Source organism: Anarhichas minor, unplaced genomic scaffold (genome assembly GCF_050575085.1).
Source record: "Anarhichas minor isolate MPS153535 unplaced genomic scaffold, ASM5057508v1 ptg000004l, whole genome shotgun sequence".
NCBI classification, from domain to species: Eukaryota; Metazoa; Chordata; class Actinopteri; order Perciformes; family Anarhichadidae; genus Anarhichas; species Anarhichas minor.
In genome coordinates, this window is record NW_027466450.1 from 6861994 (window position 1) to 6985000 (window position 123007).

The following is a 123007-nucleotide window of genomic DNA, read 5'->3' on the forward strand; positions in this document are numbered from 1 at the left end:
AGCTGACAGTGGGGACAATGCCACCTGCTCTTCTCCCCCTTCTGCAGATAATGCATGTTTTACAGTAGCCCAGATGTCTACACTCAATAAAACATTTGACAAAACCAGTCTGTGTGTGTTTTGGGATGTCTGTATTGAGTGGGAAGCTGCATGGGGATGGTGATAGTGGTCCTGCCGACCACTGATTAGAGAATTAAAAGACACAGCTGACATTGACTGTAGCAGAGAGGGGACAATTATAATTAAATCTGTTCAGTAATGCTGATTTTAGAAGGGCACATGCAGGATGCAGGTGTTTCGGCCAAAAGAGCTGGTCAGTTTAAATGATTATTTGTAAAGTGATTGAGTTAACCTTTCATTTACAATTTTCATTTAATTTATGATTGATGAATATATGTGTGTCCTCTCTTTCACAGTCCCGACAGTACTTTCTTGCAAACCTCTATTATAGCATCTTTGTTGTGTTTACAGTTTATTTTTCCTGTCCCTGAACATTGAAGGCAAATACACACCTACAAATAAATAGAATTAAATATGAAGAAATATTCAAACCATTTTTTATAAAAATAAAAGTCCACATCTTGTGATATTCTGTATAGTATTAAAATAGAGGGTGACACAATCCACAACCAGAAAACGATTGCTGTTGTCTGAAGTAGTGTTTTTCTCGCCTCTATACTTTGTGTGCAAGTGTTTGTGAAGCGTTTATGCTGATGGAATTGTATGGCTGCAGCCGCAGTGCTCCAAAGTAAGATTGTATTCTCCGTGGGAGTCCGAACAAAGAGCTGTAGATCAGCAGTGCTTTGGTGAATATCTTGTAACCATTAAGACTGCAGAGAACAAAATGGCCTTGTGATGGGAACAAAAAGATTGAATAAAAATGGTCATTTTACGGAGATAGTATTGCATATCCAAGTTTTGGAAAGGAGCTTGAGCCTGTGCTAGCACTACAAAGCACAGTGTTTGTCATGGAAATAAGGTGGATTATAGTCTTTGAGGTTTGAGATCAGTGGCAAAATATAGGATAGTGTTTATTGTGGTTGGATGGAACGAAAGAAGGATGACAACATGTGTATAAAACAACATTAAGCTTACTTTGCCTGGTTGCTTTTGCATTAACCACTGATTTTAATCACTTAAAGATATTTCATGCAGCAGGCCAACATTTACAGCGCTCATATACTGTCCTCTGTGCAACAATAGGCTGTTTTCGGCTCACTTTTTTCTAAGTGAAACCATACCGATCCTCTGGAGAACACAATGGGGGCTTTGCATTCCTCTCGAGGTGGTGGTGGTGGTGTTGGCCAACCTAAACCCCACATACTCATCTGCTGTAGTTTTGAGGCTTGGAGATTGACGAGTTGTTGCCAGTGGTCTGGGTCGTGGAGTATTTTGTTTCTCATAAAGTGACAATAAATATTCTCAGAGCGAGTAATAAAGCTATTTAGAATCATGCAGATGTAGTATAGGAACAAAACAACATAACAAAGAGGCAAGAATTATAAGAATGGAATAATATTATTATGAATTATAAACTCACTGGGTGTCCTTTCTGTCCTGCAAGTATACATGCAAACATTAGCACCTGATATAACCATTATCAGAAGTCGTAGGTGGATTGTTAGAGAAGTCTAACTGGTTTAACCTCTAAGTACATCTAATTAAAAACAAGTCCAGAAATATGACAGAATCTCTGTAGACACAAATGTTCTGTCAGCACCATCAATCAAGCGGTGCCACTCTGCCCAGAGGCAAACCACAGTGGCATCAAACCAAGAAGGCTAAGAGTGGAAAGCTCGCTTTCAAACACACACCCAGGGAAACAGACTGCGGCCTGCTGTTGTAAATCACATGCACACCAAAGACCTTTGAAGAACTTTTAAAAAAGGAATGTTTGACACATAACAAATACACATATAAATAACTACGCTATTTTTTAAAGCAGCTACGATGCACAAGGGATTGTGTGGGGAAATGCAATGGTTATTGTTAATGCATTGTATCATATTATTACAGACAGGAATCATCTCTATTTTGGATGATCATAAAAGTGTTGCCATGTTGTAATTACTGCTATTGTGTGACTTCTCTGTCTGTTCTGATACTATACGCATTCATATGTTACATCTGTACCTTTCATGCAACTCTTATTTATACGTAGTTATATTCTCAGTTCCAGAGACAGAGATTTGATATTCCATCCACACTTCTGTGCTGCACCAGATTCAATTCTCTCTCCCAGCTCCCATTTACAGTGTCCCACGAGGTGCCTCCAGCAGGGCAGTTTCTCTCCGTGGGGTCACTCTCTTTTGGACTGGCCTTCATGAAAACAACTGTCAATATGTTAATATGAAACACTCAGAGCCATTGTGGGCTCACTCTGGTACTCCTCTTATCCTTCCCATTCTGCTCTGTGCCTCAACAACAATGTTCACCCCCAGAATAAAGTGAGAAGTGGCTTTTGCTTTGAAAAGTAAAGTTTTCATTACTATTTCTAATCCAATTTTTCTGTTAAGATTTGTTAAAAAAGAATATATCATTGAATTTTCCCCTTAACAATACTTAATAAAAGCTGCGTCTGTGCAGTGAGAAGGTCATTGGTGCCCCTATTTACAGTTATATCTATCACACCGAATCCTTATAGATGTGCTGAAGCTCCCACTGGGTAATTGCTCCACAGACTTCACAGATTCCTCTCACGAAGTGAATACAAGGTCCGTCAATACGATCTCATTTCCTTTGTTTGCAGCCGGAGCTGGTGACAACACTCACAGGTCTGAAGACAAACACCATGGCAGTTGTGTCTCGTGTAGGCCACTGCGTCCACCAGGGGGTTGCATTTGAACTGTTTTTAGGATATTTGACTTTTCCCTTTAACTTGGAGGTCTTTGTAGAAATTGTTGATACGTTTCCAAGGACTCCTGGAGTAAGACAGACACAGCTGCAAGGTTTTTCTAAAGCTGTTTCCATTGGCCTGTGTTTACCTGACACTTGGATTGACAGTAGAGTGATTGGAAATATCCACCATTCACTGCCGTGAGCTCCTGAGTGCACGGAAAGTGCTTTTGTAGTCTGGCTGTAATGGGCCAAGTTTGAATTGAAGGTTGAGAGAAATAGCCTCACTGCGGTCGGGCACTGTGAGGAACTGACACACCACAAATAATACTCAGAAGTGGGGTCCTGATAGCATCACAGAGCATGTACAATAGCATGCAGGCTCTCATTTCAATGCACTTTCACAATGTTGTACTGTGCACAATCAGATGGAGGGGAAAAAATCACGTCAAATACAAACTCAGATTGTATCTCGACTGTGTTCCTTTTTGTCCTAGTAATCAACACACATCTTAAAACTCAATGGCTGATCACTTTCTCAATCACAGGTAAGAAAGGGCCACTATTAGTTTGCAGGAACACTTGAGAGCAAACCTGCCATGTTGAATGGCATCATTCAGATTCATCAAAGAGATCGGATTTCTAGCAGTGCCTTAAATAGAAATCTATTTTGTGAACTTAAAAATATGGATACATGGATACTGATCTAATCTGCCTTTATTTGAACCATCATCATTAAATACAGTTTCTTTGTCAGAATAATTGTAAAATTCATTGTTTCCTCCATCAGTTATATTTCACTCCCAGCAGGCCACCAGCTCAGTTTTTAAAGCCATAGTGGTCGGTCATAGCAATGGGCTGACTCTTCATTCAAACTCAATACAAGCTGCGAAGAATACAGGCAATCCTGCCAAAAACAAAATTAAACTCGCCAAGCTGTCTGCCTGTGTAGCAGGTATGAGTGTCATCAGTGTGTGTACTGGTAGTACTGTTAGCTGTTAGCCAAACACATCGTCCAAAACATGATGTGTAGAGTAGTGGCTGCACTCAGATGTGTTATCACTAGCGGGTAGAGGCCCTTAGCGGCCAGGGGCCGGTTCAGAATGGTGGGTGACAAGTCGGCAGACAGTTAATGGCAATATATAAACATGCAGTATAAAACAGGCAATGAAATGTGTTGTGAGAAAGTGTGAGTCACTGCAAGCACGAGATGCCTTGAGAATGCAGCCATAAATGGTCACCCCAAAACAATGTATGCAGTTTGCTGCAGTAGAGGGCGAGAGTAGCCGTGGACAGACACAGAGGTGCACACTCATTCACCGATCACATAACCCTCCTAGTGGAGATAATAAGCACTACGCAGTGAGGTATACAGATTTTACATTTGGAAACGAGAGAGCACTAGATCTCTATCTGTATCGGTATGGAGAAAAAACAAATCGGATTGGTGCATTATATCTGAAATTAAGAATCTGCCTGGAATTTAGAGTACCTTGTTTATCACACCAGCCACAACGCCTAATCGGGCCAGTGGTGTTAATATATATATATATACAGTATATACTGTATATATATGCTATAGTTACAGGCGAAGTGTATAATACCAGCCGTCTCACTGAATAGGTTTGATTCACTGGTAACAACAATGTAACTGAAAGTAAAGAATGAAACTTTAATCCTCACTACCATCAGCATCAGTACTGTAAAACTGAACATGCATAATAAACAGGAAAAGAATCCAACAAAGGATGATTGACATGTCGACTGACAAATAATACCATGGTGTGCAAAACGAATAACCAATCACCTTTGTGAAGGACGGCGGGATTTCCTGTATGTGACGCAGACACTCCCAGTCAACACTGGAGGCCCCACCCTTTGTGTTACCTACCGCCCGTCAATCAAAATAGAAAAAAATCTGACAGTTATCACCTATTTCTACGCGTAAACAATCAATTTTATTTGCTGATAATGTCCGGTGCCTTGTGACTATCAGGACTCTCCGTTTCACGACAAGTCACGGAATGACTGGTATGTAATATATATCTTATTCTTCTCCAAGCTAACAGGCTACCACAGGCATCCTCTGGCTAAATTAGCTAGCAGGCTAGCAGGGATGCTGGTTGGCGATATTGCTAATCATCGCCGGCTAGGTTAGCAGTAGCAGCTAACGCTGCGCTCGTTCGCTAAGCTAGCCGTGTTAGCTTGTGTAGGACACATCACTAGTCAAACTCATTATTGCTACGTCGCTATTTTATTTATTTTCTTTGGTACAGTTGGTAGCGGCAGTTGTGATTGTATTGTTTGCCAGTCTACTGACGTTATGACGTTACATGTATCTGCTTGTCCTCTAGTTATGTGAGTATCAAGCTTGTTTAGCTAACGTTAGCTTCGGCTGTTGCCACTCTTAGCTAAATGCTTTTTACTACACAGCCCCAGAGCAGCCGATGAAACCAGAAGATATGGCTGCCTTTGACGGGGACAGCGACTTTCTGCAGCAGGAGCAATGCAGGGGCAATCAGGTAACGTAAAGGTTTCACTCATGGGATTAGGATGCATTAGGCTATACGTCGTTAAATGGTGTTTACCAAAGTTCACACATTTCAAACTTGGAGTGGGGTATTGTGCCCTCATTTGTACTTCTAAGGCAATTTACATATCCTGCTTCCTCAGCTTGGATTCAAGTGACAGGCTGTAAACTCCAGTAAGATATAAACATTAGCTGGGTGCTATCATCATAGGTGCTGCCTGGAAAGAAAGTCCCTCAGCTTCCTAACTTCAGATTTAGCTCTTTGGCAATGAGTTATAATTTCACTGTGGCCCAGACTAATGGACACCCACTTTCTTCCTTTTTAAATTTGCCTATTGTGGGAAGGACACTCAGCCATCACCCCTCGACCTGCTAGCAACCACCTGCAGTAAGGTTGGGTCACCGTCGTCAGAGGTGGACAGAGGTGCTGTAGCTGATGTGGTAAGTCAGCACCTCTGCTAGATCAGACACAGCTACAGCAGTCAAGTCCTCAGTCACAGCTGAGCAGAATTGGTGGTTGGAGAGTAGTCAAGATTACACTTTTGCACATTTTGACATTTAGGTGGATATCTCATTGCATCAACTAGAATGTTTTTACCATTAACTACTAAAACAGACCTCAGTAAGGGCATCCATATCCTTCTGGTCATGTGACTAACCACAAGTGCATCAGGGAATGAAGTGAAGTTCAACTATAGATAAATGAATGTAGGTCAACATGTAGTTTGACTGTGTCTGTTGTTAAATGTGGTTTTGTATTTGTGCTTGTTAATGAGAGTGATTGTGATCAATCTGGCAAAAAACATGAAGCCAGGAGCACTAGTTGAATGTTTTCACATTAAAGCAGCTGCAACAGCAATTAAGTTTGTATGTATAGTAAATTAACACTTCATTACAACTGTGATAGCATAACAAAGCAGAACATATAAGAAAACTGTGAGGTTTCTTTCTGGCTGCGTTCACACAGCTCTCGTTTGATACAGTCGACACAAACTCACGTGTGTTTGCCCATTTGCGGAGGTTAATTTTGTCTGACAAGCACGCGTCAGGACCCCCTGAAAACGTAGCACTAACCACCATAAATATAGCTTTCAAGCGTAGTTAGGTGTAGCAGGAGCTGCTGTTGGGCATAACATTTAATTTCATGGGTCAGAGTGGCGCTGATGATGGAGGATGACACACCTCTTACATTGTCTAATGTATGAGTTACCAGTCAGACATCAGGGTTACAACTCTTGAGTTAAACTTACAAAACTAAGGTGATATCACATTCATAGATCACCAGTTACTAAGAACAGGAACATACATGTGTAACTTAACTTCAATTTCTTTCCTATGCAGCTCATAGAATTTAGCTAATTTTGCCCTCTGCCCCAACATGCTTGCATCATTTATTTCTTCAAACTATTGCACTGTGTACAAAGTGTCAAATATATTTATAAATCAGGTTATAACTAGACTGCTGAGCAAGCGCTTTACATTGCTTAAGATATTTAATTAACAACAAGTGCCTAATGTCTTTTATTTTTAATGTCAATCATTTATTTTCTCAGACATCAGATGCATCTATTCAGCTTACTGGAACAGAGAAATGGGAGGTGTTAACCCCCGCAACGGCAGCAAAAGATGAATCCGGATTGATACAAATCCAAAATCACGGAATATTAACATCGAACGGACAGTACGTTCTTCCTCTCCAGAACTTACAGAGTCAGCCAATCTTTGTGACGTCGGGAACTGACGTCTCCTCTGCCAATTCAGTGCCTAACATTCAGTACCAAGTAATTCCTCAGATTCAAACAGCAGACGGACAGCTGAGCTTCTCCACTTCCGGCATGGAAGGAGCGACTCTGTCTCAGAATGCCACAGGGCAGATTCACATCTTGCCTGACGGTAGCCAGAGTCTCAGCGTAACATCAACTGCAAACATCCTTAATAGCAACCAGAACCTCATATCACAGACTGCTAATGTCCAGCAGCTCCAGGGGGTTTCTCTTGGCAGCTCCACCTTCAACAACCAGGGTCAGGTTGTTACTAATGTGCCTGTGGGTTTGCCTGGGAACATTACCTTTGTTCCTATCAACAGTATGGACTTTGACTCCCTTGGCCTCTCTGGTGCTCAGACTATAGCAACAGGGATCACTGCCGATGGCCAGCTAATTATGACGGGTCAGCCCGTTGACTGCTCGGAGAGTCTGGCGAAGACAGATAATCACCTTTCACAGACACTACCGGTAGACGGCTCAAATGCAAATCACGAGATATATGTGCCAACGTCTTCCTCTCAGCTACAAATTCAAACGAACGAATCGGGCCTGCTGACACAAGACACTTCGTTGTCATCGGTGGGTACAGATCAAGCCGACTCGAGTTCTGGTCTCCAGGAGGGCTTCATCCAACAGAACCAGGAGCAGAGCATCCAGGTGTCCTCCGCTCAGTCCATCATCCAGCTGCAGCAGATACCTATTCAGACCACCAACGGTCAGGTGGTCCAGTCCGGGCAGAACCTGCAAAACGTGCAGCTGATCAACCCGGGAACATTCATCATCCAAGCTCAGACGGTCACGGCGTCGGGTCAGATACAATGGCAGACCTTTCAGGTGCAGGGAGTGCAGAACCTGCAGAACCTGCAGCTGCCAACAACACCACCCCAGCAGATAACCCTGGCTCCAGTCCAGACCCTATCACTGGGTTCCAGTCCAGTCAGCATCAGCACGGGACAGATCCCCAACCTGCAGACGGTGACAGTCAACACAATGGCCCAACACGAAGGAGACACAGACAACTTTGGAGGTACAGTATCTCTTTTTACTAATCCACTCATAATGTACTGTAGAGTCCATTGTGCGTCCTGTTGTTTATGGTAGTTTGGTTGATTTTGTTTGCCTTACTCTGCCTCTGATTGGCTAGTATTTGTGCCTTCTTTGCAGAATATGTTGATTAAGTTTATTGCTGATGAACAAGATTGGTGGAAGGTTGGTAGGGTTAATGATTTCAACTCAGACGTGGATGTTTTCATAAGGATGGCAGCCTTCTTGTACAGTGGTCTCATATATATTATTACAACGTCCTGATTCTCGGAGAAAAAGGTTTTGTTTCTCTATGAAGATTACATTTTCCTATGTGGTGTCATAATTAAACACAAATCGTTAACCTTAATGATGAAACGGAACACTGATTAAGTGTGAATGGATGTCGTGAAAATTTATTTTAGTCTAAACATTTATACTATTATACAAAATTGAGAAAAATCAATTATTGTTGGAAATTCATCCAAACAAGTTTTCTTTATAAATATAGTTTTTTTTTTTTTACATTCAACATCTAAACAAAATACATTGTTTGTATCTTTAAAGTGCTTTTTGTTTAGTCTGTAATAATAGCTATCAAAACATTGTGATGAAGTTATTGTAGCAAAGTCCTTCCTTCCATTTTCTGCCACCTGTGGGCTAAAAATCCACACGGTATGTTAATTAAATTATCAAAATTGTCATTGAAGTAATTATTTTATCACTAAGTTGTACTTGTCAGTCACACAGAATGATGGAGTATCTCTCTCTCTCTCTCTGAAGGCTTCTTGATTAGTTTACCAGAGCTTGATATTGACGTACACATTGATTCCAGACATTCGGATAAAAGAAGAGCCGGACTCTGGAGACTGGCAGCTCAGCACCGACTCCACCCTGAACACAAGTGACCTGTCCCACCTCCGCGTCAGGCTGGTGGATGAGGAGGACCAGCTGGGTCAGGAGGGCAAGAGGCTGCGCAGAGTGGCGTGTACTTGCCCCAACTGTAAAGAGTCCAGTGGGAGGTGAGTAAGCCTGACTTCATACTCTCTACAGCTCTGCATTGGCAATAAACATATCGGGACCCTAACTGCCCATACCTGTGCTCCTCAGAGGGTCCAGCACGGGGAAGAAGAAGCAGCACATCTGCCACATTGCCGGCTGTGGGAAAGTATACGGAAAGACGTCACACCTGCGAGCACACCTGCGCTGGCATTCAGGGGAGCGACCTTTTGTTTGCAGCTGGATGTTCTGTGGGAAGAGGTTCACACGCAGCGACGAGCTGCAGAGACACAGGAGAACACACACAGGTGCAATTTCTTTTTTTTCGCTCCCTCTGTGTTCGCGCATTAGGAAAACACCAGTAAAGTGTGTTAATCTGTGCCCTGCAAAGTGTGAGTCACGTAAGAAATAACAGCGTTTGTCCCCCTGTAGATTTACATGTGAAATGTCAGGTGAGGATTTAAGGCCATTGTGAAAATAAAAAGAACAACCAGATTTGACAGTTTTCTGTAGTACTCGTAGTGAGCCGTTTAGCCATCCGTCGTCATCGGCTGAACTATAGGAAGTAGTAGCCTATGAGAAATCCAGTGAAATAAACCAGCACAACGTAATGATCTGCATTATCTGATGACATTTACTCCCAGAAGAGACTTTTAAAAGAGAGACGATCAACGATTTACAAACCCTCGCCATATAATTGGCTGACGGAGGCCTCTGACAGTACGGCCTATAGTAGCGTTTCATTACAATGTCAGCGTCAATGCTCAGATATCAAAAGGATAGTTCTGATTTTTTTGTTGAAGTGTATGAAGTACTTATCCATACTCAGTGTATTACCCACAGTAGTGGCTAAAATACGTTTTGCTGCTTGTGTCTGTTTCTCCAAACTGGATCTCCTGTAAGTAATATTCATACAACCCCACTTAACAAGTATTCAATTATTCTATCTAATTGGTGATAATTGTAATCAACTATAAAGTATTAATTTGTCATCAATTTATTTGTCAGTGACAGGTTGGAATTCACTAATATCGCAGTAAAAATATTTAGACTTCAGTGACATTTCTGCCTTTTAATTATTTTATTCATCAGACAACCACATTGAACTTGGGCGCCACTTTCTTAAACGTGCCTCCTCAACCTATGAAACATATCCTCCAGATAGATAGCCGTGTTTGACTCTCTCTCTCTCCAAATGTATTCAGCATCAAACTCTTCATCTTTCAAACTCTTTATTTCCTCTCTGGCAGGAGAGAAGAAGTTTGTCTGCCCAGAATGTTCAAAGCGCTTCATGCGGAGCGACCACCTGGCGAAGCACATTAAAACTCATCAGAACAAAAAAGGCGTGAACTCCGGCAGCGCCGCGGTGGCCTCGATGGAATCCGCGGGGTCCTCAGACAGTATCATCACCACGGCGGGCGGCACCACCCTCATCCTCACCAACATCCAGCAGGGGTCCAGCACCGCCCAGGACATCCTGGCCAACGCAGAGATCCCGCTCCAGCTCGTCACCACCGTAGCGGCCAGCGAAGTCATGGAGTGATTTACACTCCGCTTATGAACTTCGACAACCTTTTCTCATACCGTATACTCCTACCTGCATTTTTATTCGCGTTTTGAAGAAAAACTAAAATTCTAAATATATATTCAGTATATATTTTAACACAGAAATAGTCCGGTCATGTCCGTACTCTGTTTCCACTGAGGAGAAACTAAGTGGTGGACACGATAAGAAGATAAAGGTGGAAAAAAAGACATTGCAGTAAACACACAAGGAAATGCCTTATTTTGTACAATATCGTGTCGTTGGAAATGTAGGATGCCATTTTGTTTTGAACCTACTTATTTTGTGTTATTGTGTTTTTCACAAAAAAATATTGGTAAGTTGAGCAATTCTTTTATTTTTTTTATTTTTTCATGGTATATTCTTATGTTTGTTCCATCCTTAAAGCAAAGATTTAATCTCACAACAGAGCTACATTTAAGTAATGTTATTGCTTATGTCCATGCAGATGTATTCATGTTGTGTTTTTTTATATATATATATATATTATGCATATTCTTATTTCTGTGTCCTCTTCTTGCAAATCGTCCGGCCCTCTTTAAAACCGTTGCTCACATTTTGCAGGTGAAAATCAAAAAAACAATCAAAATTTTGTATTGTAATTCCTTTTGAACATATACTGTTGATATGATGCACATTATTTGCTTATTAAATATTTTACTGAACCGCTATTTATATTTAGGCTTTACATAGACAACACATTTGTGATATTAAAAGTCAAAAATATTTCAAATGGCTCCATTATATGTCATTTAAATGTGTTTTTGTAAAACCTTTTTGGAGGGGGGGAAAAAAACATTGTAATATTTAGAAGAAAAGCCATTTTTGTTTTTTTGGAGGTAATTGCCAAATTTGACTACAAACTCAGGGTGACTTGTGACTGTGTTCTATAAGTGTAATCACCTCTGTAGTGTCTCGGGCCGTTGGTGGTGTTTGATGACGGACCAAAAGCTGAGGTGCTCGTTGAGTTCTACCGTGTCAGCTGTTGCGGTGAGGACGACCCCGGTTCATGTTATAGAAACAGCTTTGCAGAATCCTCATCAGCATCTCGCTCCATCATGCAGTCGGAAGAACGCAGTGCATTACTGAAAGCGGTACTCTTTTTTTTTTTTAACAGCACTATTCTCATCACTTCATCTTGTTGTTAATCCTTTTGTATGCATTTGTTTTGTATACTTCGCAAGAAACTGTCCTTTATATTCATCGTCACTAAATGTAAAATGTTTGTCTTTTTGTTGATACTATTTACTTTATCTTTATGTTGCATTTTCCTCTTCCATGTTGTGTTTTTTATTTTATCTCTGAACCCCTTCCTCCCCGACTGTTGAATTGTCAATTTAAATGCTCACTGAACAGTGAATTATGGTGGCATATTTGATTAGATTTTGGACACGTTGTCCTCTTCAGGAGATGAATGCTTTACCCCCCATTAAAACAGCATCTTTATATTATGTACTAAACACTGTTTAGGTTTGTTTTCACTTCAAAATCTTCTGTATAAATATGTCAATATAACATCAATATAAACCTTCTGTTACACTTGAATTTCCTTTCATTTTTCCTGAATTGTTTTCTGTTATCTGTGGATGTTGTCAAACGTCTGCTTTCTGAGATTGATATTTCATACTGAAACGACTAAACGTAAGACTAGTTAGAATTATACTTGAAACCTTTTGTTTTGTGTCTTTTCGACGACTTGTCATCGTGACGGAGGTTCGTCCTCCCCCCGCGGCTCATACTCTGGGTTTGTAGTCCAGTAGATGTCACTACAGCCAAGGGAGCAGGACGAGAGGTATGTTTGACCCCTCGGCCTTCCCCCATGTAGCACCGCTAAGATAAGGACAGAAGTCACCGAGGCTAACAGGAGGTGTGGACCCCTGAGTTAACCACAAGTTAATGTCACACACAAATGTCAGCAACATATTCTGCTGCTGGAGAACAAAGTACTGTCTCGTGACTTTGAACAAACCCTACAGACGCATCAGAGGTAACGGCTCCTAGTTTTATGACCTACATTCATGTAGATTTGAGTTAATTACCAGGAATCTATTTAAACAACCTGCTCCTTTTTTTTGTTTCTGACTTCTAAGAGTCCACACAGTTTCCTGCCGCTATCATTTACCAGAGGTACCAATCATTTCTTAATATTTTGATATATTAACCTGATATTACGTTCCCACAGCAGCACACACATGCTGCATCACTATCTGTGCCTCTTACACTAAATGGGACATTTGACTAATTAGGTACTGTTGCTATTTTTTCCTTAATATTAAAGACAGCGGCATAAGGGAGCTAAATATGTATTATAGCCTTCCTGGTTTTAGTGCCTGTGAACATAATTAAAATGGTAGTCAATGAAAAGCTTTATCTGGTTAATCAGAATGAAAAGCACATGCTGTTTGAGTCTTTGTCAATTTGCTGAAAGCGAGTCAGACGATGTGGTCTATAACATTAAAAAGGACTCGTCCGTATTGTCGTTCCTTTCATTTGCATAATTTAATGAATCCAATTCATTGTAATGCAATACCAAGTGCACCAGGAACATAGAATGACAGTTTGAGTTAATGAAATGTGTTAACGGTATCATCATTTACTTGTATGTTAATTAGTCCAATTAATTTCCCCTGCTCGGTAATCTGAATATTGTAATAATCTTTTCTCCCCTGCAGGAATGAACCTGTGATACACAGACCTTTGGGACAATCTGCGAAGAGAATCCTGGGTTTTTCCAGTTGAAACGTGAGTGCCTTCAAATATTTCTTAGGCGTGAAGTACAGGAATATTCCTGCAGTTTTTTAGGGAATTTGTGCTTGAATATTATTTACCAGAGTTTGTGTACAGTCTGCCTTTTAGCCTTTATGATGCAAATCACACCCACAGTTGGAAATGTGTTGAGGAGGATTGGTCCGGTGCCAGACTCAGGATAACTTTCACCTGCTTGACAAACAGCCATTGCATTGCAACAAGGAGGAGGGATGGTTCTTCTGGCCGTTGCAGATAAAAGCTGCCATCAGTTGGCGATCCTCCTCGGCACGTTAAAGGGAAGGAAGAGAGATCGGCTGCTGAGCGTGACGCTGTCCACACTGTCATTTCAACTGACCGCCTGGATTGGAGGCTAACTTTGTCAACAAACTGTTGTAGCTCTTCTAATAGCGTACTTATGTGTGTCAGTGTTGGCCTGTAACCTGATGAGCAGAGAACAGTTTTAGCCCGGTTAATTAATCTGGAGAGGTGATTTTAGTTTTAAGAAAGTTATGTCAGACAACTAAAGCATCTCGTGGCTTTGATTTGTTGAGGAAAATGTGTGTTTACTGCACACACTCAGCCCATCGTTGTTGCTGGTTTTTTTGCAAAAGAGGAATGAAACACAATTCAACTTGAGTCTTATTTTGGAGAGTAAAAGGAAAGCTTTTTTTTTTTTAATAATGTAGCTTCAATATTGTGTTTTGTGATGGAAAAATATGATTTACACTACTGGTAGTTTGTGTGTTTTTATTGCAGCCATTAGCTTTGGTTCTTCTGGCTCCGGTTGAATAATGGTGCATTTGTCACTGGTGCGCAACTTCTCCTCCAATTCATGTGCAAAATACATAAACACAAATAATAAATAATAATAAATACTGTAATCATGCAATAACATTTCCAACTGTATGTGTGATAGAATTCAAAATGCTATTGGGATTATGGTTCTTAACCATTGGGAGGTAATGTGAACTGTTGGCAGAAATGACTTCTTTCATTATACTGTCCCAAATATACAAACTACTTCAGCGAGAGGGCTGCTTCTTCCCGACGTATCCCTGCCTAGCTGTAACTGTTTCCCCCAGTTGTTGAAGGATAGGCCTGCAATTTTTGCAAAGTGACTATTATTTGCCTTTCTCGAGGAATCAACAACTTGAAAGTACAGTGCGATGAATTGTTGGGGTTCTGCCGCTGCATTTATTTGCAGTATGTCTCTTCTGTGAAACACGGAATTTAGAGCAGAAAGCCTTTATTTAATTTCCTCTCGGATATGAACTGAATGTCTCCTCATAAATAAGATGCACTTACCATCCTGCTTAATATTTTGTTTATAGAACGGGACTAATGGTGTTTTTCTCTTCAACCATTAGGACATTTGAAACCACATACAAAAAAAAAGAATGTCCTGTGTTTTTACATTCCTGACACATTCTTGCCCTTGATCAACTATAGAAGGCAGACAATAGCGCAGATCATTTTCCCCATGCAGGGAAACACAGCATGGATCAACTCAATAACCTGATATTCCCTGTCTACTGAGTGTGGCCAATTTAGCAGAAGGTCAGCGCCTTTTTTTTTTTATTCCAGAGACAATTTGGTGACCTCCCTCTGGAGCCCCAGCAGGACAAACAGAATCGTCGAGCTCGAAAGTGCTCGTGTTGACATTGCGTTTAGGTGTGGACTTCTCAAGGTGAACAGATACCTGGTGAGGGACTGCGAGGCTATTATGCAAACCTGAGCCACGGCCAGAAGTCGCAGGCTTGTGGATTTAGTTTTTCATGTATTTTTGTCAATTATTGAGCGTCAGGGGGGATGTTTAAATTTAAAGATGTCCACTGGGTATAAAAGTATGATGTATGTGCTTCCGTGGCTGCAAATCATTTCCCATCATCCTTTTCTATTCACAAGTGCCATTCACAGCTTCAAATTAAAGTAAAATTATGGTCTGACTATGTTCTATTTTAGGAGGGTGGAATTCAGATTTGATCAATCTTTTCTGTCTGTATTGCAAAATTCCTCTCTCATGCTGGTTTGCATGTACTGTATATATGTTTATTTACCAGATCCAACTGTGAAAATTGAACCGACAACAATGAGACACCTCCATCAAATGTTCCACATTATGTTGTTCTTTGTAGTCATACGCAGCATGTGTCTGTTTTTAGTGAAGAGACAATTGCATAAGATCCTGTTGAGATCTATGAGAAGATTAGGAGGGATCGTTTTTAGCCATTCCTCACAGCAGTACAGTTTTCCTATGGTACGAAATAACTCTTTATCTTTATTGTGCACCTCACGGTCAAACGTGACAACGGCTTCAACTTCCTCCAGACTGGAGTCGAGGATAAACTGCAAGCGTGCGCTCAATATTCTCTTTTGGTGACAAGAGCTGGCCTTCAGTGTTATTCAGCCCATTGAAAACAATTTCAGATATGAAAGGAGTCGTTTTGTGTCTGAAAATGTACATTAAATGGTGTCAACAACATCCTGGAGGTCAGAGTAGAGTCCCCATGGAGACTGAATCTGGCTGCTGCGCTCGAAGACTCGACACCCCCCCCTGAGTGGCGGCTCCGTGATGGCTCTCAGTTTCTCTCGTCATGTCCCTGGCAGCTTTGACACAGGTAATATGCATGCACGCTGACAGTGCCTGGGATGTGCGGCAGAGACAATGATGTACATATCATTTTCCTTCCTGACTGATTGAAGACTGTAATCTGTGCTGGACTTTCTCACTGATTACACACGTCTCAGGGAGCAAAACAAGGACTCTGAGCTGCCACTGGGCACCGGACTCATCCAGGGCTTTCAGCCTTCAAGAGGACTGAAGTCCGCCTTTAAGGTGAGCTCAATTTTCGTCCCATTTACACTATTGTTACAAGTGTCGGATGGAATGCATCTGGTAGATAGTGGTCAAACTGTGGCTGTCTGAAGATGACACAGAAACAGATGTATCTGGCACCCAAGGTCATCCAATTCCCATCTCTAGCACTAGCACAAGCTCCTGTGAAGGCACAAAGAGAGAAACAATATTATGAATTTTACATTCACCGGCATTGTGTTCTGTGCTACGGGCCCAACCTGTCCACCAAGACCAACCAAGAAATGCAGAATAGCTATACTACTGTTTGGTTTCTGAACAAAGAAAGTGCTCCACTGGTTTAATGATGAAGCAAACCCAAAGGTTTTATTATTTAAAGTTTTGTTCTCTTGCGTAATATATAATGTTTGCAAAAAGTGCACTCAGATATTCAACACGCCCTTAACCTGCCTGCGTAACCTTGCGAGGTACACTTGTGTCTGTATGTAAAAAGAGATTTCTCTGTTGACAGTAGGTCAATCCTTTCCAGAAGTTACCTAGCACATTACAAGGTTGGTCTCGGGAGTGAAGTAATGGGTTCTGGGCAATTGACCAACCTGCCATGCTTTGCTGCACCTGCACTGAGTTAGAGCTGTCATCATTACCACTTCCTCTAACGTTCCCCCACAGCAACCCAGACACTCCCACTTACAGCGATATTTCACTTTGGTGGAACATTTTCACTTTTTATTATGCATCCCTCCGTACACGACCAGAGGCAAGTCTAGCTGTAAGATTTGAAGCAGTAAGGTAACCTCTAACAGGCCTTTTAGGGTCTGCACTAAAACATAACGTTTCCAAAATAGCTCCCAGTCACCAGCTATGACTCCGACTTCAACTTTTCAGATTGAGGACCATGCTTGCCGAAAAGAAAATATCTTGAAGATGAAAGGTTGTAAAAGTGTCTATACCCAGATTTTCTCCATGTCAAAATATGAAGAACACGAGGTCAGTCATTTGAAAGGCATTCATCCTCTATTTTAGTTGATTTATTCAAAAATGATTGCAAGATTGTACAGTCTGAAAATAATCATTAGGGTGTTCTGTTAAAAAGAAAAGGTGTTTGAATGGTTCATTAGAATGAATCAAAAGCTTCTACATTGTTTAGTTAATCAAGACTTGCTGTTAGGAAGCACCTTCAACTTCATTTATATATTTTTTTTCTTTCCTTTTCATTAGTGCAATCCTTTTATAAACTATTGTACATTTAAATTAGCGCGGCAACACTACGTACAGGTCAGGGATCAAAACTGTGGAGGTCACAGACGTCACACACTCACAGCTTTCTGATTGCAAAGCCGTCTGAAATCTGGTCTGATTAACGTTTTCAACAATCCTTTTGTGCTTTAGTTAACAGTGAACATCAGTAGCATCGTGAGCAATCGCTTGGAAGAGACTTCTCACATCTGCTCTCCTTAAACAAAACAATCTCACCACAAGGTCCATTTAGTATTTTCTGAGCACTTGATAAGTGTTGATATCACCCTATGTCACAAAAGTTACAGGAAGGTGTGGGTGCTGCTCACTCTAATAGCAAATCTCGCGTATTTTTCTGACACGAAAACCAACAAACAACATTATTGTAATAGAAATGTTTAGCATTCAGGCTTTTTAAAACAACAAATATCAAAAGAGATCAAGGCCTCTTGCATTGCGAGCCTGCAGCAACTTCGCTCCGACTTGCAGATGTTTTTCCCTCAGTTTTCACGTCCTCCTCCCACACATGTCTTATATCAGTATTCGCCGGATCCAAAAGGACCAGCTTTGAAAATGAAGGAGAGGAACTTTACATTGTGCCAGAAAAAGGAATGGAAATTACGGGCAGTGTCAGATAATTGAGCTTGTCGTAAGAGACATGTTAATAACAGACGGAGATGCAGAAGACTTGTCACTCCATACCCTGGGTGACAGACTCTCTCTGCTGTTGATGAGCTGTTTTAGAGAGGAAATTGTTCCACGCAAACACCATCGTTATTACAAGCTGGCAAGCTGCTCGCTTGTGTACCCAATTCTGCTTGAACTGACAGAATCCAATTGACCGGCACATATTCATGCACTTTATTTTCTTTATTCTCACCAACAATGCAGATAATTACTGCACCAAGTAAAACTGAAAATAGAATTTCACTGTGTTCCAGAAAACAATGCCGGAGCTGTCTCAGCAACATGTCTGCTGAAATTACTGTGACTTGGAGACCTACTGTAAGACGAGCAGCAATCCAATATTAGCCGTCAACTTAAAACCTACTGGAACCATAATGGCATTCTCTTCGTTTATAAAGTAAAGTGAAATAACTTGCATTTTTCATGTTGTCGTTGTGCTCGCTGCAGCAAAGCAAGGCCACGTCGTGCAAACCTTTATTCAACAAAGCACTTAGAGATGTATCTGTGCAGTTTCTGTAGTATTATGACCCACACATCCATCTGTAATCACTCAGTTTTAGAATTGTCTCTTTCTATGGTCTGAGACAGTGCAACATAAAAACATTTGAAGTAAGTGTAGCTTTGGGTTAGTGAGGCAATGAATGCTCAAGAAATAATTATTTCTTTAGAATTGGTCACAAACCGGGAAGTGTACCTTTATGTTCAGAGGGTGGTAATGTTCTGTGACTCACCTGCACATGAATCATATACCATGTTCACATCAATTCATTTTCCATAGAAGTTGAAGAAAAATAAAGGCATATTTTCTGAAAACAAGCCATATTTAGCTTGTTTCTGTAAAATGACCAACTAACGGATATCTATAGCAGTGTGTGTGCTTTCCATAGTACAGCTGGATAAAGAGGTTTCAGAGGGCTGGAAAATGTATATGGGCATTACGCTGATATAGGTTTAACTACTAAATGGCCTCATTCGTCTACAAATGACCTAACATACATTTTGGTGTGGTTAAAAGGCACATTTACCCTAAATTTCATGTCTGTGTTCCTATCATTAATCCCCTTGGGAGTTAACGCAATCAGCCCAGAAGCAAATGGGACGTTGTCTCTGATGCTTGCGCCCTCAGAGAATAGGGCCCATGGCGGGACAGTAAAGTGTCTCCCAGGGACCAGACGGACATCTGCTGAGTTCATGTCCCTCCGCCACCTCGAACGCGACTCATTAATAAGGATTGTCTACTGAAGCCATGTCAGTGTGTCGTGTATTTTTTTTTTTTAACCCTGAACTTTGTTGTGAGTCCCACGTTGCAGGGGATGTGTGGCTGTCATACTAATGTATAGGGACACTGTAGTGCCGCTGTCCAACAAGTCGTCCGTTATCTGAGGGAAATGTATCCGTCCAGAGGTGAGGGCGGCTTTGTGCTCTCAACCAGGCCACCTCTCAGCCTTTGTGCCAGTAACAAGCTCAGCTCAGGCTCCAACGAAGCGAGAAATTGTAAACTCTCCGGAGAGGCCCAGTGGAGAGATAAGGGCTTAGTGTTTGCTGGCAATGTGCATGGGGATGGATCTGATACGGCCGAGTCCCACGCCAGAATGGGAGTGATGATACCTCCCCTTCTATGGAGAGTTATGTTTAATCCCCTTTGCCAGTGTATTCACTTGCAAATATTTCAGTCACCATTAATATGTATTAACATCCTTCACTCACTGTTCAATACAGATTTATCAGACTCTATTTTCCCTCTTGTCCTCGCCATCATCTCTCTGCTGCTCTTGAACCACAGCTTTTTACGAGGAGAATAGACTTGAATGGGCTGCTGGTGTTCAAGCAGCACAACCTTTGCCTCTCGATACTGCAGGGTTCAATATAGAGTCCACTGAAGCAACCACAGCAGCAAATATCAATACTTTACCCTGCAGCAACTTCCGTATTGAAGCATTTGTTTACGTTGTTTGATATAGTGTTGGCATTAACAGAAATTGAGGAAATAAACTGTGTAGTTACAGTTCGATACATTAATGCTGCAAGTTCCTAAAAAGTCTCAAAATGTAAACAATTCAGAATTACAAATATCAGATATTAAAAATCATTACATTTTTATTATATTTGAACTCTTAATTCCACAATAAACATTTTTGATGCTTTTATGTATTTTTCTTTCCGTCAAAAATAGATTTTCACATTAAAGTCTTTTTATAGCTCATAAAGTCCATAAACCTGATGTTTACCTTTACACCTATGCAATTCTGTTTCTGTTTTAGATACTGCATGATTTGAATTTCTTGTCATTTAATCTTTAAAAGGATTTAAAAATGAATCTTACTCTCTGGTATCTGCAGGCGCCTTGTGAAAGGCTGACTCGTCACCTCCTGTTATCGCGGTTAATTTCGATTTAAATGTGAAATTAGTGGAAATTCTTTTTTTAATTTGACTGTAATTCTGAATTACAGTGCGTCGTATAATCCAACAAGATAAAGAATGTTGAATTGGATCTGTGTGATATTTCTTTCTGAGTCTTGGTGGTCTAATCCAGACAAAGCCCTGAGAAGCTCATTACAGCCTGGTGAGGCCTTAAGTCTGTGCAGCCTGCATTAAAGCAGCCAAGAACTGTCTGTCAGCTCCCTGGCAGAGCCCAAATCAAGCTGTCAATTACTGGACGTGTTTATGGAAATTACATGTTTGTTAACATGCTGGAAAAATGTGCTCTCGGCTCAAGCAGCATGTGTTCGGAGAAACAATTTTGCTCGGAAATCACCTTTCAAATGGATGAAGGTGATCCTCATCAGATCACAGACACGAGAGGCATTTTAACTCTCCCCGTTTTGTTGCGTGTGAAGAAAAGCCCAGACAGAAAGAGCCACAACCAACAATCAAAGGTGGAGTCCATGTATGATGCTATGTTTTTGTTTATTAAGTCATCTCAGTCAGTCTTGACTGTGGTTCAACCTCCTTTGTTACTCTGGAACACACAAAGCACAAGTTTGGCATCTAATGCAGCAGTCAAAAGAAAGGCAACAGTAACTCTCACATCTGACATCCAGCTGTACAAAGTAAACATTATAGTCAACGCATTTTATTAATTACACAAAAGGTGAATTAGCCACTAGAGGGAGCAACATGCTCTGATTTCTAATCAAGATATCAAATACATTTTTAATGCACAGTATTTCATTTTCACTTACCGCGTATGGACGTCTTACAGTTTTCAAACACTCAGTTTCCATCTGAAGAATGGGTCTTTTAAAGTATAGCTTCACTTTAAATGGATTCGTAACAATGCAGTGTAAAACTGAAGCTCCCTCCACCATTCAGCGTAATGCCTCCGACGAGATGTTTATGTCAATTTCCCTGTTGATTTTCTCTCACATAAAGGCCTTGATTTCAGCCTCCCAATGATCATGAAATTGAGCCAATCGACATGCATGTCTCAGATGTCTGGTCGAGCTCATCTTAGACAAGGTAATTTTGTCAGAGCAATTACCATTGTAATGTAGTCAGGGCATTTTCTGCTGCTTAGGTGAGCCGCTGACAGCATGTTTTGATTTTTAAGCAATTGTGCTTTTCACTCAGAGATCACGCCAAGGTCTGCATTTCTCCCTATGTACCAACCCGCCATGATTCCATTATTTCACATTAACATCTAATTACCTCACTCACAGACCTGCAGCTATATTGAAAAGCCACTGCGAGTTCTGGGGTTTGACAAAGCTGTAAGTAAGGATGGGTTGAGGGGTTGGTGGGTGTTTATGAAGAAGAAACTCCAACTGTAAGACATACCCAATTCCCAGTGGACCCGTATTACCTGTCAGGGATGATGACAATGCCCTGGAGAATGTCACTGTGCAGTGAAACTGTCATCACACAATTACTCTCACCATTACTGGCCCTACATCTCCATGTAATGGCTGTGACACACTTTACAATTCAGATTGTATTCTCAGTCATTGGCACTTAAATGCTGCACTCCGTTTTATGAAAAGATAAAGATCTCTGTAATCTGCCAGAGCTCAACCATCCCTTGAAAGCTTGTCAGGCGGCATTTTGTCGTTCACAAGAAGTTGTCATACCTCGTAGCATCTCCCTTTGTTGGCCTGGTGAAAGTGTCTTTTTGAGTGCACTATTGTGTGCTTGTTGATATGTGCTTGCCTATAGAGTGAGACTGTGTTTTGGTCCAGTTTTCTATTTGAATCATTACAAGAGGAACGTGCCGTATTATGGAGAGTTCAGCTGCGACTATAGATCAGTGCAGAGCATCACAAGAGCCCCTAGTTATGGATCATCACATCAAGAACCAGACATGGTGCTTGTTTTGTTGTGTTTTGGCAGCAGTGTTCAGATGAAGTGCCCTCCTGCTTAGATTTAAACTTGCATCTCGGATTCCTGCAGCTTAAACAATAAGGATGGAGATGTACTATATTTGTGTTATTGTCAACAAATCTGAAGACGAGACCAAATACTTTCCCGCTTCCCCAAGCCCATTTGTTCCTACTGAAGACGTAAGTATTTTAAAATGAGTCACAAATATATAGCCTCCTTTTTGAAAAAAGGTTGTGATTTGAGCAAACGTTACTGAAAGTGCAATAACGGTGTTTTTGCGGGACTATTTTCAGTCGCAGATAAATGCACTTGGTGCTGTCTGTCCGTGTGATTTGCTGTCTGGAAATGTCTGACAAAGAAGGTTGCTGTTCATAAACGATTTCACTCGCCACCTTGACAGTGTTGCCCAGTTGCTTCCTGTTTGTCATATTCAAATTACCATACAAACAAATCAGTGGGACTGCCAGGACTGATGCTGGATCTGTAAAATAACAAAATAACATAAATCCGCACTCTGTCAACATTAAAAACCTTTATCTCTCATATAAAATGCAGTCCTTGTTGCCCTTTCTTGTATATTAGAATCAACTCATTGTTTGTTTCTGTTTCTTCATGGGATTTGTTGATAATAAGAAAAACATAGCTTTTCACCAGACTCGTCTTTTAAGTTTCAGCTGTTGGCAGGTCTGGGAACAGTCCAACTGCAAAAAGCCAAACTGCCAGCCTGTGTGTGATAGCAGATTGAGTTTAACAAGCCAGATGGGTTGTAATTGTCTGATCAATCCAATGTTTGTGAGCTTTTATGCCTTTTCTTATGGTTTGTTTTCCTTACGTGCTATTTCCTCTGCTTCCCTTGGGGAGGGTCTGTGTCAAAAGCGCTTTTGCTGCCTCACCAGCGTTACTTCTCTCAGGATGTGGAGTCACATTTTGTGCTGTCTGAGTTGGGCTGTACCTCTCATGAAAGTGACTGGAGCAGCATTATCTTCCACGCCTGTCGGCCATGCCGCTGCAGTTTTAACTGTTCACCTTTTCAGAGCAGTTGTCTGGCACACTATATGATTAAGGCTGCCCTGCTTTTCCTCACTGTGCAGAGGTCAGTGAAGGCTTTCTTCTCCACAGTTCCAAGGAGTAAACAAAATGATTCAGACATTTGGAAATGTCATTTTTTGATCTGCTAAATCATTTGAATTATTTTAGCTTTTTAAAACTTGAAAGGATCAACCGTTGCTGTTTTTCCTCACATTACATGAAGATATTCATGTATCTGAAACTTCAAGCTGCAGTTCTCCTTCAGCATGAACAAGACAAAAGAAAATGTGTCTAACTTCTGAGACGAGGCCTTATATTGCAGGCATTCTTATTTTCATGCCACATGTAACAGCAGGCTCTCTTTACAATCATAACTTAAGAGTTGGTCCCCGTACAGATGTGAAGAGGTTAATCCTTCACTCACACAAGCTGTTGACTGGTTTTCTCGCCTCTCATTTACTTTATCGCACAAATTGAGACTCTTTCGCTTCTGTTTCTTTTCCTAGTCATGTAATGTACCGGATAGATCCTCAACCTGCTCAATCACAGAGAACTAATTTGACTGTATTGTTTGACAAGTGTTCCTTACAGCTTGGTGTGAGTGAGACGCAATCTCAGAACAATTATGCCATTTTCTGAAAGCAGCATGGGGCAGGTAAGAACCATTTTAGATTTTCACAGGTCAAATGTAATGACCACTCCAGTGTTGAGTTTGTGGTGATTTTTTCTATATTCAAATCGCTTTTGCTCAGGGCCGGAAAAGTACGTGAAAGATTGATATTGTATACATGTGAATGCAGATATAACATCATATATATGGGCTGCTGATACTCGTGTCCTCAGCACCTCTTGCGGTTTGTCCTTCTTTAAAAGCTGCAGGATCTGCGACTGTCTGTTCGTCATTCTCTCATATATGGTGAGGACGACATATGACTCTGTATTAATTCTAATTCTTCAGCACATCAGGTACCTAATCTTAAAAAATGGTAAAAGACCCTGAAGGTGCAGTGGCATTTCAGAGGTAGTGAAGTAAAAGAGCTCAAGGTTGTAGAGGACTGAAACCCATCTCAGCCACGTCTTTGAAGCCCCTGTTGGACTTTTACATTTTTATCACACCTGATATTTGTTCTCGATGGCAAATTAACAGCCCTCCTTGTGCCATTCAGTTTCCTTTCCGAAGACAAGGCTTAAATTCTGTCTAACTGCCTGAATTTACTACTCTTCTATTTTTCACACGACAGAATCAATACCAGGAATGAAGAAGAGAGGATAAAAATTTATGGTATCTTGCAATTTAATGGTTGAAAAGATGCAATTTGAAAGATCATAAATTGTGAAGGAGCTTATGCTTCATTGCACTTGATTCAGTGCTTGCTGTTAGAACTTGATTTGCGAGTGTCTGCAAAGTGTGATTAACGAGGCGATCAATGTGCAGTGCAGCACAGTATGGCACTCCTAATGCTCTTCATTAGAATAAATAAAATAAATTGACTGCAGCTCTATGAAAACTCTGTAATGGTTAAAAATCAAAGAATGTCATCCCCCAGCCACGATTTAGCTTCTCTCAGCCTGCATCCACCTTGATCACATTACCCTGACAGTCTTGTCTCTGAACCTGCAGGGGCCCTGAGATGAGCTGCCGTCGAGGGAAGTAAAAAGGAAGTGGTGTGTCGGCGGGGGCCACAGGCATTGCTTAGTTGACTGGTAATCATAAATCGGAGGGCTTTTGTATTGAAAGTGTTGGGGGGGGGGGGGGAATGCGGTTTGTGGAGTATTAATGCATGAAATAGCATTTCAAGCTGATAAACGGTTCGCAGAATGGTCAGTCTGTGCAGATTGCTCTTCCCTCTTTCTTTTTCACGAAGGCATATTGTTTGTAATAACATTTACCAGGAGAATTTATTCCACTTCATCTCATGTTTTCTCGGCAGACAGCTTGGTATTTCTGTTGTGGAGGGAGGTGGAGTGTCAAACGCCGCTGTAATATTCACTCCTGCCATGTCTTCTTTGGATTATTGTCTTTTCAGATTAGACTATGTCAAATTGGCCACAATATGAGCTGTCATGCAGTCACTTAACTTGGCCCTTCAATTGATTTCTTGCTACTTCTCCCTTGTGGTTGTTAAAATCAATTAACTATAAGTAACTGGGCAACGCAACACATTTGTAAATGAGCTGGTATTGATATTTTCATCTTTCTCCATTAAAAGCAAAGTATCGACTCTAAGGTTTATGTTACGTGTCATGTTGTCTCTTTGTCTACACTATTACTGGGAACATATGAACCACGTAGCTGCAGCTGATGAACGTCCAACGCGATGCACAACACCAACAGTCATGCTGTTTGTGCCAGCTTGAGCAAATATCACATTCAGAACATCAGAACAGACACTCATCATTTGAGTGCATGTATATGACTATTAATGACAATATTAATATGTTAATATCTGTCTTCAAATGGATGTAAGCTGTAATTTCTGTGTAATACTCTCAGCTTGCTGATGTGAGTCCTGCACAGTAAGACAAGATTCATATTTCAGTTTGTGTGCACTTGCAGGCTCGTAGCCCCTGATGAGGTGTGTCTCTGATGATAGGGTGACAGTCAGAGTCCGCACGGCGACCAGCGGCCCTCCCAGCTTTTGTCTTTGCAGCACCTGTAGTGTACTGTAGGGTGAGTCACCTCTCCTCCCGCTCAGCCCAACCTTTATTAGCTCTCTGCCCATTAAACATGACCTGAGTGCTCATTTTGCACCGAGACACTTAATTGCGTGCTGCTGAGGCACTAGTCCTAATAGGCTAAGTGCTAACTCCTACGGTGACTACATGACCTGTATATGAACTGCAAAACTTTCCTCCCTCCTGCACCCCCAATACCACACATTATTTAACTTTCTGATCTGTTAGAATTTGTCACAAATATTTCTATTAGTTGTTAAATGGTTCACAAAGAATGAAAGATTTTTAATTTCAGTTAAATCTAAAATTAAAGAATCGCCGTGCACAGTATATGAATTATTGGAAGTCGTGTTTATCATTTGTGAAATTTGAAACAAGCTGTATTTCTAGTAAATGTGCTGTAAATTCAGACTGAAATGCAGTCAGGTGTATTTAAAGATGATTGCCAGGAAATATTCTTCTTTATACTACAGTCCTGGTGAGCTCAGTGTGACACTACCGCTGCCAAAATATGTGCTTAAGTTCCTGCAGAGTGCATTCATATTAAAATGTGACTCACTTGTGATAAGGTGTTGTTGTTCGGATTTAAGTTTCCACCAAATGTTCCATTTAAAGTTGTCCCAACATGCAGCCTGTGGACTTTGGATATCCCACTGAACACTGACTTTCTATCAAAGAGTAAATAGGATAGTATCAATACTTAAATAGCTCTAAATAATGAACTAAATAATAGGTAATAGCTAGCTAGCAAACATTGGACAATTTCTGTGTTTTCACTCTGCATACACAATCAGAAGGTGTAATGTAAACATTGTTTAAATCACGCAATATTGTTTGTTTTTATTTGCACTTCTACTAATTAATAAACTCCATCCAATCTGGTGGGTTTCCAAGTTGTTAGCAGCTCCCTGCCTGTTAGTCTGACAGAGAGGAGCTGGTGGTGTTGGCAAATCACGTTAAAACACATTTTTAATTGCTTTTGATTACGGTATTTACCGAAAAAGACTCATGTAGCGAAGGATAATATACAGTATTTGACAGCAAAACAGTAAAACTAAATCATAAATATATGTTAATTCACAAAGTTAAAAGGAGATCTGAGGGATATTTGACAACATATGGTACGATTGACATTATGTTAATCTTGTGTTAATATTTATGTTAATATTATTGTGTACTTTTATATTATTATTTTTATTGGCAACATTGTTGTTTTTTTGCAAATTGTCTTTCCAATAAAGCTACATTGAATTGAATTGATAGTTGGTATGTTACACATTAAATCTTTCTCAAATCTAACATAATTGTGACATTTATGTAAAATGTTAAATTGTACATTCTACAGATTAAAATTGGTTTCCCCAGATAATACAATCATTCCTGTTGTTATCTGGTTGACATCACTATCCTCATTTGTCTACAGAGTTAGAAGTCATGTCAACTTCTTTTCTTTAACAGAATACGGTTGACTGTGAGTCGTGTCTTTGTGGTCACTGTCCAGGTGGTCAGTTTGTGCAGGTTTATTTCCTTTATCCAGGGACTGTCTAAGCGGTCCATAATGGGACATTCATTTATTGTCCCTTGTTTGCTTGAGGTTTCTGCAGCAACTGTGGGTCAAACCCCAGACATGGTGGCCACTGATATATTCCATGAGAGAGTACTGGATACCCTAAAGTAATTATTGTAGCATCCTAATTTTTTGTTTTGTTTTTTGTTCTCTTGATGATTTCCCTGGGGCTCTCTTTTCAAATGGAGGACAATGTGCGCAATCATTTCTATATTTTTGTTTTCCACCATCAGCCAGAATACTGCTAATAATCCACGAAGGCCTTTTTCTGGAAGGTTAACTGTAACCGAGCACAGCCAAATGGGAAGGGTCAGCCCGGAAAACAAAACAGATCAAGTTTTTTGTGTTGAAACTGTGTTTATAGTAGGCTTCGTGTTGCATGGCGTGTGTCCATGAATAATAGACAGCACAATTTATTTCCAAAGATTGCTTCAAGACCCTGCCAAAGTGTTCAGAGGAGATAAACAGATGTTGACTACACGTGGAAAACCTTGTTTTTTTTGTGGTGAAGTTTATGTTACAAAGTTTTCATTTCACTCGCAAAAAGATGCACACAGCTTAGTGTGAGGTACGACAAACTGGAAAAACATATTGCATTCGCCTCTTTACAGCTGTTGGGATTTGGAATGTATAAACTCACATTGTTTTTAAAGTTGGCTGCAGGCCAGAGTGAAAGATATATGACATGAATTGCACAAAACAAAATCACAAAAAGGGGGTTTATTCTGTCAGTTTTAGAGCAATAAATAAAGTTATTCAGGTTTGGTCTCTGTTTTGTTCTTACGCTATTAAAAAGAGGTGTCGAAATATTCCTTTAAAAGTGAAAGTCCTGCATCGGGAAGAGATTGTTACTTCAGTAAAAGTTTTATTAGCAGGACAAAAAAAAGGACTCATTATGCCGAATGCCCCATTTCGAAGTGTTACATAAAAATAGTATTATATTATTACAGATGCATTAATATGTCAGCAGCATGTTAATGATGTAGCTGGTGGACGTCGAGCTAATTTTAACTACTTCACTACTTTTGGGTCACTTAATCTACAGTATAACAAATAATCATGTTTTATAGGCTGGTCGTGTGTTTTTGTATATAAAGTCTGTAAAGTAATTACGGAGTAATTGACAGATAAATAGTGTATAAAATCAATTAAAAACATTTCCCTCTGAAATGCAGTCAAGTAGGAGATTAAAATATAAGAGCAGAAAAATGTAAAATACTTAAGTAAAGTATCTCAAAGCTGTAGTCAATGTTGGCGTCAGTTGAATCCATGCTATATTGTAATAATAGTTATAAATCTAATTCAGTCATACATATTGGTGAAGGAAGACTAAACATTGTGTAATGCAAAATAAAACACAAAATAGGAGTAAATAGCATTTTAAAAGTTTTTCTTGCTTTAAATAACATTTTTGTTGTGACTTTTTAAATTTGCGACGTCCACTAATTCAGTTAATGCCGTTTCCTTGAATCCACATTAGCTTTTTTTCTACCCGGTAATGTAGTTGTCGTAGCACTGATCACATTTTGTTCATAACATGCTGCTCTACCATTTCTGGTGCGTCTTTCAGCTCCCACTGTCCTCCTCCAGACTTAGAACAGAAGCAGCAGCGGTCCGTTACTTCCATACAGGGGGATGAATATCCCTGTGTGAAATCATTGCTTTGAAACTTTAACAACACACTCCTCATCAGGTTGGAGCATAAGAAGCTGGGAGGGGGCACAGGGCAGCCGAGCTGTGAATAGGCCTCATCAGTGAGAGTGAGGGTTCAGATTCTTATATTAGTTATACAGTAGTCACCCACCCCGACCTAAGGCAAATAAGCCACTTAACGCAATTATTTGCAATCACTAAATGTGGTATTCATTATAAAAGATTTTCTTTCTTCCCTCAACATAATTTCCTATTGTTCATGTGAAAATGGGAGGCAAAAGAGCATTTAAAGTGTTATTGTGGACTAAAGGGCATCTCTCTTTTTTTTTTTTCAAAAGACCGCTTCAAAGTCTCAATAAACTTTCAAATTATGAGATGAAACAGAACCTTATTGTGCACAGAAAGAGAAGAAATAGCAGGCTTCCGGAGCACATTGTAATGGGCTGATTTGTAAATATAAGCTTTTGAAATGCAGCACAATACCCCATCATGAATATCTCAGCACTCGCACATTTCATGCTATTGTAATATTTGAACCGTTTTTATTAACCTTATCAGTAGGTATTGTGGTTGCAGATATACGCACTTTATCTGATACCTGGTCGCCTATAGATGTGAAATCACAGAGAAGGAAGCGTCTATAACAAGCCTGATCTCTCCCAGAAGAAGAATCAGTGTGAACAGAGAGCAGATGAACAATTATATCAAACTTTCCCTCTAGTGTTTATCTGTACATCTGTCTTTGTTTGATTACAGTTTCAAGAACAGAAGCCTCACTCTCTTTAGCCTCCTATCTGTGCGGGCGTAATGTGCTATTTGGTAATGCAAAGCAAATATCGGACTAATTAGCAGTTCCCTCACGTTGCTATACGTTTTTTCGCTCTGCATATTTCTGCCTTCCAGATAGTAATGCAATTAAGCACAACATTTATTTTTTTCCCTCAACAAAATTGCTTAAGTAGATGTAATTAGAGTGAATGTTTTGATGAGGAGAACAGAACTTATGGAATATATCCATAAACCTTCACATTATACAGTGACTATGAAGTGGGCATTTGTAACTTTGTGTGGCGTCGCTTATTTAAAGGATTGTTTTTACATTTTTAAACATTATTTTGATACAATACTCACATGCTTACATGAAGCTTTATTGGGTGCTGTGATTGTTCCTCCTCTTTACAATGTAAGTCACTGAGTCCTCGTTCCTTGTTCCCCCATCTCTTGTATTGAAACAGTGTTAGGAAGCAGTCTTTTCACAGTCAGCATGAATAGGGGCAGATTAATGACCAAAAATTGTTTTAATGTTTATATTGGCATGTGGTGGATGAAGTAGGCTACTCAGATCTGTTATAAAAGTAAGAGTCCTGCCTTCAACCCTTTACTTGAGTGAAAGTAACGTATTAGCGTCACAATATACCCCTATAGTGTTTCCAAGTGGTATTATTGTTGTCGCCGCTGTCGCAAAGACAACCGGATCAGATGGAAGAGAAAGTGCTCATTTTATAAAGACCACCACAAGAAAATGTGTTCTTTGTTAGATTATCAAAAGGACAATGAATCATAGATGTTTGTTTTCTGGCCGCTAGTGTTAGCGTTAGCTAGCACAGCTAGGCTTAGCAACACGGTTAACGCTAGAAACAACCAGAAAAATCCCAATTTTAACTTTTTTTTTAATTGCCACTTTAAAGTACCAAAGGTTAAAAGTGGGTGCTCATCATGCAGAATGGCACATTTCAGAATAATATATATTAAATTATTGGACAATAATCATTAATGCATTAAGTGACATCACTTTAATGTGGCAGGATAAACAAAGTGATAATAAATCAGGAACAAAAACAGGATGATGACAAGTACCCCTTTCCCATCCTTTAAGGGCAACACAAGTATTCCGAGTTTACCATTAAGATTGTTCATAATGAGGTGTACCTCTCTGAAATACTAATGTCTATCTGTAAACAGCTCACATATACTGTGTCATTTAAACTACGATGAAAACCTTTCATTTAGCGAGGAAGCGGTTGCACCAGTCCCTGCTCCCATTTAACTCCATACACCGAGTTTGAGAACTTGTGGTGGCATGCGCATCTGTGTGAAAACTGGTGGCAGCATGATGCGTCACAATCGCCTCTGATCAGTTACAATGGAAATAAATAATTCATGCTGGAGGAAATGAGTCTAATTAGCAGGCAGTTTGGGTCCTTTGATAAAGCTGAGGACTAATTCTATGAAGGGCAGGAAGCTCTGTCATCAGTCAGCCCTGAACAGATTAGCATCTATTATGAATGAGGGACGAGCACCCTGGTGAAACCAAGTGTGTCCGAGAGACAAACTTAATAACTCCTGCGATGGGACGAACTTCCCCGCACCCTTCAAACCCCCCTCCTCCTCAACAGCAACACACATATATATCCTCCCTCCCTCTCTCTCTCATCAGTCTACACTCCCATCCTGCAGGCCTATTGTGTGCAGGTAGAAGCATGTCGCTGCAATGGAGAGACTCGCCCCTCTGTCCATCATCCTGACAGCTGTGGAAATACATTCGCCATGCTGCATTAAGGAGCGTCCACAGTGTTTAACACCACACTCAACACACAAAAGGAATGCGGGGCACCTTCTTCATGCCCATTTTCCACGTCCTTGCACCATATTGCTTCATTTTAGTGCATTATTTCCTCGCAGGATTTGTTTTAGCAACTTCTGAAGAATTGAGGAGCAGGAAAGAGATGCTCTCAGTTTTGCAGATGATGCCACATCTCTCCTCTTTATGCGAGAACAACACAATAAAGGCCAATTAGAACTGAGTGCGGAGCCGTTGTGACAAGCAAAGGTCCCGGTATCAGGGGGGACACACGTGGGCGGGGTGGACCTGTCAGCGCGACACTGAGGGAGATAACAATAAATAGCTAATAATGACACTTAATGAGCTTGATTAAGTTGATTTGTTATGGAAAAAAAGTGCAGCAAATGGTGGGATGTAGGCGATGTGATGAAAGACTGATTTTAATAGATAGGAAACTCTGTTGGGGCTTTGCTGCACAATGGGGCTGCAGAGGGAAAATAAGGTACAAAGGGGTGCTGAATGGATTCTCACGAGACACATTTGAGATAATTAGATAAATTTCACACTCGCACACATCATTCACTCAAGGACATTATGAACATGTTACATTTCCCAGCATACAGAGGGGCTTCATATATTTTCAAGCTTGGTCTGATTATTTTCAACTTACATGTTTCCAGCCAGCGCAATACGTTCATACAGTATATGAATGTCGTTAAATGCTATTATGGGAGCAGTAATGACTGCCAGATAATTATCCCTCCCACTCAGACTTGACGGCTGCTGAATTTCTCTCATTTCACCACATAATTGTCTGTGATTGAATTGGAGATTTCGTATACTTCTTCTCTGTTCTTTCAGGCTGAGTTGACTTTCCACGGTGATGGTGGAGGTTATCACAGGCCCTACAAGTCCCCCCCAATTGCCCTGTAAACAACATGCAATGGTGAACAAAGTTTCCCTGGCTTTCAATATGCCTCTCCCAATTTTCCCTCGAAAGCAACAGAAAGTCAGATGAAGGGAAGTTTAATTAAGTAAGAACCTGTTGAGGAAGATTTCCAATCATGGTCTCTAGAATGAGTGCATTCAGCGTATTCATCTCCAGGCGATATGCTCTCTCTTTATCCAAGTGTGCGCTGAAGTTCTCTAGAGGGACCCCAGTTAATTGAATACATTAAAGTGGAGCGCCGGAGGCTTTATTTATTTTTCTACTTTAGTCAGACTTGTTTAAAGGAGACCAACTGCTGATGTTTGGCCCCTTCTAGAGTTTAAATGGTCTCTACACTGGGAGTGGTGTGCGAGAGTAGTGGTTTGAAAAGAGATTTGATGTAATCCACAGCCTTATTTATTCACCATGAACCCCTGAGTGAGCCTAGTTTATGTATTTGGCAGTCATTCAAATGTACATCTCAGCCCTCAGGTCTGTGTCCCATTATGTATCGAAAGGAGTCGATGCAGAGAAACCTATGGAGATTTCATTTAGCTCCCTTTAAATGTTTGTCTGCTGCTGCATTCTTCCTCCCTAGAAATGTTTACGACGAGTTGCGCGACACTCTTTGCTAACCTCGAGCCAAATTGACACCGTTTATATAATCAGTTTTAATTTTGGTATCTCGTGCATAAACCAACTTTATACATGTAAAGATATCTACATTTTGCAGCTCATTCTCAGCCATCTTACAATAGATTTTGTCTTTCTTGTTTAATGTGAACACAAACGTGAATTAAAATGAGATGTGGCTTTTTGAATTTTTATATTTAGCCTTATAATAAATGCTTTACAGCTGAAAACAGAACATCATCTGCAAGCAAACAACCTACGGACATGTCATTTTGTCACAGGAAAAATGTCAAGCTCAGGTTTTCATATTAAAACAAACATATATTGAGATGTAGGTTCATAAATTGTAGTTTTATTTAAAAAAATAATTTTAAAGCCCCTTTTGAGATCAGGAAAGACTGACTTGTTCAAGTCCGTTCATATTATACTGATAAAGTGCGACAAATACAATTCTCTTTTAGATATTATTAAAGATGCAAAAAGATTCGGACCCTTAAGTTGAAATATTAGGTGTCTCATTAGTTACTAACAGCTACTAAAGGTTACCGCCTCACTGAGGAGGACTTTGGTTTTGACTACATAATACCAGTTAATGCCATTTCAAAGCAAATCAGATCACATAAGAAGCTGTAAGTAAAACTTTGAATTACAAACAGTAATTGAACCTGGACCTGGATGGGTCAGAGGGAATGTAGAAATGACAGTGGTGATTCTTTAACAAGCAGCTTGACTGGTGGACCTCGGGGGTATTAACATCATGTGGAGTGTGAAATCCAGACGGTGGCTGTTTCCCCAGTGGCCCCCGGGATCAGATCCCTGGACAACACTCATTAGTCAACATGCTCTTCACCTCCATCGTCACATTTATCACAGCATAGAGAAGTTACTTGCACACGCACATTATGTGCTCATTAATAACCCGGTGCAACATTCATCTTGTTGGGAGGAAATCATTTGTCTTGCTGTGGTGCACTTGTTCATTTAAACCAATTGTCAAAAAACCTTTTTTCTTTGTTTTGCTGAGCAGGAATTGCTCTATCCCTTCAATCATAGTTAAAAAGGTAATGGGACAAACATTACTTTGCATTATATTAAACTGGCTGTCTATGAAGGTCTCAACCTGCGGGGTTTTTTTTTTAGTTTGCAGTATAAAAAAAAGAACAAAAACAACGTGCTTTTTAAAAGCAGCTTTGCTGCTGAGAAAGTTGTCAACAGTTCCACGAGTATGTAAAACACTGTCATTTGAATACCGGGATGTCTTTTATTAAAAAAAGGACTAAAGTGAGATTTAAAATGAACAAAGTGATTAAGAGCGACTGTGCTGGACATTTATATAGCAGGACTGCGCATAATGAATAAAGATTCATGCTTTAGTTCCAAATTTAAATTTTTGCACAAAATGTGCCTGATGTAGTCAGCTTTTAATCACCTTACTGACAGGAGTAACTGCTTTCATTTAACCTTGACTGAAGATCATGAATTCTTAAGCATTTAATTGGATACGTCATTTAACAGAATGAACAGAGCACATTTTCACCAATTCAAAGGCTCAGATTGACAGACAGTGGCAGTAAGACCCACCACAATTAAAGCTGATCTGTATTCACTGGCCCTGTCACCCATCACCATTAGTGATGTGACTGTTTGATCATCTCTGCAGAGAAACTTTGCTGAACTTCACCTTGTTTTGAAAGGACTCGACGTTGAATGAAAGACGAAGGTAGAGGAGGGGAAGGGGCTGGAGGATAGTGACACACACACACACATATGTATCTACCTCTGGGACCAAAGCTCCCTCTGATGCACCTCTGGTTTAACAGCAGTAACCATCCTGAAAATGGACGTGACAGCACAAAAGACAACCGTGCAAGTCTCTCACCATTATGTTTATTATCTCCACCAGTGGCTTAATTGAAATGTTTAAAAATCAGAAAATAACCATGCCATCTTTTTTTGAGACATTGGAAGTAATGTCTTTGTCTCGTCACTCTCGGCAGACAATTGCCCCAGTGATGTGAAAAACTGTGTCAAGTGGTACACAGTGAAATGTGCGGCAGACACTTAATTGTTTTCGTGCCTTTGACTTCAGAGAGAACAAATTCAATCTGTGTGCCAGACATTTCCTCTGTGACTAAGCCTAACCAGCCAAAGCATGTTTGGTTAAGCAACCAGCCCCAGGGTTAAATTACAGATTTTGCAATTACAGTTTTTTTTTTTTTTTAAATCCACAAAAATACAATGTGTTATTTAAATGAAAATAGCTTTGGGATGTGTCTGTTAACCAGATCTAATATAGTGGTTCTCAAAGTGAGGTCTGGGGACTCCTGTGGGCCCTGTGGAGGGCCCTCTGGGTTCTCGAGAAAAATGAACCGTAGATTAATTTCAATCAGTTTTGAATCATAATTTCATACAAGTTTTTGGGTCATCAACAAGACGTCTCTATATGTATCGTGGAGGTTTTAGATATTTTCTTATGAGAATAAGTGAGAATCCATAATATGTAAGTGATAGATAATCTGATAAATAAGGTTTTATATATGGGTTGATTATTTTCAACATGTATACATACTATATTAAGGATTCTAATAAGATGAATCTTAATTTCCAGACGTTTACACACAAAAAAAATAAAAATAAAATGAACGTTTAATCACAGGCGACAACTGGAAACACGCCTCAGACCAAACGCTTTATTCTTCCCTCTTGGGAAAAGTCTTGTGAAAGATTTTGAAACTGGGATGACACACACTGAGCTTATTCCAGATGGATTTGATCAACACTGACATTTTGTAACAGAAGAAAGGCATGTTAAAGGAAATGCAGATTAGGGGGACCAAATCAAATCCATTCAAGTGTTGTTCATTCGGCCCCGCCACAATACAAACCATGTGTGCTGCTTTTAAGTGGTGAAAATAATCTTAAGATTATAGAGTGGTCTCTGGTGCTAATTGTCTAAGAGCTGTTTTTCTTTTGCTCCCATTAATTCTTCCTTTAAGAGCTTTCCCCTCGAATGTTTTAACTGGATTTTGTCAACTGTTAGCTTTGGAGATATTGTTTGATGGCAAATGTAATGAGGGAATCATCATTTCAACATGTGTGGTGAAACAGATCTCACAAATGTTCTCCGGGACAGCTGTCGTAAGCGATTTGAAATGTTAAGAAGTTTATGCTGCCTCAGAGGAAAAGCACTTAGCGCCTGCTCACTGATGTGTGTTGTTCTCATGCTCAGTGATGGAAGAGTCTGACAACAGGTTTGAAGCTTGAACAACTTCACCGCCTCCATATGAGACTCAACACAGATGCACTCAAGCTACATACAAATGCTGAATTTGAAAAGCCTGTATTTTCGTGACATCACTACTCGTTTGGCAGCCAATCATGGTCCAAGATAGGAGCCTATAGGACACATACAGTGAGAATGGATGAAGTAGGAGGCATCTTGTGTCTAATCTTTGCATATTCATAGATTCTGTTGTTTTTGCAAAGACGGAGAAGAAGAATTCTTAATGAAGTATTCAAACATTTTTTTTTTGGAAAAAAACAACATATCAGACACAAATCCCTACTCCAAGAAGATTATTTTTATATGTCTTGAAACATGTCTGGAGGGTGTCTTTAAAGTCAAATGATGCACATTTGAGTTCAGACTGAAACTCCCCAGCTTTAGCTCTCTGCCACACAACACGCTCTCACCAAGTCTCTCTCCAACTTTTCTCAAGAATTCTGCACCCACTGTTGATTTTTCACAACACACACACACACACTCCACACACACACACTCCCACTGTTGCTGAATAGGTCAATCATTAAGAAAAGAGAGGGGAAAAAAGTCAAACGCAAACCAACACCATCCATTTATTCCTCTTTACCTCCTGACACCCTCCCTTCCCTCACCTTGCAAACCAGCGAAGGCCATCACTTGTCTGGAGTTAATGGTGACGCAGGGGCAGAGCAGCATGCATAGGCGCATTCATGACTGATTGCTATTGTTAGGTTTAAGGCTATAATATTAAACAAATGGTCCACTCAAAAGGGCCCACTGCTGGAATTCTGAAATTCCTTGCTGCGAGACAAAAAGCGACCGCTGCAGCACCTACTGGTTTGTAAATTGGTAAACACAGAAGTAAGGAAGCACACTGCAGGAATACAGTAGCTATATGTAAGGACGAGGATTTTAAACCAATCACTGATGAATTATAAAAAAAAACAATGAAAGTGACACTCGTAATTGTCCCAAAATGCCCTGTAGCAGAATTAACAAGAAATGCTGTATGTATAAGATTTCTTGTGGACTCTTTCCCCTCAGTGTTTGTGTTCCCGTGCTTTTTGTTTCTGTGATTGGAACGGCTCTCTGACAGCTAAATTGATACAGCACTTCATCTCATTGTGAATTTTATTCTTTATGAAAAAAAGAATTTGTAATGCCACAAGTTCAGAAAAGACGTGACCTCGCGCATGAATACGCATTGATCTGAGGTTATGTATATTTCATGTGTTACTGATTTGTTTTGACAGCGTTACTTCAGTGTGTCCACTCCACTGAAAGTCGACCCGGGCTTGTCCATTTGCCTGTAGCCAGGATTCATGGTCGGCAGTGAATTGTGTGTTGAAGGGTCTGAAGGAGAGAGTTAATGAAGTAAAAATTAATGAAGCACGTGAGCACCACCATCTCAAGGCTGTAAGCTCCTCCATGCCCCATTTATAATGTATGATCTCAATAAAATCAATCCAATGTACCAGTTCTCACTTAGGGTAAGAATAGATTTACAGATTACAACCCTGTGTTCCCCTGGTCATAATTACACCCACCTCCCCCTCCCCCTCCTGCAGTCAAAGTGTGCTGCTGGACTCCTTAAGAGAATTTTATGTGAAGTTTCACAACACTGTGCTCAGACAATGTCATCGTCCTGCTGACAGATTGCTGAATATTCGGCTCTGGTGCTGCAGGTGCAAAAGCCTCCTCTTTAAAGGTATAAGGTGTAGCTACACTTCATTTCTGTCACACATCACACAACTCTTTGAGTGTTTCCTGGTGTGCAGAGTTTCTTGTATTTTGATTAAATGTATGTGATATGTGAGGCAAAGCTCTGATGGCCCTTTCACTTTCTCCTCCATTTCCTGAAGACTTGTTGAAAGTTTAAGGAAGATTTAAAGTGCAGCAAGTTGCCTGTATTAGAGCTCCCCCTTCAGGTGCCTTGAAGAACTATATCTGAACGCTGTATCTGGTAGCAAACTCTCAACACCCTGAGAAGCAGCAGCTTCATGTCACAGCATGTCCACATTATTTAGCACCAGCTTCGATAGACCATGGGCATGCATTTTGGTGGCTTCTTTGGTTTTCTTTTTTAACCTTTTTGACAATGTTTTGGTGACAAAGACAAGACTTTGTGTCCAATGAAATAAGCAATTAAAATTCCCATAATACTTTTTCTCAGTGTATTGTAAATTGTGTTTCTTTTCTTTCAGTCGTCTCACTCCTCCTGGAGCTGAAGTTGTGAACCATGTGAAGCTGCAACTACTTTGAAATACAAACATCCCACAATACCAGCTTAACACATTTATGAAATGGATGAATCCCAAGTGGATAAGAAGCTGATTTTGTTTTAGATAAACCCATACAGGTTTTTTTTAGGCGCGCACATGAAAAACAGAATTGTCAAGTTCAGCTTCCTGATGTGCCTACCCCTCCACCTCCATGAACAATTCTGTATTTATAATGTCATCTTATCACGCTCGCCTTGAAGGCAGCAGCAAGTGCACTTATGCCTTTCTTTGTTAGGGTGAGTTGGCAATTTCCTGTGAGATGGAGCAACTGCCGGCAGCCCTTTTCTTTGATAATGTCCCTGACACCTGGACCAAACTGCTGTTTCCATCACTTTGCAGGCTGATACAGGAGGAAAGGAACATGTCATAAGCCTTCTGCCACCCAGAGTCACTCACTGTGCATTTAACAGCACTCTCCTCACTACGCTTTCCAGGATGTAGAGGTCAGAGCCAGAAGGGAGATTCCTGTGTGGAAAGATATCTTGCTGAGCTGCATCAAAACAAAGTAGGAACAGTTTAGATAATTCCTCCTTTTATTATCACAATTTGTACTTATCCAATTATCTTGTATGTATTCATAATAATCTAGCTTCACGAGGTCTACCATGTTACATTTGTACCATGTAAAGCTGGTTATTAAGCAGCAAGTCTGAAAGGGTGTTTATTACAGAGGCCTGACAGATTGATTCTAAATTATAATTAATCAGTTGATTTTGACCCACAGATTGTGATTGTGCCCTGTGAGTTTCATTTATTCAGCTTTTCTTCCGGCTCTACTACAATCACTGTAGACCTGCAGGACTCCCAAGCAAATTAACAGTCTCCACGCTACCCTGCAGCCATAATGAAAATATCAGTCAATCAAAACCCATATTATGCTGTGAACACTACCGCGTATCTTCAGAGCTGCATACAAATAGAAACTGCAGAATAAGCGCTCAACCTGTTCCAGGATCATGGCTGGCAGCAGATCAGTGGCACAATATTTAAAAGCCTTGCTGCTCTGAGCACGTCCACCTGAAGCACCACTGTACTGAGATTTTCTACCTTGTTGCGATAAAACAGATAATCTGGACAATAAGATGCTTTGGGGAAAGCCAGCCTTAATTCCTGGAGGTAGGAGAGCAGGGCATGCTGGGATGCGGGGCCCATCTACGGCCTGTCTGCAGGTCGGCTGATGTATAGCTGTGGGCTGGACGGCCACAGTCAGGGCTGTGTGTTGCTGCTCAGTGTGCCATGGTACTCAGGGCACTTCAACCCCCAGTCCCTCCTTACAGGTACCCCGCAGCCCGACACCGTGCGCTACTCATTTGCTGCTACACTGGTTTTCATAATTAGCGCCGCAAGGCCTCATTAAATCTGCTCTAATGAATAAATATTGTATTTCATAGCCTGATTACCAGATCAGCTCAATGCTTGAGCGTTGTAAACAATTACTTCCCTAAATATTCATCACGCCAAAGTGGATGATCATTGGTATTTAATACAGGACTAGTATTTTCAAGTGCATCTTTATTATACTAATAATAGTTTTTGAAATGTTCCTTTTGGAGGAAGAAAAGAGGAGTTGTTTAATATAAGTTACATTGTATTGGTATCATCATGTGATCATTTTAATTATTTACCATTTTATTAATGTATAACAATACAAAAAACCCTGCAATGAATATAATGTTCTACTCATAAATGGGACAAGACAAAATATAACCCAGATACTACAAATGTATCTAATAAACGTGATATTCATTTTAGTATTCCTGGTAATATATGACCTGGCATTTTTTTTATGCTTATTGTTGTGTCAATATCTGTGTAATATTGCTGTGTCAATAATATTGTATTTTATTGTTTTGCTTCATTGTTGTGTCAACAGTTGTGTAATTAATAAACACTAGATTTACAGACTTCATTATGAGTAAACAGCAATGATAGAGGACCTATTGGATTTGTGAATTATTGGATTGCAACATATTTTCAGCTAGTCAGTGTTAGTCACAAGTGTGATGAAGAAAATATGAAATGGAATCAATCAATCACTTTAAATCCAAACCTTATAGGAATACTTTCTTGCCAAGAGTTAGATGAGAAGATTCCCCCTCATGTGTGTATCATGCTGAGCATAAAGACTGGAAACAGTTAGTCTGTCCAAAGGTAATAATATCGTACAACGTCCTCTAAAAATCACAAATTAACATGTTATATTTCACTTAAGAAGTCACTGTGTGAGGCACACTTTGTTGAAAGCTGGATAGCTGTTTCTCCCATCCAGAGTGTCGTTTTGTTTCCAATCTTTATGCTAAGCTAAGCTAACCGGCCGCTGCCTCCAGCGACATGTTTATCGTACACACATGAGAGTGGTAGCGAGCTTGTCACCAAACTCTCGGTAAGAAATAAGTGTATTTTCCTTCAAAAAAAATAAAATAAAGATGCTTATCTCTGTGACTTCAATGTAATGGTAACACACGAGAGGCTCGTATTGGGGAAAGTAATGTTAATTAGCTAACCTTCGACTGAGGACCACCCAAAGGATACAAAACCCAATTAACGAAAAATAAGACTGCTGACCCAAACAGTATAATGGGAAATGAAGGATTCTTTGTTTTGGGGCTGAAGAGGCCACAGATTGAGCTGAAACCTACAGTAAGATGAACATGGTGTGTGTGTGTGTGTGTGTGTGTGTGTGTGTGTGTGTGTGGGCTACGCAGTCACTATTGGGCCATTTTACCATTCATTGATCTAGAAACAGTAGTAATAGTTTTCGTGGTTATCCAGCATCAAACGACACACAGCATACATTAAGTCTGATTTGAATTTAACAATGTTTTATCTCCATTGATGAGCACCACATGAGGATGTGATAGTTTTCCAGGTACTGATAACGCTGCGTCTACAATCCATTTGATAAAGGAGAGCAAAGCAGCCGTCATGAGACCATCCTATCAGGTGATCTGATGTTTTTTTGTGTAAAAGCTCTTGTGTGAATTCACAGTCAACATAGTGCTGGACCATGTACTCATTGGACCGATGGATTCATGAACACCGCTTCAAAGCCTGGATGGTGAGTCGTGATGAGGGTGTGAAGTTCCCTTTGCACATTTCTCCACTGATTGTCTAAGATGGTAAAGTCAATATTCTGCAGTCTATTCATTTGCTGTAGCCCTATTCAGACAATAGACACTGTGAACTGGAAATAAACATTGCTTTTACCTATTAGTGTGAACACACAGCAAACTCTCTCAGAGACGCTGCTGTGAGACCAAGACCACAACAAGGGCATATAGTCAGCCCACTCGTTTTTCATGCCACAGGGACATTTTCTAGAAACATCGTAATGGAAACTTCTGTCTCTTAAAGACGCTGTGTTTAACATTCTGAACATTATTATTGCAGCAAACCACTATTTGTTGAATGTAGTGGAGTACCTTTAATGCAGCTTATTGTTGTAAATTGTGATTATTTGACCCGTTAAAGCTTGTGCAGACAGGATGGCGTCGTCTTTTTAACGTGAGTTTCACCCTCAAACTTACTCTCTACACTGACCACAGCTTGCTAACAGCGGCGGAAACCGTTGATAAACTTCCAGCCTTCACGGTCCTCAAGATCTTCCATCATCATGTTCTCCTACATGTTTCAATAACAGTAATTACAGCTGCCACTGTTCTGGATAGAGTGATATGTCAAGTCAAAGAAAACTGATAACACAGATTCTGCAGTGATTAACAATTTAATGAAAATGTACAGTACAAATCAAGCATCAGCACAACAGATATTCCCATCAACAGTTCAGCGTTACGCTTCATGTTAGGAGCACAGTGCCTGATAAACACAGGCGGCAGCAGCAGGATAACCTCCACCTGCCATTACACTGAAGAAGAAATCTCAGCCGCTGATTATCTTTGAAACAGTATCGTATAATCAGCGTGTCCTGGTGCAGGTCGAATGAAGTACATTTCAAAGATGAGCGACACAAAGGTTAATTCCGTGTCATTCCGCGTAGAGTATCGCACTTCTGAGCAGAAAATGCAGGCCATAACTCTATTGCCACTCCAGTGGCACCTTCAACGATTCCTACTTAACAGTGGAAGGCAGAAAATGAGCCAAAGAGACTGGAGCAGAGCGAGAATGTGCTTTAACAGGATAAAATGATTTACAGGTATGAGATTCCCATTAGAGTGTGCTAATTGTTTCCACACCATTAGTGACAGTTATCTAATGAAGGATATTTAACCAGGCGCTGTAGTATATCACACAGCTCCTCTCGGTGTAGAAGTGAGAGGCAGTGGACCCCAGAGCCTCTGCCCTTTCCACCTGCACCACCTCAGCGGCATGCAGATCATCGGGACATTTCTGCACAACGTCCCAACTAGAGCAAACCTTTTGTGTGTTTTATTTTTTACATTTACACTTTCAGCAGATTTACAGAACTTGTAAAAACACAAGCATTAATTTGCAACTAGAAAAAAAAAAAAAAAAAAAAAGACAAAAGCTGTAACATTTAAAACAATGTAAGAATACAGTAGATCATGCCCTATTCATCTATGATCTCGTGCTATGGGAATATATACAGCATGTGTCTTAAAACATTTAAGATCCACGGGAATGTTCGGACAACAATCAAGTATGAGACATCTTCCTAAAAATTTGTTTTGGTCCACCTTAGCTTACGATCAACCAGTCTTAATGTAAAAACTCTTTAGAACAGGCAGGAAAACAACAACAAAGCAAGCGTCAGGCTGGAGAGAACTGGCAGCATGGCCCTGCTCCAGATGTCAGTCAATGCTAAAAACAGTAGGTGAAATTTCACCAACAGGAACAACATTTAGCATTATGTTATAATGCTTGAAACACCATGAATGTTTGGACTGGTAGGAATTATCACAGCGCATGTCAGTCAGGTCCAGGATCAGCTCGTTCCTCCACATCTCACTCGCCTGTCTCTTCCATCTTCTTTTTCAAGCTGCAGTGAACATAAAATGAGTCTCAGTGTTAAAACACAGACAGTCAAGTCTAAATAAAACACACTTCAAATTTCGCAAATGCTCCGGTCACCTTTTCAGGTAGGCGTGCACATTGTCAAATCCGTGATATTTTGCCAGGTACACCAACACTCCTGTAGCACAGCGACCGTCTCTGGCCCGACAGAAGCTGCAGTTACAGATCCCTCTGCATGGCGGGCACTGCCACTCCTACCGCAAACAACGATTAAGAAGTCAGTCAGACCTGCCCAACACACTCATGAGAACACAACCTCGTAGGTTTTAGGTACTCACCGGATCCAGCAGAGCGTCACGGACCTCCTCTCCGTACCGGTTACGAAGACAAGGGCCGCAGAACTGACCCCTGACCCCGACACACTCTGGGTTACGGCAGTTGGTTTTGGTGTCGATTGTTTTCTGGCGGCACTGGTGGCAAGTGGATCCCTGGAAAATAAAAAAAAGAGAGAAGTCTTCAGGCAAAGAGTTCAACAAGCAAATGCAGCCGCTCAAATCTTTTTGCAGCGAATGCGGGACCTACAGTGGAGCTGTTGTAGACTTTCTCCCGCACGTTGTTGCAGATGCCCCGCAGCTCCGTCTCTGTGACGTCGTCCACAGGCCGCACCACGTGAGGGATGGCCTTCATGCCATTGAAGGAACGGCGGCGTGGCTGCGCATGAAATAAAATGCAGTTAATGCCCGTACTGTTCATTAAGACGATTTGACGCAATGTAAAAAGGCGGTTTGTGACGCGACTCACTGGCTCATCGACTTCCTCGAAGTAGCGGCTTTTGCGAACCAGGCTGAAGCTGTCCTCGGGCTCTTCTTCTGGAGTCGGGCTGGGGGGTCCGTCCACCTGCGTGCGGGACCGCGTGTGGGGGCGAGACAAGCGCTCGGACTTTCTCCGAAGAGTTCTAGGAGTTCCCGCTGACCACCGAGGTGCCTGTCGAGGCTGAATAAGACAAAAATCGTACCGATTAATATAGAGCACTGATAATCTAACATGTGTCACATATTTATCGTCGGGTTTAATTACCGTAGTAGATGCAGACATTGCCCTCCGTCCTGGGAAAAGTCCGGGTACTTTGTTCAGCTCCGACATGAGCTTCGCCAGCTAAAAAAATAAAATGCATAAAACATGAATGAAAGCGTAAAAATGGAGGCTGTTCAGGTCAAAGTTCAGTTCATAATACCAGATAATGAAAGTAATTAATGTGAAATAAATAGAGCAAACTGTACCATTGCTTTGTTCTCCTTGATATTCAGGGCTCTCTTGTCGATGAAGTTCTCCTCCCCCTCAGAGTCGGAGTCCTGTACTTCACTTTGAGGGAGTGGTTCGGATGCAGGCCTCTTCTTGCCGGTCTTCTTGGTGGGGAATGTCATGGCCACCTTCAGGATGGTGGGCCTGCGGCCACGTCTCACAGGTTCAGAGTCTACTTTCTGAAAGAGAATACAATTAATAACTAGGACTAAACTCTGTCTGAGGGAGTTCTGAAATATGTTCCAGTTTTAGAAAACGTACCATGGCTTTCATCTGGCTGTTGATCACACTCTCCTCAAACCCGCTGCGTGTGTCCTCCTCCGATGAAGCCTTAAACATCTTTGGTTTCTCCGTCATTGTCGTCCTCCTCGTCAGTCTTAAGCTGCTCCTCTAAACACAGACACATTCTTTAGTTGCAGATGGTGTTGCAAAAAAAAAAACCACACGCTCACCACCATGTTATTAAGGAAGACTTAGATATTGTATCGTTACCGTGTTTGCAAAGCCTCCATCAGAGCCAAAGCTGTCACAACTGTCATCAGAGGAAGAAGAAGATGACGTCTCGGGAACCAGAGGGACGCTGCGGAAGCTCCTCAAACTCATCCTGGTAGACGGAGGGTGTGCGGCAAGTTTCTGTAGATCATACCAAGCAGGTTTAGGAAACAGCTACCAAAGTGCACAGGAAGCCCCTGTGTCTGCAGACATGCCACCTTTGAATACCAGCCCTGATACGGATACCACAGACCTCTGAGAACAGCAAAGCGTCTAATCAGGCTGAGTTACAAATACCAACTTCTGACTCAACATCTACAGAGCTGACTGTGTGATCTCGCTTGCTAGACTTCAAATGATTTACGAGAGGAATGAGTAATGATTGCTTTTACTATTGATTATTTTAACATTTAAAGAAATGCCTTATGCCAAAGTTCTCACATTCAAACTGCTTGTTTTGTCCAAAACCCCAAATAATTCTGTCATAGAAGGTAAAAACCAGCAAAAATCTTAATGTTGGCCGCAACCAGTTAATTTTTTAACTTAAGTAGATTACTTAATTGTTAAAATGTTTACATATACATTTTATGTCAATGGACTGATCAACACTAATGTTTCAGATCAAACTGTCACATAGTTTTGCACATGTTACACACCCCTGTTGGTTAAACCTGGTCAAATGTAAGCATGTAGTAGTAACTGGCTCATGTATATTTCAATACAACTGACTTGGGCTTTAGTCGTTGTAAATTAAAGTTACCTCCTTCTAAACTTTCTTTAAGTTAACTTCACATGTAAACTTCTCTGCCCCTTTAATGGTGACCCTTAACTGTTACAAAGTGGTCCTAACGGGATGTTTTATTATCAAGAAGACTATAAAGTAGTATTAACACTAACGGATCAAATGGAGAAGAACGTTGGGCAGCTTTTCTTACCTTGGAGCGGGTGGCTGGCATTTTTCTTTGAATACTAGTCGCACACAAACAGAGACACAGAAGTGGACAGTGCAGCAGCTCTGCAGTGAACAATACGGATCCTGCAGCTGCACGCTGATCAAGATGTTCGTTTCCCGCGCCACCGGAAGGTCCTGGAAGATGCATAAAATGTAGTCGCGTAGTTTGACGGAGTAACACACTTTATAAAAGACACGAGAGGTCAAATTCATAACTAATCTCCGTTATCAAGATTTAAAAATAAGTTTGGATGTTTATTTACGTCACAAACGTATTACTTTCTGATGCATTAAGCGGAAGAGAGCGGTGGGTCTTCCATGTGCTTTGCCGTGGCGCGAGTTTTTTTATTTGTGAATTTGCATGCAAGGCGGGTAAAATGTTGAGCTCTGTCCAACTGTAACTTTTGAAGAGGCCCTGGTTAACCTGCTGAGGTACATCAGTCACTCTCACGTTATAGCAGACAGGACCTAGACATGAAGCATAGCACTCTTTGATGAGACTTATTAAAATAGGAATATTCCAGTTACACGTTATGAGGGTTTAGAGTTTATAAAGGAATTAAAGGAGGGAGATATATTGGCAGAGGAAACAGGGAGATACGGGAATTCAATTTACTAAAGCTGAGCAAAAGTGGCTAATAATAAAAGATAGCACTGACTGGCAACAACGCTGAGATAAGGCAAAAAACTGGGTGACATAAACAACAGGAAGTGGATATGAATGATTGAAGCATGAACATAACAAGACTGGGGTGTGGCTAGCAGACCTAATATAACTTTGCATATCTGGGTTTATGAAGTTTACCTCTACCTTATAATATATCTTATATCCAATACTATATCATATTATATTATTGTGTTAATATCTTATACTCTTTTAGTACATTATTCACTATAGTATACCCTTATTATATTTCTACATTAAAACAGACACACAAAAAGTCTCATCACTTAATCATATTATATTTTAGTCTGGTGCACGCTGTTTGTATACATATTACATCCCGCCACTGTTACATTTGCCTTGTAATTATGTATTTAATGCTCTTGTAATAGTTACTTTTTTTGTCTTCTATTCTTATTCTAGTTTTGTATACCTCTTATTATTTTTTCGTTATTTATCTGTACTTATTTCTGTCCTTGTGCTGCTGCAATAACCACATTTCCCCATTGGGTATCAATAAAGGCGTTTCTCATCTTATTGCATGTGATCATTGTCACACAGTGGAATCAGAAGACCATGTTATATTTCTGTACCAAAAAATCAAAAATAAAGAGGCAACTCAGAAATAATGGATTTGAACAAATGAACCCTTTATCTTGGGTAAAGGTGTCATAACAGTTTATTTGATTACTTGAGAGAAACCAGGCTGATAAATAATTATTTTAAAACAATGTTATGCATCACTACCGGTCGCCATCTGCTTTTTAATGGAAGGAAGAAAATGAAGAACAAGGAGTGAATTGTCCATTTGTTTTAATAACAATAGATCATTTATATTAACCTGACAGGAGCCAGTTTGTTTTATGATAAAAGCTTATGTTCATACATATATACATCCGATCATAGGCATCAGTGTGATTCTCTTAAAACAAGCAGTTCATTTTCAGCATATAAGCAGACATAATTCAGATAAAACCTTTTGAGAGCATGACATGTCAGGAAGCTGTCAGTTCATGTGTGGTACACATTAAGTTCTTCCACCAGCGCCACGCCCTCCCCTGCCCCCTCTCCTCTGTCGACCTCTGACTTGTTTATTGTCCTGACGCGGTAATCTTTTCTGTCGCTCCACTGTGATCCACCCTCCGTCGCTGGCTTTGGCCCCCTCTTTTCCCTCACTAGGGCTTTCTGTCACAGACAATATACCTGGTATCGTGGAGGGGCGGTTCTGTGGTGTGACACTGTAACTGTTGGACCGTGGCCTCCCTGGCTGGCGCGAGGTTTTGCTAGTTTTATTATGAACATAGTTACCTCTGGTATTGGTCCATGCATTCCCCCTACCCTGCTCCCCTCCCACAGTTAATGTGTTGCCAAAGTAAAGGTTTCTGCGGCGGTTATGCACTGCTCCAGCACTGAGTGGGCGCTCTCGCTCCCTCTCTGAGGCGCTCTCTGACGTGGTGCTGGAAGGGCTGCTGCCCTTTGACCCGAGATGGAGCGAGGAGAGTTTGGCCGACAGGCTGGTAGTTGGCGAGGAGCTGCGAGAGTCAATCCAACTAGATACATGGGCGCGGTTTGGAGAGCGGCGCACAGCTGCAGCATAAGAAAACCCCTGGCTTTCATGTGCAGACAGGAACTGAGGCAGAGTGCGGGCGTCAGACCTAGTCAGAGCAGCAGTAGTCTGCTGGGATTTCTGGGTCTTTAACTGCCTCTGCCTTACGTTGTACAGCCATGTGGTATCAATATCTAAAAAGGAAGATGTGCATTAATTAAATTCAGGGGACAGTCTGTGTTTAACACTGATACATTTGTGATATCTTCAAATGAGGAATTTCAACAATCTTTATTTGTCCCGCAGTGAAAACTGTTGCTCTGGCACTCTTGAGGTCAATACAGTAATAAATAAAACAAATACCATAGTAAGACTTGTCCATGGGGCTCAAGTTGATGTTAGCTGGAGTTGTTTGGATGGCCAGCTCCACAGTCTTGATCTCGTCTTGATTACCACTGTGACTCCACGTCACTGGACAGCTGTGTCTGGTAGACTTTGGTGACTTGACATCATCCTAAAGTCAAAAGACAGGAAGAGAATACATATAATATATTTAGATTCAAAAATATGTTTACTTGATGCTCGGGGTTCTGTGATTGCATTTGATGCATTTTCAAATTCATATTTCAAATGGCTGATAGTGTATTTGCTTTGTTCTGTGAGGTGCCTCTCACCTCATAATTGACTGTGTAGTCGACTTTATGGTTCGGCTGTAGTCCAACGATCCATTTGTCCATCACAAAAGGTGGCTGCATTGCAAAGGTTTTAGTTCATTAAAGAATCTGGCAATACAACAATCTTAGAAGTATAATGCAAACAGCTAGGTCAGAAACAAAGAGAGCATTCAGTATTGATTAATACATTAGTGGTCATGTCATTTGTAACTTGTTCAGCAAATGTGTTTCTGACGACACCTTGGTCATCCGCAGGATTTCCACATCTTGTCGGTTGACATTAAAGATGACATCTTTGATGTAGGTTACTGCAATATCATCTCCATCAAGTTCCAGGTACATCTTCCATTTGCAGTCCTTTAAAGAAAATAGGATGAGTTGAACATTTTCTTTTGTGACACCAATATCTCTGTTACTGTACAGCTGCAATAAAATCTGATTTAAAAAAAAAAAACGATAATGGTGAGATAATGGGCGTCTGGTCTGGTGCACTCACAAACAACACCTGATTGTATGGAAAAGTTTCTAATTGCAGTAGAACTTGGTAACTCTTGTATATAAACCAACAGCACAACCTAGAGGTAGTTTGATGGTAGTGGCCACAAAGCCACTTACAGTGGGGGAGGACAGAAATATTACATATCGAAAAACGGAAATTGTATATAATGCAATTTGTGTAATATATGATTTCGAAACACCTTATTTAGAGAATGGATTTTAATCAAAATCAGTACTAATGTCTCAACATTGTAGTGAAAATTCTATAAGAGAGAAACAGAAATAAATGACGCGGTAGGAAATATTTTGATGTGGACATTGTAAATTCTTTGTCAAACACTAGATGTTATTATTCTCGGTGGGATCCAGGATTAATTTCTTGGAGCAGGAATCGGATCGATTTTAGGTGGTAAGGGTGAAGGTTTTTCCTCATGACTTGCTGCATGCGGCACACATCAAATCCTCACTAGGAGGCACGAATCTGAACAATTCCCCAGACCTCTTCTCCTGCATACTGAATGCTGACGAAGCAGTAATGATTCCGCCAATCCCCTAAAGCCGACCACGAAGCCACAGGTCACCGCTTAACCACACAGGGTTCATGGCACAGGCCAATCCATTGTGTAGTGATCACAGAGAAAGACATCAGAGGAGTGGCACTAACACACTCGTCTGAGGAGCCTTCGCCCTCTCCTGCATCGTCCCCAGGGGCTGGAAACGGCTCAAAGGGGAAGCTTCAGCAAGCCTCTGGCTCAGAAACACACCACAGTGGCCCCCGTGCTGGCCTGTTGTCGGCACTGGACGGTCGCACCGGGGCTTCCAGGTCCATGCTAGTCTAATCACTCCAGCAGAAACAATGTCTGGTAATGATGCCTAGGACCCGAGTGCGTCTAATGACAACTCATACATAATTCAGCACCTTTCACTTGGCTGCACGGTGATATCCTCATTAGTAGGGGACCCTCAGTGGCTGTCAGATGGTGGCCGCACAATCGCGGGCCCTCATTTTGCCTTTGAGAAGTGCAGCTGCTTCCATGACATCGCCAGCAAAGAGGGGCGAAGAAAAAAAATGCAGTGCGGGTTTGTTTTATTTAGTGCAAAAATCCTTCCAGTTTGTAAAAACAAGGCTGACACGGAACCTGACACCAGGCAGGGGAAAATAATTAGCTCTCATTTTCTCAGCCTCCTGTTTCCTTCTCCCTGCTGTGTTTTCTACCCACTAAACCACCACATGTCAGAAGAAATGGGAGGCAATTAGCAGGCTCGTTTCAGCCCTGCCGAACACACTGAAAGAGGACTATTTATGATGGGACAATGAACAGCTGAAAGATTAAATAACGTTTGCCTTTTAAAAAGAAAATGACTTCTGGCTAAATGGGCTATTTTTGATTAAATTCAAACAGCAAGTGAAGAGCCATCCTTTCTCCACAGTTTGAGACCCTAACAAAGGGCTGTGAGCAAGTCGAGGTGGATGTGGTACATGGCTGAGAATGAAATGTTTATTCGTCTGGTTTTATGCATGTCTAGTGATGCCTTCAATGGTCAGCATAACAGCCATCATCATGAATCCTCAGAACAAACAGCTTCAGTACAAGGCGGCTGATTCAATCACGGCAAACACATTATTCTGTACATCTATTTACAAAGGAACAATATTACAAAACCTATTAAAGATGTTAAAAATGAATAATCAAAGTAGTTACAACATTTTTTTGTGGTTGTCCTTTATTTCTTTTTGGTCATCCTTTACAGAGCGAATGATGAACTGCATCTGATGCTCACAGCTGCAGAATATGTTGGTGCAGTCAGTGTGTGTGTGTGTGTGTGTGTGTGTGTGTGTGTGTGTGTGTGTGCTTCACTATAAACTTACAGATTTCCCAGTTCCTGGTTTCCAGTGGTACCCAAACACCAGCTCCAGATTTACAGTTTTACTCATCTCAACCTCCTTTCCCAGCTCATCCTGGGAAAAAAAAAAGTGGAGTTTAGGCACCAAATATGCACAGTGAGCCCCCCCCCCCCCCCCCCCCCACAAAAAAAACCCCAACTCTTCCTAAAGATAAAGAAGAAACGTTTATACCTTCAACAGAGGTGGGAAGTGGACCAATCCGAGGTAATCATTCATTAGCTTTTCAATTTCACCCTGCCGAAGAGAAAATATGAGATTCACTGTAATTCCAATATATATGAGCATAAAACTCATCCTGTAAATGACGAATGGATTAAAAGAACTAAGAGAGTTGTGGTTAATGGCTAACTGTGCCTTGCCTTAAGGTGCATAGCGTGACCTTTGGATTTGACCCCCATGTCCCTCATGTCGTTTTCTGTGAGCAACAGCAACCTCTTTCCAGTGATGTGATTCTCTTTAAACAGGTCCGCATACAGCTGCATGCCCCATGTACCCTTCTCTGAGATAGAAAAGGACACGCCCAGATTTCAAACAACAGATTACAAATAAAGAGTCCGAAGATGCCAAAGTTGAACTAAAGACAGAGTGCATGAACAAACCTGCACCGAATATTTGCTGCATCCAGAAATACTGAAAGAATAAAATGGTAATAGATAATTTTTAATAGCAATGGTGTGTGGAAATCTAAAATAATATCTTAGTTATGAGGTTAGTAATGATACTGACCACATGCTCTTCTGTCCAAGTATAGATGTCAAAGTGTGGCAGCAACTGCATAAAAACAAAAGACAAACAGAAGTAACAGCAATAGAACATGGATGGATACGGACAGTATAACATGTGTATTCATGACAGGCAGACATTTAAATAAAAATCACCAGACTTAAGTAAATGTTATTAAAATGGAAAATAGACATGTTTTCCATGTCTGTGAAGCCATTACTTTTCCGGTTATTGTGCTGTGGGATGAAGACGACTTGCCTCTAATGGTCTATATCAAACCGAAATGTCCATCTGACTGATCTAACGTGATCTGTTTGAATGATAAATCATTTATTGCTCATTAAATGTAATCAGGCAGAAACTTGCCAGCCAAAATAAAGATTTCATCATTGTGATCACGAGACTGGTGTGTAATGACAGAAATAATGCAATGGAAAATTGGAGGAAAGATGACTAAATGAATGAGTAATCCCCCATTCACTGTCTTCTTCCCACGACATCTGATAAACAGCTCAGATTATGAGCTGAATGCCGGTCTCAATAGACAGTCGCTGCCATACATTTCAGTGCAGCCCGCCCGCCTCACAAAGCCACTCAGCACTGCAGCGTTTTCCGCCTCCTCCAGTGCTGCGGTTCGGAAGTAAACAGATTCAGAAGCATTCTGCCGCTGCCAAAGTCTCATTGGAGTGACTTAACATCACTTTTCAAGCAGCGTATTATATTTCACAAATGTGCTGCCATGATTCTTTCTCCGAGGACTATCTCAAATTCAAAATGGGGCGCACAGTTTTTGTGTTTATGACATGTGTGTGGAATCTGTAGAAAAAAAAAAAAAAGACTTTGGCTTAGTTCACACAATCCTGCCCCCATGTGGACTAAGTGGATGATGAGCAACCAGACCATGAACACTGGGAGTTACAAAGTTAACATCACAAGAAACAGCTCAACATGAATGCCCAGTGAAGCAATATATTTTACAATCTTATTAAAATGCTATCAGTCACGCTCTGTTCTGTCTTCTATCATAAAGGGTTTGGTAATAATAGTGGCAATACAACATCATTCTCATGAAACAGATCAGCAGAGAGTTGAAAGAAACTGGTTTATTGACAGAACGGTGAAGGATGCAGGAAAATAAGTCACATCAAGAAGCTGCTGCTTGCATGATTTTGGTGAAAAGCTCAAGAAGATTATTAACAAGTGTGGAGGCTGAATGTTTCTGAAGTGTCTGGATTTCACACAGGGAAATGTATATATTGGTAGGAGTGTGTGTTAATCGTTATGTGTAGTCTAGTGTGTATAGAGCTTGAAGGCACAAGAGTACAGCCGATGTTTGAATATTAGCTCACGGCAGGATGCTAACAAGCAACAACACAGGAATGCAGAGGATTACATCCTCATGAGACTGACTGATGATAACAAGTGAATGGGACAATTTAATGTGCTATGCTCAAGGAAGCATGTCCTTCCCCCAGATGAAGCCTAATACCTACTTGAACACTAATGCTAATACGATTTTCTCTACTGTAAAGTGCAGGTCTTGAGGCGAATATTCAGTTAGACCGTACGGTGAGATTCTGTATGAAAAATGTGTCAACAGAAGGAAATGATTCTATTAAAATCTACATTTGGTAAAATCCGTGACTTCTGAATCAAGCCTTTTAGCGCAGAAACGTTGTTATATATAATTCCCTATTTCTTAATGTTTGTAAATCTTGTAAGGCCTAAGCAAGAAGCCTGTCTTGAAAAGTAAAATGTGACGTGAGCAATGAAGCTGACAGTCATACAGCCACATCCTTCTCCTGCTGTTTTGAACCTTGGGTCAGTCAGAGGAAAAAAAACATGTAGTTTCTCATCCTGGTAAGAGACTGCGTCTCAACAACTGCACTCCAACACATCCAGAACAAATTGGCCAATCTTAATGTCAGCAAAATGTCACTTCATCATAAAAGCCTGGCCCTCTCTAAGCAACTGGCTCATGTGGCTCTTTCTTCACAGCATGGCACTATACATCCAGTACATTAGACATACGGTAAATGACATCCATAATATACATAGGTGGAGGGCTCTACAAGTATTCTGAAATACCTTTCTGTGCTAGATTGAGTGATTTCTGAATACAACTTGAACAAAGCAGAAGAAATATTAAGTCAATGTATGTGTTCTGGTGTTTCTCATGATTATTGAAATGATCAAAATAATCATGACTTAACAAGTAATTCATCGCCAAAGATTGCTTCCACAAAACCAATAAAGCATCCAGTGAGATTACAGTATTTGATAGATGCAGCCGTGGAGACGCAGAGCGTCGGAGAGCTTTATTCACTGTCGTCAGACCAAGTGAAGCGTCCCATTCCCAGAGTCATGTTGACTTTGTGTCCTTCTCTGACACAGCTCGACACGGAGGAGTTCTGCCTGGCCTGCATGTTGACCTGCATGCCCGAATGCAGGATAGGCCGGCCAAAGTCCAAGGAAAACATGTCCTCAAAGCCCTTCGTCATGGACTGCAGATTCACCTCCTCGTTACTGGAGGTTGTGATCTGACATGACATCTGTGAACTGTTTGATTCCTCCGTCTTAGACTGATAGAATGACTTAGCGCTTATCTTTTTAGCCACAGGTAAGAGGAGCTGAAAGGCAGAGAGACGGGTGGAGAAAGGAGGGACACAGGGGTGAAGGAAAAGAAGAGAGGATAGAAAAGAAAGGGAAGTAAGTAATCAGTTTCAAAACACAAGTGTAAATAAGAAAAGTGGACAATCTTAACCCCAACCCAAGAAGAAAAGTAGATGGTAAAAGAAAGTTAACAGAACAAAAGAATAAGTGGAGGATAGGAAACGATAGGAAACACAGGAAGAGATTTCAGTGTACTTGATCCAAAGGTGTTCAAGTTATCTATACTGTATACTACTGTGGCATTCCGTCACACACGGGTTTGAGAAAGCAAACACGTTCTGTCCACAGAAACACAAAGTGCAAACAAGAAAAAACAAAACATAATCTGTCGTGTCTTTTGCATGCAAATACTGCAATGCAAGGAAACAAACCGGCAAAACAGCAACGCCGTGAACTGCAAGTTCCGCAACGCTCACAATTCAATAGGAATTCTGGTAAGTGCAGCATTCACTCTGTGCAATCATGATGCAAATATACTTGTTGGGCAACCATGCACTACACTTTACATAACTGAAGTACTGCCAATAATACACACTGCCCATGATGTACCTTATTCCACACTTTTTTATTTTCATTCCACATGCTTTCCCATTTCCATGTCACCCCCAGAGGGAGATCAGAAGGAGTCTGTCCCTCTCGCAATGGGATTGAGGAAACTAGCATGTGAACAGGAGTGTGAACGTGAGGTGCTGCTGCTGTGACCACTCGACAGCTGGTGGCGGCTGTCCTGCGGGTGAAGGTGGACCAAGGTGGAGAGGACATAATGAGCAACTCACCGGGCTGTTGGACTGTTCGATGAGTTTGTGCTCCCACATCTTTAGACGGCGTTCTCGCTCCTTCAGCTCCTGCTCTTTGGTACTCAGGTCTCTCTCCAGCTTCTTAAGTCTCTCAAGCGTAGCTTCAATCTCACACCTGCAATAAACAGAAACAGAACAATGTCAACAGTTTACCAAATATCTCCACATCGAATATCGGAAAACAAACACTTTTTTCAAATGTTAAAGACTGGCATGATTTCATATTTTTCTTTTTGTCAGGAGTAAATAGGGATTTTGTTGTAGACTATTTTTAGCTGCGGATTAATACACAATTGGTGCCCTACTTTTTTTTAGCAGGGTGTGTTACATGTAGGATTGACTCAGTAAACTACAGCGCTTGTGATAATTGAAATGAAGGAGTTTCCAGGTTTACCTTCTTATTTTAACTTAATTAGCCTTAAGGTTAACTGACGTGCCATATTTGTAAGGCTCCGTGGTTTTATTGCTGGATTATTCTATTAAATGTGTTTATTTGGCATCTTTGGAAGCTTAAGAATTCCCACTAGAATTTGAAATGAAGTTATGTGGGTTTGGCACAGAGCAGTTGTATGTAATGAGTAACTCACTGGCAGTTCAGTGTGGCTTAAAGGTTAAAGAGCTCTCACCTTAAGTTCTGGTCATTTCGTTGGATTTGTTGACAGTAAGAAATGATTAAATATCACCAGCCTTCTCCTTTAAACAACCCAGTGTGAAGAATAATTACATGAATACCAGTTAGAGTAGAGTACCATGGCAGTAAGCAGTAGCACATACTAAAGCAAAATGAAGTAAAACTGTGAAAAGCACGAGTGATCCCCTGCAGTCAGAAGGTGATTAGGCTGTGTCTAAAGCTTCGGATGCCAAGGACGGGACAATGTCTCATGTGGGGGAAGTTTGTTTTGCCCAGCAGGTGGGGCTGCACAGTGTGTCGTGGAAATCCACGCTGAGCTTCAGCCCAACAAAAACTTGGTTCTCACACTCTCTCTCTCTGTTCATAAACACATGTAGCAGGAAAGCCCATCCTGACTCCTCCCAGTCCTCCGGTTCCTCCACCCCGACGCTTCCCACTTCAAACAATTTCCACTCTTGCTCAACTTCCCAAACAATTTGTTCTCTTGCCTCTTGTTCACTTTCCTGGAAAACATTTTGTCTTTGCACATCGTCCTGCACGCTGCAGAATGTCTAATCCAGACAGAAAAGACTTTCTTCCTATTCTGTCCAAACTAGTCCGATACAGAGTGTAACAAGAGGCGTCTGTTTAGTGTTACATGATATTTAACTTACGTGACTCAGTCTATATTTAGTTCTTAAGACAAATAATTAGATCACAAAATTCAAGTTCTAATTTCAGATGTCATGAGACATAGCAATCGTTGAATTAAATCAGCTGCTTTTGACCATTACACCATTTGATGTTGAATCTGTCACAAAACAATGAGTGTCAGGTTAAAGTAGGGACTCTCCCCTTTAAGTGGAAGGTGTTTTAATTGGCTATAAGAGCAGCTTAACAGTGTACATGAAAATGAAGTGACGATCGATGTGTGCATAAGTGCAGCCACACAGTGCTGCTAGTAGGCAGTAGACTTTTAGTCTTCTTATACCGTACATAAAAGCATATATGGCCAACATAATATCTCACTGCCCTACCTCCAGCTCTGATCACCCACAAGCCAGCTAAGCTTAAAGTATCAAACCTCTCGAGCGACAACAAATGCATCTTTCTGTTTCACACATTCTCAGTTTCTGTTTTCCAGCAGCGAGTTTCACTCCAACCTGCTGCACCTGCAGATGGCTGCCTGGACATGATGCCACCAGCACAACTTCTGAAGAAAAACCTCAGAGCACAGACAAGCCCCGCAGAGAGGCAGACAGAGAATAAAGTAACAGCTGAGACTCAGGCTGTGCTGAACATCACCAAACCTCCAGCTGCTCATACAACCCAATTAAACACTTCTACTTGAAAAAGATGGTGATTATTTTTAGGGCCTTATGGGTAAAGAGAGGAAGTATATCCAGATGGATGATTCTGTGGAGGTTTTCAGGCCTTTATGTAGCTATCAGTGTAATTATTAAAGATCTATATGCACGATCTCAAGTCCTTTTTTGTATTCCACGGCCCCCATCAGCTACATTTCCACATCACTCTTTGAAAACAGTCGCACATTTCCTTAGGCTGAGGCAGTATATCGGTGAAAAAGAGAGTTATAAATACATTTACTGGGCCTGGGAGAATGGCTGATCACATTACCTCCATTCAGCCTTGTTGTGAAGGAAAGAGTTGCACTGTTGAGAAAGTTGGCTGTCGTTCGACATGGACTCCAAAGTCGAGAGGATCTGCTTGAACATTGGCCTTTCCTGAAATCAACACACAAACATTTGCTCTGTATGATTCAAATGAAAGCATACATATGTTGTCAATTTGCATAATGTAACTTAGTGGACCACTCACTTTAGATTCTGCTGCCCAGCAGTTCCTCATGAGCTCAGCAAAGCGGGCAGGACAGCCACTCGGGATGGTTAACCTCTGAAACACACACAGTCAGATGTAGGATGAGCTGAAGGGCTGCTGATTTGAGGGAATTGTTTGACATTTAGGAATTCATGCTTATTCACTTTCTTGCTGAGAGTTAAAGCTAAGCCAAGCTAACCATCTGCTGGCAGTGGCTTCATAACGCTTCAGCCTCTTGGCGATAATGATTCCCCGTGTTCCAAGGGTCACTATACTGTATACGGTACATACACATAATCGCACACTAGAGTACCTCGTTTTTCTCCACCACGAGCCAGGCCACTTGTAAACCTTCCAGACCTTTGAAGGGTATCTCACGGGTGAGCATTTCCCAAAGAACCTGTCACGGAAGTAAAGAGCCAAGGTCAGCAAACAAACAAAGTTATAACACTGTGAAATAATATGCATAGACGTATGTGTATGCTCAGGCAACATACACACATCTATGAATCTTTTGTTTTGCCCCAGTGGGTTTCACAGAGAAAATATTGCATGAATAATAAATATTGCAGAGCAAATAAGTAGCTTTTATCATTTTCTGTTGTGTGTTTGTAGACAAATAAACATTTAAAACACTTTTCTGTCTTTCTTGAAGACCAAATGCAACATGCAAATTAGACAAAGGAAATATTCTTAGATTTAAATGATTAAAGGCTGAAATGACGTCTGAAGTGCAATAACAGCACTCCCTTGATCATGTAGGTGCTTCTCAGGTGGTATTCAACAGTGTCAGGTATTCAACCTGAGTCGATGTCTTTAAAAAAGGAGATTTAAGAAAAGGTGGAGAGACATTTATTAAACAGCCAAGGGCTCTACTGTACTCTACATTTCTATATTTCTACACTTGCCAGCTGCCTCTCATTAGATGTATGTATTTTGCTATAGAAATCAGCTCCTCAGAAGTGTGTCAGTGCGGGGAGACTGCATACTTACTGTAAATCTGCAATTATTTTTGCTTTACCTCTGACACAGAAAGCACTCGTTGCAATCATAAACATTGACTGTTCAGCACGTAACATCCTGCCTACTGTATATCTGAGGAAACGTATTTTTGAGGTTTTGCATCAGAGATTTACTCTTGCATAATAGGAACTGCAAAAAAAACTTTTTTTGAGCTGTTAACTGGTTTCCATTTTGAAATTACTTCCAAAAGTCTTTAGACAGCAAATTCAGCAAGTTCAGGACGAGTTTTAGGAAGAAGAAAGACAAAGACATTTATTAAGCGGCTTCACTTCTGCAAAGGTCAAAATAAATTTGATTGTCCACTTAAGCAGAGAAAGAAATGCAGAAATAGAAATATCAGTGGGACTGGTTGACTGACAGTTGCTTTTTTACAAGAATATGGGCAACTGTCCTATACACTCTGTGTGTTCAAATACCCATACTACCATAATTAACATGGAGGAAAAAGATTTATTATGTCCCCAATACATGGTACGTAAAATGCTGTATGACCGGTCTATCTTGTTGCATTTTTTCAGTATGCAAGCCAGCATGCTTTTTTTGGCTATTCTTACCCATAATTCTCTGTGCAGTGGATAAATGAGCAAAAGGCTCAAAGTTCAAGGTGCAATGGTATGAGGAAGTAATATGTCCCAATTGAATGCTGGATGCAACAGTACATACTTTGTAAGGGCGGCTGCAGTATAAACTAAAAGCATGTGATTTAGAACACAGTGAACATGTCAGTCAGATGTCTGCTGACTTGTACTCTGAAGAAGGCAACATGTGACGAAACAATGATCTACAGAATTGGAAACTTAAAAATGGCATCACTTGTGAGAGTGGTGCTTTCCCCTCCTTTCCTTTCCTGTCACTCACCACACCGTAGGAGAAAGTGTCACACGTCTCAGACACAGGCAGACTCTGGATCACCTCCGGAGCCATCCAGGGAAACGTGCCCACCAAGGACATGTGCGTTGTGTGGGTCAGGAACTTGGATGCCCCAAAATCACAGATCTGAAGTGACAAAAAACAAAATTACGATTATCATTGCATCTAAATGCTGTACTGTAATCACATCATTAAGGCCTGGACACAATTGCTTGTTTTCATCACTGCAATTTGGCACAATATGCTCTTGTCTCATGATACATCAGATACAAAAGAGGCTTCAAAAACTGTTTGGAGTTACGAAATAGTTTTCCATAATATACTACCTCTCTTTCAAGAGTTTTATTTAATCTCCTTTCTACTAATCTCGTCTACAGTGAAGCGCACCAGTAATGCTGGTTCTTGTAAATGCTAAGTTAGTCACTGCCCTCTTGTGTCCACATACTGAAGGTAAATAACATACCAGTATTTAATGCTCATATTCCTTTTAAATTCTGAGATAACAGTTGAAACATGCAGTTAACCAGACAGTATCACCTCATCAGAGCACTCTTATTGTGCAGCAAAATGTATCTGAGATGAAACTCAACAGAGTATAAGTCATAATGAAAACCAACCTTGAGAGACTTGTCTGCCGACACAACAACTGCAAGAGAAAATAGAAAGTCAATAAAACTTTGCGTTCACTTTAGAATATGTAACATTCATGTATGTGTACAAATTAATATTGGTTTGGACACCAAAATATTCTAGAAATGAAATCCTTTACCATTCCTGGACTTCAGGTCTCTGTGGATCACCTTAACGGGGGCCTCTGAATGTAAATAGTGCATTCCTAAAGCGGAAATAAAGAGACGTTTTTCAGAGGCAGGCCACTGGAAACACTCTATACACTGGTGACTCTGATCACTCAATCAGGAGAAAATCATGCTTGTTTTATCCGGTTTGTAATACTGTATGTGTGGAGTAGTAATGAGGGAGACCTACGATACCTTGAGTAAAAACGCATACTATTAGGAATTCACTCATGAGCAAAATCAAGACTCATTGACTTGTATTTATATTGCTAAGTACACCTAGAGTGCCAGCACACACTTAAGCACACACACATTGGTTATCAGTGTGAAGATCAGTCATGACTGCAACAAATGATGACTTGAGTCAAAAAAAAGTTTAGCATTTTTTCTTGACTTGTAAAACTTCTTACTTTCACAGCTGATAAATGAACATAGTGCTGCTGTTTAACGATCTGTTTTTGATGTCATGTATTATGCAATTTTGTGATTCTTACAGAAACTGACTTTAATAGGACTACAAACCCCTGCCTTGTCTTTTAAATCACTTTTTAAAAAACGACTTATTTGCACATATCAGTTTTATTACAACTGCTTTCTATGAAAAAGAAGTTAAGGTCCCTCAAAACATACCGTACCAGCCTCCTTAAGTTCTACAATTAAGTGTATAAAAACTTTAACTGCTGTCTTTGTCATATTTTATTTATCATAATAAAACCACTGCCAGCAACTAATGATTATTATCATTTTTGATTAATCTGTTGATTATTTTCTCGATTCATCGATTGGTTGTTTGGTCTATAAAATGTCATAAAATGGTGAAAAGTGTTGATCAGTGCTTTTCGAAGCCCAAGATGACATCGTACAATGTCTTGTTTTGTCCAAAACTCAAAGACATTCAGCTCACTGTCACAGAGGAGTATAGAAACCAGAAAATATTCACATTTTAAGAAGCTGTAATCAGAGAATTTTTACTTTTTTTCTTAAACAGACTTTTTTAGGTTTTCAGTTAATTGATTAATACAAAGACACTGTTATTGGCAAGCACAAGCTGTTAGTTACTAATACAATCAAGGAGATAAAATAATTGTCACATTTACCTCTGGCGATTTCTGCAGCCCATGTCATGATCTGCCCCATGTCCATTTCCTCACTCTCAGCACTGGACAGGTAATCATACAACGATCCACCACTTGCATACTCTGTGGAGAAATGTGATCATGTTTGAGTTTGTTTTATTGGAAGTGACTGACTTGTGATGGTGAAATGTCTTATAGTGAAAAACTGTTGTCTTCAGGCGTTGCATTGTACATTATTAGTGCAGCATGTGAGAGCATTATGGGAATAGAGATTTCGCCAGAGAACTCCTGGACGCCTGCTGACTGTGTCTTGTTTACAGATTGCTCCTGTCACTGACCTGTTGCTGCATATGGCCTCAATTTATCACGGTGTAAATGAACACTGCTCCCTTAGAAGCCCACATGCTATCAACTCTCTAAAACACAAATAATCTCCTCTGTTTTCTAAAGTTGAATAGACTTCGAATGTGGCACTTCTTATGAGTCTTGACAACCACGAAGCCTTTTGCAAAATCCCCCCTCACAAAAGCTCTCCAAGACATACAGATACCTGTAGACAGAGACCTCGTGAGGTATAGTACCTGAATGAAGATAAACAAGCACCATCATACCAGATAAAACAGCAGGAAACCTCTGTTTGTGCATAATAACCCAATCATGTTTCAACACAGTGTAAACATGCATTGGCGCCAAGGCAGGAGTCTAATTAACAATCATAAAATACACAGATGCTTTTTGTTTTTTTTACAAGTCTGGATTGCTTTTTGCGTTTGCATTTGTGGCAAAAGCTGTCTGACAGCAGGTGCATAAATAAGCTCACCTGACTTCGCCTGTGTGTGCAAGTGAAGCCTTGTCTGCTTCTGCACTTTACTGTAATACGATCCTCCACATTCCGTGAATAACGTGGCTACCTGAGGCTCTGTTGTACTTCTTTTAATCAGTTTGTGTGCGACAACAAACAACCTTGCAGTGTATCTCACAGGTAAATGTACCTTTACCCTAAAACAATAGCTGACCTTAATTTATTAGGTTCATGAGGTCGTTGAGTGACAGATATTGTTCAGCTCACGCAGGTGAACAGAGACAAACAGGTTTCTCAAATAGGTTGTAGATATTGGCTGCAGAAAGAGGGAGCTGCCTGGCCTGATGCTGTGTGTCAACAGACAGAGGACATTTATAACAGAGCTGATGAATGTGGACATGACATGGTCAGGATGGCAATAAACATTTTTTTCCTGGATCTGCTGCTAATTAGATTGTGCTTTGACAAATAGAGACATCAATCAGCGACTTGACAAACAAAACCTCTCTCTATCACAGCTGCAAAATACTATAGAGGCTGCTGAGGTGTCGTGAGTTTTTCGTTAATGTTCTTCTTATACAGTTCTCCCACACACAGCTATTACATAGAAAAGCGTGGTTTGCATAACATTTAACTGAAGTGCAGACACTGATTTCACTCTGCTCACGATAATCACAATCTTCTCCTGCAGGACATGGAGCTATGTGAACGTAAGATGGGAAACTCTATAGAGGCAGCAGTTGCTTAACGTTGTTACAGTGTCATATTGTACGAGGTGAGGTTTCATAATTCTGTCTCTTCTACCACTCTCCATTCCACAAGAAAAGGACATGATAGCCATCGGTAAAAATGATATCAGCATGGGGATGGACATGTAAAAACAGAAATCTAAGGTCACGGAAGTTATGGAGTTCACCTGAGATGACTTTTAGTTATGCTAACAATGGATGTGTCACACAAGGAAAACATTCAGTGGGTTTGATGTGAGGAAAAAATGATTTCCTGAAGTAGAAAACAGTTTAATTTCCTTCTTTTAATCACCACTAGATAATAGGCTTTTAATACACATTTTTATTATGATGTTTTTTCTTTTTGTCTTTACTGAGGAGCATATGTTTGCCGTTTTGTAAACTGAAAGACAGTTTTGGTTGCGTAACCTGTCACCTGTCTTTTGTTTCTGTGGTCGTTTTGTAACACTGCAGTATAGAGATATTGACTTTTAATTTTAATCCCACACATTGACACTTACATAAATAAACCGCCCAACACTGTCAAAATTAAATTCTACCATTTGAACATCACAATATACAACCTCACCTGATCAAGTAAAGACTAAATAAAAATCAATAAATATAACACTTGATATGATCCCAGTTTTTGTGCTGCTATTAATTGATACAATTAATTCATTTCAAGTGTTTTTATTAGTTTGTTGTTTTTATTGTTTATTATTGTCTTATAGTCTTAACTTATTGCCTCTTCTGACTCATTGTCTTATTTTTTAGTGTGGTAATTTTAACTGTAGCTACATGTCAACTTTCCCTTTATGGGACAAGAGAGAACAAAGATTTACCTGCCTTGACTTGACATGTATTCTTTATTCATTTACAGTTTTCATTTATTGTGGACTTTTAATTTGAGCACTTCCATTTAATAAAAATGCTCCCCAATAACACTCCTAAATCCCAGTCTCAACTCTGTTGCCAACCTAGCCGGACAGCTAATATAAATCAAATTAAATTAAATAAAGTCCATGGTATATTCACTCAGTAAAAGTGTGTAGTTTTACTTGTACAGTAGATACTGTTAGCGATACTTAACAGTATGTAGGTTACTGTTGGATGCTGTTAGAAATTCAAAATAGAGAAACAAATGCAGAGCTATGGCGTCTTTGTAAAGGTAAATAAAGAAAAGTAGAACCACAATCTCTCAGTGTTTATGCTTCGCCTCTCACCCTCCAAATCCAGCCATGTTTTAAAGCAAGATAACTTGTACTCTTTATTATCACTATGATTTTTGATTGCATCTAGCTCTTGGGCTTAAGAAGTTTTAATGCATTTAGTATGGGGTACTTTAGACGAAAGATTTTTTTAATAAATGTAATGTAACAACACCCCTGGTTGTGGAGAAGAAACAGTTTACTGTATTAGATAACACACCATGAATCCATTTGATTTAGTAAGGACAAATGTGAACTATGGGCTCTTTTATTTATCAGTGGCATTGACCGCCAGAACAAAGAATCTCTTATGTGATTAATCTGCGCTGTGGGATGTTGTCCACATGATGAAAGGAGGTGGTACTCCCTGTTCAGGATGTGAGTGAGGGGTGCTACAACTTTCACTGACAGGGTGTTTAACTTTTTCCTGGAAGAAGAGCAATGTTTGTGGTCAAGATATGGCAATTATATGACTTGAGTCACATTTATGCAACTGCAAATTAAATCTCAATTCCACATCGTGCTTAAGTTATTAATTGATTAGTCGATTGATAGAAAACCAATTGCCAACAATTTAGAAAAATCATTAATTGTCAAGCCAAATTTATGAAGCAAGATTTGCTGTTTCACATTTGCTGTTTGCAGCTTCTGAAATGAGTGCATTTGTTAATTTACATGCTTGTAAATTGAATATCTTTCTGCAGTTGGTCGGACGAAATAAGTCATTTGAAAACCTCGTCTCAGGCTAAGCATGGACCGCCCACTCTACCAGGTTAGCTAACTGAGCTCCTTACACTTGTGCCTTTTAGCCGTATGTCTATAGATGCAAATCCCTTGTATGTGCTCACACTTATTTGCCCATTAAAGCTGATTCTGAGAAGACTTGGTTTAAAATACAATACAACTTAAATGACATCTCCACAGTAAAGTGAAAAGTTTGTGCAGAGGCATTGTGGGCCCCTTGCAACACAAGGTTTATTCTTCTCAGCCTATAACCTCAACACAAAAGAAAGGGGCGCACAACGACTGTATCAATGTGTGCACATACCCGAACCCTCTGGCATTCACTAATGTTTCGATAGAAACCTCTGCACCATTCAGTGTTGAGCAAACTGCAACTGATGCAAACAGATTCAGCTGCTGTGTTTGCTATCATGATGTAGCCAAGCAGCTCTGGTGCACACTGATCATCATTGAGACATACTGTATTTATGACACGGCCAATGTGAAGGCTTTGAAATATCTTACCTGTGACGATTCCGTAGTTGGGAGCCTCAACAATCGCGCCATAAAACTGGATGATGTTACGGTGGCTGAGGACGCTGAGGATTTCAGCCTAAAACAATAAACATAGGACAACATAGCTGGGTATTTTTGATGCTAATGCGATACAAATGTCTGAACATCTTTACTTCAGGGTCTAAAGAAACAGGAGTCTGCAGCCGTGCTAGTGGCCTGTGGCGCTTTGAGCTAAATGCTAACGTCAGCATGCTAAGTTTAATGTTCACCATGTTAACCGTCTTAGTTTAGCGTGTTAGCATTTGGTAATTAGCACTAAACTAAACACAATGGAGGCTGATGGGAATTAGTTTGGCAGGTATTTGTCATAAACCAAAGTACTGGACAAACATTCATGAATGTTTTTACCACGAAATGACATATCAATCTATCATATCACTAGTCATTTCACTGAAACACCCAAATATCAACCTCTTGGTGGCGCGATAGAAAAAGTCAGAGTATCAACAAAGTCAGTAACATTCACCCACTTCGGACCGTGAATGTTTTACACGGAAATCCATAAAGATGTCTGTGAAACTATTCCTTGAATGAACAGAAACTTGACAAAACCAATTTATTTAATTGTAGCCAAACACTGTAATTAAATGAACAATTGGTTCAATGTGAAAGGATTACATTATAATTTTCACTGAACAATTATCTCTCCAACACTTGAGTGAAGTTGAATGGATATCTGTGATCTTTTACAATTTCAAAAAAAGGAAACCATGAATCGCTTTCTGAACATCCTATCACAGGCATAATACATAATACAATTTCCATGACACGATTTCAAAGATAGTTCTTTTTTTGTCTGTAAGACAATGAGCCTGAGCTTTCAAAGAGATCTCAGCAACGGTCCCTGCTGTAATGGGGCCAAATACATTCTTTCATTTGGCAATACTGTTTCGTTCCCTGCATATTTCTGAGAGTGGGGGTGTATAATGACCATGAGTGATGGGTACAGAAGTAGCCACATCCCCAACATGGGGTAGCAATTAAAATGAGTATTATACTGACAATTAAAAAGTATATGAAAAGCCCAGGCAATTATGACTCCTACCTCGTTTTCAATCTTGAGCAGTTTCTTCACCGCCACCTCTTTATCCTGGGAGATCCACCTGGCTCGGTACACACTCCCGAAGCTGCCGCCGCCACAGTTCTCGTAGAAGTGGATGTCATTGAACGTGATTTGCACGAAGGAGGCGCATGGAGACAACATCTCATCTCATCGGCACCAAGAGTGCTTCTGTGGAGGGGTCACAATGAAGGAAGGAAGGAAGTTCACTCAACAGAGTCCTGTAAAACAAAAGGACTCCTGCTGTGCAAGACGCTTCAAAGAATAGCTTCACTCTGAAATACACAGGTTTGATGAGACTCCGACATGACCTGGAAAAGGGAAAAATCAGCTGTGGCTGATTCTGCATGTCGTGTCAGTGTGAAAGCCCTGGTTTCAGCTCTGTCATTCACAGACCGTCTCTTTTCTCTGCTCCACACACACTCCTCATCATCAGTAAAGCAATGAGCTCAGGGTCCAGACTCTGCTTGTATAAGGACGATGGCATGCCTGGTATGCTGTGGTCATGCAGCCAAAGTCACACACTGTTCCAGCAGGGTCTACGGTGTTCGGTACAAGTAAGGCCACAAAAAGAGAGCGAGAAAATGGACTCTGTCTGAGTGTTTCAAGACAAAACCATAGAGAAAAACGGCATGTTCCCTAAGGCCATGCATCCAGTATACCGTGTCAGGGTTAGAAATGTGATGCTCCCAAACTGGAGTCCACACACATTGATTATCGCATCCTTTTGTTTGTCTGTAAGAGCATAAAAGCATCTTGTAAAAGACATAATTCCGTCATTACAGGAAATTGTAGTTCTGTTATTGTTCATAGGTTTCCCATTTCAAGCTGAGCAATTATGGCTTTTAAAAGGCTGTTACCTGGGTATTCATTGGGATTGCTATCCATCACAGCGGGAAATGCCTCCATTGTCACAAAGGGGGGCCATTGCTCTCTGCTGATTTACTTGTATGCATGCTATACTTAGACTCACAGCAATCTGCTCAGTGGACCAGCCCACTGTATTGTTGTCCACTCAAGAAGCCAGGGTTACTGGGATATGGTAGCACTCCTGATCTCCTTCCTGCCTGTTCTCACTTAATAGCAAACACTGCAACAATAACGGCCTGATAGCCATATGTCTAGTCGTTACTCTAATCAAAAATAAATGGAAAATAAATCGCACAAAGCTAGCAGATAGGAGGGTGACCTGTCAACTTTTAGATGTTACACCCAAAACAGTCTGCAGCGGTGATTTTCTAATCCCAGACACATATTGATATCACAATCTCAAATAGTTATCAATGATCTTACAGTGCAATGGTATTGATCATGCTCTGAGTGGCTTAGATTATTGTGGTAGTTTACACTACATAGCTCTCTAAAGACATGATGCACTGCAAATATGTCTCAATAGTCAAACTTGAAAAAGCCAAGGGCATAGTTTACTGTATCAACAATTGGGAGAGTGGAAAATATTTTCCTATAAATATCAGTATTATTACGACTGTACGTGTTATAGTTTTACAGAAGCCCTTTACAAACACTGCTTTAAGTTTCACACTCAACAATTCAAAACCAAAAGTAAACCTGCACAAGTATGTGTAGCCTCCTGTAGGTTATGAACCAGCCTACCATAAAACCACTGCTCATACTCACATGGACAACCAGTGAGCCAACATCTGAATACTGTATCTAACTTTTACACTCCGACATTATTAACATACATACCAACATCAAGTGGGAAGCTTTCGTCTCCCGCGTCGCTCGTCGAGGTGCACGTTGCAAACGTTCAGTAAGACAACCGGAGAAGTTAAGTGTTCCGGGAAATCTCATGTGACGATTTTCTAATGTCTGCCCTCGCCCCGCGGTGGTTTTACTGGTTACACAACTTCTCCCAGCAGCAGCAGCCAACACCGACTGGACTGCAGGGTTTTACACTCACGATCCCAATGACAACAGCTCCCCCCGCCGGACCAAAGTGGGACACACCCCGAGGTTCTCCAACCTTGTTGTTTTTCCACACCGTCCCGGGACGGTGGTGCTCCACGTGTAGTGCGCGGACCAGACGAGGTCCCCATTAGAATTTTGCATAGGTCGCTTAACATGTTCCAATAATACCGGAACTGCTCTATAGGTTTTATTCTTCTGTCAAATGTCCCTGTGTCAATTTGATTCTGCTATAATGTTCCTCTCACTGTGGTTTAAACATTGTATTTTTATGCATTGTACAATGAGCTCTTACCGTTCCTAGATTTGCCAATAAATATGTTACTATACTCTATTATATTTCAGAGGTAGATACAAAGTATATTAACTCAAGTACATATTTGAGCTACTTTCACTTTACTTAAGTATTTCCATTCTGTACTATTTTATATTTCACCTCAACTGCATTTTAGAAGCCAATACTTTTCACTTTTTACTTCATTTATTTGACAATATAAGTTACAAGTTACTTTGCAGATTCAGGTTATTAATACAAAATATAAATCAACTAATACATTATTATGCATTATTATCAATAATTAATTAAGCTAGTAGTTGCAGCTGAAACATTTAAGGTGATTTATACATTAATGCATCAATCATTATATAATATTAATTATTCTGAAATGGGCCATCCTGTTAGATGAGTACTTTTACTTTTTGGTATAAGTACAAGTACGCTAATACTTTGTACTTTGACTTAAGATTTTGAATGCAGGACTTTTTCTACTAACAGACAGAGTATTTTCATTCAGCGGTGTCTTAACAGCTCAGAGTACTTCTTCCACCACTGCAATTTAATGCAATCCAACAGATCTGCCAGATTATAATGCTTCTCAGGTTTTAATTAAAGCATGTGATTATTGTTGTGTCATAGTTAGTTGTGATGTTGTACAAGACTGCATTATATTAAAATGTGTTTCAAATACCCCCCCCCCCCATATTTGTAAATGTAGTTGACAAAACTTTAGATTCAACGTCATTTAGAGTTTAATTATTATTATTCAGTTCCTTCAGAGCTGATTCCAGAATATCATGATACTGACTTCTGATTGGAGGTTTCTCACCTTCTATTGCCCCAAATACTGTGCTCCTCTTCTCCTCAATCCTCTCAGATGACGATACCTCAGTCTAAGACGTTAAGCAACTAGTAACTTCATGCTCCACTATACCGATTGACAACACATAACCTATTTTATTAAATGGAAAATCAAATTGAAAACTACAGAAGTTATTTCAACATGCCATGATTTTTTAACAATGTATTAATGAAATGGCAATACAGCGCACAAATACACCTAAAATATTTAATACTTTCAGCACACAAAAGGTTTTCAGACATTTACTGCATCTCCAAAGAGAAATGTGCTCGCATGAATAAAAAGGCAAACAATCATAATAACGCTTTGCATGCTGATGTCAAAATAAATATTTGCATACAGTTTACAACACATAAGATTCTCACAAACTTAAATATGTATAAATATTGTTTGATACAAAAGATACGAAACAACTGAATATCAGGAATATCAAGACTTTGCATTTTTAAAGCTTCAGCGTCACACAGTGTTTACGTCACTAATCTGATGAATGAGATCCCCTCAAAAGCATGTTAATTCCCTCAATTGTCGCTCTTGTTTGACTTGCAGCACTGGGATATGAGAGGTTCTTCACCCACCAACAATTACTGCTGTTAAAGTATCACAAATTACTGTAATAAAAGGCTTAACAAGTCAGGCATCTGAAACAATATCCCTTTATCTGACACCTCATGTGATTGCCTGTGTTGGAGTAAATGCATCCACATGCAAGCGCATGTCATTTAGTGAAGCAGCATCAGAGTGTAACATTTCTGTCCCCGAGTGGATTCAAGACCTGCGGGGCTCGAGTCCGTGAGAGAGCTGAGTTAGCGTCCTTTGATTGTCGATCACCTTGAGCTGACGTACGTAAGTCCGAACTTCTGGGTGGTTCTTGCTGGCCAGAGGTGAATCTGGGCCTGAATAAATTGGAAAGAGGAGTAAAAATGGTTAAATGAATTATGTAATGAATTAATTAATCAATGCCAGTCCCTGAAAAATTAACAGGGAACTGGAGTATAATTTAAATACTTCATTTGTAATCAAACCATTTGATATTTCATCCCAATTTCCATCACTATGAAATAAAACTTTGGGGTGCACACTCACTGAATGGTTTGCTCCGACAGTATCTCACTATTTTCAACGTGTTAGCAATCATTCGCTGAAAGACAAAGAGCGATAATCAGCAACAGATATCAGCAATTAACTGAATAGCTGAAGAAAAAAAGATTTACACCAACCATTTTCTCAAAATTGACCAGATAGTCGATAAACGTCTTGTTGCCCTCATGAGTGAACGTCATGTCTGTAAAAGATCAATCATTTAGATGGTTAAAGCTGTTAAAGAAAAGATTCAACAACATAACTGTGTCGTACAGGTCAAAATGATGTTACATTGAAAATGAATGGTCACCAAATCAACAACTCTGACCTTTGATAAGCAGCGGCATGAAGGGGATGATGGGAGGTTCCAGCTTGGCAACTGTCAGTCGGTACGCACGGTGGTTCCTGGACGGGTCCTGTGGAAACAATCACACCGTTCTGAGATCTGACGTCGCCGTGTTAAACAGATCCATCACACTTGCCCGAGGATGATGCTGCAGAACCCACACTTGACCAGCTGATGGTGCAAGAAAGGCTGGACAGACAACTCAAAGATGGAGATGCTTTGAAGTACAAAATCAGTCGTTTGAACTTACCATCAGGTTTTCAAATTCCCCGTAAAACCTCTTGAATTTGCTGGGAAGTTTCTGTGAAAACAGATTACACGAAAGGTTAACTGGCAGGTAGGCTAAGAATCATTTTGAAACAGACAAAGTACCCACCTCCCAGGTCTGACTCAATCTGCACACTGCTGGGTTACTTAGTCCCATGATGATAGCAAAGAAGGCGTTCAGGTTCTTGTACTCCTTGCAGCTTTGACATAAAACATGGAAAAGTATACGTTAGAGTAGTGAATAAACAAAACTGCAAGCTGAGTCAAAGAAAAGCAGAACAGACAGTGAAACACAGTCCACTTACTGAGCAGCAATCTTGATGAACTTCTTGAGAAGCTGCACCCTCTTGCTGAACTGAGAACACAGACACATCTCTGTGATCACCCAGAACTGAATTTCATTAAACCTCCTCAGGAACAGGTCCAGGTTCACGGTGGTTTTCTTGACGTTTTGCCTCCCAATTGTGTGGTAGACGAGTTCAAGCTGTTCGACACCAAAGAAAAACAGTTCTTGTGAACAAAATAGTGCATCAACTCAAAGAATGAAAACAAATGAACTTTAATTTATGCTATAACATTAATGCAGGCGTACTAGCAATTAATCATCTCTGCTGGTCTCATATCACAGTCGTACCTCATGTACACAGTGAAAAAGCTCCCAGTCATAGGAAGTTATGTGGTACGCCACATCTTTGGAGCTCATTAGCTCAAAGCTGGCCAACCGCCCTGTAGAGGAACCTTCCTGCTCTGGTAAAGGGGTCTAGAAAACAAGAAAAAACTGTCTTTTATATTTGATAACTATGTATTGTATCAGGAATATTTGTTTTGCAATTAAAAAAATAAATGCAGCTACGATCAACCGAGGCATAGGTCCTCATAATATACAAAAATATAAGCCAAAATACATTAAAATGTTAAAAAAGAGAAAGGATTATTGTTCGTAAGATATAATAAAATAAAAACATTCATATATAAAAAATAAATCTGCACATTCACTAGGTTGCTTAAAAGATAGCTGGATTCTAAAAGTATGTAAAATAAAATGAGAAAAGTGTGTTTAGAGCAACAGATTTCACATATTTTTAGTTGTAAGTATGATGAGAATGTGCTGTGTAATTAGAGATTAACCCACCAAAGAATCCAACTGATCCCTCCGGCAGGCAAACAGACGTCCATTTATGCTGAGAGTGGAGAACACTGAAACATCATTGGGCTTGAAGATGACTTTCTCTGTAGAAACAACAACATAACACAAAAAGGTTAAAAAAAAGATTTAAATTTGTGATTGTTATTTTATGGAAATGAAATGGAATATTTGAAGAATAAACGAATATTGTACAGCCAGTCATGGTTCTCAGAGGATGAAGTTGTTCTCAAGCTGGTTTAAATGCCATTCTTTAGCACCTACTGTAGCAGCCATCACAGTCTGCAAAATCAGCTGGGGATTCATTAGTACATCCCCCTGCATGGGCTCTCCCTTGTTCCACCTTCGACCGTTTGATTAACATGTAGCTGCCGCCGCTCTCACCTCCTGCCGAACTGAGGTTGACCAGGAGCAGGTCCTCCGCTAACCCCAGCTTGTCGGCCACGGCACCGATGACCTCCCTGACTGAGGCGGCCACAGGGACACGAATCGTTGTGTAGGTGTGGTCACAGCAGTAGACTTTGAGCAGAACTGGAGGCATGAATCAGAGCAAATATGCGACTGTCAGCAAGAAGGAAAGGAAAGAGCGGTGAAGCAGTGCTGGAAATATGGAAGCAGTTAGATTATTAGAGCAATAGATCCAAATCTGCGTGAGATGATTCACAACCATATCTTTACACAATTACAGGTTGCTATATTTTAAGAGGTCATGAGCTAAAAACGTTAGGATTCAATGTGTTAAAGCTTCCTATTTCCAGCGATATTCAATGAAAACTGAAATTGATTAAGCATATATGCAAACATTAAATGTCCATGTGTGTGTGATTGTGCAGGCGAAAGAGGCAAAGAACACCAATGACTCATTTCCTCTTACTCAGACATAAGATCCTCATTAACAAATAAATACATTCTGCTAACAGAAGTGGGCAACTGACAGCAGTGTGCAGCAACAATGTACTGAAATGATCCTCTTTAGTCTGGGACAAATGTTGCATCATACATGTGGAGACACATCCTTTACTCACTTTCATCATTACTCTTGATGGGCTGACGTTTCTGAAGCTTCTCATCTCCCATACTGAACTGCCGCAGCAGGACTTTGTGCTGTGAAGTTTAACAGGTTCATTTATCAAGACATTTTTTGCACATGAACTTTAATTTGAAAAGGCCAGAGTCAGTGTCTTACCTTTTTCTGTGAGACTCTGGCATCTTCAGTGCTAAAACATGAAACAATAAGCAACTTTTAGGTTAACGTTTTGCATATTTGTTCATCAACCAATAAGACCTGCCAATTGCTTTTTTTAATTACGTGAACATACAGTCGGATCATGGTGGGCACAGAATGATAAATACACACGGCCAGCTTTAGGATTAAGATTCATCCATTCACTTACTTTCGCTTTAAACTTCTCTCTAGTTCTGCGAGTTGATCCCTGAGGGCTGGAACTGCTTTGGCATCATTAGCTACCGCCATGAGAAACTCCTGCAAAAGACAACAAGAATAAAAAGAAGCCTTTAGTAAACAAAAACCTATTTATTCTGAGTAACATCTGGAGTTTTATCATAGACACAAATCAAAGAACAGACATGTAAATGCAGGCAATATCCATCCCCTGGCCTTATTGCTCAGGGCAAGTATAAACTATGTTGTAAACATTTATTAAGACTCGTAAATCTGTTTCATACCCTGGTCAACAAGGGAGAAGTCTCTACTCTGATTGGTTGGCAGGTGTTCACTTATGACTAGACACCTCTGATGCAGGTATTTGCTTGCTGTTGTAAATAAAGGTGCCAGTAGTACACTCAAGGTAAAAACAGTGAGACTTAGCTTTACAGTTTGGAGGCAGTGTTATTTTTGCAACCAATATCTAAAAAAATGACACTTAGTTGATTAAAAATGTAATTATATTTGTTTGAATCTGGACAAGTTGATTTCTCACAAACCTCTTTGCATCAGGTGGTTCTTTGTCTCTCTGCTTTTATTACATTCAAGGAATGTAAAACCTTTTGGATATTATTCCATAGTTGACCTCCACCACCATTTGTAGATAATACTTTCATGACTGCTTTTGCACAGTTGTTTTGTCTTTAAAAGATTTACAAACATACAATTATTTATTCATTTTTCAAAAAGTAAATCTTGAGTTTTTTTTTTATATTTCACATCTCATCTGACTTAAATTGTTAAATGTTGGTCTACACGGCAACATACACCGTCACTGAAAGACTCAAATAAAAATTTGAAATCAAACAGAAACACTGACTTTACATTGATTATTAAATCACATTATTATTATTATTATCATGCTGCACCTATAGCAGTAGTTATAACAGTGGTTATAACGTTACTTGTTGTATCTATATGCTGACCTCTAGGAAGGCCCCAGAGTCGTCCTCCTCCTGCAGGTGATCTCCATGTACAGCAGCCCACTGCATCACCAGGCGGATCACCCTGCGCTTGTTGTTAATCGTGTAGTCCAGCTTTTCCTGTTCAGAGCCCTGCAAAGCCTGGGCATGGTAGGTGCACAGCAGTTAAAGATCAAAACAGTAAGTAAAGCAGAGGAGAAAGTTTTTTTTTTTTTTTTTAAGATTAGTTTCACATTTAACAACATTAGCATAATGCTGAAAGGATATTGGGCCATCAACACCGGACAAAGTTGACTGTTTGGGATGAAGACACAGTGCGTGAGCACAAAGTCATCCAAGGCCGAGTCTGTGTCAAAAAGAAAGAGAAGGTTACGTCAGACACCTGTGTTACAGCAGATCAAAGCACCTCTGGAGGCCTTTTGATCCTGCATGGCGCTGTCTCTGTCACCTCTGCAGGCAAATAAAGACCATATGTATCCACACTAGCGAGAGTAATTAGATCAGCTCTGTGACGTGTGGCTAATTATAGATGAGAACAAACAGGTCAGTGCAGAGCAGCAGGCAGAGGACAGAGGAGAGAAACTCTGAGCCAGAGAGAATAAACATACAGCATAGAGGAAAACCCTTCATAGCAAAGATGATCATCATAGGGATAGATTGTATTCGATGGCTGTAATCTGACATGCTGAAAGTTGCATGCCGAGCAGTACCTGACTCTGTGAATTGAGAATCCAATCGCATCATTTCGAGGAGGTGCTCCAAAATCTTCTCCGGAGTCCCCGACATTACCTTGTATCTGGAGCAACACAGGATAAGACACACCCTTCACTAATCAAGACACACTGGCTCTAAATGATCTGCGACACCTCCGTGGCCCTCGACTGATTTGTCTTACTTGAACGTGGGTCTGCGATTGCTTCATTTGATAACAATCCTATTTACAATCACAGGGTTCTTGGCCCGGTTGAAGATTAAGGGGAGTCTGGGCTAAGAGCTGTGAGAGAAGCCAAAACAGAAATGTAGGGGCATCTCGTCAGTGAAGGAGAATCAACACAGTCCAGCCCCAGTTGTTTTCATTATCACAAGACTTGTTGTGTCTTCCTCATAGTCTTGACACTCTCATGTGTGAGGAGCCGAGTTGATTAGAGGGCGACCCCAAACAAGTAATTGTGACTTGCCAGGCCTTCTTTTTCCCCCCAAGGAGCAGAGGGCCATCATTACCATTAATGTGTCTCTCTATATTACAGCCGCCGTGGTGCAGTGACAGATGCTTCTATTAAGATAACACTTGTTGGCTGCAGTGCACAGGATTGCTCTGTGCCTGCCAGACATGGTCAGTAAGCCTTTTCATCTGCTGTCACACTGACTGATAGAGTCAGTATTCACAAGGCACTTTCAATGTTTTTAAGGATAAAGCTGGTGATATTTTATATTTTTCATATTGCCAACAAATCTCTTGAAAGACCAAAACAAACAATGAACCAACAGGAGGAAGTATTATCTGTGGAGCTAACGCAACAGACCCGCTCTTCAACTTGCTAACGCACCTGCAATAACCGCTTATCGCCAATGGTGCTACCAAAGAGAATAAAAGAGAAACAAGATCTTCAAGATTGTCACTTCCAGTGAGATTTGTTGACAGAAAAAAAAAAAATACATCTCAAAATATCACGATTAATTCAATAGTAAAAGGGAGGCTGTGTTAAATCATCATCCAATTTTTTAAGGCATATTTCACCATTGACTGAACTCGGAACAAAGTGTAAAGTATTGTAATTAGAGTCAACTGCAGTTTACTATGTCTTACTCTCTGACACACACACACACACACGCACACACACACACTGCTTTTAAACCTTTCCTGTGTGAAACCAGTGCAGTGGATTGTGGGTACATTTACTTGTAATGGGAGGAGGAGGCTCCGTGGCTGGAGGTTCGACTGCTGCTAAGACTCTTCTCCAACACCAGAACATCCTGACCGTGCTCCTTCAGACGCACCGTGTTGGCCTCCACATCCTTCACACAGATACACACACAGAGTACACACACAGAGTGCATATACATAAGTTATGCATTTTAATATACAGAGTGAGCAAGAAGCTGTTCGATCTCACAGTTAAACAGCTATAATAACGTTAACGACACACTGGAAGGTTGTGTGTATGTAATTCTATCCGAGCTTATTTCTGTTTCAGTGAATGTGAGGAGGTGTCCCTTCCAACACTAACACGTCATAAACTGAACACAATGTTGACACCATGATCTCAAAATTACAGAGAGGTTTGACTCCTCTCTGCTCTCTGCATCAGAGCCAGCTGTCATTTTCCCTGCTGCGGAGAAGGTGGCATGACACTTGGCTTTGGTCACCGAGCAGTGGATTAGTTGGCTCGTCCGGCATACAGTCAGCACACAACCACGCTAACAGCAGCAGGCTGAAGGCTTAAATAGGGTTCATGACAATGCAATAATGCTAAATAATATTTTGTGAGTCTAAAGTCTAGTGTGGTGATTGTTAGTTCATAAGAAATGTGAATATATTTAAAATAGAATCTAACTGGATTTTTTTTTTTTTTTTTAAACCAAGACATTGTATTACTTCCCAGTGTTATTGTAAAAAAAGTGTTTTACCCCTGATGGGGTAGAAGGTTGGTTAACCCCCTGAACAAGGAGCGGCCTGCCGGGGGTCAGTCTTTACGAATTAATTTCCAAAGATAACAAATTTGTCAGCCTGAATTTTGGGGAAAGGTGGATAAAATAATCAACAAGACACCTGGAATATTTCTATTTGGTGGAATGATGCAACCATAACAATAAGGAGTCTTGGTTTTAAATATTTCAGTCAGTGTAAACATCATATTAGCTTTAACGAAAAGCCAACACAGAACAGGAATACGATGATGGGGAAACTGTATGTTAACGTGTTTTTGCTCAATGGTTAGCAGAGAGTTGTTACATATTCAAGCCATTTAAATGGATATATCTTTATAACGTTCATTGTCTCTAGATTTCTACTTTCTTTAGATTACAGACCTGCTGGAGCATCACATTCATTCACATCCAGCTTCATACTGTCAAATCTCTGCTGCTGTATTTCAGCCAGAACAGTAAATTCATGACGGCTTCTGAACTCCTGGATGGAAGTTTTCCACACAAGTTTGCATCCACAGCTAATTAACCCCAAAGCTGCTTTTTATCTCTAGCTTGAAGTAACACAAGTCATTACCAACATAATTCATATTCAGAGGACTAAGCTAATGAGTGCAGAGGACTGGAGTATCTCAAAGGATGCATTAAATAACTTTTATGGCTGCAATGCTGAGGTTTTGCCAACAGAGGGCAATATAACTATTTTAAATACTACTGTAAAAGCACCAAAAGAAACTCACGCTCAAAATCCTGTTGAAGTCCTCCTTGTCCACTGTCAGGAAGTGACAGTTGTCCTCTCGCAGGACAATGGAGGCAGCGCGGGGGGCGTCATTGACAAGAGCGAGCTTTCCAAAGTCATCTCCCTCATGTAGAGTGCAAACAACACCCTGCGACACACAGCGTACTGATCAGTTACTTACCGATGAGTTAATGCCCTGGTCAAAGCAACATAATCATTTCATAGATTTTAGAAATAGTGTGATCTCATCTGGAGAAATACCTACTTTTCCATAGATAACAACGTTGACTGAGCCCTTCAAAATAATGTACCATGATGTGCCCTCCTCGCCCTGATTGAACACTGAGAGAGAAAAGAAACAAAGAAAAGTTTTGGTGGTCTGGTATTCCCTAATCTGGGATTTGTTGGATTCATTCTCCCTCTGTAATTCATTAATAAATTAAAATTGTTTGGTATCAGGTTTTTGGGAAAGATCATTACCGTCACATTACTTATTTCACCGTATTACTTACGCACTGTTCCTGCCTTAGCATGAGACTCAAAGATCAGCACTCCTGCCAGTTCTCTCTTTACCTGCAGAGTAGACAGATGCATAGCTCAGGAGGATCAATATAAAGAGAAATTAAGTTTACTTACTAGTGCAACTGGGAGCAACCAGAAAGAGTACAACCATGCAAAGTGTTATCATCCTGCCAGTCAATACCCCTCCAGTGTAAAACTGATTTTCCTAAAATTGAATGTGAGCTCAAATCCATTCAAAAAAAGGCAGGCAGTTTCCAGTAGTTCTCACCCAACTTTGAGTGAAACCAAATGAATGCAAACGAATGATTTTACTTGCAGAACATCAATCAAAATATGTGATGATTAGTACCGAGATGACTACACAAGTACAGGAGGGTGTGCAGTTTGCATGCTTGCCCTTCACTCTGCTCCTGAATGTGACAAGTTGTTTACTGCCACAAGAGACAGAAACAATCTTAATATCTGCATACTGACAACAGGATTCATACGGCCACATAAGACGGAGAACTCACAGTGGTGGACAGGTGAGATAAGGCCTTTATATGGAGCAGCTCTTCATAAATGATCTCCAAATCATCTGCTGTTCTTTCAGACGGACTGCAAAACAGGTAACATGTAAAGAAAATCATGACACCGAAACACCAGTTCAATTTATTTAAAATTGCTCTAGAGAGTATTGTTTTGTGGTCGTACTGTTTCCTCAGAATCATCCTCATGTGGGCATCAGGTCCAATCTGCAAGAGGAGGAGCAGGGTGTCCTGCAGCTCCTCTTGGCTCTCCTTCCTCTCCTCCTCGCTCGGTAAAGGAGCATCCTCTTGCTCGTCATCCAGGAAGCGGTAGAAAATGTACTTGTCCTGGAAGCTGAGCTCCTGGTCCACTGTGTCACAACAACACAGACAGCAGGGCTCAAATTATTTTAAAAAAAAATCACTGCTTTGCACGTACATGTGCTGCAGACACAGACATCACACAGAGTCTCACCATGGTTGAGAACACCTTCTTCCAGCAGCACCTGCCACATGCCCACAGCCTGAATACGAGAGTGGATGCATGAGCTCTGCTGCATTTGCCAGTCAACCAACTCTGTCCCCACGCAACACTGCCTATAGAAAAGACAGGAAAGGTCTGTATAAGATCTTATACAAGGCTAAGCAGTATATGTTCTGTTTTTATTATTTGAACCTGCCTGTTCTTGTTTGTTTTTTCTGTTTCTGTGGTTTTACTAAACTGCTAACAGGGTGTTGCCAAAAAAGAGCCTCTATGTTCAGCCAGGAAGTTAAAGCTACTGTGAGAAACTTTAATTTTGTGTTGATTTTGGCGGTCCATGTGGTCAAAAGCTATAGTGTTTCCGAGCACCAGAGTTCATTTTACTGTAGCGGCGAGACGAAGCTCTGCTCCTGACCGGAGGAGTTTATGCGTTTTTGCCGGACTCAGGTTGCCCCTTGATGAACAAATATAGTATTTTGAATCAAATAGAATGATGCAATCTTTCACAAATATCAAAGATTTAAGGTGCCATCTAACCTGTACGTCTTCAAATGGTACTTCCTGTCTCTGATCATGTGAGGCGCCCTGGAGAGGATGGCGTTACGGAGAATCTTCCCCGCCCACAGTATCTTCTCAGAAGGGACCTGCACAATCAAACTCAAGTTAAATCGAAGCACAGTAAAGTCCTACTGAGTGCCTGCCACATAAACAGGTAATGACTGGGCGCTGCATACAGAAGGATGATTGTGTTTACTACCTGGGAAATGCATTTAAGGTGGGATTTGGCTGGACTTTCAATGAATGACTTCTGCGAGGAAAAAAAAGAAGCAAAATATAAGAGGAATTTAAATAAAACACATCATGCATGACAATAAAACGGAGGCTCAACATCACAGAAATTGGGTGAAATTAAAGGTTTGTTGTTGTAAGAAACACCAATTCAGTAATTGGCAATAAAATACATCAGGGAAGCAACAACATGTCTGACAAGTCAAGTGTTTTTCCTCTCACGTCGGGCCACAGATTATCTTCTTCACTGCTATACTGTATGACTCACAGTTGACATTAGCTGTCAACTTTAATTGAACTTATGTCTTTCTATATTGCATCTCAGTTAAAATAATAGTCTGTTATCAGAATCTTGACTGCTGCATTCAATTGCTTAAATGGGACACAGATAATGTCTATTACTGTATGGAAATGTGTTTTTTTTCCCCCACTGGGGCCATGGAGTGGGCTGCGGGGCTTTGACATTTAAAGTGCATTCTGCATGCTTCAGAGAACAGCGCAACTCGTGCATTTATGTGAAGGCTTTTAAGTTCATTATTTATTTACAAGAATTTCTCCACTCAGTACAAAAAGAAGCTGGGCATTATATCATAAGCATTATTCATATATGTTAAAGTAAATCAGAGCAGTTTGTTTGTTACAAAAAAGGAATACAAGCTTCTTCTTTTTTTACATAACAGTACAACTCTGTGGCCATGTCGTGACTAAACTCTTTGTAGGAGTAAAGCACAGGGCATCATAAATCTGCTGCAGTGCCACGTTATCAACGCAGGAAACGACAACAGGAGAAAGGTGGGACAGGAACTGTCATAGATGGAGACAAAAACTCCGGTCATCTTGTTTATATTTAGACCAACTTTAAACAAACTTCACATTCCACGCTGTTTTCCATCCTCTTTTGGAGAGGAAAGTATTGGTAAAGGATGTCGTTATGTCAGGCGAAATAGAAGCACAGAATGAGTTATAGTCTTTAGGTTTAAGTGCCAAACTGTTCACGTACAGTAACACTCTGCAAGACAGGAACAAGGCCAGCGAACCAGCATTGTCTCACCCTCTCAGTTTCTCTCTCTCTCTCTCTCTCTCTTTCATAATTTGTGGTCGCAATAAATCAGGTAAATAATTCATGTGTCATGCAGGCAAAATACCTTATTCTGATGTTTGGGGACAGAAACAAATGAGTTGTTGCTTATGTTCTCTTTGTCCGGCATTCCTGTTGGCAAAAAAAAAAAAACATTCATAAGAACAACAACATGTATAAATAAATATATTTAGTATGACTTTAAAACAATGAAATAGATGCAACATATCATAATGAACTTGACATTTAAATGTCATGCCAGATCATCCTATTTCATTTGATTCCACTTTTAATAGTTTTTTTTCTTTTACCTTTCAAATCAAACAAATATGACATTTCTGTCACCATTATGAAACAGAAAATTAACCCATAACAGTGGGAAATTTCATCTAATTTCTATCTCCATTCAATGACTATCTTATTTATTTTTCAATTATTTATCTGGCATTATAAATAATTTAGACTTCCATGTGCGCTTACCTTTGGGAGACAATTGTCATTTCTTAACAAATCTATAGTAAAAAATGCTTTCTGAGTTACATTTTTCCTTAACTAAACTAAACTATTATTATTCTGGTGGCGACTGTACAAATTATGTAAAAAAAAAAAATCAAATCAATGAGGAAATGTGACCGTTCTGCAGAGAGTTTGTAGGGTGAGGTTATTTCTCAGTATTAGGAGCCCTCCAGGACAAAGTCAGAGCTGCTCAGTCACAACTGTATCTGCAGGGAATAACTCCGCTATACTTAGACATGCTTCTCAGACTACTGTACAACAAAAACTGGTTGTCAACAGGATCAACACATTATCACCTTTTAAGTCCTTTCTTGTTAGCAAACAGTTGCTTATTTACATATCCAGCAGTTATGAAGGAACATTATCATTTGTTTGGATTCATGTTTCTGGCCTCCTTGATGAATGTAAGTCTAATATTCTCTTTAAGCTTTGTTTTTGGTCTCCACCAACCGCTGAGGGAAATATCTGGCTCTTTAGCTGATAAGTGCTCCACTTTGTTCACCAACTAGTGACTACTTGTGTCTGCTTGCTGCTGAAGGTTAGCACATTGTTTTCACATTATTATTTAATACATTGTTATTGGAAATATACGGACTATAGCCGCTTTAAAGGTCATCTTCTTACACACTCTTGGACTGCATTTCTATTCATATACTGCGGGTCTGAACATAACCTGTGCCAGTTTATTGTTAACACAGCTGTACATCATTATATTTGTGGTGCTGCCGTGCTGGTCCAGGTGATATCAGGCAACCCATTCAAGTGTCATACTAATTCATCACATTTGAGATATGAATCCAATAGTAGATATAAATTACAAAAATCTAAAATCAAATTTGTTGGTAAAAGATCAGATTTAGTTTGAGTACGTCAGAAGGGAAGTGTTTTGTTTTATTGAACATTAATGGCAACACAAGTGTGCTTTAAAGGGTGCTCAAGTAGAGTGGTACTGAATGCATGACTGAATGAAACATTGCTGACTTTAAAAGCACCAAAGTGCTGTAAAAGCACAGCGTAGTTGTGTGTTTAATTCATTCACTACTACAGTTACAGAACCACTATGCTGCTGTGGATGTACTGTATACAAAAAAGTGCATCAGCCTCCAGCTGCTTGATGCTTGTGAGATTTCTGTCTTGGTGTATTCATGCATAGAGTACATACTGTAAGTATTGTACTGTATTCTGCAAAAAATGCCCCGAGCCCTGCTCTTACAGTGTTGCTCCATAGCACGAAACAGTGATGAATACTAAAGCAGACACATGGACTTTTAAAAGCAGCCCATGAGGCTGCAGTACTCAATCAAATCCTCTTTGATTGGAACATAAACCAGGAAAACATTTTCTTTGAAATGATCCATCATTTACAAACCCTTTCAAACAATACATTACAACATACAGTGAACAAGCTGCCGGTAAGGTTTCTCACTGCTGTTCATCATTTTTATGGTACATGATTTTGAAGCAAGTTAAGTGGTCTGTTTGAGCAAAGTGAAGTAAATATTGAGTTAACGTGCAACAGAAAAGCATAGATAAATGTATCAGCCTTTATCACAATGCAATAGGATGAAGGAGGGTCAGACAGTAATGGAGTCAGGCACACAAACGTATTATTACATATTGTACCAAATAAGATCATATATGTTATATTACACAACCTAAAGATTGTGAAATCTCATTATACAAACAAAATCAAAGAGTTACTTCTGGGAATATTAGAAAGTAAAGTGACGGTATTACTGTAAACAGTTTTCTTCATCTTGATACAATCTGCATTCAAACTTTGTAATACATTTTATTCACTTTATAATTTCATCACTACGATTTAGTTTTTTTCTGTACCTTTAAATCTTGAGTAACTAATAAGAAAGTAAACCAAATGCACTGCTCAGCCTGTTTCTGATGATGCACTGCTGTCACTGAACATCCTGTAAACCGTGTGCACCAACTGCAACATTTGAACATTTGGAAGCGCCTGCACTGTAATATTTTACAGTCAAATGTTGTCTTAAAGACCCCAATCAAATGTAATTAAAAGTTTATATAATGCTTTCAAATCTCCCACAGCCTGCACACTGTATGAACTTTAATACAACAGCGAACTATATTGTGACAAACATATAGATAGAATGTGCGATTGCTGAGCCTAAATACTTACTGTCACCACTACAATCACTTTCCATCACACCATATGGTGGGGCGAGCAGTCCAGCCATGCACTGATGATATCTCTATGAAAATAAAGAAAATACAAGAACAAATCAGTCATGGAAATGTGTGAAATAGTGGTAATATGAATGCAGCACATTGTGTATTTGGTAAAGAAAACGTTGTCCTTATGTCTCATCACTTTATCCATATGCGAGGCCAAGGTAATGTACCCTGGACAAGGGTACGGTAACATGCTGTAACTCAACAGCTGACATTCACAGCTGGTGTTTCGGGAAAAAAATTGAGATTTTGACCTGAGATCTTGAATTTTTTACCAAACCGCTCACACACAGCTCTACGGTGCAGGATCACCATCAGTGAAGACATAATCAGATGATTTACTTCAGTAAAAGTAAAGAATTGGCAGCAAAATGTATCTTAAAGGGGACATGTCGGGAAAAACTCACTTTTTCAGTTGCTTGCTTGTGATTTGGGTACCTGGAGTTGATATAAATGGGCTGGACAAAATAATAGCAACAGTCCTCTTTTAATTACCTTGATTAGTCAGAGTACTTACTCCTTAATGTTGTGCAAGCTGCAATTTAAACTTTATTTACATTAAATCTAACCTCGGCATGTAATCCACCCCAACCATTGCTGTAAAGCGCCCGGAGCAACTTGGGGCTCAGCGTCTCACTTAAGGACACTTAGACATGGATTCTAACTGTACATGCCTTGTACCATCACAGAGCCCTGCAGCATCACAGATGTTATGTAATGAACATCATACTGCATCCATGCACTCTTGTAAAGGTTTTTTCCTTGACACTGGTGTACAAAGAGGCCAATTCAACAGTAACCAATGAGCCATAACAATATATAGCCTTATACACTAATATTAATGGCCCCTTAGCAGACTTTAAAAAATTGGGTTTAAAATAACCATACATTGGCTAACAAAATATACCGAAATATTGAGATTTTGCAAAACAGAGTTTGTTTAATCATTATTATCTAATGGAGCTTTCTATTCTGCCTTGGGTGCTTTTTCTCTAACAGAAAGTACTCAACCCTGCATCTCTAAAAGAAACATTTGATCGCGTAAAAGCATCCCCACTACATTTAGTATCTACTCTAATAAATCTGTGCTGATTGTTAAAATTGTATTTTCAATCTGATCAGTAGACTGATCAAGATTAAACATTAATTTGCGGCAAAAGACACACAAAAACGTATTACGTGCCGAAGCAACTACGTTCTGAGTCGATCAAAAGCTGATTGAGGACCACTTAGTTCTCTCTACCTCGCTATCATCTGGTCAGCGGAGACTGAACGAAAGCTAGAACCACAGAGCCGTTTGTTCCTGCATGTGTAATGTACTCTCAGAGGTCATGTTTTAAATTCAATTCTACCCCCTGAATTCAGTTAATCACTTTAGCAACCCTTCAGGGGCACACAGCTTTCCCCCTCAGAAGCAGTTTAGAATCGCTCAGTGACCTCAGTCTTCAAACCATCTACTCCAAAATAAGGACTGACTTGGTGCTCATTAATACACTAAAAGATACAGATTAATGTCTAACGCAACACTCAGATTATTAAAATGCGTCTTTTGTAGAGGGGATTTTGTACACATGCAAACAACAGATTTACATATTCAAAGAGTTCCCTCAACAAGTCTATCTGTGTACCGTTGTTGACAATTAAAGGATTTAGGATTAGGGAGGAGCACTTAAACTGAGCACCAGATGAACAAATGAACTCAACCCCTCTGAGCCAATAAAGCCGAGTTCCCTGAGGGATTGAATCCAGTAGGCAGGGTGGGGGTGTTGTTTCAGAAAAGGCTTAGGACCATTGTCAGGTGTGTAAAAAGCACTCAGTTTATATTCTGTTAGTATTGATGTCTCTGACTCTAATGACACACCATGCATTTGATTAATTTACATCCTCCATCTTGAAATTGAGTCACAGACCTTTCAGTTGTTTTTTTTTTTCATTTTGTCTGCATATACGTGTATTCTATTTAAGCTGAAATCATGAGACAATTCAAATATTTTGATGATCAATTCATAATTTAAGTAATTTTTACTGGCTTTACTGGAAAGGAGTTTTTCCCCAGACTTTTATGGACCAAATGTTTAGTCTATGAATTCAGAAAAGAATTAGCAGATTAACAAATGAATCAGAATAATTATTAATTGCAGTCCTGCTCTTGTCTGTCTATTCTTGTCTTTGTTTGTGCTCTGTGAAAAACTCTTCGTAACTGTTGTTTTGATCTCTATAAAAACAAATTATGATGATGATGCACACCTTCATTTGAGGCTATTTTGTCAACAACACCACACACACATGTCAATTTACAACACAGCTTAGTTTTGGTACTGAATAGAGTTAAATTGATAGTTTGACATTTTGGGACAACAAAATATTTGCTTGCTTGCCAAGAGTCCGATGAGGAGAATGATAACACTCCCATGTTTAGCTTAGCATAAACACTAAACACTAAAGCTAAACATTTTTAACTTTATGTCTCGTTTAACACATGTGTATATTCGGACAGAGCCAGGCTAGCTGTTTCCCCCTGTTTTCAATCTTTATGCTAAGCTAACAAGCTGCTGGCTGTGGCTTCATATTTACCATGAAGTCAAGAGAGTGGTAGAGATCTTCTCATCTTATACTTGGCAAGAAAGTGGATACGTCTATTTCTACAAAATGTCTAACTATTCCTTTGAATAAATCAGTGTGATTATTGCCACATTAGCCTTCATCATTTTAATCCCAAAAGATTGTTAGAGCATCAAAAAAGGGAAACCTGGGCCCCCTTCTGAAGCCAGACCTGGGAGGTCGGGACAGTGCCTGTGGCGTGCCGACCCCTGGCATCGCAGACTAGCTCTAGGGATGTGGAATGTCACCTCTCTGGCGGGGAAGGAACCGGACCTGGTGTGTGAGGTGGAGCGGTACCAACTAGATATAGCTGGACTCACCTCCAAGCATAGCGCTGGTTCTGGATCCAAACTCCTAGAGAGGGGATGGACTCTATTCTGTTCCGGAGTTGCCCAGGGTGAGAGGTGACGAGTGGTTGTGGGGATACTTGCGAGCTCCCGGCTGGCCGCCGCTGTGTTGGACTTGTCCCAGAGGAACGAGAGGGTCCCCTCTATGCGACTCCGAGTCGCTAGGGAAGTCTCTGACTGCTGTTTGTGCCTATGCACCGAACAGCAGTTTGAAGTACTCAGCCTTCTTGGAGTCTCTGGGTGGCATTCTGGAAATGGCGCCAACTGGGGACTCTATAGTTCTGCTGAGGGACTTCAACGCTCATGTGGGTAACGATGTAGAAACCTGGAGGGGGCTGATTGGGAGGAACGGCCTGCCTGATCTAAACCCAAGTGGTGCTTTGTTGTTGGACTTCTATGCTAGTAATGGATTATCCATAACAAACACCACGTTCGAGCATATTGCGGTTCATAAAAACCACAAGACAGCCCAACATTGTTGGGCTGTCTTGGCTGACACGTCTCTTCAGTATCGCAAGGAGGTCGGGACAGTGCCTGTGGAGTGGCTACCGGAGAGTGTGCTCCAATTATCGGGGTATCTCACTGCTCAGGAGCATCTGGAACACCCTCCTAAGCCTGCTGCCCCCGCGACCCGGCCCCGGATAAGCAGGAACTAATGGATGGAATCATTTTATGCATGAAGTAGAGAGATTTAAACTGTAGATATACTAGTATTGTGATATAATTGTTATAATGAATAGATAAAAGGCCCTAAGACTTAAATATGTATAAGCCTTGTTTACATAGATCTAAATGTGTCATGTTCCCTCAAAACACAAATTTAAATATTCATGACATGTCAAGTCACAATAAAACAACCACTGGCTGTGATTTGTGTAGCTATTCTTCCTCCTAGTCTTTCACTTAATACATCATTTCCCAACAAATGGACAGTCAATAGTCATGAAGGCACAAACAAGCCCCAATGGGACTCACAGACAGCTCTGAAAATAACGTCCTCTTTGTATTAGCAGTACAGATGTTTCTGCTGCACACTGTGTAAAGTACGGATAAACCTTTAGGCGTGTTCAACTGTGTCAAAATAATCTGTCACGACATCCAGACAGCAAGCACAATGGTGTAGACACACAGCTTATAGCGTCAATCTGTGTTCATAGAAGAAACATAATTGACCACAATCTGTTTTATCTCTCTTTCATTGATTTACTCTGAGCAACTGACAGGTGTTACAAACACTTCAACGATCAAAACAAGTCACATCCTTGTCTTATAGAAGGTCTTTGATCCCCAAACACAGCTTAAAAATACCTTTTGACAAATTTCCACCTGACATAAAATCGATTACGAATAGTAAACTCAAACATCGACATATTCCTTAATTGTAGTAGAGGTAGCATATTTTATTTGGAGAACCAATACATCTTTTTAGTTTTTTAGCATATCACGTCGCTCAAAGAATATGACAAAAAAACAACAACATTTGGACATAAAAAAATATCTTGAAACAATCAGATACACAACAACTACAGAATTGTGTTAAATGTGATAAATTATTATAGCAAGGCAAGCATGACAAATGTGCCAGCCAGACCTGTGAGTCAGAGCAGTGGCAAATTCAGAATAATTATAATCAATAACAAGTCACTGCATCATAGTGAAATTAGCCAAATTCTTCCATTATTGATCCAGAATCCGACAGTGTATTGACTTGCTGGCTTCTAATAACGAATATCTAACGGCCACAATTTGAAGCTTGATGACGGTAAGTTTCTTACTTTACTCCTTTAGAGTTTTGGTTGACTTCTCTCCTTTTAAGCACTCAGTCTTATACTTTTAAATGTTTTTTTAAAGACTCAGATGTCGGAAAACTTTGCTCCAGCAAGGTTAGCAATTGTTAGCCATTGTTAGCAATACCCGTTGCATTACGCCGGTATTTTGAGCATACAAACACCGTAGCAATGTGTCCACATGATAGACGTTAGGGCAGCCATCAGTTGGAAAAAACTGCAACGCATTTCAAATGGAAAGCAGCATTAGTAGCTAGGCTGTGGCACAAGAATTAGAAAGAAACACTGAATGGGCCATGGGTACTCTCAGTGCTGTAGTGGAGGGAATATACAGGTGAATGGGGTATACTCGCATCTTTTTCTGGTGGTTTACAGTAAACCCACCTATCAGCCAAACAGCAATTGAAATAAATTGGAGTGTATACCCACTTCCTCCTCTGTACCCTTCCACCTAGTAGTACAACCACCTCATCAACGCACCTCTGATTGTAGTAATAGTTGAAAAGCTTTGGAACTTGACTTAAAGAAGACACATTTTCTGACTGACAAAATACAAATATTTACACAGTTGGCTTGTGATGTTTCTGATAATAATTTACAATAGAAAAGCAAATGTAATTCCAACCTCTGAAAGTGATATTTTCTGAAACATAGGAAGTCCAAACTGTTTAAATAACTATATTTTGACGTACTTGACTAATCATCAAATGCGCTTATGATCCTGCATTCATCATCACAGGGCTTTTATCGTTATATGAAAATGAAGTTTACGAATGTGTCTCAATAACAGATGTGCCATTCTGTATTCCTCCAGTGAAGCTTGGTCAACTGTTTACACTAATCTGCTCTCATACACTGACTTCACTGTTCACAGCAGCAGAGCTCTTACACATCTCTTCACCCCGTCTTCTACTAATAATGTGTATTTTCCCCCCATATACTTAGTGTATAAAAACAGTAAAGATTGCCACCATGGAGTGAGTCCATATCTCTATCTGATGCTTATTCTTGCTATGCTATCCAGAGTTTACAGATGAGTTTAGTCTTATCTGTGTGATAACAAACACATCAGTGAAGATATAAACCAAGTCATCTCAGTGCCGTTCCAGCTACTCCTCTGTAGTTCATGCTTGATCACATTATGAGCATCAATGTGCATGAATGCACTGCTGTATTTTGAATAATTCACCCCAGATTACGTAACCCACATTGTGCAAACTGTTCTCAAAGCAGTCACTGATTATTGTGAACTCTGACAGGAACACTTCAGGCCACTTGGGTGAAACAATTGGGTGAAAAACTCCTTCCAAGAGTTTTCCTTTTCCTTTGCTCCGTCAGATTTCCTCTCAAACTGAAACAGAATATAAATTCAAAATGTTCCTACTTTTAGTAGGAAAATACTGAATTCTACTTTTGACATTTGGATTGCAAATTCTGAATTTCCAGATAGTTCTGCAAAACGAGCAAGAACAACTCTGAACAAATTTCTTTAACCAGCATTTCTTTCACTTTCCCCATATATAATACAGTGCTTCTCATGCAACAAATGCATTGGATTGTTCAAAGGTTTGGCAAAGATTACCTAAAGCTGCTACCAGCGTCCCATGCAGCCTATTATTGTTGTTAATGACTGGAAGGTCCTCCACGCCTTCTTAATCCGGCCGTTAAACACTCCAAGCATGTAAATCCAGTCCTAAGAGTCATGGGTCACATCGAGCATGGTCCAGCATGAAGCCAGCAGCTCCGTCACCGCAGCCTGCACGCCCCTCTGAGAGCAGAGTGAGCGGACTGTGTCAGACCAGCAGAGTGCCAGTCAGTCTTCTGAGCAGCAGTTGCTAGGTGATCAACTCCAGTCACTGAGCACACAGGAGAGCATATTCACCCTCCCTCCATCCCTCTCCCTCTCTCTCAAGCCTTAGCTACACTTCACACGTAATACAATAATACAGACTAGTTGTTCTTTTTCTGCTTGGCCACCTTCACAAAGAGTTAAAGCAGAGAGTCTCACAGGATCCGCAATAACAGAAATATATAAAAGAAATATTGTAAAAATGTCTCTGCTGCTTTCATCGACTTATAACTCCTCAGGGAGACATTTCCTCCGTGAACACGCCGGCAGAATCTAGTTAAATGTGTAAATGTTCCTTTGTGCCTCCAATCCAACTCTAAAATGTAAAGACAGTAGTCTACCATCCAGCATGGTGTTCCTATCCCTGAGCGTCTTCCTCTCAAGGACACAGACCAGATGGCATCTTATCTTTGACCTTGTTAACTATCAAATCCACAAGACAGCTGCACTGAACTTCCTGAAAATGTTCAAACCAAGAAATGTGTATGCCTCCCCAACATTAAATTGTATTTACTGTGTAGATATCTATATCTATATCTATATAAAATTTGTCTAATTTTAAGGATACTTTAATGGTGGCTGGTTATCATCTCAGGTGTTTGCAGTGCGTAGCTTTATAGATCCTTAGATGATGTTGTTGTTTCATAATATCAATTTGATGCCTGAAAGAAGGTCCATGTTGTGATGTTGAATCTCTAATAAAATGAACAATGTGAAGGGATACATAAGCCTTTCTTTTAAAGTAAAACTATGCGAACATTACTAGAGAATAAAATGTTAAAAACCACACTGATCACACTTATGAACCACACAAGCTGCTTCATCGGCTCATTCCATGGCTGCATGTAACGGGCTGTAACAGTAAATTTAATAAAGGATAACAGTCAGGGATGGCTCATAAAATGCTCATTGAAATGTGACCAAAATTACAAGCAGTCATACCACATGTTTGATCCCTCAAGGAGTATTGCACAAATTAAAACAACCTTCTTTAACACATTTGGTGTTTACTTTTATTGCTCAATTAGAAATTCAGAGCATATATCTATTGCCTTCACATGACTCCCAAAATGGTGACGGCTGAGGCAGCTGGAGGCGAATCCTCCAATGGCAAAAATATGACGCGCACTATACTCTGCCTCTGATTGGCTACTTGTTGCCTTTGTTTGTTGGACTGGTCAGGTTTAGGCCTGAGTGAGAGTAGGGTTAAGAGATTAGGGTTAGGGGAGTGAGACTGGTTAGGGTTAAGGTAAGAATATTAGGGTAAGACAATCACAGGCAGAGTAGGGCGAATCATGCCTTCACTACAGTAGGATTCATAATATTGCCAAGTGGAGGGTGGGCGCTACGCTTCCGTGGCAACATCATCAGTCAGCTCTGACCACAGCATGAGCACAGTGAAGAGTGCGGCCATGAGCTAGCCACTGTGGCACGCTCACATGCACGAAGATGCACTGTAAAGTCACGTGCAGCCGGCTTAGCTGTGTCAACAAAGCACTAACAAGCTCGGACTACAAAACACACGGAGGGGGAGTGACTTCATTCTCTGCTCAGATAGACATTACTCCACTATATCTTTACATAGCAAATTGTTGTTTGCTTATTAATGCTCTGAATGTCAAACTGAAATTCAGGCCTAAATTACCATTAAACTGATTTTGAGTCAAGAAATAAGGACGGGGAATGAATGCAACTAAAAAATAGAGCGCTGGGGCTGAGCAGGTGTGGATGTGTGTCACTAACGCACCATGTCAAATCTGACTCCTTGTCACTTCACACTCCCGACTGAACAAAACAGACCCAAACAGCTTATCTGCTACACTTTCAGTAAAACCATGTGATGAAATGATGTCTTATTTTGGATGTGATATCATAGTCATCCTGAATTTAATGGAATACAAGTTTGTATTGAACAGGGACCAATTTAAGACAAGGCAATTTTCTAAAATGTATTTTGGATGTCAATATGATGGACTGAGTCACTGGAAGGAGAATATATTTAATTTTCCATCTTCACTCCCCATGCCAGCAACAAATTTGATTTGACATTTGAAATTGATTCACTGTTGTTTTTTGTTCGACGTCACTTTAGTCTGCTCCTCCAAGCTTTGATTTAACTTGAACACACAGATCAACGAAGCAAAAAGCAAACGCATAAACAAGGCGACAATGTGGAAGATGAAAGCTGAGAGAAATCTAGTTTGTGTGCCAGCTGAACGATTTTAGTCCAGCATTGTTCTTTCTACCAGACACATTATTCTGCACTACAGAAATGTGTTGGCGTTTTGTGAGTTTACAGTTGCTGTAACTGTTCACTTTCATCCTAGATCTTTCTATCTCACTGATCTAAATCATAAAATCATACATAAATCCTGTAAAAGCTGTTACAACAAAAAAATGCTACTTTGTGGACTGAATAAGGAAGCAAAATTTGAACTGATAACAAAAACATCTGCATGACGCGTTATATTTTCCAGATTGGAGTTCATTACATCATCTTTTGATGATGTAATGACTGTGTGCAGAGATAAGGGAATAAAACAGAAGTGTTTTGATATAATCTGCGTGCCCTTTCTGTACACACATCCGCTGGACACTTGGAGTGACTCCGGCCCTGGATGTGGCATACAACTTGGATACTGAACCACCAGAGGATCCATGTGGCCTTGTTTTTCCAATCCCTCTCCACCCAATCCTCAGACACCAGAGGGCACGCTGCGTCCCTGCCACTTCCCGTTCATCAGCCTTCTCCACTGGCTGCTCACCAGGTTGCTTCTATGAACTGATGAGACACCAATCCCACCCACCTACTCTCTCTGCTCAGCACCCAACAGATACGTTTGGAACCTGCCTGCAAAATACTTACAGCCAAAAGCATCTACACACAATGTAACTCAAAGCATGTGCAGTGCTTATCAAACTGTCCTCCTAAAATGTGTAATTTGTCACATCTAATCCAATATATCAGAGCTTCCAGGTAATGAAAGCAATTCTATTCAGGCCACATGCAGGATGACGTGATTGTATACGAGAGCTGTCTTATGACCCTTCAAATAAAAATCACAACTGTGTTGTTTCAATCACAGAGCCCATCGGAAGCAGGAAACAAAGGGAAGAACAAATTGATGATCAGGCCGAGCTTCGGTCAGCGTGCCCGAGTGTGCTGAGCTCGGCTCATGTCTGCTCTGTTAAACAAACAGCGCGCTGCACGAGTTGCATGCATGAGTGGTACCCATAGACACTAATTCAAGCACTTGTTATACGCTACCGCTACACGCAAGAAACATATATAACCTCAAATGTACGGAACAATTAAATATGTTAGGAAAAGGAGGGAAAACTGGAGACAGATTTACACTGAATAATTGATTTTGACAGGCATGAACAAATAATATTATCCATGGGTTTATTAGGGCAATGCTGTGCTCAGTCTGGCATAGTTTTGTAAGAGTACTCGCCCACAGGAGGACAGATCTGTGTGGGAGGAAGAGGAGGAGGAGGAGGAGGTGGTGTGTAACTTTGTTTCAGGGCTTCCTCCTGGCATCAATAAATGGAGTATTTCTTTGTTCACCCTGGTCTTCAGCCATACAAATACTGATCCCATGAAGCTTAATGTTTTTTATGCACCACAAAATGTATTTCAACTTTAATAAAGCCAGTTTGATGTAGATGAACTTCAGTTATTTAAACAGCCAGAGAGACATCCAGGGAAGTTGGAGGCAGTTTGGCCCCACTGTGCATCAGGATACTACATAAGCAATTGTACTGCATTGCGGCAATACTGGGAGGAATAAATGAGCACCAGTGCCAGGTAGAATAGTTTGGTGAAACTGTTGTTCGAACAACAAATCGTAAAATACTGGGAGCTAAAGTAAAGATTATCTGTCAACAAGCTGATTATGTGAATGTTGACTCGATAGCCCTTCTGTCACAGCTTGGCCAACTTGCAAGGCAAAGCCAGCTCAGCACATCTAACAACAAAAGATCCATGTATTGATGCTGAACGTAGTAAATTGTTTTTGGGTGAAGTACATCTAGAAACATTACTGAGGGCAAATAGAGTGCATGTCTCATTTGGAGAACCTGGACTGAAACAAGAAACAAACATCCACAAGTTTTTAGACTCTGCATGGACCTGAACTGAGACAAAGTCATGACCAAGACCTATCGAGTCCAAGACAAGACCAGGACTTTGAGGGGTTAAGACAAAGTCAAGACCAAGACCAGACCAGTGCGAGTCCCCCACATTCCCATACAAACACCCACAGAACACAAATGAAGATCCCTCTTCATTGTGTACCAAGTGTACCATGAGAAAAGTCTTGATAAAATAATCAAAAAGCACTGCAGAGGTGCATTTTCCTTATTTATCTACGAACAATCACAGTAATGATCAGACAATATCCCAGCAGTTGCGGTCTTGACCAGTCTTGAAAACAAAAACTGAATCCTCTTTGTCTGAGACCGAGACAAAACGGTCTCGAGACCAAGACCGATCTCAAGTACGTCAACACTACCTCAAATAACATCCTAATCCTTCTGCCTTATGAAAAGTACAGAATTTAAAAGCATGTAAATTGTTCAACTGCTTGACAAATGATGATCTTCCCTGAAAAATCGATTCATAGTGTTTGAGCACAGGATGTTTTCAATTTAAAACATCACGCTTGTGTTAGTTGCATATTGGATCATGATTGGCTCATAAACAAGTTGTGATGTCACACAATTCTGTAAAACTCAGATTTAAGGGTAGCACATAGAAAGATTCCCTCCTCAGCAGATGAATAAGTCAAATTCCTGCACAGTGGTCAAACTTCCGAGTGAAGTGGCAAGAATCAAAACAAATGTTTGAGTTGACGAGGGCTTTAACATGATACAGTGAGTGGATAACATTTACAAAAACAGGATTCTCCAACATATATGAAGGGTATTTGCTTCTTCATAACTAGATTATAGACATAACAACGCAACCATGCCAGACACTTTCCAAAGAAAAGCATTTCCGTAATGAATCTGAGAACCATTCTGTGCCCGAACTGCATCTGAACCCAGTCACTTCACAGTGTGTCGATACATCACAAAACAACCGAGACCAACGAGATCTTATCTTAAGGACAAGATTTGACGATGTGGGCGCCAGAATCAGAAGCCATAGAATCTCATCTGAAACACACCTTACTGGAGAGGTCGTCTGAGGGCAGAGGTGAAACGTGTAGCCTAGTAGTACTTCCACGTTGAGGATCTGGTCACACTGCTGCTGGCCAGTACGCTGACACAGACACACAGCCCATAATCTAACAGCCCCTTATGCCCTTCGGTCCCAGAGGAAATGGGCTGTCTCTCTCAGTAAACCAGCAGAGGGGGAGCTGAGAGAGGCGAGGGGCTCTACGCAGCATGACATCGAACAACTAACACGCAGGAGATGGAGGGTTGGGTGGTGCATGGTGACCAACCATAAACAATGCTGTTTCTCTTAAGTATCTTATTACGATCAATCTAATATTTATAGTATGTTGAATTTCAGGTTTGTCCTGACACAGTGAGATATACTTCTATACTATTATGGCAGGTTATCTGAAGAGTTGGTCTGTGTTATACTTGTGCTGAGTGACTGAATTAGTGCACACAATTAAGACACCAGTAAACACAGAACCAGAATGAACCTTTTTCTCTTCAGCACTGCACTTCCATCTAGTGGTCAGGCACTGTAAACCTTCTACTCCCTGATAAGACCATTTATGTTGTAGAGCGCTTACACACAAACTTGGGAGCAGAAGCTTCAAATAAATTAACAATCCAACCTCCACTGATCCACAAGATACGCCACCTACGCTTTGGCTTGCGTTTGGCTCAATTCATCACAGTTTTCAAATTTAACATTTCAATTGCAACAAGAACAAACTACGACAGGTGGCTCTCCCCTGGCGTTGAGCAGCCCCCTCAGTTAGGTCAGAAAGGATGAATGGACAGAGATGCAAGCCGCCTTTAAGCTACCCACTCAGCTGTTATCGATCTGCTTTATGTCTGAAATTGTTGGCATTAACAATGAAAAAAAGTATAATTTTTACTGAAAATATGTATAAATAGCCGCATTTACCCGTTTGTGGGTGATTCTACATGTAGAATTGCCATTTCATTACAGCCTCATAATCAGGCTGAATTTTGTTTTCACCTCGTTATTTGATTAATTCGCAAAAAAAAAAAAAATAGAGATCAAGTCAACAGAGACTCGGAGATATGGGACCGGGCTAGTTTCATTCCAGAAAATGTAGTTAAATTCATCCTTGTCATATTTGTTTTAAGCAATGTAAATACTTTATGTAATGTCTCTAATTTTAGTCCTGTGACTAAAGAGAAACAAAGTCAGACTAAAGAAAATAACAAACGTTTACTTGTATTTCAGAACCTACTGCTGAACTACTCTGTAAACTATGTCCTGTTGTTCGCTGTTCACCAGTGTTTAGGGTTTTGTGTGTCTGTATGCAACTTGGCTGCAAACTAATTTCCATGTAAGAGACATTAAAGATCCTTTCAACTTTGGAAAAGACATGCTTAGATATACTTTGCAAGCAGCTCTTTCCGATCTCTTGGTACAAGCATCGACCTTGAGTTAACCTCGGAGATGTGTCACAAGCTGCAATGTAGCCAGAGAATATCTGTAGGATGATTCAAGTACAGATGGAGCAGCTAGAGGTACTCACCTCCCACAGAGACCTGAACTCCCTCTGCTCAATGCGTAGGAGCTCACTGAATTCCCGTGTGACAATAGTGGCGTGCCGGGGGGTGTTATCCAAGATCGACTCCCCAAATGCCGTGCCAATGCCCAGCGTGCATATAGTAACAGCATCCTGTAAAAGAAACAGAGAAGGTGCTTTACATGGATCATTACTCTGTAAGGATACAAAAATGCACCCAGACAAAGAACCTCGGAAATGCTAATGCAATGTCCTTATTCTGCTGGATGAATGGCCCATTTTTGAGGCACTTGAGGAGCACTGATCAGATCACTTTCAACGGCTACAGGCAATCACATGAACACTTGTGTTAGATAGATGGCCGCTCTCCAATCTGTAGAGAAATTACTTCAATCAGCACCCAAGAAAACTGACCGAGGTGCACGAAGCTGCGGTGTTAAAAACGAATCAGTAATATCCCCTAATGTTATAAGCAAAATGTTCTTTACAGCCTACACTCCAAATAAACTGGAGGTTGGATGTAAATTAATTTGCCAGTGTATTGAATTTCAAGTGCACCTTAACTGACAAAATCATTCAAATCTTAAAGATTATGCGGATTTAACCCCACATTTTGTAAATTAGCACGTCAAATTATCATTAATTTAATCAGTCGTACCTGATAACTTGATGTCTCTGAAACTTTGACATCCAGCGAACCAGAAAGGACGGCATACCAGCTGGTGCCAATGTCTCCTTGGCGATACACTAAAAAACAGAACAGTTTGAAAAAATCAACAGGCTTTTAAAAACGAAACGTACGTCTATTTTGGTGGCGGATATACAATATGACCCTTTCAGAGCCTGTATTTTGACCTACAGGTGATGCCTTTCTCCAAGCACTCATAGAATCCACACAGGCAAATCTGCTGCAGCAAACTGGGGTGGAATCTTTCGAAGGCCTTCGCGTTTTTCAGACGTGCCAGGATTATGTCAACATCTTCTCCAGAGCGCTCTCCTGGTCTGGAAAAAGAAAAAGAAAGGGGCCAATGTACAGGTAATGGTAAAAATAAATGTACGTAAGGCACCTAAATAGGCTGCAGAGCTTGAGTCGGCATAAGTGCATCTTGGCCTAGATTCTGAAAACACCTGTAGCTCTGCAGGAGCGATGTGACGCCAATTTATCCCTGAGGAACACTGTCCTCTGGTTTCCTGTTACAGCTCTTATGTCATAACTTAAACTTGCACAACAGCAGCGCCCTGGACAGAATAGGTACTTTTCACTTCAACCAAACACATTTTCCACAACTTGCGTGAGCCAATAATCTTGTTGTCAAATATGAAATGATGACCCATCTAATCACCAAAGACTAATACCTCTTCAACTTTTCCTATTGTGTGCACAGTATAATATATATATATATATACACAATAACATTTTATATCCTTAATCAAAGTATTCCTTGTGTTTTGGACAATGGTGATGTCTTCGTGGGTAAATCTCCTAACACAGACATCCAGCAATCTTCAGCTTTGTTACTACAAATTGTTTCCTTACCAGGTTCCAAGGAACCTGAGCCGAGGGGAAAATCCTCCTCACTTTGCTCCCTTGACTTGGAATAATCTGCAGAGCATACTACAGTTTGATAATATAGTCGCCTTGGAAAAATGTAAAGCCATGTTAAAAGTCCATGTAGCTGAGAAATGCAACTACTTTGTTTGAGCTGGATTTAGTCTCTTCCTTGTATGTATTTCCTGTCTGTTGTGTTTTATTTGTATATAAACTGTGACTGGTGTGCGGTCTTGGCAAGGTCTCCCTCCTAAATAAAGGTTGAGTAAAATAAAGAATCAGAATAGGTAATTCTGCAGGGTCTTAGGTTGCAACAATAGCTTTGATTAAGTGTTGCTTACAATAAAAGACAAGATTTCTCTATGAAAAGTTCCACAGAGCTTTGCACATGCTTGTGAAAACAAGCTGCTCACTGACCATTTGTTTCAACTGGACGATGCAAAAAGAGACTATTTCCATAAGGATATAATTGCTTAAAAGGTAACTCTATACATTGTTGTTTATCACATTGAGCTTGAACAATGTGAGGGATCTAAATTATGGCAGAAAATACTGATCACGTTCAGATCAGTGTGTTTTATCCCTCTCTTGCTTGTATCACACGGCCCCACATTTGTTACACTGAATGTGGAGCCTCTGATGTAACATGTGGGTGGTTGTACTGTAGCTACTATCACCTTTGAATCCATATCCATCCTTTCAAAAATGAAACTATGCAGTATCAATAATTCAGAAAGGGAATCAAGTTCCTACTTCACCGCTGCAACAATCCTCTGACTTAAATGACTCTGAAAATGATGTATTGTACTAGATTATCAGTACAATAAAAGTGTTATCACCAAGCTTCATCATGTATTCCCTGGCAACCTTTCAACTCACAGTAGTCACATTAAAGTATGTCTTTACTACACACGTCGTAATTGGACTGCATAATCATACCGGAGCCGATACCCTGCATTATTTCAGCACTGCGTACTTTGTCAAACACGCTACACAGTGAGAACAACAAGGCAACAGAGCGATGTGTGGGAGCACGAGTTTCAAAGCCAAGGTGTCTATTTGGAAACCAACCAAGTCAACAAAAATAAGCTTTGAAAGGGTGCTGTTTTAGAGTCGACCTGAGGACAGAATGTTTTCATCACAGGGCGGCTTCTTGCAGTATGAACACTACAAACCTATACTGTGTCTAATTTACAGTTCAGTTACAAGAGCATGAGACTTCAAAGAGTACAGAGAAGCTCTGCATTAAACTGTGACAACATAAACAGTTTAATCGACACCTTTGGGGGTTTTTTTTTACTCAATTATTTTTTACACTAAATACTGTGAAGAAATCCAATGACTTTTCAAATGTAGTGAGAAAAACGCAGGGAAACATTTGTGTTCATCACCTGACTTGCATTTCAAAATTAGCAACAGAACAATAAAATGAAGGTATACATGCTACAGGTATGTGATCGGAAAAGGTGCGTCATACAAGAACCGTTTGATTTGAGCGACACGGGAGGCTTCTCGGGCTAACCAGAGGATATTACTGTGTAAACACGTCTGGCAGACTGCGTCACTGCTGTTCATAGCTGATGCACTTTGGACCTTTTCTTTGTCGCAGCCCCTCGTCATTTACACCCGAGCCATGTGTCCAACATCCCTGGCTGTTTGACTCCTAAAGCTCTTATGTTCACTGTCCCCCATTTTGAGTGTGTGAATTCAAGATGTAAAATGTATGCACAGGGAAGCGCTGTCAGAAATCCCCACAATGGATCAATTGAAGTGCATATCAAGTACATCGTCACACACATTGCAATTTGTTCTTGCTGTAAATGATAGACATGTGCATTAGAGTTGTGCAACACTGCACCTGTCAGTGATGCAAAATGATGGTGACTCATAATGATCTGAAAGACTTTATTCCGTTTTTATCAGGTGTTGTTATTGAATGACTTTTTAAAGAAAGACCCCTGCAGCTGCTTGGTGGTTTAATAACTCCCCTGGCAGGTGTTCATGCAGTAGTTTCACCTGCTGGTCAAGTGCTCTGCAGTGATTTGGGGCAGAATGTACAGCTAAGGCACCTCAAAATAGCATAATCATGATCAGAGCTATCCACATATTTTAAATATTCTAATGGCTTATTGACACTAATCTTGTTGTATCAAAACACACAAATCTGCAGGGCCATTATGCTGAATTGTACTATATTATTCATAATGGACCAAATAATGTGTGTGGATTAAGCAATAGCATCATTGTGGCTCATTTTCTGCTCATCACAGAGAGCACAATGCCAAAGGACCTTGTCTTTTTGAAACTTTTACTTGCTCTTGTTAATCCATAGAACAAATTTAAGTGAGTAACTGAGACAGCTATTTACAGTCAGTGACTTATGTAGTCAGCGGTACAAAATATATTTTAACAGCATATCAAACGCATGTCTACAGTTGTCCTTTGCTCCAATATTTCACCGGTCTTTGAGTTTGACCAGAGCCACCAAATGAACGCGTGTCCTGACATGAACGCAATAACCATAAGGATGCTACACATGGCGCGTTCAAGGATGCCCTAATTAACACTCTTAATTCCGTCGGGAAATTAAAACTCCAGAGCCGGCAATGTTTCATTTCAGCTACTGAAACACAACGCCCAGCTCTAGGGGGGGGAAACAAAATCGCTTTATTATTCCGTCAATAGTCGCTTACACAGTGGCCTAAAATGAGTTGCAGGGACGTGACATAAATACCTCTTATCCAGACAAATAATCCACTCGACAGATTCCGACGAATGTGAAGAAGTGTGCGCTGCTACCATCTTGAGATCCTGCTGCTGCGGAGGTGGATAGAGATGGACCACAACACTTCATCTGCCTTCACTCATCCACCGCTGACAGTCGCTGTACTGTCCCTGCTGCTGCTGCTGCTGCTCAGTGCGTATACCTGACCAGCACCAACAGGAAATACAATCAGGTTCAGCTGTAATGAACGTGAAGCCAATCAAAGCAGTAGGCTAATCAAGACCAGTTTGCTTTGAGGAAAAAACGTGACTCATTTTGCAAACTGAAATACAACAATACAAGCAATAAATCATGCCTTCACTGAAGTTCAGATGTTGTTTAGAGAGGTGTTTATTTCACTTCAGGGTCGTACTGGCTTTAGTTGTTTTGTAGTGCTGTATATACTGGGAGGTGTGGCTAATATTTTGCCCACCCTACTTATATCAGTGAGGATAAACTAAAACAAAAAGAAAACTTTTGACATAACCAAATACAATTCAACAAATCGTCATGGAGTTATCATTATACAGGGCTGTTGTAGTAGATTGTGTTAGTTGTTGCTATGTTGACCAAATAGATAGACAACTGAGTGTCAATTAAAAAAAGAATATGTATGGATGAATTAAATATCCTTTCTGAGTTTGTATTGTAAAGTGTAGCACACATTGAGTAGCTGCTCATACCAGTTTATGTCTTTGGAATCGGTGCCTTGTGATTGTGTTAGAAATATCTTATTGGCATGACTGCATACATTGACCATGAAGGAATTGGCAGCTGTTTGCAGGTCGAGGACATGTGTACATGGCCCTTGAATAAAGTGGACAGTCAGCACAATGAGTGACTTCTTTGTGGCTATTAGCATATACTGTTGCAAAAGGCTGACCTTAGCCTGACATCCACATTATCATCATGAGTATCCACAGCTCATCAGGGACTCACAACATAACTCTGCTTAACTGACTGCAACTGCCTCCTGCAGCGCTTTCTTTAGGGACTGATGGCTTGCTTTCTATCACAGTGGCAGCATGTTCATCATGGACCTGAGAAAAGTATGCTTTGTGATCAGGGGCCACATAATAAAAGGGTCGTTGGTCTCTCTCAGTTACCTTGGCAACAAACTGCCACAGAGACAGAAGTACGGAGACTCCATGTTGCAGCTCCACAATGCCTTCTGTGCTGACGAATGTGTGAAGAAAACTGTTTGTGTGTTGCTTTCTTTGTCACCACTTTGAACATGAGAGCTGAGTTTGGGGGTTACTATAAAGACATTTTTTTAAGGAATAGGACAAAACATAAAATTGCTTTAAAAATTGTTTCATGTTTCAAAAGCTTTAATTAAAGACCCATCAGAAGTTCAACATGTTCAATTAATAAGTTTGACCATAGATGAAAAATAAGCAACTTGCGTGTCTCTTACGCGACGAGAATTAAAAGTATGGGCCAATTCTCTCCCATGATAGATGAGCATCACTGATATGCACACATCTTCAGCTGCTATCATCAGTGGCTGCAGTGTCAGTTCTCTATTCAAAGACCTTGTACTCAACGTGGGAGTGACAGAGGCACAGACTGTGCCTTTGTGTCTTGAAGAAATACAGTAAACTACTGATAAAATAATGGTTGTCAGTGATGCTTTAGAGGCAGATGTTTTTAAAACCGCAAAGTGCATCCAAAATATTATAATGCTCCAGGGGTTTCAACTGTTTTGTGATGATTATGAAACATTTACTCTTTCCGTGGTTTGGACAGGGCACACATAAATCATGATTTTATTTTTTTAGGGAAATCGTGACTTTTTTTGAACCAATATTTTAAATCCCATACATCTGTCTGCCACTAGATGGTAGAATGCCCTCTGTAAATGCTAAGAAGATGAGCATATCAGGGCAGAATTCAACTCCCCATTCAAAGTGAGAAGGGAGGACCATTCTGCCTTGACACTGATTTAAAAGATTGTTTGGGAATGTAACCAAGGCCTCAGTCTGACACTGAAATATGTACAGTTCCCTAGCATGAGAAAAAATGTCCACTGTGTGTTTTCCCAAAAATATTTTGCATCTTATAGCTCATTTTGAAAGAAAATTGAGAGCCACAGTGTGGTGGACATTATATACACTTGTATGGTCTGCATGAGTACTCTTTCATGTACCTGGTAAGAGTTTATGACAAAATATCTTGATGAAAGTTCAAATAACTAGATTATTTAGTAAAATTACTGTTCCAATAGTCAAGAATGAGGACACAGGTGCACATCTTTATCTTTACCCGTCCCTTTCAATTGTCTCCCCCTCTCTTGCTAAGATACACAGTGAGGATGCAAGACTGAGCTCAGGCCGGGGCATGCACAACACAAAACACACATTCCTTGTAATGCTGCATACCACCAACTCAGAGCTGCATCCGACCAACACACAACAATGTGTGACGATCTCAATATGCACTGCAGTACTTTGCCACAACCTGCTATTACTTCTAGTGAGAAGCCAGTGCACAAACTACTGCAAAGTACTGTTCTCTCAGAGAAACCTTTAACTCACACATGTTTGCATGTACCCTCGAGGGTTCATTCATATCTTTATCCATTGCAAACAATCTTGTTTCCTGAAAAGGCTCTATAATTGCTATTCATACTGAAAAGCACGCCATTGACAGCATCAATATTTAAACATGACAGCCTTTTCAGTAAGGAAGAACAACGCTGTAGAGACTGTTTTGTTCTGGCTGGATTGAGTTTGAGACATTGTCTCAAAGGCTACTGTGACCTGCTCTTCACCTGCTCCTGTTTCCATTTGGTTTGACTTGTTCATTCGAATGTTGTTTGAAGGGTTGCTACAGGGACCACTGGCTTGGCTGAGGCTTGCCATGTTACCCCTGGAGGAAGAAAGCCCACTGACTGTGTATATATGGCTTTTCAGAACCACAGTTGCTAGGAGATGATCCAGCAAGCTGGAAATGGTAAACACACACACACACACATGCAGCCCTTATGTGCACACACGGCATAATTTCAGATGCTGATGAGCGTTTGGAAAATATCTGTTACTGCTGGTATGTAGAACTCTTAAGTATAATATAGTGAATGTTCAGGGTCAAACTTCTATTAAAATGTATTCGTTTCTTCTTGTCAGATGGAAATGTTAAATTTGTTGCAGAAGACGAGATGAGTCTTACTTGAAACAGGAAAGTCTGAATTCCTGAGTCAAAAAATTGACAGTAAGACTTTAAACTCACAGCTCACATCCCCCAGAGCCAAATGTCAATGAACTTAGGTAAAACACATGAATACAGAACACATTCGAAAGCCAATATGTACTTACTTATCGACATGTTTGGTTATACAAAGTTATATATATGCTCATTTATCAGATAACTATGTTTCAAATGGAATGTGAGGGCAGATAACTCCAGGGGAAATGCTTGAGGACCAGACTTTTTCCAGAGAAATCTCCCTGAATGTAAAAAATAAAAAAAAATTAAAAAAATGTACAACTCAGATATGATGGGCTGAAATGGAAATAAATAAATAATTATTTTCATATTCATATTCATATTTTCCAACTAACAATTTAGGGCAAAGGCAATGCTCTGTGGAAGAAAAATATCCACAAAGTGTTGAGGGTTCAATATTTCATGTTTTAAGGAATTAAAAATGTAAATGGGATTACACTTTAGGCAACAGAAAACTGCCATGCCTTCACCATCACCATCTGTTCAGGCCTCTTGCTGCAGTCTGGTTCATATATTTATCAATAATTACATTGCTCTTTGCATTTTGTTACATAATTCTCCTCATGGTCACGAAATAATTTATACTCTTTCAAAATATGTCAAAATGTATTTCAAGTATTTCATAATAATAACCTGATAAATGTGTTATCAAAATGTGGATTTAAAAGCATCAACTTATATATGCATAAATAAAATATATGAAACACATTCAAACATTCAGTCAGAATCAAATAATATCTTCTCCCACATGATCTGGCTTCTATTAGGTCAGTCTGACTGGAGGATATTTTTTCAATGTAGGTTCTCAGCCACCAAGGAAACCTGACTTTCATTCAGGATATCTTTGTGCCGATTTCAATGAAAACAGCATCTCTTTGTTTTGTGAATCAAGCAGGCGTATTGTAAATGTCCATTTTGTTTAAAAAAAGAGCTAAGTTGCACAGTGCTCTCTGGAGAGGGGACCTGATTTTAAATATAACTGGCAAGTAAAAATTAAATGCATTACACTTTGAGACTTTCTATCCATTATACTTCTGTCCTGAGTATCACTTTAACAGATATTTTCTGCATATAAAGTTAAAAAATATAAGAAAAGAAGAAAAGAAGAAATTTCCCAAAATGCAAATGTGTGCAAGATATAGGAACTGTGTTGACCTACTTTTATTTAGGACAATTTTAGAGTTACAATAATAGATAATCCAGACCTACTGTATGTAATATGAAGGAATACTGAGCCACATCATACACATGACACATCTGTGAAGTGAGACTAGTCCCACATCAGAATCAGAATCAGAATCGGAACAGTTTATTGCCAATGTATGTTTAACATACATGAATTTGTCATGGCGGGTGGTGCATAACATTAGACAATAACATTAAACAATAGCATTAAACAATCAACAACAATCAACAGTGCAAGAAATAGAAACATTACAATTTACAATAGAATTTAAAATAATATAAAATAAAGTGCACAACAAACAGATAACATGACTGTAAACAAGTGTAATGTAAGTGTAATGTGAAAGTGACAAGTGTATTAAAATATGAAGGGATGTGCAGGGGAGTATAGTAGGGAGGGTAGAATTGTCCTGGGGATGACAGAGTCAGTCAGTGGGGGACCCGGGCTCTGTTAATGAGCCCGACTGCCGACGGGAAGAAACTGTTCGTGTGGCGTGAGGTCTTGGTCCTGATGGACCTAATCCTCCTACCAGATGGAAGGGGCACGAACAGTTTGTGTCCAGGGTGAGAGGGGTCGGCTGCAATCTTTCTTGCTCGCTTCAGGGTCATAACCTGGATTAACTCTAGTGAGGCGTTCAGAAGATTTGTAATAAGGTACACTTGTAATAAGGTACAAGGTTAATATTGTATAGGCCTAATTTTAGAGGGTAAATTCCCTTTCTCACAGCGGAATCTTTTACAGTAGAGGTTAACAATGGCTCTGTTCTATTCAAGTGTCCCAGTAAGCCATGACAGTGTGACAGTGAGCCAGCATAGATTACATTTACATTACATTTATTTAGCTGACGCTTTTATTCAAAGCGACTTACAACAAGTGCATTCAACCGTACACAATACCAGGACCCTGGTAGGGTTCTTGGTAAGGCTGAAACCAAGACTGAAACTGCTAATAAAAGTTCAGCCATCACTGATTTAATTATTTTCAACTGTGCTTTCCCTACTATGAGTGTAACATGTCAAAACATCTTACCAAAACCCATTGACCCGGGGCTTTGGGCCCCTGGGGGTTGGTGGCACTGAGGCAGTTGGCTGCTCTGCCCAGTTGGTAATCCAGCCCTGGTTGAGTCTTTTTCCCATACATTGTAGGCCTTTAAGTAGGGTTACATCATTTGGCAACTGTTGTTTCAGCAAAGTATCCTAAAAGGCTACTCTATAAATTTGGTTTTGCACTTCCATTAAGTAGGGGGACTCAAAAAAGACAAAAAGAAGCAGCAACGGCCGATACATATATTAGTTACGCGCTACAAACAATGGATCTTACATTTTCCATTAGGCAACTCAACAGCATCTTATCCGCCTCCTCAGTGTAAATTCCTTTCGAACACCACAACTCCAGTTTATCACAGATTTTCTGTGTCAAGCCTAAACCAAGATAACTGTGATGACATCAGGACTCTCTTCAGAGCCAGAGAAGACATTATGCAACTTGTAGTGTTGCATATAGAGTAATAGGTAGAAACTGAACGGCATATGTAAAATCGGCCATGTCCCTTTAATGCAAATATATAATGATAGCAATCTCTCAGTGAAAACTTGGGCATAGACTTGGGGCAAAGTTTTAAAGGGCACTCTCCATGTCTGCTGTTTACATCCCTGATTGTAATACATGCGCAGTGAAGCCAGTTGTTTTTGTAGTTTAGGTGTAGACTGTTGCTCATGCAGAGGTGAGCTCAAATACACAGTGAGCTCTTTCCCACGCCTTTCTCCTGCAACTCCTCGTGTCTCTGTGGAGAAAGAGGGGACGGGTGGAGCGGGGTGGTGGGTTACAGTTCTGGAATGTGCGCGCGTCCCCGACATCTCTCTGTTCTCGTCGGCCGCGGCACGCGCGGGACAGACAGACTCGTGTGCGCGCGCAGCCCCGCGACAGGTCTGGAAGTGCAAGGAGGGACTCAGGAAAACGCTGCTGGAGCGGGGGAATGATGGCGGTGAGCAAGAAGAAAAGGACAAGTTTGATACTGTAAAACTGGAACATTGTGGGCCATCTTTCGGCGCCTAACACGATGAAGCAAGTAGGAGGTGAGAGCTTTATAAAGTTGTTTACCTTTTTGGCGTTGTGCGTAGAGCCGGAGTTAACATTTTCAACGGCTCGTACTTGAAACGCCACAATGAATTGTTCCGACTGAGGCACTAGTTTGGGGCTGTGTTGGCCCAGCAAGTTCAACTTTGTTTCACCTTTTTAACTGTGCTGTAACGTCAGCGTTACTAGCAACGGTTGACTGGTTGAGTTGAGTACAGGTAGCTTAAAGTTTGTAGCTGGTTAAAGTTAACTTTAAATTCAGAACCATTTGATTTAACGCAAGCTAACGCATGTGAACGTTAGTCAGACAACCACCAACTAACCTTAAACGTCATATTCTAGCTTCACCTTCATGCTGTTTTGATTTGCATACAGAAAGACATTTTGACTCGTATTAAATACGGACATAGTGAGATAATGGTATCTCTGTATTAACATATTGTATTTATTATTTTTATTAACGGTAGCCATTTTTCTCTTTAGATGCCTTCTCTGTGAGTGTGTAGCTCCGACAACAACTCCCCACCGGACCCCATGGCACCGCTTTGGTAAAGTTGAGGGATAATAGTTCACGAACACAAAGCATCAGTCTCTCCAAACCCGGCTTCTCTTTAATAGGGCTGCAGTCACAAAAAGCAAAAAAAATGCTCAAAGCGGAAAGCAAAGGAGGCGAGAGGACCCTGAGGAGCGCATCCCCTCACAGGAATGCATACAAGTCTGACTTCCACGCCATTAAGTGTACTTTTGATGGGTCAAAATCCGAGGGCGACGCCAAATCATATGCAAATGGGTCCAGTGACACCCGGGAGGACTCGAGGGGAAGGCCCTTTGGGACCAGAGTGAACAAGATAAAGAACATTTTCCTGCAGATGGATGGTCAGCAACAGGAGTGCCAAGAGGGTAAAGTGACCCCGAAGCCCGACGTGTCACCCGTATCCCCAACGAAGCAGCAGTTTCCAGTCAACACTCCCAGAGTTCCCCTCAACAGTGCCACAAGCCCAGAACCACAAAATGTAGATAAAACACCCAAGGGGGAAGATGTTGAGATTGACAAAGTGGCTTTGGCAGAGAAGTTTTCTGTGACCAGAAAACTCTTTGAACGGCGCGTCAAAGAGCAGCCTGCAGCTGAAAAACAGTCTCCAAGCAGAGTAGTGAATCGTTTGTCCCTCGGAAGTTCCTCCGATGAGGGGAAAAGCACAAGGAGGGTATCGGGATCCTCTGAGACCGCTATCAAAGCAGAGCAAACTCCTACTTCCACAGTTAAATGTCAACCAGATGAGAAGCCTGATAGTGAGAAAAGGCACGGGTCTAGAGTGTCATTGAATGCGGGACCCATGTCCAAAAGGTTGGAGAGTTATGTGACAGAGAATGACTCGGTAGACAACAGCACAGCTTCTGCAAAGGGAGGAATGGCGTCTGCTAAACAACACGGTGCCACCGAACAAATGTCTTCTTCTCCAACAAAAGACAGCGTACACAAATCCACTTCTCCTGTTAAAGAAGCCACTAACCTTACCCCTGTGACTGATGCCACGAACAAGAATACATCCCAGACAGCTTGTGCCGTGAACAGACCAACGTCTAGTGTTAAACCAACCAGCCCAGTTACCAATGCAGCATGCAAATCTAATTCTCCAACAACTGATGTCGCTCACAAACCCCTCTCACCAGAAAAATCCAGCCCAGTTAACCATGGCTACAAACGCTCCTCCTCATCCGGTGATGGATTTAGTCGGACATCTGTTGGTGAGGATGAAGGCAAGCCACATAGTCCGCCCCCAAGGGATGTGAAGCAGCCTCTAGCATCAGATGGTGGCTTTCAGAACACCAACAGGGCTAAATACCCAGAAAAAGCCAAGAGTCCTACAACAGACAAGCCATCCAGCCAGACCTCATCGCTGGACTCCAGGGGGGTGGGCGTGGTACGGGCAGAACTGGTCGTGGTTCAGAATGAGTCCTCAGAGAGTGAGGAGGATGAGGATGAGAACGTTGAAGATAATGTGTTTGAGGAACAGAAGGTGCAAAGCCCCAAAGATGACCTAATAACGAACCTGAAGAGAACCTCTCCAACAGAAAAAGCGAGCTGTAACCCCGCTCATCACGTCCCAAAAGAGACACAAAGGGGAGCAGAGACCGTGGGTGAAGGTAGAGTTTTAGAGGACAATGAGGGATTTGGGTTGAAAAGGGAGAGACGGGAGGACGTTTCAGTTATGGATCAAGATGGTGACGATTATCGTGAGGAAGATGATGAGGTTGCAGAGGAAGAGAGTGAGCTGGAGGAGCAGGTGGGCCAGATCCTCCTGGATAGAGCTTCACCAGTAGTGTACGGTATTGAGAATGCAGCGTTTGTGGATGACAGAGATGTAGACCAGGTCCTCAGAGAAGAGGAGGGGGAGGAGGAAGAGGAAGAGGAGGGAGATCAAATATATAGGGATTATGAAGAATGTTACGAGACGACTGGTCTGTCGGATGAGGAGGAGCCTCTCCCAAAGAGGACAATCAAGTTCTCCACGGGACCCATTCAGGTTAGTATCATGCGTTATGTTGTTTACATCTGAGCTATTGAAAACATGTTGCACTGCACCGTCATTATAAACCACCGTCGGCACTGATTCAGCAACTGTCTGACCGAGATGTTTTCCTGCAGACGCAAGACAAATTAGTCAAGGCTGAGAATGAGTGCTTTTTTTGGGCAGGTTGACGTCACAGCTGCCGCACTGTATTATCAAAAATGTAGGCTATGGTTTGTTTAATCTTACTGACGAGGGAGGCAGGCCGTTTGAGACATTTGGGGACTTTAGCTGGCAACATTGTTTGTGGTATTTCTGAAAATATTGTTGACGTTTTGCGTAAGAGCTTGTGGAAGCAGGAGCAGTGAGGTAGAGACATGTGAAACTTGAGTCTGCACAGTAAAATAAATCATGGCTACCTCTGAGTCACTACACTGCCCGGGTATTCATACTCATCTGGAGTAGTTCCCCTCTGTTGGTGAATCATGAGGGCCTTTTCCCTTCTCTCCAACGTGGATATAAGGACTTCAGGGATTGTGTTCACCCATACCATCTCTTTTACAGACGTGGCTAAGTTATCATATTACAGCTGGGGAGTCTTTACTATCCATTAACAAGGATATACATCTTTTTAGAAAAGCAGAGAATGACATCCTGTCTTTTTATTTTCTCTAAATGTCCTCATGTTTGAGTTTAGTAAGAGAAGTAATATCTCTTCATTGATGAAGTCCTATAATTGGGTTTGTAGAGTATTACAATATTTTTCGACTTTGACCATTTTCAAATATGACCGTTGGTGCTTTCATACTCTATATAATCTCAGCTGGAGATGTTGTCCTTATACAAATAAGGTTGTAGAAACAGACAGCATCATACTTCAATTTTGCAGAAACAAGACTTCCTGTAGTATCGTATCATGATAGCCATAGTATGTATTTGTGTATTCTCGTTTGGTATATCGCTACACATCTTATGTTGTAAACATTGCAAACATGTTTTTAAGGGAAGTGGAGGTAACATCTTCTCCCATAGATATTCTACAATCACCAAATCTAAAAATAACATTTAGCTAAAGCAGGGAAAAACAAATTGCACACATAGCTTGTGGACAGCTCAGTGTTTATCCAGGCCTTAAAATGCACTGTTATCTCAGGGTGTGGACCCCCCCCCCCCCATCCCAGTCATCCTGGCTGGGGGTCCTGGGAGAGGGGACCAGAAGCTGACCCTAGAGTGGACACAAACAACAGTGTGTGCAGTGTGTGCCTCTGCCCAAAGAGAAGCTATGGCATAGATAAACACAGCTTTATAGCTCACAACAATATGGTAGACTGTGTCTGTTTGGCACAACCATGAGAGGGAGACTACAGATATAGCTGATGTAAGGTTTAGTTGTTATGCGAGTACATTAGGTTGTCAAATTCACTTCAATAATCATTGAATTATATGGACTAATAGTGTGTAGTAAGTAATCAGTAAATACTTAATATTAGTTAGTATGTTCAAAGAATTCAGACTAGCTTTTTTTCCCCTCAGTCCCTATTCTCTTCTAATTGACAGGCTGGAAAGAACTCCGAGAGATTTGTCAAAACAATGGCATGCGCTTGGATTAAAACCATGGGGTCAAGGCTACGTGGTATGCACGTTAGCCAATTAAGTCACACAAATATCCCTCAGCCAACCTTTCTACCTGTGGCCCGGCTAACAAAGGCCTCCTGCCAGCACTGCATCATTCTCCACCGTCTGCTAGTCCGAGCCGGCTCTGGGATTGAGCACACTTGAGTTGTAGCTAACAAGGAGAGAGGAAGTGCTTTGTGCTTCTTTAGGTCCCGAGGTAACACGAATCTTCTGGATAGAGGAGAGGTGTCTTGTGTGGAAGAAAGGTCCCCTTTTTGAAGTAAAGGAGATGTTCAGTTTCAGCATGTATCGCCCTTAAAAACAAACTTGGTTGAAGAGGGCTTTCTAAAGCAGTCAGGATTAGTGCACACATTCTCAGTAAGTCCTAAAAAGTAAAAGTTTTCTGTCAAGCCAAATAAAAGATGTTAATGGTTGCTAAATTAGTTGCTTTGTGATTAAAATAAATACTCAAAATGTGTAATATTAGAAAGAAAATTGCTAAAATACTCCATGGCACAGCTATAATTCTATACATTATGTTTTGTGAGAAGATTCTTCTGCCTATACGGTAACACAGACTCATACTTTAGTAGGGCATTGTTGCTGCAATCCCTTTGCTGCTGTGTCAGTATATAAGTTTGCTAAACCCTCTGGCTGTACGAGCGGTGTAAATATTGCACGACTGCTTGTACTGATGATGTCTTTGGTGTTGGTGAGGAGGCCATTTCCTCTGTAACTGCAAATATAAACCAGGCCTGTAATATTGTGCGAAGACATTACCTTATACGGACAACGTTTTGAATCTCAAATCTCTTTTTTTTAAAAGCGGTTAACAGGTTTGCGTCTACTGGAATTTACTTCCAACATTGCTCAATGTTCAAGTATACGCGTCCTTTTGTAGACATTAATGTGGAGCCAGATAACAAGGGTTTCCTGGGTGCCCAGTGGTGTTTCTGCAGAAGCTTATGGGCATTTGCATGCCTTGGTTTGTGCAAGGAGTTATTTTCTTCACCCAGCCAGAGGACGCTGAGTGCTGCAGTGTGCTCTGGTCAGCTCATCTTGTGTGTTAGTGTTGGAGTTCTGTGCTCCACTGCACCTAATATTAGCCAGTCTCTGGGTGGTAGGGAAAAAAATACTTAACTTTCATAATAGAAAGCTAACTATTATGTTATTAAACGCTTGCCTTTTTGTGAAAGATAAATCTAGCACGTTATCGTCAATGCTGTACTGTGCTCATGCGGTTGAGATCATCTTTTTTCCGTTCCGTCAACATATCTTTATCAACAACGTACAAAAATCTATTTTGTGAAAAGCAAATGGGGCATCCTCCACATTTGGACTGTAACCAACCCATCCCATAGTGTTATGCTTTCCATTTCCTCTCTGAGATAGGTCTTCTGCTGGGCAGAGAGAGAGGAATGTGTCTGACAAAGACTCCACCCTCATCCAACCAGCAGACAGGCCCTCCCCTTGTGGGATCTGACTTTTCCCTCCAGCCACCTGGGCAAGTGGGCGACTATCCGACAAAACTGGGCGGAATACTAATGCGGTCAGCTCAATGCTGTTCATTAAACAACTTGGCATGTGACGGCACGAGTCTGGCGCTTGATTGTGATTGGCTTTAAACGCTTTCATTATGTGATTACAGACAAACACATTAGAAGACGCTGTGTGTGTGTTTTGTACTGAACATTAGCAGTAATTGTGTGTTAAAAGTTTTCAGCAGCCCTTGCAGGACAACAGTAGCTTCCGTGTTCCATTGATAACAAACCTGTTTAACCTGTTTCTTTTGTCCGCACTCCTTTGGAAATGTTGATTCCACTCTGCTCCTCTCAGACTCCAACTCTTCCTGCTGTAGGTCACACAGTAACGCTTCAAACGTAAACATTGTTATTCCAGTTACAGTCAAAGTGTTGATAATTCCAAGTACATGCAGACAGGACGTACTATTTACTTTATTCTTTTTCCTGGTGTGTTTACACAGAATCTAAAAACTGGGTCACATGTCGTCTTCCGTAACCACTCTATGATCTGCCCCGGCTCGCTCTCACAGCATGTTTGGATTTGTTGTCGTTTTGTCGGCCCGCTTACATGACAAGCTCCCCCAAATCCAGTGGTCAAGCCCTCGTTTTTGCTCCGGCAAAGAGATTTCTCTGGTTTGCTTTTCCTCGCAGCTGCTGACTCATTTCCCCACATCGGTGTTCTGCTGTGGGGAGAGGAATGAGGGGAAATATGGGAAGGATTTTTTGGTTTGGGTGTGGGCATGTGATGCATGTAGAGAGGACAGACCACTGCAGTTGTTGGAAGATGGATGAAAGGCCCACACACACTGCTGGGAGCGAATGGAAATATGAAGATGGCATAGCAGTCAGTTGACCCACATCACAACCTCAGTAATACTTTAGGGGAGAAATTGACCCGTTGCTAAATCCCGCCTCTTGAACGCAGACTGACCAATCATAGCGTACCATTGGCCAGCTCCCACCAGGACCCACACTTATACTATACTATACTATACTGCTTTCATGCAATTGTTTTAGATTTACTCCATTTTCAGGCTGGTTTTATGGATTTCGAGCTAGTCCTGCTTTTGCTTTTTAAAGATTGTAACAGACAACAAACAGGAACAGTGTTTGTTAATTTCATTGTCTTCTGTCTAGAGCCAGGTCTCTGTAAAGATGTGGGCTCAACAGTCACCAACCTCCCGCTGCTTTCATCCATATTATTTTTCTGAGATGCTTGTTTGTGACGGAGAGGCCAATAAAGACATTTTAGTTGGAAACAGTTGTTGAGCGATTAGGTTTCAGAAAAGGACAGAACATTGTTCGATAAAGGCCTGTGGGTCCCTGGCAACAGGAAAGTCAGACTTAGGAGTTTTGGGGAAGTAGAGGAGAGGCTAATCCGCCTGCTACTGCTCAAGGATGCAGTGTTGCTCCCTATATTCTATTAGCCTACATTTTAAACCCTTAATTACTTAAGTCTCCAAAGTCTAACCTAAAAAAGGCGTCTTTCATCCTTAGTGAAATTTCTGTCTGCTGTAGTTCTGTGAATCCATTTTTAACTTGCAAGTTGATGAGCTTTGTTGTATTTATAGAGGCACTTTCAAGCTTGTTCAGAGACATGCAAAATAAGCTTCGACATGCAAGCAGGGCAAACATGTATTGAGTAGCTTGTTGGTTATTTAAAAACAGTTTTCAGTGCTCTTTGGTGTGCAATGATTTTGCCTTCATGTGATGAAGAGGACACCTATCTTCCACAATATATGGGTCATAAACTAAAAGCTGTTTTATAAACCTATGAGTGTGAAAGGAAGGAGGAGGATTCAGACGGAGGGCTCCCTCGGGTTGGTGGAGGGTCGAGGCTTCATGAATAGCATTCCTGCCTGCACCACAGAGCTGCACCAGTGTGCATAATCCTCAAGTTTCTCATCTTTTTTTCGTTTGGTCTGAGAGGCTACATGGGAGTGGTGTACCAAATCAGTACATATGTTTGGTTTCTAACATAACACTGTGATTCATGGATGGGTTAACATCACAGTGGAAAATCTAGTTTTATTTATGATTGTTATCCGCCAAAATTCAGTTAAATATGCAAACCGACGTCGTCATTTGTGCTCTTCTAGTCGCAGATCTCTGATAATGTTACTTTGTAAACAACCAAAACGTGTTTAATTCAGCAGGAGGAGATCATCGAAGGTTCCATTCAGTTACATTATGATGCGTTCAGGCTCTGTTCAGTTAAAATGAGTGTTGTTATAACGTCATCATGATGTGTTCACATGTTGTTTTGTAAAATGTAGAAAACATAAATGGATATTAGAGATGAATTATGACCTGTTTGAAATACTTCTGAGCAGCTTATAATACATCATTAAAACTACTGATGACAAGATTTGTTTTAATCCATAAAAATACAATCTTTTATTTTTATTTTATTGCGTTTTTTACGAGGAAAAAGAAAACCAGTGACTATAGAAAAAGTAAAAGGATAACATTTAGAATTTTCTGATGGTTTACAGACGGCTGAAATGTTTTTCCGGATGGTGGAAAATTTAAAGTCTGGAGCTTTGTAGACCAGCTGCTTTAATCAACAATGTGGATCAGCAATGATCGGCAATTAGTATCGTCAAACCAAACCGTGATCAGGGATCTCTAAAAGTTTAATTTGCTCCTTATTTTTTCTTTTGTGCTGATCCGATCTGTGATCCGAACCGTGAGTTTTACGATTTGTTGCACCACTATGTTTATTTGATTCCTCGGGCCTTGACATGCTGGAGGATCCACACCTCAGACGTGGTTGCCTCGTGTGGAAATGTTTACTTGATTACATCATACATCCTCATGGCAAATGTTGCAATCGATCCTTTAATCCCATAATAAATAGTCACCCATTGTTGTTGGATTGTTTTTAGTGTGTTCATCACAACCTAGGTTGTGCTCTCTATGATATCACGGGAGTCGTATGAGACCACAACTCAAACGTGTGGCTCTGTGCTGAGTTTATTAGGCTCTAAATAACACGCTTGGTGAATCATTTGATTGTGCAAATTCTCCACCTACAAGATGGAATCAAAGACCAGGATAAAATCCAAAAATAAATCCCAAATTCAAATCCAAGGTTTCAAGAAATCCAAACGTGTATGCCCTATATTCAGTGCCCCTGTGATGCTTTAACAATCTTTTATATATCTCTCTTTTAGGCCATTCATAAGTTTCAGTAGAATGGAATGAAGCTCTGCAAGAGTTCAATAGGACGACTGCTTTATTCTTTTCTTTTGTTCATATTCTACCTTTGGCTCATATCCTTTCCTATGTCTTCTCACTTTCCTCTGTTTTATTTCCAAAAAGAAACTCTTCTGTTTTGCTCCATCTAATTAGTAAGCCTGCTATATAGAAAACAATAACTACCCTCTCATATGCACAGAGGAGCCAGATTATGCTTGATATTAACTCAGTCAGCAGCACCTGGGCACTGTTGCCAGCATCCGTGCCACCACCTCCACCACCATTTTCATCATGACTCCACCCTGATTAAGACTAATGATGACCAAGTCGGGGTTATGTTACAGACCCACTGTTGGGTTCATCTCTATAATCAGTCATTAGCCCCTAATGGAGTCTGCCAAACTCTAATCTACTTTTTTATTAACAAGCCTTTTTGTCTTTATGTCTATAAACTAGTCTCTCATAATTGAGCTCACTCTCTGCTTCTTCTTCTCCTTGTTCTGTTAAGACTGATAGTATTTTAGTATTAGTTAGTATTTTGCTAAGAGGGTTTGGCCAAGTATTTCTTTCACTTTTTTGACTTTTTAAATGTGGTTTTCTTCGTCCTTTATGTTGTTAATGATAAATTAACAGTGTTTGCCATTCATTATTCATTACTGCAGATTAATTACACGGTTGAACGTTAACTATCGCAGTGTGAAATAAAGTTTTACTGGCGACCGTTATCCGCCAATATTCAGTAAAATATGCGATCAGGACATCTGGATTAATGCTTTCTGTTCGGCAATCCCTGATGTTAGATTGTAAACAACCAATCCGTGTTAAGATTTACAGGAGAAGAGCTAGTAACGGTGGCAGCACCGCTAACGGCTAATGAACGAAGGTTCGTTCAGTTACATTATGATGGGTTCAGGCTCCGTTTAGTGAAAATGACCGTTACTAGCTCTCCTGTCAATTTTCAACACAGATAAGTTGTTTACAATGTACGTTTTTATCAGGGATAGGTGAACACAAAGCATGAATCCAGATGTCTTGATCGCATATTTTTACTGAATATTGGTGGATAACGAGCACTAGGAAAGCTTTATTTCACACTGTGATAGTTAACGTTAAATTGTGAAATGAATCTGCAGTTCACGCCCAAACTGCGAGGTGGAATCCAGCCGGATCACGGATTGACAATGGTCCGTTAGACCACTATTTACAATTCACAGGGTCCAAGGTCCACCCACCAGAGTCTCACAAAATCCTGTGGGAAGCACTAAACAATCTATCGATTTTGCCACCTTGGCCTACTATAGTGTTTTCTGTATTTATGTTTAAAAGATGAATCAAGAAAAGATCAGCAGATCAATCAATAATGAAAATAGTTGTTATTTGCAGCCCTGGTGCTAACCTCGTCTTAACCCTGAATTACCTTTATACTCGTACGACTACGTACCAGCTGAGTCACAACAGATGGTCGTCCCCAGTCCGTTTCATGCTGAATATTGTGGTGCTCACCTCAGCCTGACCCTGTGAGTGTAGTTTGGAGAGGATTAAGAATAATATTTCTGTTTGGCATCATTGGTATTGAAGGTAAATAGCACATAGTGTTGTATGTAACAACGCGAAAGGCTGGTGTTGAGTACCAGGTAATGCCCATTCACAGAAGGTCATGGGATTACTTTCTTCGCTGTATTGTTCTTTATTATCTGTCTTTTAACTGTGCTGCTGGCAACACTTGTCGCCTCTGAACATTGATCTTTGCTGCATCCATTGCTCAGCTCTCCCCAGCTGTGCCCTACTTTCCACGCTGCTCATGTGCTGCTGTACGTCTGTGTGTGTGTGCGCTTTATAATTCCAACCAGAAAACGGCCTCTGGGACACATCCAGTGCTTTGTGAGGGCTGCCTGCAAAGTTCACAACGTCTTAAAACTGTGATGAAAGGCCTCCGTGTCTCTTCATTTACATCTGTTTCTAAAATGTGATTGATATAGCTTTCATTAAAGATGCAAAAGATTATAAACTAGAGTTGACAATGCAGTCTATAGGGTTAGATAACTGAAGATCATAATCTCTGTCAGACACTGTTGTGACCAGAGTTTGATAAATAAAGGAATGATTTTCAATGCCAGTCGTCCAAATCATCATCAAAAGGCTCTGCTGCAATTTCTCTCGAATGAAAAAATGTGTCCTTGTTCCCGCTGCCAAGATAAATAAGAGCTTAAAAGTGAAAATGATATGTGCAGATTCCATAGATACCCCTCAACGTAAATCTGTCTGACTTGTTGGTAAGGACACAGAAGGTGGTGTGCTGAAGCTTATGCACTTGATATTTTGACCGACGCAGGTCTTCAGCACCTTCTCCAATGAGGAATACGATCGGCGTAATGACGACGTGGATCCAGTCGCAGCCTCCGCAGAGTATGAGCTGGAAAAGAGAGTGGAGAAGATGGACGTGTTCCCTGTGGAAATTGAGAAAGGTGAGTTCAGTCAACACTACGTACGATAAGCAAAGAGTGAGCAGTTCTTCTCTTGCGCACCTTTTAAAAAAATCTTCATAATGTTGCTGCCTTCAGGAGACAATGGACTTGGCATCAGTATCATTGGAATGGGAGTGGGAGCTGACCAGGGTCTGGAGAAGCTGGGAATTTTTGTGAAAACCATAACTGAGGGGGGAGCAGCTGAGAACGATGGACGGTGAGTTAGAGCACTGTTGTCTCCTTTTTGTATAACCCCACATTTAAGCCCTGTTACGGCGTCACCGGTAGTGGTTTGTATAGAACCGTAAACATGGTACACATTCGCTGTACACTGCACCACCACAACGGTTCTTAACATCACACTCTAGGAATTGCTCATTCCCCCAGGGCCCAGTGACACACGAGACACAAACAATCCGATTTATTTATAACCACACGAGGAAGCTAAAGAAAACAGTTGCTACTTCTGTTTCCCATGCATGTTTCGATTTGTCTTATTTCCAGCTGCATTGACTCTACTGTATTTTTTTCATCTGTACTACTACGCTGAAGGTGGTGCATATAACTCTCCTTATAACGATGATCATCTGTGTCTCCAGCATACAGGTGAATGACCAGATAGTGGAGGTGGACGGCGTCAGTCTTGTGGGCGTCACCCAACTGTTTGCTGCAACAGTCCTGAAGAACACCAAAGGCACAGTGAGGTCAGCTCAAAGCCCGTCTCCTCGACCCCATTGATTACCAGACTGAGCCACTGTTATCATAATTAGCCAAAAGTGGTGAACAGTCTTTTTATCTCTTGAGAGTCCACAGGCCATGAATGATTGTTTGTGTGTATTTTGACAACACAAGGTATTGTGGCGTGTTAATGATTTGAAATGAAACACCCTCACATGACAGGGTCAGACCTAAATTGCATCTCAAAATTAGCATTTCCCCGTTGCAAGTAAGACAAAGACAGTAAGTTACAGAAAGCTATTTACAGCCAGCATGTAAAATATTCCATTTTACGGCACGCTAACGCATCGCGCTCTGAAAAACAGGTTCTCAATTGGACGGGAGAAGCCGGGGGCCCAAAGCGAGGTGGCCCGCCTCATCAGCGAGACACTAGAGCAGGAGAAGAACCAGCAGCAGGAGCAGCAACATCCGGATGACCTCTATGAACACTCTACGGAGGAGGTGAGTGAGCTGTCACTGCTCCACCATGTAGACTACAAGGACGCCTAACAGCTATACATCTATTATGATGTTTAGATATGGAAATTAATGAATTATGTTCCTATTCTAACCAGTTGTTACCCAAAATAACTACATAAAGGCTCTTAAACCAGGTGAAAAATGTGCAACTCAACTGTACACTACTTTCTGTATACTTCTACTACATTGTAGTACTACTTTTACCTGACAAATTCAAACATAATACTTTATTATTCATTAAACTACCCAGTATTATTGTGCCGATAATGCCTCTTTCACTCTTCACTTTAAGTAAACATTTGAATACAGGACTTTCACTGTGTGGTATTAATAGTTAATACATTTTTGAGTAGCCTTCTTCTTCAACCACTAAGTTTATTCTATCAAAGTGTATTAATATTTAACTTGTCAAGTGTCCAAATTACACCAAATTCAACAAAGCGCTCCCTTTGGTCCCCGGCGCTACACTGTGTGTAGTAGATTGAACGAGCGGTTTTGGAGATATGTGAAGGACACACACACACACAGAAAGAGATTCCTTGCTTCACAGTTGAAAAACATAACATCCGTTAATTTCTGGTTTAATTGACTGATGTGAGCTTTCCATATTTGTGTGGTTTTCAGGAGCTTCTCTGTCATCATGTGCCCAGTTGGTTTTATCGGAGCTTCCAGAAAAATCCCAGTTTCCCACTCATAAATATGACTTGGGTGTTGATGTGTTTGCAATTTATAAGTTTAACAGTCATAATTAATATCGCTCTGACATAAACACGGCATTAGCCCCCCGAGCCACACCTGCTCCAATCCCACCCAGCTCAACCAGCAAATGAAACGCTGGCTGTGAGTCAATCCGTGCGTCACCGTTCTGCTGTGTTGGAAGGTGCAGTCGGCCTCTTGACTGTCTGGCAGAGTTGTGAAATGTTTGTTTTCTGATGTTTTAGGAGCCGGTCTCCTGTTTCACTAGAGAGACGCTGGGCAGAGAATGTATGAGGGATTGACAAAGACAGAAAGGGAATGTTGCGTAACTTTCAGTGGCAGTGGACACAGTTTCCAAGTGACTCTGTGGTT

General features: G+C 40.6%; 5 protein-coding genes across 12 annotated transcripts in view; 2 read left to right on the forward strand and 3 right to left on the reverse strand.

The window, feature by feature from the left end:
* Nucleotides 1–4698: 4698 nt before the first annotated feature.
* sp3a (sp3a transcription factor) lies at nucleotides 4699–12262 on the forward strand. Of its 6 annotated transcripts, none has more exons than XM_076107540.1 (7): nucleotides 4699–4866; nucleotides 5269–5357; nucleotides 5711–5806; nucleotides 6919–8158; nucleotides 8990–9176; nucleotides 9265–9461; nucleotides 10404–12262. In XM_076107540.1, the coding sequence occupies exons 1-7, from the start codon at nucleotides 4860–4862 to the stop codon at nucleotides 10694–10696; spliced, it is 2109 nt and encodes a 702-aa protein (XP_075963655.1). In that variant the 5' UTR covers nucleotides 4699–4859; the 3' UTR covers nucleotides 10697–12262. The 6 variants fall into 6 exon arrangements, with proteins under 6 accessions (XP_075963655.1, XP_075963664.1, XP_075963691.1 ...); XM_076107549.1 differs by having other exon boundaries at nucleotides 5720–5806; XM_076107557.1 differs by lacking the exon at nucleotides 4699–4866 and adding an exon at nucleotides 4980–5193.
* A 31222-nt stretch (nucleotides 12263–43484) lies between these two features.
* On the reverse strand, nucleotides 43485–47108 carry cdca7a (cell division cycle associated 7a). Its single transcript, XM_076103665.1, has 10 exons — nucleotides 46775–47108; nucleotides 45840–45980; nucleotides 45609–45737; nucleotides 45326–45526; nucleotides 45123–45200; nucleotides 44847–45038; nucleotides 44628–44756; nucleotides 44384–44533; nucleotides 44163–44299; nucleotides 43485–44070 (listed from the first exon to the last, which is right to left on the reverse strand). The coding sequence occupies exons 1-10, from the start codon at nucleotides 46937–46939 to the stop codon at nucleotides 44037–44039; spliced, it is 1356 nt and encodes a 451-aa protein (XP_075959780.1). The 5' UTR covers nucleotides 46940–47108; the 3' UTR covers nucleotides 43485–44036.
* Nucleotides 47109–48084: 976 nt separating this feature from the next.
* On the reverse strand, nucleotides 48085–69419 carry map3k20a (mitogen-activated protein kinase kinase kinase 20a). Its single transcript, XM_076103676.1, has 20 exons — nucleotides 69298–69419; nucleotides 67573–67758; nucleotides 66477–66564; nucleotides 62509–62610; nucleotides 61384–61449; nucleotides 61232–61260; nucleotides 60603–60740; nucleotides 59035–59121; nucleotides 58722–58796; nucleotides 58521–58627; nucleotides 56252–56387; nucleotides 52806–52850; nucleotides 52679–52709; nucleotides 52439–52578; nucleotides 52251–52313; nucleotides 52044–52133; nucleotides 49916–50032; nucleotides 49676–49750; nucleotides 49365–49515; nucleotides 48085–49195 (listed from the first exon to the last, which is right to left on the reverse strand). Exons 2-20 carry the CDS (start codon nucleotides 67729–67731, stop codon nucleotides 48483–48485), a joined length of 2412 nt encoding a protein of 803 aa, XP_075959791.1. The 5' UTR covers nucleotides 67732–67758; nucleotides 69298–69419; the 3' UTR covers nucleotides 48085–48482.
* A 1311-nt stretch (nucleotides 69420–70730) lies between these two features.
* On the reverse strand, nucleotides 70731–102977 carry rapgef4a (Rap guanine nucleotide exchange factor 4a). Of its 3 annotated transcripts, none has more exons than XM_076103687.1 (31): nucleotides 102910–102977; nucleotides 99486–99628; nucleotides 99285–99373; nucleotides 98633–98779; nucleotides 85295–85367; nucleotides 82691–82755; nucleotides 81514–81564; nucleotides 81294–81400; nucleotides 80751–80872; nucleotides 80463–80646; nucleotides 80282–80366; nucleotides 79760–79820; nucleotides 79513–79589; nucleotides 79249–79395; nucleotides 77763–77878; nucleotides 76573–76658; nucleotides 76130–76208; nucleotides 75866–76016; nucleotides 74890–74978; nucleotides 74682–74712; nucleotides 74521–74599; nucleotides 73880–74026; nucleotides 73484–73581; nucleotides 72986–73111; nucleotides 72657–72835; nucleotides 72461–72551; nucleotides 72335–72385; nucleotides 72067–72154; nucleotides 71876–71940; nucleotides 71742–71796; nucleotides 70731–71551 (listed from the first exon to the last, which is right to left on the reverse strand). In XM_076103687.1, exons 1-31 carry the CDS (start codon nucleotides 102975–102977, stop codon nucleotides 71424–71426), a joined length of 3078 nt encoding a protein of 1025 aa, XP_075959802.1. In that variant the 3' UTR covers nucleotides 70731–71423. The 3 variants fall into 3 exon arrangements, with proteins under 3 accessions (XP_075959802.1, XP_075959811.1, XP_075959819.1); XM_076103696.1 differs by having other exon boundaries at nucleotides 70731–71529; nucleotides 71711–71796; XM_076103704.1 differs by lacking the exon at nucleotides 81514–81564.
* A 6312-nt stretch (nucleotides 102978–109289) lies between these two features.
* Nucleotides 109290–123007, forward strand: part of ppp1r9ala (protein phosphatase 1 regulatory subunit 9A-like A) — a 22848-nt gene continuing 9130 nt past the window's right edge. Inside the window, exons 1-6 of the mRNA XM_076107597.1 lie at nucleotides 109290–109428; nucleotides 109913–111954; nucleotides 120610–120742; nucleotides 120839–120959; nucleotides 121342–121446; nucleotides 121786–121921. Coding sequence (XP_075963712.1) covers nucleotides 110074–111954; nucleotides 120610–120742; nucleotides 120839–120959; nucleotides 121342–121446; nucleotides 121786–121921 — 2376 coding nt within the window. The 5' untranslated portion in view covers nucleotides 109290–109428; nucleotides 109913–110073. The remainder of the gene's footprint in view (nucleotides 109429–109912; nucleotides 111955–120609; nucleotides 120743–120838; nucleotides 120960–121341; nucleotides 121447–121785; nucleotides 121922–123007) is intronic.

Bases quoted from the DNA above. Each gene is read 5' to 3' on its own strand.
- sp3a (XM_076107540.1), top strand. The intron at 5,358-5,710 runs GTAACGTAAAGG...TATTGTGGGAAG, and splicing joins AGCAATGCAGGGGCAATCAG to GACACTCAGCCATCACCCCT. The intron at 8,159-8,989 runs GTACAGTATCTC...CATTGATTCCAG, and splicing joins AGACACAGACAACTTTGGAG to ACATTCGGATAAAAGAAGAG.
- cdca7a (XM_076103665.1), bottom strand. From the start codon at position 46,939: ATGCATCTTCCAGGACCTTCCGGTGGCGCGGGAAACGAACATCTTGAT. The intron at 45,201-45,325 runs GTACAGTTTGCT...TTATTTTTTTAG, and splicing joins TCAAGGAGAACAAAGCAATG to CTGGCGAAGCTCATGTCGGA. The intron at 44,071-44,162 runs GTGACCGGAGCA...TGTTCACTGCAG, and splicing joins GTGCACGCCTACCTGAAAAG to CTTGAAAAAGAAGATGGAAG.
- map3k20a (XM_076103676.1), bottom strand. From the start codon at position 67,731: ATGTTGTCTCCATGCGCCTCCTTCGTGCAAATCACGTTCAATGACATC. The intron at 58,628-58,721 runs GTGAGTGGTCCA...TGTTGATTTCAG, and splicing joins GCTGGGCAGCAGAATCTAAA to GAAAGGCCAATGTTCAAGCA. The intron at 49,196-49,364 runs GTATTTGTTTTA...CTTCCTTTTTAG, and splicing joins CATGGACAAGTCTTACTATG to ATATTGATACCACATGGCTG.
- rapgef4a (XM_076103696.1), bottom strand. From the start codon at position 102,977: ATGGTAGCAGCGCACACTTCTTCACATTCGTCGGAATCTGTCGAGTGG. The intron at 98,780-99,284 runs GTACGACTGATT...TTTCTTTTACAG, and splicing joins CAGAGACATCAAGTTATCAG to GATGCTGTTACTATATGCAC. The intron at 72,552-72,656 runs GTAAGTGGACTG...TTTATGTCAAAG, and splicing joins TTCATCAAGATTGCTGCTCA to CTGCAAGGAGTACAAGAACC.